Genomic DNA, 144179 nt, shown 5'->3' with positions numbered 1-144179 from the left:
TCAAAGACGTCTTTGAACTCGGTAATAAATTCCGGAATTTTGATATCATTTTTGATAGTACAAATAGTATTAATATGAGAAGTACAGGAATCTCCCCATCTAACCAACTCCGAAGTTTCCCAATTAAAGACTGGATTATGTACACGCAACCAGGGTAAACCAAGAATAACATCTGCAGCCAGTTTTTCATAACAAAAAATGACACTTTTTCAACATGTAAACCGCCGACAAAAAACTGCACCTCAGCAGTACGGGCTAAGATTTTCCCTTCAGACAAAGGGGTTAGATCTGCTCCAGATACCTGAAATGGGTATTGCAAGGGAATTAATTCAATTCCTAGAGCTTGCGCCACCACTTCATGGATGAAGTTCATGGCGGCACCTGAATCCACCATTGCCTGACATGAAAAAGTTTTATTACCATTAACAAGAATAGCAGGGAGTAAACATTTCTCAATATTATTAGGAGGTACCTGTGTGCCTGAGTGACCCTCCCGGAAATCACTCAGGCATTGGCGTTTCCCGGCGGTGGTTTAGGTCTGGTTGGACAGTTTCACAGGATATGTCCAGGCTTGCCGCAATACAGACACAGAGCGTTTTCTAGGCGATACTTTCTCCTGGAGGCGGTTGTGGACCCCAATATCATCGGTTCTTCTTCAGGAATATAACAAGAGGTAGGAACAGCAGAAGGAGGGATAGGTTCCGAAAGGACAGACCAGGATTTAGCTGAGGACCCTGGTTTGCTTAATTTCTCTCTACGCCTTTCCCTAAGCCTCCTATCAATAGAAATAGCCAAGGACATAAAGTCTCCTAAATTTTCAGGGACTGGATGACTTACTAGAGCATCTTTTACAGAATCAGATAAGCCTTGTCTGAAAAGGGTTAACAAAGGTCTGTCTGTCCACCCTGACTGAGAGCTCCACTGACGAAACTCCGTACAATAGTCCTCGGCAGTTCTAACTCCCTGCTGAATAGACAACAGATGGGACTCGGCCAAGGCAACTCTATTAGGGTCATCATAAATCTGACCTAATGTTTGAAAAAACTTATTTAATGAATTCCACTCAGGAGCTCCCGCAGGTAGAGCCAAGGCCCAGTCTTGTGGTGACCCTCGTAGAAGGGACACCACCAGCGCCACCTGCTCTGCTTCAGAAGAAAGGAAATTAAAACGAAAAAATAAATGGCAAGATTCCCGAAATGTTCGGAATCTGTCTGGTTTACCGTCAAAACGGTCAGGCAAGAGCATTTTAGGATCCTGACGGGTATTCAATATGGGAAAAACTGGTGTTTGAATAGAAGAACCTGCAGCGGCTGATGCTGGATCAGGCAAAGCATCCAGACACTGCGAGACTTGGTTAATTAACCCAGCCATGCCCTGCACCTGCCTTGACAGTTCGTCCAGTCGGTCAGTTACGGAGTGTTCGGCATCCACACTAAACCGCCGGGCGGCCTGCCTAGGGTAAGGGCCAGCCATTATGTAAGGATTGGAGTCAGGGTCAGGCAGTGCAAAGTAACACAGCTGGGAAAGCAACACTGTGCAACTAATGACAAAAGGGGTCGTAGGCCCTGCGGCTATGACTATGCTGTAGTATCTGAGATGAGGCAGACCAATGCACTTCCTAATTGAAGTGCGCCTACCACGACTCCTAACGCTTCTATCCCGGCGGCTAGAATTAGGGAAGAGGAGGCCCTGAAAGTCCTAGGGACTGGAGTCACGGGGTCACACCTAAACAGAAAGCACAGTGTAAATACAATGCAAAACAAAAGACTAAACAGCATGGAACCAGGGAAGACCACAAGTCCCAGCAAGACACAGAAGAGAAGGCGAGGTCAGACGAGCAAGAGGTCGAGCCAGGAGATATAATAAAGGTACCGAATCAAAAGACAAGGGAGAGTCAAAAATACAAGCCGGGTCTAAAAACCAAGAGACAAATGGAATACAAACAGACAGGGAATCAGACTGAGCAGGGGGACCAGGAAACCCAAAGTGAATGGCTGGCAAGGATCCATGCCTGGGTGGGGTTTAAATAGCAGCAGAGAACACACCTGATGGCTAATGACATGGAGACTGAAAGCAAGGAAAAGATTAACCCTTAATGACCTAAGCACACCCAATAGAACTCCTAACACGTCTCCCAGGGAGACGCCGTGCAGCAAGGAGACCACGGCGACTCCGTATCCTGACACTGAAGCCCTATGAACTCTTTTCATAGAGGCCAGAATCTCATCTCTGTCTACGCCCGAGTCTATATCCCGCTCCAAGGCGGCTAAGCGGTTGCGCAAAAAGTCACCAACCATAGAGGAGGCTATGGCCACCGAGGCTTGCGCGGAGGAAGCTGAGTAGACCTTCTTCAGAACGGAGTCTGCCCTACGATCCAGAGGGTCCTGACGATTTGAACCATCTTCCAAGGGCACCAGGGTTCTGCGGGACAGCTTTGCTATGGCCAAATCCACCTTAGGGGGAGGCCCCCCAGGAATCCCACTGGGCAGTGTCAACAGGAAATAAGCTCTTGAAAATCCTGGAAAGCGAATGTCCTTTTTCTGGCTGTTTCCAATGCTGCGCCATAAGGTCGGTCAGCGTGGCGTCCGCATGGAAGGCAATATGTCCCCCAGAGGTAGACGTGGAGGCTTCCCTGTCAACATCTCGGCCCACTGTAGACCGGATGGACTTCAGCAGCCTGCCCGTTTGTTCATAATGGAACGCAGGTCTGCTGGAAATGACTGAGTCGTCCTTGGAGGAATCATCCTCTGCCACCCGCAGGTGTTCCAAGGGGGGGAGAGACGAGGAACGGTGCTCAGAGCATGGTCTCTTGGTGAGCTGAGACAAGGTGGAATGGATCCCTTTGAGGGAATCATCCTGCAAAACAAAAAGGAGAGTACAAGCAAGGGAAAAACTATTTACCCAAGCGATGCCCAAACTCACCATCTCCTTGACCCAGCCATCATATCTCTGGGAGAGGGCTCCACAGGTGGAGGACCTCTGTACCCGCGACAACGGCCCACTCGTAGCCTGAAAATAATAGGCAAGTTATAGGACCAGTAGTACCCCCGCAGGGAACAACCTTTCAAGCCGCTACCTACCATCAGGGAGCGGTGTGTCGCAATCAAAGCAGGAAAGATGTTTCCTCTTGGAAGAGGTTTTCCTCCTACCATCCCCAGGAGGGGTAGTAGAGGATGATATATATATTGCAAAGAACAAAGTAGTCAGCGGCACTACTGCAACAGCGCTCATATTCACAATCTTGTGTCAGTATTGGCAAATCTTCCAGCTGTAACAGCCAAAAAACCATGGAATAAATAAAATCCCAGGGTGGTGCTCACTGTGAAAAAACCTAGACAGGCAGTGACATATGTGAAATGTAGAAAACAGGGCACTCACCCGCCACGGGATACATAAAACATTCGTTTTTATTTCATCCTCTTTAAAAAAAAGGGTCAAACCTTGACCATCGGGGTACAGAAGACGGAATGATGCAAAGAAACAAACAGCAACGATCGTTTCGTGCTTAGTGCACTTCGTCAGGCTAGTAGAGGATGACATATCCTACAGAGAGAGATAATAGACCATGCAACACTGTCACCATGACATCATACCAGCTTTAAAAAAGGGTAGGGGCCACACGGTGGCTCAGTGGTTAGCACTGCAGCCTTGCAGCGCTGGAGTCCTGGTGTTCAAATCCCACCAAGGGCGAAAAAACCATCTGCAAGGAGTTTGTATGTTCTCCCTGTGTTTGCATGGATTTCCATCCCATATTCCAAAGACATACTGATAGGGAAAAATGTACATTGTGACCTCTATGTGGGGCTCACAATCTACATTTAAAAAAATAAATAAATAAATAAAAAAGGGTAGATCTTACCAGGTCCTGTAGACCGGACAGCGAGGTGACGGATACCAATAAAGTTTGCAAACTGGCAAAGAGTTCAAGATCAATGAACACCACAATCGCATGCCTTCAGCAGATACTGCAGGAAGGTCTCTGACACCAGGCCAGCCAGCCAGCCTTTTAATTCTGGCCGGCTGGAAGTGGGCGGAGCCACAATCAAAGCAGGTGAGGCAACCTGCCCAGACAACTACCCCTGTAATCAGGGGTCTGCAAAGGTATACATTTCCCCCCCCCCCCCCCAAGAGGCCCTTAACCCGGGCACTTACCCCCACATCTCCCCATCTTTTCCGGCCTTTAATAAGGCCTGATTCTCCCCTGAGTGAGCAGCCGCTGGCGCCAGGCCGTTGCCATGGCGCCATGATACTTCCAGCGAAACTGGAAGTGCGCGCTTACAGCGGCCGGCGGGGAACAGGATACACAAACAGTGTGGTTCCACCTGCCGGCAGTCCGCGCGGCCACCAGAGGCGGCATGCGGAGTCCCCGGACTCTCACCAAAATGTCAGGTAAGTCACAAGGAGCAGGGGAAGCGGAGGAGAGGGGGGGAGGGGGGATAGAGGGGGGTAGCCACGCATGGCTAACAAGCACCTTCTCCCCGCAGGGAACAGAAGGTGACAAGAAGAAAACAACCGCTCAGGAGGTGAGTAATCCTGCTGAGCTTCTCTAAGAGGACACAAGTCCTCCCACCTGTCCTCTGTCCACACAGGACAGAAAAAAACACGCAGAGGGGAGGTTCTTGTGCCCTCTTATAGGGCCTGCCACACATTTGATTGGCTAATTAAATATCCGCCTGTCCTACCAGCACACAGGGGCAGAAATATACATTCCCCCCACCAAGAGTGTGCCGCTGGTACGGACGACAGGGAAACTTCATTCCAAATGGAACATTATGCAAAGCATTCAGTGGCTTGCAAAATTATTCATACCCCTTGAACTTTTTCACCTTTTGTCACCTTACAACCACAAACTTAAATGTATTTTATTGATATTTTAAGTGATGGATGAACACAAAGTAGCAGATAACTGTGAAGTGGAAGGAAAATGATACATGGTTTTCAAATTTGAAATCAAATAAAAATCAGAAAACTTTAATATTGTATAAAAAAGAGGGAATACGTGGATATCTATGGACATCATTATATAATTTGTGAAGATATCACATGCACAGTCGGTGTCTCTGAGATATCGGTTCAGCACCCGTAACCGCCACTATCAAGAATTCGTTCCAGTGAGGGTTTAGGGGGCCTTGGACAAAGGTTTGTATCAGAGGCCTGAAGAGTTTAGTTACACCACTGGATCCATGAATATATATCTAGCATCAAAAACTATGGACAACTACAAGCTGAAGCCAAGAGGTCATTAAAGCCTTATGAACCCTCCCCTGTAGTCAGACATTTTAAAGAAAGGCGTAATTTGAACTATAAAGATTTTTCAGACTGGGGCATCTGTATTTGAGTACTAATATCAAGGGAGGGGATGTAGACACAAGAGGAGAACCTGTGGATGTTCCAGTTTAATATCATTAAGCCGTTAGTTCCTTCCCAGGAGATCTCTGGCTCTGAATGGCTGCATACAACTGCTGAGACAGTTTATTATGTGCCTGGGTGAGTTTTTGGTTTATGAGCATACACGTCAGCTTGCAGGCATCTATGGCCACCATTTAGGGCAGCACATGTTTTGCTACTCATTACTTATATGACTGGTAACCATTTAACAAAGTGTTTAGCTGGGATCTATATTTAGATATCTCCAACAGAGCATTATTTTTGCAATATAGCCTGCAGCCACGTGGAGTTTATCTTCATATTCTTCCAGCTGAGCACTACATTTCACATTCAGGTTAGCTCTTCCTGAATAGGTGTGGCTCATTTTGGCGACTAGCCAGTCCACATGCTTTTCTTTTCCTGATTTTTAGTTTTATTATATTTGACCCATTTTAATTACACAATAAAAGTTAAGTTTTAATTTCTTACACACTAAAAGTTAAGTTTTATATGCAAAGAGAAAAGATATGGACCGCATATCCCAATAAAGGTTATGTTTTAATTTCAGATCCACCCTTTTCCTCTTTCCCCTTCCCTTTTTTTGGTTTATGCCATGGTGGTTATTACAATGGGATTATATTTGTTGGGAAATACAATATTCTAGTGCATACAGTGACATTGCAGTAAAGGAATTATGGACACAGTAATGTCACAATACAGAGATAATATACATAGTGAAGTCACAATACAATGATGACAGCATAATACAGGGAGAGAAAACACTGGGTACACTGTGAGATCAGAGCATATGAAGAATATCATGATAATAATACTTTTAATAATGTTATATGCAGTAATTATAAGTCACAGCAAAGTAATGGAGGCACATTAAGTTTTCCTCCATCATCCATTGTTATCAGTAATTAGATCCTAGATCTCGGTGGAAATGCTCCCCCTTAGTTGTTGGGCACCATAGTAACTACTATATCTGCTACCCTGGTAGCTACACAGATGAAAACAACAGCTTGGAGGTAAAGTGGAAGGGGTATGAAGTCTGAAACACCAATAAACATGGCCATGGGGTTTTTTTGTTTACTATTTTATTAGCACCACTAAAAGAACTTGAACCTGCAATTGCATTGCAGTCTATGGGACTTTTGCTATGTTACTATTGAGGCTTGTCATAAACCAACCTGAATTCCTATGGCAGGCCTGGGAGTCTTCAAAAGGTTGTCGTAGGAATAGGATAGCTCCTGTGATCTTGCCATGCATGAGCCGTCCTGCAATTAAAAAAAAGGTGTGAGGCCAGTGGGGACTGGCCCAAGGGCAATTTTTTTGACTTTGGGGAAGGTAGGGGGGTTTGGCATAAAATGCCCATGATCAGAGATTAATGTCAGGAAGGGGTTAAGATAAGATAATCTTTTAATAGTCCCACCATAGGGAAATTTCAGTGTGTCACAACAGCATGATAATACAGATACAGGATAATAACAGTAATGTATTACAGAAGGAGACACACATAAGCTCAGAATAGCAGATAGCAGAAAAATACTAGGAGTCATAGAAGCTAAAGAAAAAAAAAAGAAGACTTCAGGATCATTTAGCGCTCTCTCTCTTCACTTGGTCCACTCCAACAAGGTCCAACTTATCCCTCATTAGCCCTGGCTGGAGGGTGTTGAAAGCACTGAAGAAATCAAAGAACATTAGTCTCACAGGGTTCCCTGGTTTCTCCAGGTGAGAAAGAGCTCTGTGAAGAAGGTGGATGATGCCATCATCCAATCCAATACCTGGCAAATAGGCAAACTGGAGGGGGACCATGGCAGGGCTCACCAGAGGCCAGAGATGTGCCAGGACCATTCTCTCTAGGACCTTCATCAGGTGTGATGTCAATGCTACAGGTCTGTAGCCATTAAGGTCCGTCGGATGAGGTGCCTTTGGAACTAGTACCACTCAAGATGTTTTCCACAGTTGTGGTACCATTCCCAGCTTCAGGCTCATATTGTACATGTGTGTGTAATAACACCACACAGCTGGTCTCCGCACATTTTAAGAACTCTTGCACTTATTTCATCGGGTCCTCTGGCCTTGTCTGCTTTAATCCTCCTGATTTCCTTACACACTTGAGACCCATTGAGGATCAGATTGTAGCCAGATCTGAGAAGTAAAAAGAAGTACTGACGTCTATTGATATGAATAGAATACTTTGGTTGTGATCACCTTTAAAACAATAATTATGGAGTGGATGTCATTACTGACACCGACATCCTCACATCATCACCTAACTTGACAATTTTGCTTAGATGAACAGAGACAGGAAAGACCTTCCTTTTCTTGGAGGTTCTTTTACCCCTTAATGATTATCATAATCATTAACAAAAGAGACAGAGTTTTTTAAACCCATTTTTTGGAATAAGAAAAATGTAGAATGTGCATATAGCAAGTCTTAGCAAGAAGACATCAAAGAGATATCACAAATAACAGAACATCTGATTAAAGGTAATTGTATGTATCTTCCTGTCAACGGAAATAAATGATCATAAAATACAATGATTTTTGGTTTCATGGTTGCTAATATAGTGTTGAAGGGGGCAAAATAATTTATGACTTATGATTAAATTACTCATATAGCATGTCATTTAGGTTTGAGTTTAATGACATATGGAAAATAAATCAGTCACCAATAAAACATTTATCCAGTTTTTTGAAACATTATCATTTTTAAGATAGGCCAGACCAGTGGAGGTCTGACTGTGGGGACCCCTGTTAGATCCCTGAATGTACAGTTCCTGGCAGTGTTTACATGAAGAAACAGCTGATCTGTGGAGGTCCTGACAATTTGATCGAAAATTGATGGCCTATTGTAGTTAAAGGTCATCGATTTTGAAAATGTTGATAACCCCTTTAACACATAAATTCCATTTATCTTATACCCCCAAGTAATGAAATGCAGCAAAGAACCACTATGGGAAAAAAATGTGACGGAAATGCATTGCGTTATTTACCACAGCGTTTTTCACTACGTCTTTACAGATTTTTCCTCTGCGGACTTTCTGTTCTTATTATACCCATATGGAAATCACCAATGTCTTCACAGATATAATTTACATTCTGTGCTTTTTTTACACTGTAGATTTTTTTTCTACAATGTGTGAATGGGATTAGCCACAATGTCAAAAACTGTAAAATACTGCATTTTCGCAACATGGAGTTTCAGCCTTAAGGTTTATGAATTAACATTATTCCCCTGTAGCTTCTTAGAAATGGAGAAGGTAACATACTGTAATATAAACCAATGTACTCTCAGAAAAATGATCATAAAATACAGTAATTTTTGGTGTCATGATTAACACTAAAGTGTTGGAGGTTGTGGAATAATTTATGACTTGAGACTAATTTACTCAAAAATATGTAATTTAGATTTGAGATTTATCATGGACAATAAATCAGTTCATTCATTAAAAAACACATTCCAAAGTAATTATATTTATTCCGTAATATAAAAAACACATTCTAGAGTATGTTCACACAAAGTAAAAAAAAATATTTCAGGTTTTTGAAGAAGGTTTTGGAAGAGTTATTTTTCAAAGCTTGATGTTTTTTTGACTAGCACACATGGTCCTGCTTCCTAAAACCACTAACCTATTTTTGAAGTGCCTCAAACTCTGCCCCCAAAATTTAAAAATTACCTTTAGGCTAAGGCCCCACGGGACGTCCCACAGCAAAAAAGCATGGTGGAAAAAACGCAGTGGCAATGCATTGCAGTTCTTCCCACAGTGCTTTAGACAGGAAGTTTGCAGAGGTGTCCATGCCACGGTTTTTACCACAAATTGGGCATGGGACTCTCATCCACTTTGCCGTGACTGTTAAACGCTGTGCCAAGGCGGTTACATCCCGTGAGGCCCTAGCCTTAAGGTTTGTGAACTAACATATTACTATGTGTGTTTAATTTTATAATACCAAGAATCACTATGCTATTCAGCACTGTGTTACAAACTTGCAAAATTTCCGTGGCAAGTATAAATTCACCAGCTGTCTGCAGTAGATATGAGAGCATGCTGTGAATTATAGCATCTGTAGCAAGCCCTAAATCCATGCAGAATTTTTCTATAATGCGTGTGTACAGTTTTGAAAACTCCATTTATTAGCAACCGACATCCCAATCTACGGACTACTGAAAACAAAGTTCCAATGAAATAATTCCAAAGTAGCGATCTGCTTTTAACAATATAAGGTCTCCGTCAGCAGTTGTCATATTTGATGCTAAGTATAGCACAGCATGCAGCACTATTTTTTTCATCAAATTTATGGACAATGATATGAATTTGGAAGACCCCATTATAAGGCAAAGAAGTCTGTGGAAGAAGGTGGTGTGATGTTCATTAAGTGATGGGTCCTGCTTGCCCACATTGCTTATAAAATGACCAAGAGCTCAACAGATGCCTCCTGCCAGGCCTGTGAGATTTGCCCACTCATCCAGGACTCCAAAAGGTCACCCTTTTCTCTGGGATCCTCAAACACAGTATTGGTCCAGAAGCAAGCAGTGAGCTGGATTCATTACTCACTGCTTTGCTCCATGTTTCAGGCCCCCTACCGATCAGGTATTTATGGCCTATCCTGAGGATAGACCATAAAATAATTAAGCCCAGACAACCCCTTTAATACTCCTCCAAATGCCAAACATACTTTAATGTCTTCCACAGGATATTAGCCCCATCACTGGTTCCTGTATGGGGGGACAAGCGAAGAGGTCACTGTATGGGCCCCTCATTACAGCAGTATGAGGTCGTTACTTTCCTGTCTGATCCCCATTCACACTCTTTTTTGCTCCAGACGCAATGTGTCTTCAATGTTTGTGTGCATGAGGACTGAGTCCCTGTTTCCCAAACGGAGACCAATGGGCATGTTCAGCAAGTACACAATTTTGGAAGTATCCCAGCGTAGACTCTAAGAAGATGGAAAAACAAGATGTGAACAGAGCCTAAGAAATGACAACGAGAGCTATTACTAGGAACACTTGTAGTTGTGTAATAGTAAATAGGTGCACTGGTTTTGTCAAGGTAAGGTTATAAAGTTTGAAAACAGTCAAATAAAAATGTCCCAAAAGGTTGACAGATGTCACTTGTGCCCTCAATTAAACTGAAGAACAACAATGTGTTTTACAATACTGTTGCACCATACAACCATATAAAATGAGAAATCTGTTCCTAAGAGCAAAATTAAATAGGAGGTCCTCCATATTCTCATAGAACATACCTGTACTGCGACCAGTCATACTTGTAATGAAATGAACATACCCTTGTATAGGAGTGCCTTATATACCAGTAAATCTTATGGCTCCCCTGCTCACAACCTGCTGGCTTACGGTACTGTACATGACTAGCAGGCTGATTTCTCCTTTCACCAGTGGTTACTATTACATTGACTATTGTCACATTTGGAAAACCCAGAAGAAACAACAGCTATTGGAAATAGCTGTAGTGAAGAGAATAAGGCGAAGATGGTAGATTTCAATTATCAGGATCAGAATTTTCATGTTCAGGTTGTTTGATGTAGTTTTTTAGGCCAAAACCAGGTGCAGATCATATACAGTGAGAACCTAGAAAGTACAATATTTTACTGGTTAATGTCAATCCATTCCTGGTCTTAACTTTAAAAACTGCATCAACAAAACTTGCATGTATAAATCCAGCTTTATAATATGCAATAATTCAGTCTGATTTCTCGATTTATATCATTGCTTTGCATCAAGGAGTGGAACAAGTACCACCATGACACATTAGGGGCACACTATTTTTTTTTATATTTTAGCAAATTGGCTGTTACCTATTGAATATTCATTTTGTGCCCGGAAGGGGATGGAACTGACATTTGCGGATTGAAATAGTATTTTGGATCCTAGACAGCATTTCCTGATGGGAATGGGTTAATCATGTCCTGGTATTGATTTTACTCATGATTTGTTTGTTTTCAGATTAATATGACTATGAGGCAACAGATTAAAGACGTCATAAATTATAGTGAGCTTAATTTTTCCCCTTGATATGGATACAAGTGTCTTTATAAATGGGCAATAATAACAGTGTCAATAAAAAGAAATACACCACTTATCTAAGACAAAATATTGCCTGGTTATTAGATCGGAGGTAGAAAACAATCTTCCAGCTTATTAGTGATAATGTGTTAGTGAAATCAAAGACACACTGTATTAATCTGTAGTTGTATGCTAGTAATGGCCGTTTGCATGCTACATATTCTTACAACCATATGTACTTGAAACAATTCCTTTTATATATATTAAGCCTCTGAATATGAACAAAAATGTTTTTCTTTACTGCCAGATAGAGATTCTGAAAGTGCCAAGGATACAAAACATAAAGCATGGAAAGTGGCAATGCTGATCACAAGAAAGGGGAGCCAAACCATCCATTTGAATAGAGTGGTGTTCAGGTATGTGCACGACCATCCCATTCATTGTCAATGGGAGTGATGGAGATTGGTAAGCACAGCACTTGGCTCGACCCATAGACAGTGAATGACGTGGTGCTGTCCATTCTTGGCCATTGCTCCAGTCAAACAGGGAAATTGAGACCCCTTTGAGTAGGAATATTAGTAGTAGTACATGATGCTTCCCATCTATATCATCCCACAGGAAATTATGTGTAACATTGCATTTCCAACCACTATGGATATACATCCAAACAATATCAGCTGAGGGCTGCTCATATAGCTTTTCCTGTTTGGGTTACCCTTTCTCATAAAAATGGAAGGACTATTCTATAAACACTTTCACCTTTTGTGTTACCCCCTCTACCTCAAGAATTCTGAGAATGGATGAATAATGTATTACTCTGTATTTTCTGTCATTTTGTCTGTATATGAACCCTATGATTTGTAAAATACTGCAGAATATCTTGGCACTATATAAACAATATTATATACTAGCCTCTGCCCGAGACTTCATCTGCGTGTTGTTGGCATCGATGATCCGCCAATATTCAACAAAACAAATTGCTGCTGTCAATGGTTTGCCTCCTTGCGTTTCGGCATTTCTCAAGCTGTCCTGCTGCTGAACTTGTTCCTCGCACCGTGCCTGTGATTGTTCCGACATTTCAGGAGCTGTCTGGGACCCCATATAATGAGCGAGTTGTTGGCGTCAATGATTTGCTTGCTCCGGCATTTCGGCAGCTGTCAAGATGGCATGCCGCTGAATTCGTTCCTCACACCGTTCCTGTGATTTTTCTGGCATCTCAGCAGCTTGCTGGGATGCCATTAATAAGTGTATTGTTGGCGTCGATGATCTGTCTACTCTGGCGTTTTGGCAGCTCTCAAGCTAGACTGTTGCTGAACTTGTTCCTCGCACCATGCCTGTAATTGTTCCGGCATCTCAGGAGCACGCTGGGATGCCATATAATAAGTGTGTTGTTGGCATTGATGATCCGCCTGCTCCGGTGTTTCGATAAAATAGCCTAAAAGTAGCCTATATATTAATCGAGGTTACAAACTATCTATGTGCCAAATTTCATCCAAATCTGTTCAGCCATTTTTTGTGATTGAGTAACAAACATCCAAATCTACAAACTTTCACATTTATAATGTTAGTAGGATAATAGTAGTATTAGTAGCAGTATTAGAGCTGCTGTAATGTCCTTCATACATCACATATAGAAATAATGTAGCATAAATTTAAATTTTTCATTTACAAATCTGATTTATGGGCGATATGAATCTGATTATTAAATCAACAGGCTATTGAACATAACAGCTACACATTACAATATAATTTTATAAGTTCCAGATACTTATGTCAAGATGACTGTGTTCTTAAGATGCCTTAGGTTAAGGCCCCATGTAGTGAAACGAAGCAAAAAAAAATGTTACAGAAAAAAAACACAGTGGAAACACATCGCGTTTTTTCCACATAATTTTCCTCTGGGGACTTTCAGACCCTTTTATGCTGAGTTCACACAGAGTTTTTTGGTCCGAATATTGACGCAGCATCCGCCTCAGAATCTGGCTCAAAAAAACGCCTCCTGGGCTAGCCGCGACTTTGGCATTCCGCTCCAGATTAGGCCCAGAAAGGGCAGCTCACTTCTTTTTTTGGCGAGTGGGAAAAAAACGCTAGCGGAAAAAAGAAGTGAACAGCTCCCATTGAAGTCAAGAGGAGGCGTTTTTTGGAGCTGGATTCTGAGGCGGATTCCGCATCAAAATCCAGACCAAAAAACTGTGTGTGAATTCAGCATTATACCTATACTAGCTGGTACCCGCGACTTAACGTTTTTATTGATTTTACATATTCAATACATATTATGTAGTACTAGCTGGTACCTGCGACATGCTGGTATCTGCGGTGATTATGGAAGTGGGTAAGCAGGCGCGGGTAAGGTTTTCGTACTGTGTATAAGGTATGGGATATGAAATGTAACTTTGTATCTTGTTTTTGCTGTAATTCTAAGAATACATGAGACGTTTGTGTTGAAGTTAATTTTTATTTCAGCTGCTATACGGTGTTGTGAGAAACTGTACATAGTGTCTTTGGGACAGAGGTATTTCAAGTGAATATACTTGGATATACGACATTGTATGATTTGTTATTTTCCACCAGTACATGTAAGTTTTGGGCACAGGATACTCTTGAGCAAGCAACATAAAGTCTGTCCCTGTGCATGACAGTTTAGTAACTCCATGCGCCTCTTATTAATAGCAATTAACTCCATCATGTCCCTCACATTAACCCTTGTGTAAGAGTTACTGATATGTGAGTACTTGGAGGTGATAATTAATAGAGATGAGCGAACACTAAAATGTTCGAGGTTCGAAATTCGATTCGAACAGCCGCTCACTGTTCGAGTGTTCGAATGGGTTTCGAACCCCATTATAGTCTATGGGGAACATAAACTCGTTAAGGGGGAAACCCAAATTCGTGTCTGGAGGGTCACCAAGTCCACTATGACACCCCAGGAAATGATACCAACACCCTGGAATGACACTGGGACAGCAGGGGAAGCATGTCTGGGGGCATAAAAGTCACTTTATTTCATGGAAATCCCTGTCAGTTTGCGATTTTCGCAAGCTAACTTTTCCCCATAGAAATGCATTGGCCAGTGCTGATTGGCCAGAGTACGGAACTCGACCAATCAGCGCTGGCTCTGCTGGAGGAGGCGGAGTCTAAGATCGCTCCACACCAGTCTCCATTCAGGTCCGACCTTAGACTCCGCCTCCTCCAGCAGAGCCAGCGCTGATTGGCCGAATTCCGTACTCTGGCCAATCAGCGCTGGCCAATGCATTCTATTAGCCCGATGAAGTAGAGCTGAATGTGTGTGCTAAGCACACACATTCAGCACTGCTTCATCACGCCAATACAATGCATTAGCCAGTGCTGATTGGCCAGAGTACGGAATTCGGCCAATCAGCGCTGGCCAATGCATTCTATTAGCCCGATGAAGTAGAGCTGAATGTGTGTGCTAAGCACACACATTCAGCACTGCTTCATCACGCCAATACAATGCATTAGCCAGTGCTGATTGGCCAGAGTACGGAATTCGGCCAATCAGCGCTGGCTCTGCTGGAGGAGGCGGAGTCTAAGATCGCTCCACACCAGTCTCCATTCAGGTCCGACCTTAGACTCCGCCTCCTCCAGCAGAGCCAGCGCTGATTGGCCGAATTCCGTACTCTGGCCAATCAGCACTGGCTAATGCATTGTATTGGCGTGATGAAGCAGTGCTGAATGTGTGTGCTTAGCACACACATTCAGCTCTACTTCATCGGGCTAATAGAATGCATTGGCCAATCAGCGCTGGCCAATGCATTCTATTAGCGTGAACTGAGTTTGCACAGGGGTTCTAGTGCACCCTCGGCTCTGCTACATCAGATTGCTACATCTGATGTAGCAGTGCCGAGTGTGCATCAGATGTGTAGTTGAGCAAAACTGACTCAGCACTGCTAAGTCTCTGCATTCGCATAGGAATGCATTGGCCAGCCTTCGGCCAATCAGCGCTGGCTCTGCCGGAGGAGGCGGAGTCTAAGGTCGGACCTGAATGGAAACTGGTGTGGAGCGATCTTAGACTCCGCCTCCTCCAGCAGAGCCAGCGCTGATTGGTCGAGTTCCGTACTCTGGCCAATCAGCACTGGCTAATGCATTGTATTGGCGTGATGAAGCAGTGCTGAATGTGTGTGCTTAGCACACACATTCAGCTCTACTTCATCGGGCTAATAGAATGCATTGGCCAGCGATGATTGGCCGAATTCCGTACTCTGGCCAATCAGCACTGGCTAATGCATTGTATTGGCGTGATGAAGCAGTGCTGAATGAGTGTGCTTAGCACACACATTCAGCTCTACTTCATCAGGCTAATAGAATACATTGGCCAATCAGCGCTGGCCAATGCATTCTATTAGCTTGATGAAGCAGAGTGTGCACAAGGGTTCAAGCGCACCCTCGGCTCTGATGTAGCAGAGCTGAGGGTGCACAAGGGTTCAAGTGCACCCTCGGCTCTCCTACATCAGAGCCGAGGGTGCGCTTGAACCCTTGTGCAGCCTCGGCTCTGCTACATCAGAGCCGAGGGTGCGCTTGAACCCTTGTGCACACTCTGCTTCATCAAGCTAATAGAATGCATTGGCCAGCGCTGATTGGCCAGAGTACGGAATTCGGCCAATCAGCGCTGGCCAATGCATCCCTATGGGAAAAAGTTTATCTCACAAAAATCACAATTACACACCCGATAGAGCCCCAAAAAGTTATTTTTAATAACATTCCCCCCTAAATAAAGGTTATCCCTAGCTATCCCTGCCTGTACAGCTATCCCTGTCTCTTAGTCACAAAGTTCACATTCTCATATGACCCGGATTTGAAATCCACTATTCGTCTAAAATGGAGGTCACCTGATTTCGGCAGCCAATGACTTTTTCCAATTTTTTTCAATGCCCCCGGTGTCGTAGTTCCTGTCCCACCTCCCCTGCGCTGTTATTGGTGCAAAAAAGGCGCCAGGGAAGGTGGGAGGGGAATCAAATTTTGGCGCACTTTACCACGCGGTGTTCGATTCGATTCGAACATGGCGAACACCCTGATATCCGATCGAACATGTGTTCGATAGAACACTGTTCGCTCATCTCTAATAATTAAGTATCTTCATTATTGAGGTCTTTTATTATTACCGCCATATGTCTCACATATTAGTAACCTTTATATACTTATATATCACACAGGGGTTAATATGAGGGACATTATGGGGTTTATTCCTATTAATATGAGGCACACTGGGGTTAATATGAAGGACATGATGGGGTTTATTGCTATTAATGTGAGGCACATGGAGTTACTAACACTAAACTAATAACCCCAAATGCCTGACATTAATGAGAACAGTAATCCTATGTACCTGTGTGTTTTTCAGTTTCACTTTGCTAGCAGCTTCCTCTCCTCCTCAGGGAATTTTTGCAGGATGCAGACCACTATAGCAGGCACAGACCTGAGCGATTAAGCTCCACCCCCTGGGTTTCCTGCACCCCTCTCAAAGGGGAGTGTCCTTATGCCTCAGCTCTAGCAGAGCACTGAAGGGACCTCAGACTTCATTTAACTCTTGCAGGTCCTGTGCTGCTGGTGTGCCAGTGAAATATGGCAGGAGTGCCACTCTTGGCATGTGTGGCAGGGGTTGCTGACCTCTGCTGTAGAGGGTAATATGAATTTTGTGGCTTGCTATGGTCCAAAGTGTGTGAGATTGCAGAGATAGTGATGTGAGTTTGTGTTTTGTGGGGGTCCTGGGAAAAAAGTATGTGCACTATTGTGACGAAAAGTAGCCTATTGCGCAATCAAGAGTAGTAACTATGTTTGTGGAAAATTTCAGCCAAATCGGTGGAGCGGGTTTTGCGTGATTGAGGAACAAACATCCAAACACACAAACTCACAAACATCCAAACTCACATTAATAGGATGGAAAATGCCAGCATTTCCTAATTGACACGTTTTTGAAAATGCAGCTTTTCCACTGCAGATTTTTTTTTTTCTGCAATGTATGGATGGGAATAACCAGAATCCCATCCACTTTGAGTGGACTGCAAAACACAGCAGCCAATATGCTAGGTTTTCACAACTTGGGGCCTTGGTCTAAAAGTTAAAAAAAAAAAAAAGACTATTCTGCCATTTCTATGGCACTCTCTGCTCAATGTTAGAAGATCAGCTTAGTTACCACTACACATGTGCCCCACTCAGTGCTGAAGCCACCTGAATGAGATATGGCATTTTCGCAACATGATCAGCCTTATAGACACTTGTGCACTCCTTTCCTTTTCCATTGATTCTACTGTCAATGGTCAAGGCCATTTAAGATCTAAAAGATCTTGTAAAAGTTAATACATGTTAATTATTACAAAGAGGCGATAAGACGTCCTACTGATGCATCCTTGGTGAATAAATATCAAAGATTTCATTTCACTTTAAGCACTTAAAGGACTAAGACACCAGACAACCTCAGAGGCACCTCCAGACAAAGTCATTGAATATAAAGTAATCTGAATCCATGGGTAAGTTTTAGAGGAAGAAGTAGACAGTCATTCTATGTGGAAAGATTTATTACAATATGGCTACTTATTAGCAGCTAGGTTTACAGCATATAGAAGAAGATGGCTTTCTTTAGACTGATATGTAGAGTAAATTCGGAGTATTTGTTTTATCATTTGTTTTACAGCAACATATGCAACTCTAAACTTTTAACAGTATTTCTATATATACATCTTACTATATACATGTAATAACCTCAAGAATCATATTACAGTAAACTATGAGATTATTACAGATCTTATTCCTATAAGCAATATCATGAGCCTGAGTAACTTTTCTGACTTGGCTTTTTTTTTTTTTTTTTTTTTAATAAATTTATCAAAATGTTTCTCTCTGATTCTTAAATTGTCACAATTTTCTTTCATAAAAATGTCATTAGAGGCAATTCACTTAAAATCATATTTATGCCATTAAAAAGGTTGCAAAATAGGTGAAAAAAACACTCTGGCACAAAAGCAATGTATGTATGCGGGACTATCATGTTTGTATTGTCCTTTATATGTTATATATTATATATAATATATAATCTCGAGATTTTCTTGCTTGTCGGACCAGCAAATCTGAAATATAAATAAGTTATATACACACTTTTGAGAACTGTTTCTTCTTCCACTTCTTATATGATTTGTGTTTATGATATACATCATATACATTATATATGATCCTAACAGTCAGAAAACTATAATGGCAGAGAGTCCTAGTGTCTACTTGTATATATATGAAGCAACAGTACTGGTTTTTGACTGGAGTGCAGCATTGTCACACCATAGGTTATACCAAATGAAGACATACTTAGGCCTTTTTCACAGGACAGTGATATTTTTCACAGACCTAATGTCCATAAAAAATGGCGGCATCAGCCTGTTCAAGGGACTTCCTATGGCTGTGAGTAATTGCTGTTCAGTGGATGTTTTTTAGCCTGCCATAACGCGGCCATTATAAAACCCATGACTGAATGGGTGTATTAATATGGTTCCATTTTGCCGGACAAAGACAGTGCATGTTAGATTTTTTGACACCAGTTAAAAATGGTTGTCATGTCACAGTAGGTCAAACACCATAACCAAATAATTCACAGAAAAGTGGTGTATAAATTAAATCAATAAAACGTAACTTTTAATAAATATGTGTAAAATCGTGTCAATCAGACGTCACTAAAAACATAACTCATTTGAAGGGTATATTGACACCACTACAGAGCTACATGGAGTATCACCTAGTTGCTGTAGATTATATTAAGAGGCTGTAAATCCCATTGTCTACAACCCTAAAAGCAATGGGATTCTCCTATATTATCATGCCGCTAGGAGAAACAGCAATTACTCCCACACCTTATAGTCTCAAGGCTGGGTTCAGGCATGTGGGATCTCATGTATTATATCCACATGCTAAACAAGCAATTACTGCAGTAAAAAGTATTTTTCCCTCAATACAAGTAGGGACAATAGTGACCTATACAAAATAAGATTCACTGTCACTATTGCTCAGGCTTTACACGTTTCCCTGGTCCACCAATGGACAAAAAAGAGGAAACAACTATGCTGGTGTGAACTTAGTGTCAAGCATAAGTGTGCAGAATTTCAGGCTAAAGCACATATGTAATTGTAATAGTCTTCAGATGTATTACATGGAATACAACAAGCAGCTTTTATCTGAAAAGGGCTGATATTGTTAGACAAAAGCAAATCAGGCTGTGGGCTGCACAAGCAAAGTTTGCCCTGTTTCTCTGGAACTCCTTCACTAATGTAAGTCAATGCACTGTCAGCCTCACTGCGACTCCATTCACTTACACTAAAGAAAGGGTTAAGGGAAACATGGCATGATCTGGCCATGCAACAGGATTTAGGCCAAAATTGCTGAACAGCCCTAGCCTTACATATGAAGTATTTCCTACTTCCTTAATATAATAAATATAGAAAAATGGCTAATCCAAGTATTAACAAACTTTCTCTTTTCATTATTATTTAGGTAAATTCCCTGTATTTGTCTGTTATCTATAATTCACAAATTACTTGCAAGATCAAATCAATAATCCCTTACAACAATGTATGAGAGCATTGGAAACCAGTATGTAGTGTCCAGACCTGTATACTCTGAAGATGCCTTCCAGACTGAGAATGAAAAATTGGATAGATACCATAAAACATTTCTGGATCATCTACGTGTATTTTTTGGGTAAGTGCTACATACTTTTCTTCTTTCTATATGCTTGGCCTGTCACGCCATCAGAATGAGAGAACCGGATCCCCATTCTCAGGATTGGTGGGGGTCTCAGTAGTCAGACCACCACTGATCGTTAAGTTATCCGCTAACGTATCGATAAGAGATAACTGAAAAACTTGGCACAACTTCTTTATGTTTTATGACCAATGTATAAACAAATGATATACAAAGCTAAAGCTATACATGAAAATAATCTCAAAAACATTACGAAGTTAATGCTCAAATAACTATCACCTTGAGCTGGCAATAGACAGTAAGTGCGCTCTCGACATGTTTTTCTTTAAGTGTGTATGTTTTTCTACTTCCTATGTGTTGTATAAGCTAATTGCTCTCATGTAACCATGAATTTGTGCTAGACATTTACAGTCAGTCAATATACCTGGTTGTTAAAGCTTAAATACACTCAATACTAGTAGCAATATAAATCCATGTGAACATCATTATCTGCCCAAAGTCAGACAAGTAAGCAATTTAGTATAATTTTTATAGCCCTCTATAAACAGTCATTATAGGGCACCTCAAGGCCACAATTTCTTCTCTTATAGTATCTATACAAAAAAAGGTTTTCCCTACATGTATAATTGTAGCCATTTAGAAATACATTATGGTTCTATAGTAGTATGAAGCCTTCATGACATCAAAAATAATGTTTCACATGAGACTCAGCCAACTTAGACAAATTAAGTCATCATTCAGATTGTTATCGTATTATGTGACAAATTATTACAGTAATGATTGTTGACATCTAGATCATGGAAGCTTGACCACCAGATGCACCTAACTGGACAGTAATAACTATAAGGGCTCGTTCACATCTGCGCCCGGTCTCCGTTCTACAGGTTTCCGTTTCTTGCACAAAACAGAGGCAGGAGATGGAAACCTGCAGGACTTTTTCATACCCATTCATTTCAATGGGTGAGAAAGCTGTCTGGCCGTGAGCGGCGGTGAGCGTTATATGCTCTCCGCCGCGAAACCGTTTTTTTAAATCCGGACACAGAGTCGGACATGCACGTGTCCGGATTAAAAAAAAACGGTTTCGCGGCAGAGAGCATAAAACGCTCACCGCCGCTCACGGCCGGAACCGGTCTGTGGTTTCCGTCTTCTTGCATGCAGAAGACGGAAACCACAGAACGGAGACCCGAACGCAGGTGTGAACCTAGCGTAAGATATATCTTCATTCATTGTGCTACTATAAATTAAAACTTACGATTATCATTCATTTCTAGGTGCTCAAAAGAGAAGGCTAAAAGAATAGCATTTACATTTTTCCCCATTGCATCATGGCTGCCCATGTACCAAATCAAGGAATGGATTCTCAGCGACATTGTGTCTGGAATCAGCACCGGTCTGATAGCAGTCCTACAAGGTACATTACCCCCATCATACAATATTATCGGGACAATGCTGGTGTCATTATTTCCTCACATCTAAAACCAGTGCAAGATATCCACAAGAAAAGAGTGATATTTGTAGTAACTTCGACCTTTTCATCATTTCAGGTCTTGCATTTGCTCTGCTGGTGAATGTTACCCCAGATTATGGACTGTATGCAGCATTTTTTCCGGTCATAATCTACTTCTTTTTGGGGACATCTAAACACATATCAGTAGGTGAGTCATTAAAGGGAGAAATGAAGAAATAGCTAAAAAACATGATATGAAGATAGAATATAAGAAATGTTTTCAGGTTAGGATACTTGTAAAGGCTATACCCACTTTCACATCTGATTTCCAATGCAGACAAATAGCCTAAATTAGAAATGTCCCACCCTATGTGCTTGCAGCTCCTATGAAGATGTGTGTCTCCAGTGGCGTAACTACCACCATAGCAGCGGTAGCAGCTGCCACAGGGCCCGGGACATTAGGGGCCCGGTGACAGCTGCTACCATTATGCTCGGAGGTCTTTTCGGACCCCCGAGTATAATGATCGGGGCCCCCTGTTGGTGGAATACTTTCCACCAACAGGGGGCCCCGAAGCTGCAGCAACGGCTGAGACACAGGAGCTGCAGGTCTGGCTCCTGTCAGCGCTGCAGGACGTTCCCCCCCTCTCTCCCCCCTCCCTTTCTCTGCTGTCCTCTGCCCACCAATGAGAGGAGGAGGCGGGGCTTATCCCTGCCGTCCTGCACTGGAGGAAGAAGCTGCTCCAGGAAAATGAAACTAAAGCTACACAGGTACGTACTGGGGTTACTTATTACTATCAGGCATTTGGGGGGATTACTTGTGTTTTAGTAACTCCATGTGCCTCATAGTAATAGCAGTTAACCCCATCATCTCCCTCAAATTAACCCCTGTGTGCCTCACCATAAGAGTTACTGATATGTGAGACATATGGGGGTAATAGTAATGAAGATATTTTATTATTACCTCCATGTCTCTCACATATCAGTAACTCTTATGGTGAGGCAGACAGGGGTTAATGTGAGGGAGATGATGGGGTTAACTGCTATTAATATGAGGCACATGGAGTTACTAAATTGTAATGCACAGGACCAGATTTTTTATCCACAATTTGTCCTGGTATAGCGGTCAGCGGTGACGTGACAGTATTTAGTCCTGTAGGGGCCACTAAGGGACATAATACTGTGTGCAGTGGCCACTATTGGGTATAATACTGTGTGCAGGGGCCACTAAGGGACATAATACTGTGTGCAGGGGCCACTATTGGGTATAATACTGTGTGCAGGGGCCACTATGGGACATAATACTGTGTGCAGGGGCCATTATTGGGTATAATACTGTGTGCAGTGGCCACTATTGGGTATAATACTGTGTGCAGGGGCCACTATGGGACATAATACTGTGTGCAGGGGCCATTATTGGGTATAATACTGTGTGCAGGGGCCACTAAGGGACATAATACTGTGTGCAGGGGCCACTATGGGACATAATACTGTGTGCAGTGGCCACTATTGGGTATAATACTGTGTGCAGGGGCCACTATGGGACATAATACTGTGTGCAGGGACCACTATGGGACATAATACTGTGTGCAGGGGCCTCTAAGGGACATAATACTGTGTGCAGGGACCACTATGGGACATAATACTGTGTGCAGGGGCCATTATTGGTCATAATAGAGCGCGCAGGAATGCGTAGGAGGGGCTCGGTCAAGATCTTCGGTGTCAGGGGGGCCCCATGTCAAAAGTTCGCCACGGGGCCCCGCCATTTCAGTTACGCTACTGTGTGTCTCCACAGTAACAGACTGCAAACTCTGTTCCTCCAAGCATTCTCCATTCCACAATACGTACCAAGTAATGAAAGGGACAATATGTACCAAAGTTTGCAGGGTTTGTTTGCAGCGTATTGCCATGGGGACACATAAACAGACACAATTTTTAAGATTTTTTTTTTTTTATTCCTATCCTAAAATGCTGAATACCAAGAAATGCAGCAGTTCCTGCACATCACATAACAACTCCCTTGATTTCTACAGCGTACATTCATAGCACGACTTGTGCTGAGCAAACTTTCAGCAGTAGTGTAGGTATAAGAATACAGAATCTCATACAAATACAAATAGAGGGATTACAATTTACAAATCAAATGGTGGGGAGTTGTTGGGGGACCCTCAACTGTATCATTGAGAATATTTATCCAGTACAGTAAATGCACATACCCCCTTTAGGACCTGTCAGCTCCCCTGATATGATTGTTTAGGTGAATATTTAATAGAATCTTTTCACACTCCGCCTTACTACATTTACGACTGACTTCTGTCCAGAGGTATCTGCAAAGTTTCTTTATTTTAACGTTACAGGATATCATAACTGACTGTGCTGTTGTAAAACTGTACCATTTGCATTTCTAAATATGGATACCTACAGGTGACAGTAGGTCACTGTATTGAGTCTGTCACAGCCATTCATTTAATGTATGTACAAAGAGCTTTGCCGATGTACACGGTAAATGAACATGCAAACACTCTATACCTATAATGGTAGGCCTATAGTTAGCAATTTTCGAGGTAGACATATAGAGTAAATTAAAGTCAAATACCACTTTTTTGGATTCTTAATGCAGGATTACTGAACCTCAGTTTAAGGAAAGGAGATAAGTGTCTGAATTCTTGGGTTCCATCCACTGGACCCCCAGTGATTATGTGAATGGGGATCTCTGACTCCCCTATGTGAGTTAAGTGGAAGTACACATGCATGACCTTTTATTGAACCTATTAATAAGTTCTGTTACCTAAGTAAATTATTACAGACCTTCTAGTAAACCTATTGAATTGCAGGTCCCTTTCCTGTGCTGAGTTTGATGGTAGGCACCGCTGTGCTTCGATTGTACCCTGATAATGATAATGATCCACAACTGAATGAAAAAAGAGTTATGGTAGCGGCTTCAGTGACAGTCCTAGCTGGGATCTTTCAGGTCAGTGCTGCAGAGATGTGTCAGTACTCCACGCTAGATGTCTACAATGCCACTAATGGTCAATGTGTTTTATTTTCTTCTTTCCAGCTGGCTCTAGGATTGCTACAGATTGGATTTATAGTCAAATATCTGTCGGATTCCTTGATCAGTGGTTTTACGACCGCTGCTGCTATTCATGTTCTTGTCTCACAGTTAAAATTTATATTTGGCTTAAAAGTTGAACCATTTAGTGGACCTTTGTCCTTGTTTTATGTAAGTACATTTATGCATTTATTATGCTGTTTATGTTGTTTCCAAAACCTGCTTTTTCTAAATACAGTAATTTACTTTATATTTCTCTTACTTGTAGGATTTTAGAATCACTTATGTTTAGAAAATCCAAAGGTTAACAAAAAATAAATTATTGGCATAGTGTTGTATAAAACAGCCCATAGACATTTTTGCATTAGAAGAGTATTTTTTTATTTTGCTTATACTGAATATATTATCAAAATGGTTCTAGGGTGCTTATTGTATTGTATATGTAGAGTTACATCTTTCCCACTACGGACAAGTATAGTTGACGTTTTCTACACAAAATATAATAATGAAAATATATATAATATACAGATTTGAAATACATACCGTACTTTGAATACACTGATTTTAATAATTGGTTTGGATTTTCTTTACAGACTTTGAAAGGTGTATTTACAATTATTACAAAGACTAACATTGCTGATCTTGTGACATCAATAATTATAATGGTTGTAGTATTTGCTGTAAAGGAAGTAAATGATCGCTTTAAATCCAAGATACCTGTACCAATCCCTATTGAAGTTATAATGGTAAGTAACCAGTTCATTAAAACAATATTCCAATACAATGATATGAAAATACTGAAAAGTGACATATAAAGGGTATGTTTAGGCCCCATTTTATGTGCAGTTTATATAATGAATGACTCTGAATACATTTCATTACAGCTTGCACCATACTTTTGTGACGCAGACATGGAATGTGCTGAACATGACATATAATGTGCCACATCTCATATATACATATATATATATATATATATATATATATATGAGTTTCTGTCTATCTGCCTGTCTGTTCTTTATGTGTGACCAAACGACTGGACCAATCTTCACCAAATTTGGTACACAGATACATCAGGTGTCTGGGCAGGTTTTAGACTGGGTCTCAACTTTCTCGGGTGTAGCGTTGCTGAAATACAGCATTCCCAATACAATGACCTGCATTAATTAGCCAATACAAAGCTGCATGTCTTTCACACATGTTCCAACTTCCATACACACGGTCACCTCACATGCACACAGCATTACTCCAGGTTTCCATAACTGATATCCAACACTGATATCCAAACTGAGATACACACATCAGAGGATTAGATACATAGCTCAGCATACACCATAACACATCAGGGGATTAGATGCACAGCTCAGCATATACCATCACACATCAGGGGATTAGATGCACAGTTCATTGGAGGATTAGATGCACAGCTGAGCATACACCATCACACATCAGGGGATTAGATGCACAGCTCAGCATACACCATCACACATCAGGGGATTAGATGCACAGTTCATCACACATCAGAGGATTAGATACACAGCTCAGCATACACCATCACATATCAGTAAATTTGATACACAGCTCAGCACAGAAAATCACACATCAGAGGATTAGATACACAGCTCAGCACATATCAGACAATTAGATACAAAGCTCAGCACAGAATCAAACAGAGGATTAGATACACAGCTCAGCACACAGTATTACACATCAGAGGAATAGCTACACAGCTCAGCACACAGTATCACACATCAGGGGATTAGATACACAGTTCAGCTCACACCATCACACATCAGAGCTTTACACCAGGTTTCTGTAACAACCCAGCCATTTTTCTTCACTGCTGTAAGTCAGCTTTAAAGGGAAAGGACACTGATGACACTGTTACACAAGTTCAGATTCACACATCTTTGCTCCAGGTATCCATAACAACTAATCACAGGCTTTTCACTGATATCCAAACTGAGATACACATGATCACATGACGCTTATGGACACACACAAATTAATACAAAATAGACCAGTGCAAAACTGGGCAATTCTTATGCGGCCACAACACAAACAAAAAATGAAATATACCCATGTGGGGTCCTCCTGCTAGTTACATATAAAATAACCAAAAGCCCAGGAGCTAAATGAGTATTTTCCTTGGCCCAAGAGATTTGCCCACTTTACTGAGGCTCCAGGAGGTTACCCCTTTTTTTTTGAGAGAATCCCAAATATTTTGGGAGAGTTGGAAAGAATGAACAATGCACCCTTAGTGTCCCACACAGTATAATCTTTCCCCACAGTATAATGCCTTCTTGTTTCCCACACAATATGTTTCTTCAGTTCCCACACACACCAGATAATTCCCCCCTCATATCTCTCACACACTATATAATGGCACCTTCAGTGCTCCCACATACAGTACAGTCCCCTTAGTGTCCCTGCACAGTATGACCCCACTCAGTATCTCCAAACACAATATAATTGTCCATCCCAGTGTTCACACACTCAGTAATGTTTCTTCAGTTCCCACACACACCAGATAATCCCCCCTTTGTATCTCTCACACACTATATTATGATCATCTCAGTGCCACCACACACTGTGTAATGGTACCAATAGTGCTCCCATATACAGTGTTATGGCCCTCTTAGTCCCCACACACATTAAAAAGACCCTCAGACAAAAAATTGCAAAACTTAGCTCCTGTCAAAGCATACCTATTAATTAAAAAAAGTGACTACCTCATGAAGCTGAATGAGAGAATGCCAAGAGTATGCACAACTGTGATCAAAGCAAAGGAGACATTGCTTAGAACTTGGAGAATCTAAAATATAACTCTAAAAAAAACCTGTGTTTTGCTTATTACTTAATTCCACATGTGTTCCTTCTTAGTTTTCATGTCTTAAATATGAATCTACAATGTAGAAAAAAAAAATATGTGCGACTGCTATGGGGTCTTGTGCCTCCTCAGATACCAGGGCCTGTAAATCCTACCCTTACGGGTTCAGTATGTGTTAGATATGACGGTTTAATGTTTTTAACTGTACAGGAGTGTCTTGTGAAATAAAGCTTCCTCATTGGATTACAAGTCATTTTTAAGCTCGTCAAAGATAGACTATAACAGGAGTTAACATAGATCTTCCACCAGTTATCTGGTATAAAAAGGCCCGATATCACACTGCAGAAGCTTAACCAATTGCAGAAGTTCAACTCTGCTACATCTGTATGAGTGTGTAAAAATAGAATATGCAGCAATAATATGAATTAACAAATAAAATTAGTATTATGGAACAAGCTGAAAGAACATGTGCCTGCCAATATGTGTGTGTATTTACTACTTATATACTCATAAAGGAGTTTTTTTTATTATTTTTTTTTTTTTCAGACAGTGATTGCAACAGGTGTATCATATGCCTTCGATTTCCAGACAAAATATGGCGTGGATATTGTTGGAAAATTGCAAAAGGGGTATGTTCATCTCAGTTTTTTGTGTTTTCAATAGCCAGACCCACTGTTGTGAACCGTCTTCTGTCATTATTGCATTTCTTATATCTGTCTGAGGTTTCTTGTTCCCTTTTATCAGTAATATTTTGTAACAACCTGTAATTGTAGTTCTAACAGTAAACCTAGGAGTTGACTAATGCAATGTTCATTGGAGTTACACTCTCCCTGACTATTGATTCTGGCCCTACACATTTCCTCTGTATATGATTCATCAGGGGACCAAATCCCCGCTCCTGACCTTATTAGAGGTCCAACCCACATAGTAAGTGTGTCCATGCCACTGACCAATCCCCGCTCCTGACCTTATCAGAAGTCCAACCCACATAGTAAGTGTGTCCATGCCACTGACCAATCCCCGCTCCTGACCTTATCAGAGGTCCAGGCCATATAGTAAGTGTATCCATACCACTGACCAATCCCCGCTCCTGACCTTATCAGAGGTCCAGCCCACATAGTAAGTGTGTCCATACCACTGACCAATCCCCACTCCTGACATTATCAGAAATCCACCCCACTTTATGCACAAGCTGCCGCGTACAGGATATGATTGGTTAATGAAGCAGTGATCATTTGGATCCAATCACTAAAAATAACCGACTCTTTCGACTCCTTATAAATTATTACTGTTTACTATATGTATGATGATAAGATCCACTGGCTGTTGTCAGCCTCAGGACATCATGCTATTAGGTTATAAGGAGACCGAGTGACCCATTTGGAGGCCGGGTTAGCTGTGGTACGGGGGCTTAAACCTAGTCTTTAATTTTCTGTCCACTATAGTCTCCTGTCTCTGCCTTGGTTATTCAAAGTCATCATTAATCTATGGTACTGAAATGGATTCTTTCCAGTCACCAGAACACCTATTATTCATGCTTACATTTTTTCTCTGTCGTTATTGGTAAATTTTCCCCTATGTTTCTAAGATTTATCAAACTATGTACTCGATAATTGTGATATGAAGAAACAAAACTAGAGGGTAGAGAGCAATTTGCACCTTTAAACCACTTACTCCACTTTGGATGTGGGCATGGTAAGCCTGTCTAGATGTCTTAATATAGCCTGTCTAGACGTCTTTACTCTAGATGTAATAACTGCGGCTTTTTAGAATTCTCACTCCAGTGAGTAGAAAGTGCAATAGAAAGTGGAGTAGCATCTATGTACAGAAGTGGTAGACTTATAGATGTGCCGAATTTATCAAACACAAGGTGACATATAATAACTTTGGTGCAAAATAGGCAAAAGCAGCCTCCAGAAAAACTGACTTTAAAAACTCTTCTTATGATGAAATCCACCCAAAGTGTTTATTATTGTCTTAAAAGTATGTGGAGCAATACTAAGATATATAGCCAATCACATAGTGTATTTCCATATAAACTAGAAGTTCAGCCATTAAAATTTTAACAATTTTTGTCATACTTCTCTTTCTAAACAGATTTCAGCCTCCACAGGCACCAAGTATATCAGTATTCAAAGATTGTATAGCCGACGGCTTTTCCATTGGAATTGTTGGATTTGCTGTAGGCTTTTCAGTGGCCAAAGTCTATTCCATAAAGCATGACTATGTGATAAATGGGAATCAGGTATGTTACATCATTCTTTTAAACATTTTGTAAACTGCATAAAATTAAAATATCTATAAAATAAATTTTTTAAAAAATTAAAATATCTGTCATACATGTAGTAGAGTTTTAAGAAAGGCACATGAAGTTCTTGAGGTTCGGTACTACAAAACCATGGGGGCTATGCGTGTGCCTATGCTTATACTTTATTCAACATGCCATGATTTGTTCATATGGAGTACAGTAATGTCCCATAAAAGTCCACCGTAACCGTACTATGGCTTCTTACAACTTAGAGGTTGTTAACAAGCAATGGAAAGAATGGTTGTTTGACAAATCAGAATGGGGTAGAATTGGAAAAATTTTTTTTTATTTATTTATCTATCATCTATCTATTTTGCTTGCTTGTATAGCACCAACATATTTCACCTCACTTCACTTTTTTTTTCTATGACCATCTTTAGTAATGTGCCTTGTTTAATATGTTTTCAGGAGCTGGTAGCCTTTGGATTAAGCAACATCTTTGGTGGCTGTTTCAGAGGTTTTGCTGCAAGTACTTCATTGTCAAGATCTGCTGTTCAAGAAAGCACTGGGGGGAAAACACAGGTGAATATGCCATGAATCAAGTGAATTTATTGATTACATCTACAGCCCATAGAAGTCTATGGAGGGAGGAGCAGATTGAACTGAAAACCAGAGAGAAGCCTCAGGCTAGGATCACATCTATGCAGGAGTCTCTGTCCTGCACTGAGGTCTTTTCGTTTTGAAATGGCGGACCCTATTATAGTCACTGGGGTCTGCCGGTGTCCGAGTCCAACTGAAGAAACAGCGGTCTGGCTCTCCATTGTTCAGGTCCCCTGGTGAACTCGACCAACGGAGAGCACAGCATTAGTGTGAACCTAGCGGCAAACTTTCATCATGGATATCAGTAAGGATTTTCTTTACATACTGTCTTTTGCTTTCCAAAAGTCTTTAAACTCAGTAATATCAGACCATGTCTCTTCAATACGAAAAAAAAAAAAAAAAATTAATTATCTGATTTCTAACACTGATGGCCTATCCTTGGGATAGGTCATCAATATTAGATCTGTGGGGATCCAACACCAAGTACCCAGACCACTGCAATACCTACACTCGCTGCTACAGTTTGTATGACAAATGAGAAGTGCAACTCATTGTAGGTAAACAATACCAAGAGCCATGGAGTCTGGATACCGGTGATCTGCGGGGGCCTGGGTGTCAGACCCCAAGATCTAACATTGATGGCCAGTCCTAAAGATAGTTCATCAATGTTAGAAACCGGATAACAACTTTAAAGGCATTATTCCAACTAAGTATTTTAAAACATGTGAATAAGACAATACATAAAACTGATAGACATTTGGCTGTTGAGACCCTCACAACCAGTTTTTGTACCAGCAAACTGAGAGGGCCACAAGTGTACGAAGAGAAGCCATTGACAGAGCCAGTTGAGAGCCTTCAATGAATGTTCTCCTTACCAGATTCCAGGGTGAAAGCCAATTCATGGAATTGGTAGGTTGTCTGAAAACCATTGATTAGAATTTGGAGACTTCTGATAAAATAATTCTGTTAGATATGTTTACTGAAGGATATCCAAGTGTTCACTATTATTTCCATTTCAGACATAAATTGATAAATTGTGTAGCTATAGGGTAAAATATAGAAAATGAAGAAGTAACTAAGAAAACACCTATATGGTGTATTTCATATAAAGACTGGAATATCAACCAGTTTCAGTATCCAGTAAAGCCAGAAAATAAAAATTAGATTTTATTACAATTGGATACAATAGGCTAATATATGACATATGATAGGCTGATATATGACATATCTATAAAGATGAATTTTTCAAAATTGGTCACTTTAAAAATTCAATTCTAACATTGCAGGACTTTATCTTCTGTTACAAAAGTAAATAAACGTGAAAGAAGGTAGCTACATTAAATTACATAAGTGTCAATGAGAACGGACACAGAATCAGTCTGTGACCGTTCTCTGTGATAGCTAAAGTTCATTGCTGTCATCCTATGACGTTAGACAGCAACGGACTTTAGCATCAGTAATGTGAATTCCCCCTTACGCCTGCATTCGGGTTTACATTCGGGGGTCCTCAAACAGAGACCTAATCCGCTTAATATAGTGGGTAACCTGCAGAAACCTGCAGATCTCATAGACTATAATAGAATCCACTGGGTCATTTTTAAAGTGAAATCCTCAGGTGCATTCCAGGTGCAGGTGTGAACCTAGCCTTAGGCTTTCTTTTCCATTGAATGGTATAAGCAATCAAGTGGGGAAAAGGTAAATATAGTGGCATAATGTATTGTTAGTATATATGTATATATATGTATATGTGTCTATCCACAGGTGGCAGGACTTTTATCAGCTATAATTGTCATGATTGTCACTTTGGCTATTGGATTCCTTCTGGAACCACTACAAAAGGTAATTACTATATATTATTCCTTAATATAAAATAATCTCCAGCAATAAATGTACATGGAATCAACCACAGAATTTGCTTCTTGTTCTCTTGCAGTCTGTACTTGCAGCCTTAGTCGTCATCAATCTTAAGGGTATGCTGATGCAGTTCAATGAAATTCCTCAATTGTTCCGGAAAGATAAATATGATTGTGTAAGTAGTATATCTAAGCTGTATAAAAAATGTTGGTTATTGGCCCTCACAACATAATAGTGCAATGTCCAAGGACCAGAGCCAATAACTGATGAAAGGTGATAGACTGCATTACTTCAGAAGTCTTTAAACAGATGCCAAAAAGACACATGAGTTTTAAACCAAGACAAGGCACAAGTTGTTTGCATAGTACGATAGATTGTCTGGGTTCAAAGTGTTACAAGAAGTAGAGCAATAAAGTAGGAGTCCATAGAGGTTTCAACTCTATAAATTACCAGCTCCAAGTCATTTAGATAACATATCTAGTAAACTTAAAACAACATAACTATAGAAAGACTTGTACTTCTTTATAAAAATATATGTACAGGTAGTCAGTAGGGTTGTTAAATGGATATAGTAATAAACCTTGAATGTGTAGGAAAAAGAATATCATTATTTTATATAGCACCAATATATTCCACAAGGCTTTACAATTGGGAAAGTAACAAAAAAGTAGAATGACAAAAAAATCAGAACAAATCAACAAAACAATGAGACAAAAGGCTAGGGGTCCACGTCCATAGGGGTCCAGTGCTTCCAATCAATGTAGTCATAGACCCATAACACTCTCCATACCTTTGGTCTATTTGCTGTTAAGCAGTACACTAGTGAGAATTATGAAAGCCATCACTGAAATGTCTCAGCATTATTGTACCTGGGTAAACTTACTGTCTATATCCAAATGACCTGCATGGCTTCTCATTGTTCATTTTATACTTTGCAGTTGGTTTGGGTGGTGACCTTTCTCGCTGCTGTCTTACTTGGTCTTGACCTTGGACTGGCAGCAGGAGTAGGATTTGAGCTCCTGACAGTGGTCTTCCGTGCACAATTGTAAGTACTGTACTGTAGTCAGATATAATTATAGACTTCATGCCTAAGACCGAAAAAAAATAGACAAGACATAGGATAATTCCAAGTGTTGTTATATATGGCAGATAAGATACCACATAAATGATGCAAGGAACATGGTGTATGTTGTCTGTGCATGCATTCTTGGCATATGTCTTCATGAGTATCAGAATATGACATTGTGTGAGAGGAGAGGCTTGGTGGAATTGGTCTAAAAAAGTTTGGATTGTACATTATATATCTTTATAGCTATACATTGTTCTTCTTTGAAATACATGAAGACTCATTTAACTTATTTGTGCTATTTTCAGCCCAAAATGCTCCCAGGTGGCAAATATTGGAGGAACTGACATTTACAAGAATAGAAAAGACTATAGAAATGTAAGCCACAAACATATGTAAAATGACATAACTGTTTTATTAATTTCAAGATACTGAATGAACAAAATTAACAAATATAATAGTTTTGTTGGTTTTTAATGGAATTTTTAATGAAAATTCTGCTAGTGGAAAAGAAAGCTAGCAGAAACCATTGAAATCAATAGGAGGCTTTTTTTTCAGCGTGGAAAATTCCACACCAAATTCCTCACCATTTTCCTCCATGTGAATGGACCCTAAGACCCTTTAAGTCTTGTAGGCACCAGTACAAACAGCCCATTAGTACTGTTGGTAGGTTTGCCCATCAATCTTGTGTTTTTAACTAAAATCTTGTGGTTGTCTTCTACAGATCTATGAGCATAATGGAATCAAGATTTTCAGATGTCCTGCCCCAATATTTTTTGCCAATATTGATTTTTTTAAAGATAAACTTGTGGCTGCTGTAAGTTTCAAAATATAAAAATATATTTATGGTTTAATGTCTTTACAAAGCACCACTGTAACATTGCAATTTATCTATATATTGATCTATCTCTTACAGGCTGGTTTTAACCCCCTAAGAGTGTTACGTAAACGCAACAAAGCACTAAGAAAAATAAAAAGGCTAATAAGTAAAGGAGAATTGCAGATCCTTCCGGTCAGTACTGAGACTCAAACAGTAGTTATATAAATGGCGATAAGAAGGCATGCTCTGTCATTCTGTGTTGTGACATGTTTGGTACACTGTGGTCAGGGCACTGTATAGGCTAGGGAAGGCTTACATCATCTGGAATGGTAAAGGGTATTACACAAATTATTACAATAAAAGTTATAATCCTGTTACAATATTACTAGTAGCTTTAATATTCCCTTTCACTGCAATAAAGGGGTTCACCCCAAAGCAGAAAAAAGAGCCTCAAATCTTCACATAATGCCAAACTGTGACGCATGATACGTAACCACATATTATTTTCACAGTACAGGAAGCAATGACAGAGTATGTTGTACGCCACTTCAGCCATCACTAAGAAATGCACAGCATGACACATTGTATAAAGTGCCATCACTTGATAACTTGATCTTATGTGTATTTTGCTTTGTATTGTAGAGAGGTTATATTTCAACGTTAGAAAACCAGTATGAGTCTGAAGAAGAACTAGATAATAACAGGATTGAAGAACTGGACCAACCAATAAACACGTCTGACCTGCCTTTTGTTATTGACTGGAATTCAGATCTTCCAAACAATATAAGTGTTCCCAAAATCGATGTCCACAGTTTAATCATTGACTTTGGCGCAGTGTCTTTTCTTGATATGTCTGGAATGAAAGGTTTAAAATCGGTACGTACAGTTTTGGAAATAATACAATAATTTCCATGACTGTCTGGAAAGTTTGATGCTTAACTGTATGCAAGCTGCTTATATCAAACTCTTCAGATCAAATAACTGTTATGCATTTCTCAGTTTTGGTGCTAACTTATGTCGATTCAATGACATTACAATAGTGTTCTACTATTACAGAATTTCTCTGCACTTATCCCATTGTACACGGTAGTATGTATATTAGTTTCTGAATATAGAGGCAAACACTGCTCCCTATAACTGCTGTTTCAAGATTGAATGAGAGAATGGGCCTGGATTGATCCTTTTGGTTGTAATAGAAGGATCACATGATCATCCAAAAAGAAAGATTCACTGGAGTTGTCTGCATGTTTTTAATGGCCCCTTTACATGGGCAATAATTGTAAATTACCCGAAAAATACACCTACACACTCAATTAATACTAAAATATTAAATTTTATTAAATACTTATTAAAAGCATAAACAAAATAACAATACAATAATCACAATGAGATATTGGGGGATACAATACTCCATTAGTTCTGGAGACCAGTTATAGTGTGAGGTGGTAGGGTAACACAATGTTCAGGCATAAGGAAAGATCAGTACATGGGGTTAATATAATTAAATACTTCAGAGCCACACCTAATGGAGACATACATTCTCCCAGGGAGTAAGCATTACATATCCAGAGTAAGAAACACCCATCATACTAAAAATGAATAAAGAATGCCATAGACTGCTACCCACACCTACCTAATCACACAAAGCGCCCTGGTGTGGGTAGCAGTGTGGGTGTGGGTAGCAGTCTATGGCATTCTTTATTCATTTTTAGTATGATGGGTGTTTCTTACTCTGGATATGTAATGCTTACTCCCTGGGAGAATGTATGTCTCCATTAGGTGTGGCTCTGAAGTATTTAATTATATTAACCCCATGTACTGATCTTTCCTTATGCCTGAACATTGTGTTACCCTACCACCTCACACTATAACTGGTCTCCAGTACTAATGGAGTATTGTATCCCCCAATATCTCATTGTGATTATTGTATTGTTATTTTGTTTATGCTTTTAATAAGTATTTAATAAAATTTAATATTTTAGTATTAATTGAGTGTGTAGGTGTATTTTTCGGGTAATTTTCAGTTTTTCTATACACATGTCAGTATAATTACCTCTGTTGGTGTGATGGGCAATAATTGTGTCAGTTATCTGGAACAGTTTGTAGGAACACTTGTTTTTCCTTATGTAAACATGCCTGTGATCATCTGACAAATGAGCAAACACTTATTATTGGCAGCACATCATCTTAAGTAAACAAAGATGTGCTGGCAACAAACTAAAACTGTATGGGGATTGAACAACAAATTATAGATTTAACTATCATTCCTCGTCTATAGTTTGCAGCAGTCTATGTGAAGAAAAAAACTGATGCAAATGAGATACTTGTTCTTCCTTTCACTGGTCTTTGGTTTTTAGGGATTATGGGCCCCATTAATAATATAACTAGGGAATAATCTAGATATCCTTTTAATAAGATACGAATTGAGGCTTCAACCAGGGGTGTAACAATTAATCATGAATTGGCCCTTTCTTTAGCAGCAAGGAATGGTATAAAACTTAGTATTATTTTGGTCTCAACCTATAGAATGTATCCTTATTTCTTAATTCCCTTAGCTTTAGTTTATTGGCAATCCCTTGCACTCTCCAAGGATTATATACTGTATTGTACCTCTGAGCAAAGATAGACATTGGACTTTGGGCCTCTTAGCAGTTGCTACCCTGATATTTACACCTATTTATCTAAGATTTGCAATACAGTGGGAATTTGAAGGAACGGTGTATAATTTCTAAAATGCTTTATTACAATTTTATGTAAAAAATAAGAAACCTGTTTGTTTTTTACCTTTAGGTTTTGAAAGACTTTATTAAGGTTGATGTGGAAGTATATATTGCTGGAATAGACAGTAAGTAACTTTTTAGTACTAGGGAAAATAAGGGGGTATATTAGGTGTAGAAAGTAGTGGGATTCAGATTTCCAAAAATTCCAAGGTGGAGGGGGTGGGTAGAATGCAAAGTATGGTGCGAAAATTTCTCCGGCCACATGACCTTTTGGAGCCCCCATAGTCTCCTCTTTCATCCACATTAATATTTATTTTATATTATGTCCCCTTATATTAATATTCCCCCCTTAATGTCCCATTCGTTTTTATTTTTTTAAAGGTCACATCAGTGCTCATCTCAGTGTATTGCCCTCCCCTCAGTTTTACTGGCCCCCTAGGGGCCCCACCCAACTCCAGTGAAGGCGCCTTAACCATCGGTTCAGTACTCACTTCTCTCCTCACCGGCCCACTCTTCTCTTCTCCAGGTTCTATGTTGTGATGTATTGAAGAAAAGGATTGGGCAGAGTCTGGAAGCAGAGCAATGAGTGATGAGCAAAAACTTGCTTCCAAGCAGCTTGTAGGCTACAGGCTTAAGGCAATTTGTGGCCTACAAGTCGTGGATTGCATGTCAGGAAGCCTACTGTATGCTTTCCTGCTCTACCCAGAGACTGGGTTAGGGCACCTCTTCTCCCCGTTCTATAGGTAGCATATTTAACAACCTGTTTGGCTGCATCCTACCTATAGATTGAGAGTTAGAGAAGACTTGGCACATACAAATAAACATAATTGATAAATCTTCATTTCAGTATTTTTGTTGCTTTCTCAATTTTAGGCAATCTTTTTGAAAAGCTTGTAAAATGTGGATTTTTTGATGATGATATTACAACCTCTATAATTTTCCTAACCATCCATGATGCGGTCTTACATGTACTGGAAAAGAAGAATCTCGAAAGCTTTCAAAAATTAAAAGAGGAAAAGGTAATTATCGTACTCATTCAGATGCATGAAACCTGTTAGAAACCTATGTGATATTCCATACAACACAGCAGAAATATATGCAATAAACAAACAACAGTCGAACTAGAATATACTGAGAGCCAGACTTGCACTGGCCTACTAGGGTATACTAGGGTACCTGTAGCGGTCTGGTCCTGCAGCTCTGTTGTTGTCTTCTGGTGGAAGTACCCGCAACATGTGACCGCTGAAGTTTTTGTTTGTTTTTTTCACCTCCCCGGCCTAATTGGAATATTATAATTTAACCTGGACAAACTCTTTAAGGCCTAAAACAGGACAGTCACTAAGGGCTTAGAGGTGATGTCCAAGATAAGATATTGATGGTCTATCCTTAAGGCTAAGGCCCCACATGGCGTCCCACAGCAAAAAAAAAAATAAAGTGCTGCGGGTAAAACCGCGGCAGTAACGCATCGCAGTTCTCCCACAGCACTTTTGACAGAAAGTTTGCAGTGTTTTCCTCTGCAAACTTTCTGCTTCATTTATACCTATAGGAAACCTGGCAATGTTTCCGTGGGCATAATTAACACGCTGCAAATTCCAAAACCACATTTTGGAAATCGCCGCGTCTGCGCAGCGTGTTTTTTTTGTGACTGTGAAACGCTGCGGTTTATGCCTGCACCTGCACCCACACCAATTAGCTGTACAGAGCACATTATACAGAGCTAGAAGCAGACAGTTCCATACTTTTTGTAATGGCTCCTCCCTTAAAGGGGTTGTCCCACGTCGCATACTCACCAGTCTTCGTTTCTGTGAAATCTTCTGTCTTCCGGCTTTGTTGCATCATTGGTGAGCGGGGTCACATATGCAAAGCCAAGCGGCGAGATGCCGCCGGCCCTGCGTGCTCATAGACCAGTCTAGCCTTCACAATGCAAATACAGACCCGACATCCGCCTCTCTCTATTACAGCAGATGTCGGGTCTGTATTCGCATTGTGAAGGCTAGACTGGTCCCACCGTCTATGTGCGTGCACGCAGGGCCAGTGGCATCTCGCCGCTTGGCTTTGCATATGCGAATACAACCCGGCATCCGCTGTAATAGAGAGGCGGATGCCGGGGAGTGTTAGACGCCGGCACAGGTGAAGCCAGCAACATCGCTATGATTCTGCCCTGCATGAAGCGAGCAGTGGCAGAAGCGATGCTGTTATTCCGCTCCTCCGCTCCCCCCCCCCCCCCTTCCTGCAGCTGCTGGCTTCATGCAGGGCAGAAGCATAGTGATGTTGCTGGCTTCACCTGTGTCGGCGTCTAGCCCTGTATTGGTGGCCCCTTCCCCCCAAAGGGTAAACTACCCCCCCCCCCCCTTCCAGGCTCACTCCCGTGCACTTAGCCCCTCCTCCCTCCCCCCTGAGAGCAGGCTGATACATCACTTGACTTATGACCAGATAAGTCAAGGGATGTGTCTCAAAAATATGAATAAAGTGATATAGTGGCCAAACAAAGCAGTTTTGCTGAAGCAATGTATTTAGGAAAAGTCTTACATTCACATTAACAAGCAGTATAGATAGGATCCTTGTGATGGGACAACCCCTTTAAGAATTGGGGCTGAGCTGCAATAGTTGGCCACAGTCATTTCACAGTGTACAAGTAGTCGGCTTCTGAATCCATGAGCTTATCTCAGAATAGCTGATATGTTGAAGCTCCTTGTTATTCCAGATTAAACTTCTGAAATACTGTAGTTTTTTGCTTGGAAGCTGTAAGAGAAAAGACATCTTCCAAGTTTCATTATGAAAGAAGACAACTTCTATAGCATAATAAAATAAAGATGGATGAACCCGATTTGTTTCAGGTCAAACAAGTTCCCCTGGATCTCCACCTATTAGACATAGAAAATAATATAAGCAGTCTTCTCCATTTTTTTTACAGACCATAATATCTCATCATATATAAAATATGATTTTATGATCATCATGATCATAGCCCTTCATACATAAAATATGATTTTTCTTGTATTAGGAGGAAATAAAAGAGACAAAGTTTGATGCAACAGAAAATTCCAAAAGGCCAGAAACCACAAATACTGAAAATACTGTAAGTACATTTTCTTTAAGGTTTTGTTCATATATTGAGTTGCATCCTGAAGACTCTCCATATAGTATATAAGGTATAAGGTATACATCCCTCAAGAGTGGATAAGGATAAATAAAAATTTATTCACATGAAGCATATTTCACAAAAAGAAATTGTGAATATGAATGGGTTGGTATTATGTAAGAGGTACATGGATTTTTCATGTCTTATTCAGGCGGGTGGCAAAAATATGTGCAAGAAATTTGCCATATGGTAATATACCAAAAAGGAGCTTTACCATCATAAAAGTGATGCCATTTTATCTTTTTTTCTAATCTAGTTTTTTAACTAATAAAACCGTCTGTATTCCAGATTTATCAAATGTGACTGTTTAAAAAGTTTCACAAATTGTTGTCATTGCACTCCAATGAAGGGGGAGGTGTAGAATATTGAGTAACACCTTGGGACAGAAGTTTTAGAATTACAAGTGTTCCAGATACATCAAATATTATGTGACATTTGATACATTTGTGGTAATGCAGATCCCAGCAAAACTATTTAACTTACAGATTAAAAAAAAGGAAGGTACCAAGTATTTTAAGGCTGAGTTCACATCTGTGCTCTGTGAGCACTCAGGGATTTGGTTCCTCATTCTGTAAAAATGCAGAAAAAAAAAGTCCTTCCACAAGGACTTTTCTCTCCACATATTTCGGACAGGAACCTAGCGAACCCCATTATAGTCTATATATACTCACACATCCCTGTACACAGATGTTTTTGCAGTACTGAATAGCAGTAAGCTATGCTTTCTAATATTGTCAATAAATAATATCCAAATATTCAGCTGCCAAGCATACTCCAAAGGATCGATCTAGGTAAGACACCGTCACAGTGTCTGCCTTGCCTAGACAAAAAGAAAAGTCCTTCAAGTCCATCTTTTTAATCTGCCACTTTAAAACAATGTACAACTGAGGGACTCCATCAGGCTCTATATGCAAAAGTTATTTTAGCTGTCACTTGTCCATTGTTCTGGTCCTCTAGATACTATTATTAGCTTATTTTTTTTTAGCTAATTATTACTAAAAATTAGCTAAAAAACCAAATACATCTGACCTGGACCATAAAGACAAAATGGAAATAGTCTAACAAATACCAATCAATGTGATGTTTTACAATAAATTAAAGAGCGTCTACCACTACCAAAATCACTTGTAAACCACTTATGTGCTGTTGTAGGGTTGGCTACATACTACACACACCTTGCTTGCATCAAAGCGTAATTGTCCTGGAAGAAATTCACCTTATATTTCATAAGCATATAAGGTGTTAGGTGCACTGGGGTACCTGCTGAGGCACCCGTTTTCTCTTCTGATCTTCACTCATCAATCCATTTGTTTAAGGAATGGCCCTGGGCAGTGATCGCAGTAACCACAAAATAAAAGGTGCTCCAGCCGGTGCAGAATTTCACTGCCATATGATTGCACTTTGTCACTTTAAAGCCATGTACAATGAGTGATGGCCCCTGCAACAGTATTTGTGTCTTGCTGGCACTAGACTCCTTTCATAGTTCTTCGTCTATATATATTATAAATGTAATGTTCATATTGTCCTTCTTTCCAGGCACATGTCGCGGTGAAGCTGTGATCATATGAGGTCATACAACAAGCACATTGCTGAAAAGCTGTGTGAAGTATACAGAAATCTATACAGATAGAGGTCACTGATACAACGTTGCTTATTGACAAGAATATTTATTTTTAAAAAAAGACTATTCCTGTTATATACAATTTTTCTGTCATTCTACAATTTCTGTTTCTTCAACCAGGACTGAACCTTAGGACTGTTCTCCTAAACTTCCTTCTTTATGCAAAGAATGTCTGAACTAAAATATTCTGACACAAGAAACAGTAAAAGAAGGAGCAGTTTAGGAACTTAATAGAGTCAGTTTAAATGTCATTCAAGACCTGTGGATATCAGGATGACAGACCCTGCTGGCAATATTATGGCTGTATTCTACTACCTCCCCTGTTTCTCCAAAAATAAGCCCTACCACGATTTTGCTGGGTCTTTGGGCTAGGCTTGAAAAATAAGCCTTACTCCAAAAATAAGCCCAAGTTACAGTAAGCGCCTACGTGAGGTCACGGAGACAGAGAATAGGCATACAGCAGCTCCCAACCATCCTGTGTAAGAGCCCTGCTACTTCCTGCCGTCTCATTTTCGGAGAAATACGGCATATAATGCCAATATACTATTATTAAATTATTGAGTTACTGCAGATGACTGATATTCAGGCTATAGCCATGTTTTTTTTAAAAAGGAGTATATAAAATCTGAAACTGTACATAAACTAAAGTTATATGAAGAAAATCATGTATAACCTCCACGAACTCCAACTCTCGGGCACAGATGAGATTTGTTCTCTAGCCCTCACTGTTCTTAAGCAATCATGCGGTCTACTGTCAGGCGGCAGTGCCTCTCGAACTGCTCTAGTCCAGGACACCCGATAGTCGGAAGCATGAAATGATTGTTCAGGGAAAATTCCAACTGTAATGGAACCAGTGCAGCACAACCTATTGAAGGATACAAAGAACTGGAATTGGTGGTGGAGGTGGTGAAAAGTACTCTATATATGAGTTGTCTCCCTACAGGCATCCCCCTTTACTAATGGTCCATACCTTAGATAGGTGTTAACAGAAAATGCATAGCTGCAGAGCTATTTGTAACTGAAATGTCAATGGGGCCCCCACGGTTAGATGGTGTAGTCATCAGGTTATGACCTGCTAAAGAGGACATGCATACACAGAAACAGTACAGGGTGATCTCTCTCTGTCTCCGCTTCTGCCTGCAATAATCTAACAAGATGGCCTGAGCTGGCTTACTGCAGCGTTAGATTATAGTAGGCTCACATCTGCCTCTGAGGCTCCAACAAGAAATTTGTTATATTTGACAGTAAGAATAACGCAGCATGCAACGCTCTACTTCATGTCAAACTGACAGACACCTTTACAAATAAACAAGGTCCATTTAGCACTCGGTTTATGTGAACAGAGCCTAACACAACTGGTCAGGTGCAGTATATACATAGACATTCCTCAGCTCACAATGCTCCTCCCAGTTGACTTCAACTATTTGTCAGAAGATAAAGAAAAAAAACAACTTTTGTTCTTGATGTCTGTACAGAAAGCTTAAATACTCAGATCTAATTTAAGGTTGAAATCACAAATCTAGTTTTTTGAGGCAAATACAGGAGTGGATCCAAAAGAGAAGAAAAGTATCATTTTTTCCTTTATATTATCAGATGCATTCCTTCCATGGTTGAATACTCCATGAAAACCTGCCACAAAATGGCATTTGTGTTTCCAGCCATAAACTTTTTAAATGAACTGCTTTCTTGAGACAAACTCTTTAATCCATCTATAAAATGGTGATGATAATGTAAGCAATTAACATACAATTATGTAAATACATTAATAAACCATTTGGAAAGGGCTGATGATGGATAATGCAAAATAAACTATAACACAATGGTGAATCATACTGTATTACTGTACATTGTCACTGCTGCAGCAATGATGTCTTCACAGCAAAGACATTATCATTTACCCCATGTGACATGGTTATTAAAGTCATTGTGGGGAGTCAGCAAAAGAGAAAATCAGAGACCTTCCCAGTGGCATAACTAAAGTCTTGTGAACCCCGGTGTAATCTTTTGACTGGGGCCCCCTACCTCATCCTACAGCAAATTCTTGATAGTGATGGTTACAGGTGCTAAGGAGCTTAATCAAGTGTGGTTAGGGTAATCTGTGGGTCTCCTTGGTTTATGGGCCAGATGGAATCTACTATCTCAATACTAATGCCAGTGCCTATGGGCCCCCTAAGGCTCCTTGACCCTGGGACAATTGCACCCTCTGTACTCCCTCAAGTTACGCCCCAGGACCTTCATCTGCAACAGCATGGGGAAAGTTTGGTGAGGAACACTCCTACTCCTACTAAACTATTCCCTGGACTTCTTCCAAGTTCTACAAATGACCAAATTGGTATTTCTTGCTGGGTAAATTGCCACTGCTTAGACAAGGGATACAGAGAAACAAAATTATAATTAGTTCCCCACACACAGTACAAAGCACCTCAGTGTCTCCTACAGTATAATGCCATGTTAGTCATCATCACACAGTATATTGCCATATTAGTGCCTCCACAACCAGTATAAAGCTCCTTACTATTGACCTCTTAACTCCATTTGATCACCAGCGAAGGTTAAATTAATATGAAATATTTTTTCCTAAATATTCTTGTCTAATAGACACGTATTCACGTCTTATTGTCTGCAAAGTATGGCAAATACTGGGCATGTTCAGATTGGACCAACACTTAATGTCGAGCCCCAGTCAGTAGACCTTTGAGAAAAGGTGATCACCCCTGACTAAGACTATCCTAAGGCATGAACAAGTCTGGTATTTTTTTTTTTTAAGCAGACATTTCAAGGTCTTGAGTGGTAATCCCTTGTGTTGCCTGCCAGGCATATCTCATGTATTGCTGGCTGGCACTTTTTCCTGAACTACATGAGTGTGCATATGGGTGGCAAGCCCAGCTTCTGACTTGCAGCAATGGGAGTCACTGGAACAAGCTACTAATGTCATTAAAAGAAAACTATAGTGTTACATTTTGGTTTGATGCAAGAAATAACATCATTAACCTGACAAAAAGGTTCATGAGTACAAGCTCATCCATAAAAACCAGAATCACTTTTAGTCTAGTTCTAGGTTATGAACTTTCAGCTTGTTATGGAGTATAGAATGGAAACCATCCAGTTCAATCTGACAGATGGTCATATTTTAGTAAATTACCTAAACTTACTGTCACGGAACAGGTGTGTTTGGACTAATAAACTTACTGTCACCCCTAGTCTTAGGCTTTTTGGTACCTTGTAAGTCCTCAGACCATAGCAGTATAATAAAAACAATTTAGATGTAGGTAGTTTTTTCCATAGCAGATGGACTACCATTGATGAAGGCTAGAAAAAAACCTTTAGCAATACCTTTAAGAAGTTAAATTATAGATTTCTTTTTTAAAGCATGACATTGCATTTTCAAATAAACCGTGACCAATGTGCTACCGGGGTCAAGTACAAACTAGTGACATCCATTGTAGATAAGGATTAAACAATTCTTTAACTGACAAAGTTCAAGAAAATTGATCATCTTGGTAGAACAATAGATTATTCTTTTACTAATGAATTCCAGAGCAGAGTAATTCTTTTCTGATATTTTCTGACCTTTCCCTGTCCACCAATATCTTTCAAGATATAGATTATGGTTTAGCAAATAATTAACTATACTACAGGCAATGACACAAGTAACCACTTAAAGGAAATGTATTACCTATATTTTTTTTAGTAATTAAAACCAGATAGTGAAACATTTATTTTTTTTAATCTGTGTTTACAGTCTGTTCTATTTTCTGCCCAAAACTGTTATTAACAGCATTTAGAGACATGCTTTACAGCAGCCCCATGGCCCATAAACACAGCAGGCAGCATGTTTATAAGGATGTATGGGAGGTTTTTTTAGACATGATCTCTGCACAGGTCACAGAGTATTGTACAATAACAGATGATAAGCTATAGCTATAGAGCTCACAGTTACAAGTCAGAGAATCCAATGATTTATATTTTTTTCTCATTGTTGTATGGAAAATTTCTGCCTTCTTCCACTCCTTTGGTAGCATTGTTTGGAACCAATGGAGTAGCTAGGAGAAGGAGCAGTGGAGGAATTAACTACCCTTTCCCCCCTATCACTAGATAGCTCAATCCCACATTATTTTCTTTATAAGTCTGAGATCTTGTTACACAGTTACTCGTTTCTAAAATCTTTTCTTACTATAAAAAGCTTTATTAAACATTTTAGACCATTCTAGTTAACATCCAGCTGAAAGGAATATCACAGAATTTGGGCTTTGCAGAATAATCATTTGACTCAGTGTCAAACTAACATGTCTAAGACCCCACCCTACTACTAATGACGTAAAAGCTATTAAAAAAAAAAAAAAAAGGTCAAGCAAATCTTTCATCATTTATGTCACGGTGTAAAGCCCCCCCCCTTTCCTGGACTCCCCACACAATGTATCCTTTCCCCGAGAGTCTTTTCAGTCCTCCTAATATAAATTATGCCCCATATAATAAATAGGTTATCCACCTAACACTGATGGCCTATCCTTAGAATAAGCCATCAATATTACATCTGCAGAGATCTGACAGATATGACCTCTGCATATCAGCTGTACAGAGGCAGCATGACCAGCTATAGGTGATAACATGTTGGGAGCCATGCTAATAACCCACCATGCAATGTGCGATACTGTAGTACCTAAAGCTATCACTACACATTGTATGGCTAATTGGCAGCGTGGCTCCTGAAATTGTTAACATTACCAGTAGCTGCAATATCCCCAAAAAGCTGATCTACAGAGGTCCTTGCTGTCTGAGTGCTGATGTAACATTGATGGCCTACCCTAATTAAATATTACAAAGGTGGATACACTCTAAGGTATTGTCCAGGAATTGGATCAACCCATGTTGCAGACGGGGGCGTATAAATATAAATTAAAAAAACAAACAAAAAATATATGTATACCTCATCTGTCCCCAGTGCTCCGTTGTCTGCCACCAGTGTCCATTCAATTTCATGCAAACACCTTCTTGCTGGGAATCCTGTGCTTTATGTGACCACTGGTAAGTAACTGATGATGTTAGCAACTCCTGATGCGAATGAGAGCACTTAGCAGTCACATGGGGCGCAGGATTTCCAGCAATGAGGCGCCTGCATGAGACTGGATGGACACTGTCAGGGACAATTGAGCATTGGGAACAAGAGTCTTATTTTTTTTTTTTTGTGACTGCCACAGATGTTAACACTTTAGATGTCACGGTCGCATTTAAGCACAGCATCTAAAATGCACGGGAACCATGGGCGGAACTTCATCGGAGGGTGTCAATCAGTTGCCTTGACAGCCAGAGGCCTATTGAAGACTCTCAGGCCTGTCATTACATCCGTTCTATTACACGCAATAGGCAGCGTGTAATAGAAGCGAATGGGTTTTCCTATACACTGCAATACAAAACTTTTTTTTTTTCTTTTTACACTCTAGGGACCTTGAACTCTAGTGGGCCTGATTGCTCATACTATTCACTTCAATACTAATGTATTGCAGTGAATTTCAGTTTATGGCAGTGTGTAATAACACTATGCCTTCAATAGGCTCCCGGCTGTCATGGCAACTGATCGCCACCCTTTGATGATGTTCTGGAGGACAGTGATGGGTAAAAGATGGCTGCATTTGTGCACTTTAGAGGCCACAGTCACATTTAACAAATTTAAATATGACAGATGAGTAACAATGTACATCTCAGTGTCCTGATATCAAGGGTTACATCAATAAGACTGTAGCAATAACAGTACCATCTCCTATCATGCATTACTCAGAACTACATAGTCAGGAATATATAAGTCTGTCTAAGGTGTCTGAACACATTATTGGGAGATTCACACACCAGATTAGGGCTCGTTCACATCTGCGCCCGGGTCTCTGTTATGCAGGTTTCCGTTTCCTGCACAAAACAAGAGGCAGGAGACAGAAACCTGCAGGCATGTTTCAAGCCCATTCATTTGAATGGGTTTGAAAGATGTCCGGCCGTGAGCGCTAGTGAGCATTTTATGCTCTCCGCCGCGAAACCGTTTTTTTAAAATCAGACATGCAATACTCTGTGTCTGGTTTTAAAAAAACGGTTTCGCCGCGGAGAGCATAAAACGCTCACCGCCGCACCAGCTCTGACAGCTTTCCGTCTTCTGCATGCAGAAGACAGAAAGCTGAGAATGGAGACCCGAACGCTAGTGTGAACCTAGCGTCAGTTGCAGAATTTCCAAGATTATTTTGAATGTGGCTTACGTAGAAAACATGTCACTCAGATATATTTTCAGTCGCAGGATTTTCTGCACACATATGAACACACTAAGTCGGCTTCAATCTCATGATGATATAGTTTGGAAACACTTTAGACATTTTGTACCATTACTCCATAATTCCCAATTTGTATGGACTAAAGCACTTTAAACTGTGATGCAACCTGAGTTATTCTTTGCAGACAATCTTCAGACTACTCCCACTTCCAAAGTGTGAATTGGGCCAGATAATAGAGATGAGCGAGTACTATGCGAAACGGCCGTTTCGAATAGCACGCACCCATAGGAATGAATGGAAGCGGCCGACAAACCAACTTTGCCGGCGGCCGGCCACTTAAAAGGGTTGTCCCATCACAAGGATCCTATCTATACTGCTTGTTAATGTGAATGTAAGACTTTTCCCTAAATACATTGCTTCAGCAAAACTGCTTTGTTTGTCCACTATCATACTTAATTCATTTTTTTGGGACACATCCCTTGACTTATCTGGTCATAAGTCAAGTGATGTATCTGCTGCTCTGAGGGTGGAGGGGCTATGTGCACGGGAGCGAGCCTGGAGGGAGGGGAAGGGGGGGTAGTTTACACTTTGGGGGGAAGGGGCCGCCAATACAAACCCGGCATCCGCTGTAATAGAGGGGCGGATGCCGGAGAGGGTTAGACGCCAGCACAGATGCCAGCAACATCGCTATGCTTCTGCCCTGCATGAAGCCAGCAGCGGCAGAAGCGATGCTGCTATTCCGAGTCTACACTCCCCGGCATCCACCTCTCTATTACAGCGGATGCCGGGTTTGTATTCACATATGCAAAGCCAAGCGGCGAGATGCCGCTGGCCCTGCGTGCGAGATCATAGACCAGTCTAGTCTTCACAATGCAAATACAGACCCGGCATACGCTGTAATAGAGAGGCGGATGTTGGGTCTGTATTCTCATTGTGAAGGCTAAACTGGTCTATGAGCACGCACGCAGGGCCAGCGGCATCTCGCCGCTTGGCTTTGCATATGTGACCCCGCCCACCAATAACGCAACAAAGCCGGAAGACAGAAGATTTTACAACAACGAAGACTGGTGAGTATGCGACGTGGAACAACCCCTTTAACCCCCTGTGTGCCGGCTGCATCCATTCATTCCTATGGGTGCATGCTATTCGAAACAGGAGTTTCGAATAGTACTCGCTCATCTCTATCACTATGCAGTTCCATCATAGGCTTTATAAGGAATGTATTGCCTTTTTTTTTTTTTTTTTTAAACAAGATAGTGATATCACTTGTCTGTAATCTGTTATGATTGTAGAATTCTATTTTTTGAATGGGATTGTGAGGGCTACCATCTAGCCAGAGCGTTTCCTTAGGTCTATTAATATTTAGTTATATGCTTGACAGAATAGTCATAGCCAAAGCCAGCAATAGTCTACACCCCACTCATCAAGATCTTTGAAACAGATTTTTTTTAGACATGCTCTGTGCAGTGAGAGGGGAGTAGATAAGCTGTGACATCTACAATATTGTTAGTAGAGTGTGGCATCTAAACATATTAACTTCTATTGTAACCTTGTTGAGGTCAATTAGGCGACTGCTGCAAAGAAAAAAAACAAACAGCATTGGCAAATGTCAATTATTAGATTAACGGTAGGTTCACACTACTGTTCGACCACTCCGTCCCAGATTCTGTTTGGAATCGGCAGAGAGAAACTATCTACAAGAAGGACTTTTCCCTGTTGATTTCAGGATAAATTCAGTGGAAAGTGGCCGAACCCCATTACAGTCTATGGAATCCATGTGTTTCCGCCTTTCGGGTCCCCAAGCAGAGTCAAACGACGGAAATCAAAACTCTGGTGTGAACCTATCGTTAGTGGCCAGAGTAAAAATTGAATACAGGTTTTTTTTTTATATATAGATAGTGACATAGAAAAATAGTCATGGTTTAAGAATTTTTGAACAACAAAACTTAGTTTTGTTTTAAAAAAGTAGGTGACATTTTCCTTAAAAAAAAAAAAAAAAAAAAAAAAATGCTATAAAATAAAGTGAGAAGTACTTACCTGTTGAACCTCTGGTCTCACTGATCCTCACCCCCTATGTATCGGAATACATGATAGCAGCAGTGCCAATACATTGTCCGTAGCAGTTACATATTAATCAGTTGACTCAACAGCGAATATTTTAGATCAGTGACAGGCTGCAGAAATCACACATTCAGGGTATACAAAGACCTGAATGGTGGTACTAGAGTGGATGGCGATTCAACAAGTGATGCTTCATTTGATCTTGTAAACTACCAGCAGCCTGTACCTTAAATGTTTCTAATCCCAGACAAACCTTTCAAATATTCTTCACACAGTAAAAGGCCTTCTCCAGGACTATGATACTAAGCTCCATTTCGTCTTCTCAGTAAGTGACATATCAGTTTGATTATATGGCTGTGAAGCAGCTCACTGCCATTCCAATGAGCCAAGCTATAGCATGACCACATAACCAATGGCATTAATATCACGGTTTGAGAAGAGGTAATGGGAGGCTCAGTATCCTGGATAATAACTCAATATGCGTTATGCTCATCTATAAAAATACATTTATTTTATGTAATATTTACTAGTAGTTATAATTAGAGCATTACTAGTGTGTAACATACAAAAACATGTCTGTCTATTTTCATAAACTAGGAATCCTAGTGTAGACTTGTGTTGATGTCAATGGAATATGCACAGAATAAACCTAAAACACAACATAAAACTGATGTTCATTATCTATCGGTTCTAGCAAAGTATATTTATTTACCACTGGTAAGAATACCAGACTACAGCACAGCAGTTTTTACTGCATCATATATCACACCATTTAAAGGGTAAAGGATACAACTGTACAATTAAATATACATTCATTTTAAACAGATTCATTAACCATCACAACTGATACCTAAAGATGTGTTGTAAAAAGAAAACCGGAAAATTCAGAAGCAAAGTGTTAAGAGACTTTAAAATGTTAGTGCTATGGAGAAAAAAAAAAACCACTATATTTTATTTAGACAAATTACATAATTAAGAAAGTTTCTGGTTAAAGGATATTGATTTAAGAGTAAAATAATATGTACATACCAGAACCTAAAATAGTCTATAAACAGCAATACAAGTTCAATGTGATCAAGCATAAAAATAAAATCTAGAAGTTCAAAAGAAAAGTCATTGGTAATATGGCCTGTACCTAGCCTGATCAGGATGATGCGGCCCAGGAATAGGGGCTTGATTCGGAGGGCCCTGCATTCGTGGAGGTGGAGGAGGTCCCCGAGGTGCGGGCCATATGCCTGGGCTTATTCCCCCTGGCTGTGTGAAAGGTGGGCTAAGAGTTCCTTGCTCTTCATTAAATTGTGGTAAAGAGTTAGGATTATAATGATGTGGAGGTGGGGCATTTACAGGTGGGCCACCATGTTGTGGTGGTGGAGGTCCTGGAGGAGGATGATTCATATAGGGTGGCAACTGAGCAATTATATGTCCTGGTGGAGGTGTGATTGGTGGTGGAGCAGTTGTCAAGGGTGGTGGGGGTCCTTGGCTGTATACCATGTGGGGTGTACCAGCTCCTTGAGGTGGGTGTTGCATTGGATGACTTATTGGAGGTGGTGGTGGAGGAGGTGGTGCATAATGTTGCTGGGGAGGCATAATATGATGAGGATGAGTTACTACTGGTTGACCAGGATACTCAGGGTGATGAAGAGATGGACCCGGTGCTTGAGGAGCTTCTCTAGCCCCAGAACCAGAATCATCTTGTATAGGTACGGTTATTAAATTGCTGTGTTTTCTAGTATTAATTCTGAACGCATCTTGAGGAACATTGCGAGGTGGAGGTGGAGCCATGGACATTTCAGCAGGAGAAGCACGCATATCTTCATGTTGCTGATTAAAATGCTCATGAGGAACATGTTGAATAGGTGGCGGGGGCATCAGTATGTGTTGCTTTGGTGGCATGTGACTCAAAAGGTGTTTATCTGGGGGCATAATAAAACGATCAGCCAAATCAGTGGGTGGTGGTGCCATAGGAGGATGGATTGGTTCAGGTGGAGGCCGAGTGGCTGGCTTCGCCGCTCTCATATGTCGATGATTAATATGCGCTTGCAGGTCTCTCTGAGACAGATACGTTCTCTTGCATCCTTGCACAATACTGCACATATAGAGTGTTCCACGTGCACATTGCTCAATCCTTTGAACTGGATCATTACAGCTGAAAGAAAGAATATCTTATTTCAGATATTGAATAGATGTATTACAATTATAGTACTCAACAGAGCACTCCCACAATTTTTTATTCTCTAACCTGATAAAGTTACATGATGTAATTTGTATCTTAAAAAAAAGCAAGCTTCTTACTGTTGTCTGTATTTGGGAGTTATTTGGTCATGTGACCAGCAGTCAGACTCAAACAGACTTCCTGCCCGCACAGGATACTGTGTCAAGTTTGTCTATTAATTCCTTTCTCTATTCAATGTTTGTCTCAAAGGAATCAACAGATAAACTGACTTCTTATCCACACATAGGACGCTGCAGCAGTTTAAGGGTATGTTCATACAGCAGAACTGAGTTACTTTTGAGGCAGATTCTATCCAGCATCTGCTTTCTATTGTTTTCAATGGGAAGGAGATATTGAAGCAGGAGTCTGAAAAAAATAGGCATCCTCTTAGATCTTAGCATAGATGAAAAACTCTCCTGATTATTCCGATTGCTAGTCACATGATACCAAGCTGAGGACCAAGAGGGACCAGGAAACTCATAAAACAGCCACCAGTAAAAAGACTATGTACATTTTAACAACCTAGGGAATAGTCAACTTAAACATTTCTAAATCTAGAAAAGCACACCATTGCTCTGGAGTGCCCAACCAAATAGGTAGGTTGGAGCCGTAGGTTTAACCATAACTTAAAAAACAACCTTAGGGTGCATGCACACTACGTAACGCCGGGCGTGTATGAGAGCCGTACACGCCGGCGTTACAGCAGGGCTGCCGAACACTTCCCATTCACTTCAATGGGAGCGCTCGTAAACGCCGCTGTTACGAGCGCTCCCATTGAAGTGAATGGGAAGTGTTCGGCAGTCTGCCGTAATGCCGGCGTGTACGGCTCTCATACACGCCCGGCGTTACTCAGTGTGCATGCACCCTTAAACTGCAAAATTATGAACATGCTAAGGGCTGGATTCACACTGGTGTTGGAGACTCCACAGCAGAATGCTGCAAGATTTTATAGTAAAAATGATGAAAACCCAGCAGACCCCATTATAATTTATGGGGTCCACCAGGTAACTGCTTTTTAAGCAGGCAGGGTCTCCCTCTATTAAGAAAAACCTTTCGTAAAGAGGAAATGCAGACCAACCAAGCAAACCGTATATTGGTGCACTCATTTTTACCCTTTTCCCTTATAATATTGATGACTTTTCCTCAGCATAGGTCACCAGTATCAAATTTGTGGTGGCCTACACATGGTACCCCCTCAGCTCAGTGGCACTATAAAATGAACAGAGTCATAAGCAGACTGTTTTCTATGGTTTAGACTCCAGGCCAAGTTACTGTGGCTCAGCTTCAATGCCGCTGATGAGTGGGGGCATCAATATCATACGCTCAAGACTTTACTTCTTATTAGCTGGTTTATAGTAAACAAGATCATACAAGTCATATTTCATTTGATTAGAGTCCTTATTTTACACCTCCATCATACTGTACAGAGCTGGCAATATTTAATCCCATAAAAACAGAAAAATTTGAATCCCTAAAAGGAAATTATTGCATTACAGCAGGAAAAGGAATTATGTACAAGAAAAAGTTTACTCAAATTGATATATTAGAAAGGAAAATAACGTAAATGTTAAATAATAAAATGTACGTGTTGCAGTGGTGGGTGAACTTCCTCTGGAAGTAACTGCCAAAACTATTTTCTGTATACTTACTCAGCTCGCTTGATGTTCAGAGGACAGAAGAACGGGGACTTATGAGTCATTTGGAAAAAAAATTGCCAATATGTCTATATACTATGATCAGGGGATAATCATACACATCAGGGAGAGTGTGTGCCTACATAGGCAGTACAGAGACTTACAAGTCATTCCTGCTCTGCTAGGGATCCTGGGTAAAAATAGACAAATCTATTCTCCAGGATGTAATTAGGAGAACAGTGCACTCTGTATGCCGCCCTCTAGAGGGCAGCATCCTTAACATCATCATTAGAAATACTAATTACATCTTCTCTGAGCATCCTTTTCTTGTACAAGTCTTAGGGTGCATTCACACTACGGAACGCCAGCGTGTATCACAGCCGTACACGCCGGCGCTACAGCAGGGCTGCCGGACACTTCCCATTCATTTCTATGGGAGCCGGCATGCGAGCGTTCCCCATAGAAATGAATGGACTGCTTTTTTCCATTCATTTCTATGGGGAGCGCTCGAATGCCGGCTCCCATAGAAATGAATGGGAAGTGTCCGGCAGCCCTGCTGTAGCGCCCGCGTGTACGGCTGTGATACACGCTGGCGTTACGTAGTGTGAATGCACCCTTAGAAAAACCACTGTTAGTGTAAATACCAAATCCATTTAAAGAACATTTTGCCACCAACACTGTGCAGAGACCTTTAAAGAAAGAAATGAGATGACTATTCATGTAGAACCTACCTCACTCGTTTATAGGTGTCAGTACTCTCTTCAACAAGTGTTCTTTAGGGAAGGGGAAAAAAAGACATTATACCACAAAATAAAAGAAAATAAAGGGATAAAACGAGATTCACATTTTTAAAAGAACAAAATAATGACTAGTCTATTATTGGGGATGTCAGATACACTTTTTGGCAAGTTACATTATCAGAGATAAATAATGGAACTGTACTTAGAATCTAATATTACAAGTAAATCAGTATAAGTAATGATATTAATTATGGTTTTGCCTCAATATGGTTTCTAATTATTATCCACATCAATAATAGAGGGAAATGTACTGAATATACTATACAAAAACAAAAGACAGGCTTTCATATTGAGGCAGACAAAAATGAAGGTAAACTTACCCTGGACAAAGCTTATCAGCCTTTTTCTCATGTAGCAGTGCACAGTCATAACAGAAAACATGCTTGCAAGGAATCTGAAAAATATATAAAAAGAACAAAGGCAGGAGATTTATTTTCTGTGCAGCTTTAGCCAATAGCTGCAGACCAGAAAGTGATGTGTAAAAGGGTCCTCAACCACAGAAAGGGTATAGTTGTAATAGTTGAAATTTTTGATTACTGAAAGCCCCAAAGATTACTAGAGCTGAAGTCCCAAGCACGCTGTAGTGGTAGTGCTACCACTATATCTAAAGTCTATGGGCCCAACAGAGATGACTGAGCACTCTCTCTGTCAGTCCCACCAACTCTAAGGGCAGCAAGGAGGCTCCAAGACTGCAGTTCAGCGATCTCTGGACCATCATTCTAGCAATTTGTGCGAGTTCATGCTGTGGGGCTTTCAGTGAACACATGTTTATTACTTATTCTGTGGGAAAATGCTGAAGGTTGATATAGTAGGGCACACATTTTCACACCAGGAATGCAGCATATCAAATGAATGACCATCCATGTAATGCATGGACATACTGGGTGACCATATCCAGATAAGATAAGTGCACTGTCCTAGTGTTCCCACTTACCATACGTCCATATATTTTGATTGGCAGGCCACATTTGTCACAGAAATGAACAGGTGTATCATCCTTTTCTCCTATGAGATTAAGCTGTGGGGAAAACAAAAACATGTGGAAATGATGTGTAATTCAGAGTATACACCCATGGCATTTTTATCTTTAACCCCTTCCCGACATCCGCCGTCATAGTACGGCGCTGCCGGGAAGGGCTTCCCGCAAACCGCAGTACTATTACTGCGGCTGCATGGTGCGCACACAGAAACTGTGTGCGCACCATGCGCTGCGGGTGTCAGCCGGCACCTCCGGGGTTTCATTTCAAAATGGTGCCGATCGGCACCCCCCGCACCAGTTTCGGGGGGTGCCGGTGTTCGTAGGGGGCAGCCCGGAGTCTGATCAGTGACCCCGGGTCTGCCCCATCACTTACCCCCTCCTCGTACCTGGTTGATCCTGCCTTAAAGGAAGCTGTCAGCCTGTGCATCCACACAGGCTGACAGCTTCCTATACTCTGTAATACACGTGTAATGCAGCGTATATGTAGTGAAGCGGTGATCAGCCGATCACTGCTTCAATCCCCCATGGGGACAGAAAAAAAAAAAAAGTTGGAAAAAATTAAAAATAAAGTTTAAATAAGTTTAAAATAAAATAGAAATACATAAAGACCCAAAAAACCCTTTTTCCCCATATAAAATGTTTTATTATGTAAAATAAAGAAAAAGAGATAAAAACATTACATATTTGGTATCACCGCGTCCGTAATAACCTGAACAATAAAATTAAAGCATTATTTAACCCGAATGGCGAACGCCGTAAAAAAAAAACGTAGAAAACCGCACAAAATAATGATTATTCGCCACCTTTCCCTTACAAAATGTTCAATAAAAAGTAATCAAATGGTCAGATGAAAACCAAAATGGTACCAATAAAAAGAAGAGGTGTTCCCGCAAAAAATAAGCCCTCAACCAGCTCTGTCTAGCGAAAAATAAAAACGTTATGCCTTTCAGAAGATGGCGATGCAAAAATAATTGATTTTTTTTCCCTAAATTGAATTTTATTCTGCAGAAATAGCAACGCATTAAAAAATCATATAAATGAGTTATCGCCGTAACCGTACCGACCCGCAGAATAAAGGTAACATGTTACTTATGCTGTACTCTGCACGGGAAAAAAAATAAATGCTAGAAAGCAATGCCAGAATTGATGTTTCCTTTTACATCCCACCCAGAAAGAGTTAATAAAATGTAGTCAATAAGTTACAGGCCCCAAAATGGTGGCATTGAAAAGTACATCTAATACCGCAAACACCAAGGCCTCATATGGCCACATTGCCAGAAGATAAAAATAAAAATCTAGCTTGTACAATGTGAAGACAAAAACCCCAAAAGTCGCCAAATCATTAGGACATAAGTGGCTGCGACTAGAAGGAAATGTATAATCTGTGCGAGCGTTTTCAGGGGACACCCCATATTTAGAGCTTATGAGAGATAATACACCAGCGCTAATCCCCCAGAATGCCCCTCTTCCCCGTCCGTGTCATAGGAGCTAGTGGGAAAATAGAATGGAATTTGGTGTACCCAATTTACTCCGCACAGCTTACACATTCACTTCGGGGTTACTAATGCTCACTACATCACTTGATAAATTCTTTGAGGGGTGCGGTTTTCAAAATGGGGTCACTTTCTAGAGGTTTCCACTGTTTAACACCTCAAGGGCTTTGTAAATGCGACATGGTGCCTGAAACTGATCACAGCCAGATCTGCCCTCTAAAAGCTCTTTGGCGCGCCTTCCCTTCTGCGTCTCACTGTGCGTCCATATATTAGTTTACACCCACAAGTGGGGTACTATGGTAGTCGGGAGAACTTGCATAACAAATTGTGGGATGCGTTTTCTTCTTTAACCCCTTGTGAATGTGCAAATTCTAGGGCTAAACGAAAATATTAGTAAAATAAAATCAAATTTGAAAATTTCACCTCCATTTTGTATTAATTCCTGTTAAGCACTTATAGGGTTAAATTACTAGGTATATGTTGCTTTGGCTTATTTAAGGGGTGCAGTTTTGAAAATGGGGTGATATATGGGGTTTTTTAATACAAGGGTCTTTCAAAACCCCTTCATAACTGAATTAGTCCCTTAAAAAATGGGTTTTAGAAATTTCTTGAAAATTTTGAATATTGTTGTTTCACTTGTAAACCTTATAAATGTCCGTAAAAATTAAAAGGGCGCCTAAATTTTGATGCCGACATAAAGCAGAGATCTGGGACATGAGATTTATGATGTGAATTTTGGCGGTCTATCTGTATGTAATGTACATCATTTCAAACTTTATAAAATGCATATTTTTCAAAATTTCCACCAAATTTCCTATTTTTTCATAATTAAACACAAAACATATCAACCAAAATTTACCACTAACATGAAGTACAATGTGTTAAGAAAAAACAATCTTAAAATCACTTTGGTAAGTTAAAGCGTTCCAAAGTTATTGCCACGTAAAGTGACATGTCAGTTTTGAAAAATCGAGCTTGGTCAGGAAGTCAAAAAGTGCCATCGGCGGGAAGGGGTTAAAATCTGTCCATTGGTCAAAATATATAGCTCTTGGAAGAACCTTTAATTTTCGATCAGAAAAATAAGAGGATCCCGCCCACCTGGTGAATAAGAGCTACCGTAATTTATATATAACCTTCCAGTGTCCATATCTTTTGATTGGATGGATGGAAGGATTTAATACACACACCAAACTGATTAATAGCACGGCAAGAATACATTAAGGCTAGCATTTGAGTTTAGAAATTTCTAACCTCCGCTCCAATCAGAACAGGGGGCATAAGTCCCCTATTTTCTTTATCAGAAGGGGTCTGAGTGGTCAGACCCCCACTGATCAGCAAGTTACCCACCAACCAATGGATGGGGTAAAACACCTTTAATAACTTTTACTATGTAAACAATATCAATTTATTGGATACTGCTTATTGATCAATATGTACAAAGTGAAGACACTACCAATGTTAGTATACATTACACTAAAACTGTACCTTAAAGTCCCAAAAAACATGAGCGGGAAATCTTCTTTGATTGCCAAACATATCACCTCCCTTGTTGTCATATCGTTCATCTTCATTATAATCAAAGCCTTCTTGAAGGAATTAAAAAAACAAAACAAAAAAAACAAAACAGTTATAGGTTAGGGATAAGTGATTTTACCTAAAAATAAAATCTTGATTTAATAAAGGTTATAGCCGATTCTTGTTTTTAATCTAATTTTTCTTGCATTTACTTAAAGAAAGTAAAAAGAAAAAAAAAAAAAAGGTCAGAAATATGACACAGTGAGAAAAGGTCAGACATACTTGACGAAGGGTTACTGACCTAACTCCCCAACTAGTGACTACAGAGAAGAAATTGTATATCATAGCTTGTAGCTGGCCAAAAATGACTGCCGGGAAATATATATTAGCTGCAGGAGAGGGGTTGGCATTAATTTCATGATTCTGATGAAAATCAGCATTATACTTTAAAAAGATTAATCAAACTTATTTAATTGCCCAGCCATACTAGAGGTACCAATGCCAACAATATAGAAAATAAATGTCACGAAAACGTGCACAGTAAGTTACAACTTGGAGGAATACAATCCACATTGAGGCTAAGACCCCATGCATTGAATCGCTGCAAAAAAAAAAAAAAAAAAGCTGCAGAAAAGCAGTGTTTTTCACAGACAGTCCATAGTTTTTTCCTTTGCGGACCTTGTCTCTATTATACTTAAACAGAACCACAAGCATTTCTGTTGGTATAACCAACATGCTGCAATTTACAAAAAAATCAACTGCTTTTGAAATTGCAGCATTTCCGCTGCAAATTTTTTTTTTTTTTTCCAATGTGTGGATGGGATTAGCCACAATCCCATGCACTTTGCAGGTTCTGTAATACGTGACGTTTTTTCCGCGGCCTGAGATTAAACGTAACATTAATGTAGAAAGCAGGGCGTGTAATGTGGAACAGGATGATGGCTAACTAGAACTACTTGGCAAGAAGCTATACCTTCTTCACCTTGCTGAGGCTTTGATGGGATCCTGTTCATATTCCTCATTGGTCGAGCTGACAATTTGCTTTTGTTTGGCTGTTTGGATATCAGTTTAATTGGAATCCGTCTTCTGACGTCCAGTCCACTCAGAGATCCCATGCTGTTTGTACCTTGTAAATCATTGTCTTAAAAAAAAAAAAAATGGAAAAAAAGACATAAGTTAGTAATGATTGCACTTATATGAACCTTATAGACTAGTTTCACACAGGCTGGGAAAAACGGCCCTTGTGTTGGCTACATTTACCAGCCCACACACAGCTCATCTAAACTGTACTCAACATGATCTTTGAGATGAGCCATGTTAAGGCATGTAAATTTGGACTGTTTGTCCTCTGTCAAACACAGCCATGTGAAACCAGTAGACATCTGACCTACAATGAACTTGTCAGCAGGGCTGTGGAGTCGGCAGACCACTAATTCTTAACTCCTTCATAAATTACCAACAGCCATGGTAGGCCGATTCAATAAAAAGCCAGTGATTGAATTCCTATGAAAATTAATATGTAACAATCTATGTATCTAATTCCACATTATATATGTTATATATGGAGAAACAATTTAAATGGGTTGTCCCACGAAGTAAAGTCTGTAGAACCTTCCACCAGCTCCACGTGGTTGAATGAAGAAGGACTGGTGGTGGTCAGCGTTCCCATTGCAGTGTATGGGAGCGCTGAACAGCACACTCAGCCTGTCTGAGCTCAGGTTTAAAGTGGTAGCGGGAGAAAGGTCATGCAGACTTTGAATTGTAGGACAACCTCTTTAATTTTAAAGCTGGAGTCAGTAACTTTTTCTTTCCTGATTCCATTGATCTATTTGTGAAGGAAAGGTGGCCATACAAAGATGAATGGCAGCCAGAGCAATGATTTTAGCAGGAGCGAATATGTATGGCAGATTTTAAAGAAAGGCTAGGAATATTCCAACATGGCCAGTCCTTTGCACTGAAAGGAAATAAGCCACCTGTAAGTGTATGGCAGAAGCCTACTCCCCTATCCATATTGAAAATGCTTGTGCGCTCAGGGGAACAGAGTGTATATGTATATGGCACTGGTCCGAAGGAATAGCTGTTACCTGGACAAGCATTTGGACAACAGTTTTTGAAATGTATGACCAGTCTATGGATTCATAGGTAGGCAGGGCGTGTAACATTTTGCACTGCAAGCTAGTGCTATGTAAGCAACAGGAAACTGAAATGCTAAATATTAGTTACTAATGGTTTTACAATTGCCTTTTTGCAATATCAAACTTAATCCTCTTTTTATTATATAGCATCATCATATTCCGTTGCGCTTACACTTATTGTCAACATTATCCCATATAGAGATCACTCCTATAAACCTATTTTAGTAGAAAGCAGGTTCTACAGTTCTCACTAGCAATGCTCTAAGTATTGGCAAAGAGATCAATGGCGTATTCACTGTGTATGGACTGTATGTACAGATATAAGGCGCCAAAGGAAGAATAGCTGAACCTCTGGTTTTATATTACTTACAAAACGCCTTTTAGTGTCATATATAGGGTTGTGGATCAATAATCAATTCAGGTGCTCAACAGCGTAGCTTTAGGTGAATGCTTTATTCTCACACTTCAGTGTTATCTAATTGTTCATCAAAGAAGTGCAATCCAATGAAATGTTAAAGTTTTTGGTCCACAAAAGGACCTTCCTCAGACTGGATTGCCAATGAATTTCGAGCTAGATGAAGAAAATGTGCTGGTATACCACTATAGGAAGTGTCGATTACATAACACTGACGTGTGAGGATAATGTATTCACCTAAAGCTACATAATCAAGTTCCTGAATTGATTATTGATCTGAATTTGAAATCCTTTCAGTGCACCATTACCATATCAATCTTCTGGAGTGTCATGATTAATCTAACATATACAGGATTGTGCAGATGGAAAAAAAAAAAAAAAAAAAAGGATTACGCCAAGAACAATATTTAAACTCTATTGACATGATAGTTGAGAAATTGCTGACTGTGGTGGTGGGGGGGGGGGAATAACCGCTGAGACTACACCTATTTTGAGAATGGCGTGAATTCTACTCCGTTATGAATGCTACCAAGGACTGCAGTTCTACGCTGGGGGGAATGGGGAAAGAAGGGGTGCACTAAATACAAAATAGGATAAACTCCATTTTGATACAATAGATGTTAGAAATAAGTGGCTCAAAGAAGGTACTCCCTAGACCGGCATAGATCCAATAGGGGGCACTATAGGCAATACCCCTTGTGTCCACTTCAAACAAGGCAGGTTAGGGATGCATCTAGGAGAGCCATATTTAGTTACTAATTGGAACACTCTGCAACTAAACATGGCAGGTTGGATGGTGTGTTAGCCGTGCTTGCCAGACCAGTGGCACCTACTGGATCCATGCCACAGCAAGGAGAACTATCACTTAGGCTAGGTTCACATCTGCGTTCAGGTTTCCATTTGGGGGGGGGAGGGTTTGCTTGGGGACCCCCAAACAGAAATCTAATCTGTTTTTTAAAAAAGGTGGTTATTTGTGGAAAGCTGCAGACCCCATAAACTATAATGGTCCATGTGGTTTCTGCACAAACAGGGTAAAAAATGCAGAGGGGAATGGAATCCCCAAACAGTGCAAGCGCTGGTGTGAACCCAGCCTAAATCACTTGTTTCTAGAATCCACCGCTGTGACAATGGCACAGACAGCAGAATCCCAGGTATAATACAGAATCTCATATTAATCAGATACACATAGTACTCTATGCCCAGTGATGATTTCATATTACATATTACTGAATAGCAGACCACACACTGTCTCCAACAGCAGTGAGTAAAGAGTGCCAGGCTAGCAGAGCGCCCATATAGGATATGCCCCTGCAGGAGTGTTACACAGCACTAGTGGGAAGCCAGCAAGTACTGCACACACAGCTACAGCACTGAGGCATGGGCGCCCCTGCATGTAATGACACTGCTGGCAGAGCCCGGGATACCAGGGTAAGCCTGGCTGTATTAGGGATCACTAGCAGGCAATAGCTGGCTGCCCACCAGTCTGCGGTGACAGGAGGTGGGTCTCACGATGCCCAATGCTAACCGGAAGCAGCGGCGTAACAAGGCCCCAGCTCCGCACCAGGCTCCCTGCACGCAGCACTCCTCATAACCAGCTAGCTCCGGTGACCGCCATTACAAGGAGTGCTGGCCCGGCAACACGCAGTGCGGAGAACACTGTGATCGCCAGTAGTGCGCTCATCTCCCCGCTCTACTCACCACTATGGTCCATGATGCGGCGCGGGGCACACCGGGAGCGGAAGCTACAGAGCGCTCCAAGGAAGAGGAAAGAACGAAGCCGCCGTCCCCCTGCGATGCGCATGTGCAGAAACTACTGCTTGCAACGCGCATGCCCGAGAACTCTAGCTGAGTAGTAGCGCGGGAAGTGTGTTTTTGTACTGGCCAGTAGGCTGAGGAGATCGGGATATGGATGGCTGATAATACTATGGGGCAGTTACTGTGGAAATTGTGCTAGGGTTTTATGCCTTTTGCGCCACAAATGTTTCCACCACATTTATTAAAAAGAATATGTCACTAGAACCCAGCACACCTACCTACAGTCATGGCCAAAAGTTTTGAGAATGACACAAATCTTATATTTTCACATGATCTGCTGCCCTCTGGTTTTTATGTGTGTTTGTCAGATGTTTTTATCACATACAGAAATAGAATTGCAACACTGGTCAACAAATTTTCAAAAGTTGTTTGTTTCTGAAATGAAATGAGTCCTTCCCTAATGATTTTTATGTGCTGAATTCAAATATCACAAGGAAAACTGTCAATTGGCTCTAGTTTCTATGATATCGAAGAGTTCTCATTTTACTGTTTTGTGAATTGTATAGAATATGATACATATTTATTACTTCTGCAATAATAGAGGTGCAAGTTTACAGTTTTTAAAATTTTGGAAATATATTCTTAGGAAACTTAGTTCTATCTAAAATCAACTATAATTTATAGTCATATCTAAGAATTTTTTACAAATGAAGTATGTTTATTGAACTTTGGAACGTAGATCCTTATTGAATTGCTATTCGGCTCCTTTACTCACGTCTCTTGTATTCAGACATGGGATTGTCTCTGATAATTGTCCAGCAGTAGTCTGCAAGCATTGATGGGTTCCATTTACCCTGATATCTCTTTTCCATAGTCGCAATTTCCTGATGAAATTGTTTACCATGTTCATCGCTCACCGCTCCACAGTTTGGTGCAAAGAAGTCTAGATGAGAGTGTAAGAAATGAATCTTTAAAGACATGTTACATCCCAGGTTTTTATATGCCTTCAGGAGATTTTCAACCAACTCTTCATAATTATCTGCTTTGGTGTTTCCCAAGAAATTAGTCACGACTAACTTGAATGCTTCCCATGCAGTCTTTTCTTTGCCACGCAGCAAATGGTAAAACTCGTCATCTTGAAGAAGCATATGAATCTGAGGACCAATAAAGACTCCTGCTTTTATGTTTGCTTCACTCAACCTTGAAAACTTACAGAGGAGATATTTGAATGCCTCTTCATTTCTATCCATTGCCTTTACAAAATTCTTCATAAGACCAAGCTTGATATGTAAAGGAGGTAACAGAATCTTTCCTGCTTGAACAAGTGCTGGATGCATAACATTTTTAGCCCCTGGCTGCAGTGACTTTCTGAGTGGCCAGTCTCTTTTCTTGTAGTGTTCTGATCTTGCACGACTGTCCCACTCACATAGGAAGCAGCAGTACTTGGTGTATCCTTCCTGTAGACCAAGCACTAGCGCTACCAACTTCAAGTCACCACAGATGTTGATCATAGTTTATGCATCTCAAGAGCTCTTTCATGTTGTTATAGGTTTCCTTCATATGAACAGCATAACCAATTGGAACTGATGGTAGTGCATTGCCATTGTGAAGTAAGACAGCTTTAAGACTTAGCTTTGATGAATCGATAAATAGCCTCCACTCATCGGGGTTATAGCTGATTTTGAGAGCATCCATTAAACCACAAACGTTATTGCATACAACAAGATCACTCTCCATGAAGAAGAATTGGACAAGAGACTGTTGATGGTTCCTAAAGAAAGAAATTCGAACATCATCTGCCAACAGATTCCACTGTTGAAGTCTGGAACCTAAGAGCTCAGCCTTACTCTTGGGCAGGTCTAGGTCTCTAACAAGATCGTTAAGTTCACTTTGCGATATAAGGTGCGGTTCAGTGGAGAGTGATGCAGGAAAGTCTGGATCTGACGAGGTAGATGGTTCGTGACAAACTCCTTCTTCTTCCTCATCAGTGGAATCGAGCGAGAATGTTTCTGGAGCATTTGGAACTGGCAATTCTTCAGAATGAGCTACTGGGCGTATCGCAGATGGAATATTCGGATACTGTAAAGTCCACTTCTTTCTTTTTGAAATTCCTTTCCCAATTGGAGGCACCTTGCAGAAGTAGCAATTGTCACTATGGTCAGATGGCTCTCTCCAGACCATTGGCACTACAAACGGCATAGACTGTCTCTTCCGGTTCAATCACTGTCTGAGATTTGAAGAACATGTATTACAGCATATGTGTGGAGCCCAACTCTTGTCCTGGTCGCCTATTTTGAAGCCAAAATACAGGTGGTAGGCTTTCTTAACCAAATATAAATCCTATTAATATTATAAATGTGAAAGTTTGTGAGTTTGGATGTTCGGATGTTTGTTCCTCAATCACGGAAAAACCGCTCGACTGATTTGGCTGAAATTTTCCACAAACATAGTTAATACACCCGATTGCGCAATAGGCTACTTTTCGTCACAATAGCGCACATACGTTTGTGCCAGGACCCCCACAAAACCCAAACTCACACCACCAACTCTGCAATCTCACACACTTTGGACCATAGCAAGCCACAAAATTCATATTGCCCTCTACAGCCTCGCCCCTAACCCCACACAATCTCATATACATATACTTTACCACTTTGCCCCTCACCTTAACGATACTCCAGGAGGCGCTCTTTAACGCCCCGGAGCAGCCATGTTTGCCGACCCCCACTGCTCTGACAATCCGCGACACCGCCCACCCATGTCAATACCCCTAAGGAGGTCTAATAAATGCAAAAAAAAAAGTTTAAAAAAAGTAAAAAAAATATAAAAAAAAATTAAAAAGGATTAAAAATTCAAATCACCCCCCTTTCCCTAGAACACATATAAAAGTAGCCAAACACTGTGAAACACATACACGTTAGGTATCCCCACGTCCGAAATCGCCCGCTCTACAAAGATATACAAATATTTTTCATGTTCGGTAAACGCCATAGCGGGAAAAATGGTCAAAAGTGCCAAACCGCCATTTTTTCACTGTTTTGATTCTGATAAAAAATTGAATAAAAAGTGATCAAAGCAAAAGCATTTCCCGAAAATGGTAGAACTACAAAGTACACCCGGCCCCGCAAAAAAAGACACCCTATGCATCCCCGTACACGCACGTATAAAAAAGTTACGGCTGTCAGAATATGGCGCCTTTTAAAAAAAAAATTTTTTAACACAGTTTGGGATTTTTTTTAGGGGTCAAAATGTAAATAAAACCATATAAATTTGGTCTCCCCAGCATCGTAACGAAACACAGAATACAGGGGACATGTCATTTTGGTTGCACAGTGAACGCCGCAAAACCAAAGCCCGTAAGAAAGTCGCAGAAATGCATTTTTTCGTCAAATCCACCCCATTCAGAATTTTTTCCCTGCTTCCCAGTACATTATATAGAATAAACAATGGTGGCATCATGAAGAAAAATTTGTCCCAGGAAAAATTAAGACCTCATATGGCTCTGGGAGCGGAGAAATAAAAAAGTTATGGGGTTTAGAAGGAGGGGAGTCAAAAACGAAAATCAAAAAATGCCATCGGCGGGAAAGGGTTAACTTCAAATACCTCTGTCCCAAAGTCACTATGTACAGTTTATACCAACACTGTATATATAGCAGCTCAAATACAAAGTAACTTCAACACAAAAGTCTCACGTATTCTCTGAATTACAAAAACAAGATACAAAGTTACATTTCATATCCCATACCTTATATACACTACGAAAACCTTACCCATGCCTGTATATACCCACTGCTACAATCACCGCAGACGAAGTCGCGGGTAACAGCTAGTAGAAATATAAAATGCACGTCTATATCATGAAAAGTAAAGCCAATTTTAAAATTTTAGCATCAATTTCAATCTCAGCACCCCAAAATTAGTTAAGAACAACTGGTTTGATGCCCGAAACATTTTGGCTGTTGACCAGTGCAATCATATTCTGAGTAAGAAAAGCTTATATTGACAGTTAGAATGAGTTAATGCAGCAAGTCAATATTTGCAGTGTTGACCCTTCTTCTTCAGGACCTCTGCAATTCTCCCTGGCATGCTCTCAATCAACTTCTGGACCAAATCCTGACTGATAGCAGTCCATTCTTGCACAATGCTTGCATTTTATCAGAATTTGTAGGTTTTTGTTTGTCCACCTGTCTCTTGATGAATGACCACACGTTCTCAATGGGATTAAGATCTGGGGAGTTTCCAGGCCATGGACCCAAAATCTCTATGTTTTGTTCCCTGAGCCATTTAGTTATCACCTTTGCTTTATGGCAAGGTGCTCCATCATGCTGGAAAAGGCATTGTTGATCACCAAACTGCTCTTGGATGGTTGGGACTATCGCTCCGCTCGGCCCACCCCACCCTCTTCCGCTCGGCCCCGTCCTCTCCTCCGGGGGGGGGGGGGGGGGTGGCTTTCTGACGTCCGCTTCAGGCGGCAGAAACAAATGGTTCACCCCTGATGGAAAGCATTAAGTTTTTGTGCACAATTCAGTTGCTTGGCCTTGTTTCCAAAGATGTGCCTGGGTCCAACTGGTTTCTGCAGTTCTGAACTGATAGCACTGCTGGACATCTTCTGATTCTACAGAAGAACATGCAGTCAATGTCATTAGGAGCTATCTTCAGCATAAAGAAGAACAAGAAGTCCTATCAGGGATGATATGGCACCCACAAAGCCCTGATCTTTACATCATGAGGTCTGGGATTACATGTGGAAACTGAAGCTTTTGGGTAAGCCTACATCCGCAAAAGGTCTGTGCTAGTTCTCCAAGATGTTTAGAGCAACCTCTTTGCCAGGTTCCTTTAAAAACTGTGTGCTAGTGTACCAAGAAGAATTGATACTATTTTTGAGGCAAAATGGAAAGGCGACTTGTTAACTGACTAACTAATAAACTATTAAAAGGTGTTTTCCTTTACAATTTTAATTTTCATGGGATAGTTCATCAGTATGTGATCTGTAAGGGTCCGATACCCAGACCCTGCACAGATCAGCTGTTCTAGAATCCTCTAGGTGCTGGAAGCTGCCAGTGGATGAGGAGCACCTACAGCATTGCTCCTAATTAAGTAATAGGAGGGGCACAGCAGCTTCATCAACTGCTTATGGCGGGTTCACATCTGCGCCCGGTCTCCGGAATAGGCAGTTATCTGATACGCATGTTGGGGCGGATCAGGGGACTTTGGCGTGGACTCTGATGCTCATTATTAGTAGGTCACTTCATTTTGAATATTATTGTTACGCTTATGGTGCTTAATTAGTGCATTCACAATTGGCTACCTATGGGCTATTACTATTTATTACAAGGTTGTGTATTTTATTAACTTGGATCCTTTTCCCATGTGAGATAGGCTCTATTGGGTGTGTATACAGCTCATGTTTGGTAGTCTCTTGCACTACAATTTGTGCTATTTAATATTGGCTTGGATGAATAATAATCTTTCTGGACGCTCTCTATTATGTGCATATTGTATGTCTGAGGGTGCACACACTGCGTGTTTCTGCACTCTTTTAATACACACTTTTGTCATGTGTAAACTAGCCAAATTTTGATTATCTGTACTGTGTGCTTGTGTCTATATGCACGTGCTAGTACCTTTTATGCAATAACTTTGTGTATGTATTATTCATCTTATCCATGCAACTGTCCTCGACCAATTTTTCTGTTTACCTGTATTTGTTCTCTTTGTGCTATGACATTAATAAATTTTGTATTTTTATAAGACTTTTTGTTTATGGTACTTCCTTTTCTCTCTTTTTTGGTTTATTTAAGGATCGTCTATCAATAGTAGCTCAATGACTGTGAAACACAATTAGACACTAAATTCAGCAGATTCCTGAATTTAAAACAGATATTGCCACCCCCCAAATGTTTCTCTGGATCTCTAGTGTCTTCAGGGGTGCTGGGGCTACCAATGAACATACTAACAACTGCAGGCGTTTATATAACCTCCTCCATTGTATAACAGACAAATACAGAGCCAGAAAACAGGTCACTGGTCAATACACAAGAAAACTGTTAGAATGCAGGGCAAAGCAGCAGATGCTCTGATAAGAGCAAGCTAAACTTTGAATCTATATTGCTTATGTAACGCGCGGTAAAGCGGATCAGCATGGTGGCTCAGGGGTTCGGACTGTTCGAATCCAGCCAATGACGATTCCCTGGAGTTTGTATGTTCTGCAATGTTTGCATGGGTTTCTTCCCATATTATAAAGACATACTGAAAGTAAATGTAGATTGTGAGACCTACTTGAGACAATGAGCAACTGCAATATCTGTAAAGCACTGTGGAATATGTTGTCACTGTATAGATTAGTAAATAAATAATAATAAATAAATCTAGAACTGACAGATTAGCTGGGTAAGGTTCCAAGTTGTACATGCTGACTCTTTATGTTGTAGACCAACAGGATAAGGACCAGACCCAAACAGGAATCGGAGCAGAAAACAGCGCTCACCCAAACCATTACGAAATAGCTTCTGTATTGTGATGAGACGTGATATCAGCACAACGTGTTTCGGACCCATCCGGTCCTTTATCAAGTGCACAATTGCTAGCCTGGATGGCACAATACATATTGTGGCCCCTGCAACCTCTATTATGCCCCATAGCGGCCTCCCCTGCAACCTCTAATATGCCCCACAGTCTATTGTGCCACCGTGGGGCATAACATAGGCTGCAGGGGCCGCTGTGGGACATATATATATATATATATATATATATATATATATACACAATCCAGTCACATTAATGTGAACACCTGTCAAAATCCAGAATAACCACCTTTCGCAGAACGGACCACTGTGAGATGTGCATTAAAAAAGGGGATGTTGGGATGATGTTCACTGGGATGTTGAGCCATGCCGACTCCAGTACATGGCCAGCTGCGCTAGGTTACGCGGTTGAGCATCCATGGCGCGAATAACCCGATTGAGGTGGTCCCACAGATTCTCGATTGGGTTCAAGTCCAGGGAATTTGCTGACCAAGGGAGTACGGTAAACTCATCCTGGTGCTCCTCGAACCAGATACGTGCACTGCAAGCTTTATGACACATCGCATTGTCCTGCTGGTAGATGCCATCACCCGGGGGAAAAACAATTCGCATGTAGGGGTGAACATGGTCCGCAAGGATAGATGCATACTTGTGTTGATCCATCGTGCCTTCCACAATGATGAGACCATTCAGATGGCTGATGATGCGTGCCTTCTTCGATTGGTTATTTAACATTGACGTCAAAAGTAGGTGGTGGTCACATTAATATAACTGGACTGTGTGTGTGTATATATATATATATATATATATATATATATATATATATATACAGTTAGGGCCAGAAATATTTGGACAGTGACACAAATTTTGTTATTTTAGCTGTTTACTAAAACATGTTCAGAAATACAATTATATATATATAATATGGGCTGAAAGTGCACACTCCCAGCTGCAATATGAGAGTTTCCACATCAAAATTGGAGAAAGGGTTTAGGAATCATAGCTCTGTAATGCATAGCCTCCTCTTTTTCAAGGGACCAAAAGTAATTGGACAATGGACTCTAAGGGCTGCAATTAACTCTGAAGGCGTCTCCCTCGTAAACCTGTAATCAGTGAAGTAGTTAAAAGGTCTGGGGTTGATTCCAGGTGTGTGGTTTTGCATTTGGAAGCTGTTGCTGTGACCAGACAACATGTGGTCAAAGGAACTCTCAATTGAGGTGAAGCAGAACATCCTGAGGCTGAAAAAAAAAAAGAAAAAATCCATCAGAGAGATAGCAGACATGCTTGGAGTAGCAAAATCAACAGTCGGGTACATTCTAAGAAAAAAGGAATTGACTGGTGAGCTTGGGAACTCAAAAAGGCCTGGGCATCCACGGATGACAACAGTGGTGGATGATCGCCGCATACTTTCTTTGGTCAAGAAGAACCCGTTCACAACATCAACTGAAGTCCAGAACACTCTCAGTGAAGTAGGTGTATCTGTCTCTAAGTCAACAGTAAAGAGAAGACTCCATGAAAGTAAATACAAAGGGTTCACATCTAGATGCAAACCATTCATCAATTCCAAAAATAGACAGGCCAGACTTAAATTTGCTGAAAAACACCTCAAGAAGCCAGCTCAGTTCTGGAAAAGTATTCTATGGACAGATGAGACAAAGATCAACCTGTACCAGAATGATGGGAAGAAAAAAGTTTGGAGAAGAAAGGGAACGGCACATGATCCAAGGCACACCACATCCTCTGTAAAACATGGTGGAGGCAACGTGATGGCATGGGCATGCATGGCTTTCAATGGCACTGGGTCACTTGTGTTTATTGATGACATAACAGCAGACAAGAGTAGCCGGATGAATTCTGAAGTGTACCGGGATATACTTTCAGGCCAGATTCAGCCAAATGCTGCCAAGTTGATCGGACGGCGCTTCATAGTACAGATGGACAATGACCCCAAGCATACAGCCAAAGCTACCCAGGAGTTCATGAGTGCAAAAAAGTGGAACATTCTGCAATGGCCAAGTCAATCACCAGATCTTAACCCAATTGAGCATGCATTTCACTTGCTCAACTCCAGACTTAAGGCGGAAAGACCCACAAACAAGCAAGACCTGAAGGCTGCGGCTGTAAAGGCCTGGCAAAGCATTAAGAAGGAGGAAACCCAGCGTTTGGTGATGTCCATGGGTTCCAGACTTAAGGCAGTGATTGCCTCCAAAGGATTCGCAACAAAATATTGAAAATAAAAATATTTTGTTTGGGTTATGTTTATTTGTCCAATTACTTTTGAGCTCCTAAAATGTGGAGTGTTTGTAAAGAAATGTGTACAATTCCTACATTTTCTATCAGATATTTTTGTTCAACCCTTCAAATTAAACGTTACAATCTGCACTTGAATTCTGTTGTAGAGGTTTCATTTCAAAACCAATGTGGTGGCATGCAGAGCCCAACTCGCGAAAATTGTGTCACTGTCCAAATATTTCTGGCTCTAACTGTATATATCTCCCTATATTATAAAAATGAATTTCTGTCTGTCTGTCTGTGCTCTAATGCAAACCAAACGACTGGACCGATCTTCACCAAATTTGGTACAGAGATACTTCAGATATCCGGGAAGGTTTAAGACGAGACTCCAACTCGCTCGGACATACCGTTGCTGAGATACAGCATTCCAAACACAGTGCCCCCCCCCCCTTAGCCAATACAAACCTGCAAGACTTTCACTCATATTCCAACTGCAATACACACGGTCACTCCACATGCACAATACAACACTGATATCCAAACTGAGATACATGCATCAGAGGATTAGATACACAGATCAGCACACAGTATCACACGCCAGAGGATTAGATACACACATCTGCACACAGTTCCACACACTGAAGGATTTGATACGTGCAACTGCACACGGTTCCACATGCCAAAGGATTAGATACAGGCGTCTACACACAGTTCCACACTCCAGAGGATTAGATACGCGCATCTGCACACATTTGTACACACCATAGGATTAGATACACGCGTCTGCACAGAGTACCACATGCCGTAGGATTAGATACACACGTCTACACATAGTTCCACACTCCAGAGGATTAGATACGCGCATCTGCACACATTTGTACACACCATAGGATTAGATACGCGCGTCTGCACACAGTACCACACGGGGGAGGATTAGATACGCGCCTCTTCACACAATACCACACAGAGGAGGATTAGATACACGTGTCTTCACACAGTTGAACACGCCATAGGATTAGATACAAGCGTCTGCACACAGTAACACATGCCGTAGGATTAGATACGCGCGTCTACACACAGTACCACATGTCGTAGCATTAGATACGCGTGTCTGCACACAGTACCACTTGCCATAGGATTAGATACGTGCATCTACACACAGTTCCACACTCCAGAGGATTAGATACGTGCATCTGCACACATTTGTACACGCCATAGGATTAGATACACACGTCTGCACAGAGTACCACATGCCGTAGGATTAGATACATGTGTCTACATACAGTTCCACACTCCAGAGGATTAGATACGCGCGTCTGCACACAGTTGTACACACCATAGGATTAGATACACGTGTCTGCAAACAGTACCACATGCAGTAGGATTAGATACGCGCGTCTACACATAGTTCCACACGCCGAAGGATTAGATACGCGCCTCTTCACACAATATCACACAAGGGAGGATTAGATACGTGTGTGTGCACACAGTACCACAAGCCAGAGAATTAGATACGCGTCTCCGCACACAGTATCACACGGGGAGGATTAGATACGCGCATCTGCACACAGTACCACACGGGGGAGGATTAGATACGTGCGTCTGCACACAGTACCACACGGGGGAGGATTAGATACGCGCGTCTACACACAGTACCACATGCCATAGGATTAGATACGCGCGTCTGCACACAGTACCACATTCCGGGGGATTGGATACGCGCGTCTACACACAGTTCCACACGCCATAGGATTAGATACGCGCCTCTTCACACAATACCACACAGAGGAGGATTAGATACACGTGTCTTCACACAGTTGTACACACCATAGGATTAGATACATGCGTCTGCACACAGTAACACATGCCGTAGGATTAGATATGCGCGTCTACACACAGTACCAGATGTTGTAGCATTAGATACGCGTGTCTGCACACAGTACCACTTGCCGTAGGATTAGATACGCGCATCTACACACACTTCCACACTCCAGAGGATTAGATACGCGCATCTGCACACATTTGTACACGCCATAGGATTAGATACACACGTCTGCACAGAGTACCACATGCCGTAGGATTAGATACACGCGTTTACATACAGTTCCACACTCCAGAGGATTAGATACGCGCGTCTGCACACAGTTGTACACGCCATAGGATTAGATACACGCGTCTGCACACAGTACCACATGCAGTAGGATTAGATATGCGCGTCTGCACATAGTTCCACAAGCGGAAGGATTAGATACTCGCCTCTTCACACAATACCACACAGAGGAGGATTAGATACGTGTGTGTGAACACAGTACCACAGTTTGGAGGATTAGATGCATGCCTCTGCACACAGTACCACAAGCCAGAGAATTAGATACGCGTCTCAGCACACAGTATCACACGGGGAGGATTAGATACGCACGTCTACACACAGTACCACATGCCATAGGATTAGATACACGCGTCTACACATAGTTCCACACACCAAAGGATTAGATATGCGCCTCTTCACACAATACCACACAAGGGAGGATTAGATACGTGTGTGTGCACACAGTACCACACTTTGGAAGATTAGATACATGCCTCTGGACACAGTACCACAAGCCAGAGAATTAGATATGCGTTTCCGCACACAGTATCACACGGGGAAGGATTAGATACGCGTGTCTGCACACAGTACCACATGGGGAGGATTAGATACGCGCGTCTACACACAGTACCACATGCCATAGGATTAGATACGCGCGTCTGCACACAGTACCACATGCCGGGGGATTAGATACACGTGTCTTCACACAGTTGTACACGCCATAGGATTATATACACACGTCTGCACAGAGTACCACATGCCGTAGGATTAGATACACGCATCTACATACAGTTCCACACTCCAGAGGATTAGATACGCACGTCTGCACACAGTTATACACGCCATAAGATTAGATACACACATCTGCACACAGTACCACATGCTGTAGGATTAGATACGCGCGTCTACACACAGTTCCACACGCCAAAGGATTAGATACGCGCCTCTTCACACAATACCACACAGGGGAGGATTAGATACATGCGTCTGAATACAGTACCACACTTTGGAGGATTAGATACATGCATCTGCACACAGAACCACATGCCAGATAATTAGATACGCATCTCAGCACACAGTACCACACGGGGGAGGATTAGATACGCGCATCTGCACACAGTACCTCACGCCAGGGATTAGATACACCTGCTGCACACAGTACCACACGCCAGAGGATTAGATTCACGCGTCTGCACATAGTACCACATGCTGTAAGATTAGATATGCACGTCTGCACACAGTTTCATTTACCGGAGGATTAGATACGAGCCTCTTCACACAATGCCACACGGGGGAGGATTAGATACACACATCTGTACACAGTACCACACCAACAAGGATTAGATACTTGCGTCTAAACACAGTACTGCATGGGGAAGGATTAGATACAGCTTTACTCCAGGTATCCATAACAACTGATCACAGGTTTTTCACTGATATCCAAAATGAGATACACATAACCACATGACGCTTCTGGACATACACACAAACCACATACAAAATACATCAGTGCAAAATTGGACAATTCTTATGGGGCCACTACACAAACATAACATGTAATATACCCGTGCGAAGCCGGGTCATCCCTCTAGTATATATATATATATATATATATATATATATATATATATATATTTCAGTGTTGGCCAAAAGTATTGGCACCCCTGCAATTCTGTCAGATAATACTCATTTTCTTCCAGAAAATGATTGCAAGCACAAACTCTTTGGTATTAATATCTTCATTTATTTTGCTTGCAATGAAAAAACACAAAAGAGAATGAAAAAAAAAGTCAAATCATTGATCATTTTACACAAAACTCAAAAAATGGGCCGGACAAAAGTATTGGCACCTCAGCCTAATACTTGGTAGCACAACCTTTAGACAAAATAACTGTGAACAACCGCTTCTGGTAACCATCATTGAGTTTTTACAATGCTCTGCTGGAATTTTAGACCATTCTTCTTTGGGAAACTGCTCCAGGTCCCTGAGGTTTGAAGGGGGCCTTCTCCAAACTGCCATCAAGAGATCTCTCCCCCACAGGTGTTCTATGGGATTCAGGTCTGGACTCATTGCTGGCCACTTTAGAAGTCTCCAGTGCTTTCTCTTAAACCATTTTCTAGTGCTTTTTGAAGTGTGTTTTGGGTCATTGTCCAAAGACCCATGACCTCTGAGGGAGACGCAGCTTTCTCACACTGGGCCCTACATTATGCTGCAAAATTTGTTGGTAGTCTTCAGACTTCATAATGCCATGCACACGGTCAAGCAGTCCAGTGCCAGAGGCAGCAAAGCAACCCCAAAACATCAGGGAACCTCCGCCATGTTTGACTGTAGGGACCGTGTTCTTTTCTTTGAAGGCCTCTTTTTTTTTTCCCTGTAAACTCTATGTTGATGCCTTTTCCCAAAAAGCTCTACTTTTGGCTCATCTGACCAGAGTCAAAACGTTTTTGGCTTTCTCAGGTATGTTTTGGCAAACTCCAGCCTGGCTTTTTTATGTCTCTGGGTAAGAAGTGGGATCTTCCAGGGTATCCTACCATACAGTCCCTTTTCATTCAGACGCCGATGGATAGTACGGGTTGACACTGTTGTACCCTCGGACTGCAAGGCAGCTTGAACTTGTTTGGATGTTAGTCGAGGTTCTTTATCCACCATCCGCACAATCATTTACAATTACTTTTGGCCAACACTGTATATAATATATATATAGGCGTTGGGTGCCATGGGCTTTAAAATTCTTGATGACACTGCGCACAGTAGACACAGAAACATTCAGGTCTTTGGAGATGGACTTGTAGCCTTGAGATTGCTCATGCTTCCTCACAATTTTGCTTCTCAAGTCCTCACAGTTCTTTGGTCTTCTTTCTTTTCTTCATGTTCAATGTGGTACACACAAGGACACAGAACAGAGGTTGAGTCAACTTTAATCCATTTCAACTGGCTGCAAGTGTGATTTAGTTATTGCCACCACCTGTTAGGTGCCTCAGGTAAGTAACAGGTGTTGTTAATTACACAAATTAGAGAAGCATCACATGATTTTTCAAACGGTGCCAATACTTTTGTCCACCCCCTTTTTTATGTTTGCTGTGGAATTATATCCAATTTGGCTTTTTGACAATTCTTTTTGTGGTTTTCCATTGAAGACAAATTAAATGAAGATAATAATACCAAAGAATTTGTGATTGCAATAATTTTCTGGAAGAAAATGAGTATTATCTGACAGAATTGCAGGGGTGCCAATACTTTTGGCCAACACTGTATATAATATATATATATAGGGGTTGGGTGCATGGAGAAGTGAGGAGTCTGTGTTGTTTACAGATTCAAGTCACAGCTGGAAGAAGTGGTCATGGCAGTCCAAAGGGAAGAAATAGGAAATGTGGGAAGATGTTTCATGTAAATATTACTGCGCAAAATATTGCTGCATTGTATTTACTGTAATGTTACCACTAGCACCCCCCTCCCCGCTGCCTGAGGCGGACGATCAAAAGATGAACACCCCTTCCCCCCGGTATTCAGTCCGGAAGGGGGGGGAGGCGTCTTTTGATCATCCGCCTCAGGCAGCAGAGAGGGTAGGTTCACCACTGCATATAAGCTATATTGTTTTATATGTCATTTTTGCTACAATGTAGAATGACGTCACTTATATATTACAATCTATAATAAGATATAACAAGATGATGAGGATGGCCTTAGATAAAAAGAAAATAGTCTTTCTTTTAATTAAATTCTGAAAACTTTCACATAATAATATATATTTGTACAGACAGTAGCATAGCTATATACTGCATCAAGTAGGTTTAAGGATCAAGAGAAAATCACACTATTGCAATACCATTTAGCTCCTTATTAGTATGTAAAAAGAAAAACATTAGTAGTTTTTAAGAAAAGTTTGGAGCAGTGGATAACGTTTACCTTTTTCCTGTAGAAGATAACCATTGTCTTGATCTTTTGCATATGGGTAATATGAAATACCCAGAGCTTATAGTAAAGGGGTCTTCCTAACTTATGAATTACCATATCGCTATGCTATTGGATATGTTTTCACTGTCTGCCAGGTCCCCCACGGAGACACAGCCTGCTGGATCTCCCATCCAATAACTGAGATGCTTTTCAATCAGAATTTTATGTATTTCTGCATAAATTGGTTATAAAACTACATTAGGTTTTCACACAAAAAAGAGAACCAAAATTAAGGGAACCAAGTCAAACAATTGAATCAAAAATATTTGCAAACCTTTAGGATTAGCATATAATTTATGGGTGACATTAGAGTCGGGGGGTTTTCAATTGATAGGATGGAAATCAAGTGTGAGTAGTTGACCTGTTCAGTTAAAGAACAGGAATCTATCCAAGTCTGATCTTTACAACACACATTGGTGGTAATGTATCATGAACTAAGGCTATTTCTGTGGAGCTCAGTAGAGTTGTTGATACTCCTGAGGCTGGAAACTGTTATAACACCATCTCTAAAGAGTTTTTCACCAATCCACAATACAACATTGTGTATAAATGGAGATGATCCAAGACCATTATTACCATCTCCTAGAGTGGTCAACCCCTAAAGCACAGCAGTAAAGCATATAATAGTCTTAAGGTCACAAAGGAACCAAAAGTAAAGACCTTTCTCATTTTAGATAATGTTGCTGAGTTTACCCTAAAGAGGACACTGAACAGCACTCTAAAGACACCACTCAAAAAAAATAAAAATTGCTGTCCATCTGCAGTTTGCCGGAATACTATTGGAACACAGTTTTGTGGATGACACTAAAAAATTGCTTTTTGGTTTAAATAAGAAGCATTTTGTTTGGAGAAAGAACAATCCTATCATAAAACCTCATACCATTTGTGAAACACGGCGGTGGTATTATCATGGTTGTGGTTATTGCTGCACAAGGGGGCCATGCCAGATACTGAAAGCAAAGATTCACATACTTTTGCCACTTACAGATATTTGATATTGATTCATTCTCTCAGTACATAAATGGCGAGGTGTAATATTTGTGACTCTTTTGTTTTATTTGGTTCTATTTAGCTACTTTTAGGACTTATCTGATGTAGTATTAGGTCAAATTTATACAGAAATCTAAAAAATTCTGAAAGGATTACAAACTTTCTGGTATCACTGTATATAGATGTATACAGTACAATGAATATGCAAACATGTGCAAATATTTTTTAGTTTTAGACACAGCTGATGATCCTGGATCCTCAGGATCTCAGTAGATTGATCGTCATGGTGTGTGATATTCTGCAGAAGTCAGGCTGCTCCTTTTCTTTTGCCCCATTTAGCTATAACATGGCCAACACACCTTCCCAAATAACATTAAATAATATCTTATTTCGTGTATTAGATGATCATCTCCCTGCCAACATCACCAGATTTAAAGTGAAATAACTTCTTATGGAATATAGAGTACTGTAGTATTGTGCTACTAAGCGTAGCACAGTGGTCTCCAATCTGTGGCTTGCAGTTGTAAGATGACAACTCTCATCATTCACTAGCAGCCGCAGGAGTTGTCTCAGACCAGCTGGAGAGCCACAGGTTGGAGACCATTTGCACACAGGCTGCCATAGCGGTAACCTCTGTACTGTTGTACATTACTATGTCATTGATGCTAAAGTGCTGAAACTGTGCTCAGAAGAAATCACCAAAAAATTCTGGAGTTTTCTTCTTACTGACCATTTATGAATGATATGAAAATAAATTCTCTAAACTAAAGCCTTCATTTGTTTGAGGAATAAAACACTATTCAGTTCTGTTTTCAGATCACAAACCACATGCTCTCTTATGAGCAGTTAGCTTGGAAATGTTTGTACATATGGGCTCATCATACACTGACAAGTACTGAACACATGAAGAAATACATTGTTGAGGAATATGAGGGAAAGTAGATGCTGCACATCCCAATGTAAAGGTTCCCGTAGCATTGATCACGAGGCAAGTCTTCTGAGAGCCTGAAGAGTAAGACAAGTCAAGGAGTCAGTTATAAAACTGATTTAAAGCAAACAGTACATATAAATGTATAAGTATATGACATAGGCCCAGATTTAATACTGTGGTTAAAACTAAACAGTCTTGTAAACATGGCACATTTCTGGTGCAGTGTGACACATCATGGCACATCTAATTTGAGTTAAGTTTTTTACCTTGCTAGACATGAAGGTGTGGATTCTCAGTAAAAGAGGGCCTCATGGCTCCATGATGCGCCAAAATGTATTGAGAGTGTATCATAAAAATTCAAAGTAAATAAGCTAACTAAAAGGTGGTCTTAACAGAAAGTCTATAGATACATCAGATTTATCATCCAGCATCAGCCACTGTGATAAATCTGGCGTATTTTCAGACTGCCTATTTTTACGCTGCCTAACTATTAGTAAATCTGGGCCACAGTTCTTCCATTTTATTTAGTTAAGTACATCATTGGTCTTGTCTAAACTCTCTTGGATATTCTACAATGTTCCTTTCATTAATAGACTTGTGACCTATGTATGATGTATAATATCTGCATATATGTGTATGTTGTTAGATGTTTTCTCACCTCTTCTTGGGCATCCAGTTCTTCATTTGTTGGTTCAATGTTTGTGAATTCCAGAGGTTCTTTTGATTCTTGCATTAGTGAGATCTTAAGAGAAAACCAGAACTTATGTATTAGAAAATTTATTTTTGTAACAAACATTTTCTTTAGTTATTTCTTTTGGAATATTGTAAATTAACTCCTGAAAGACACAGGGTAGTTTTTACATTAATGCTCAGCAACTTTTTTTCCTTACCCGCTTTCCAAAATTCATAACTTTCTTTTATTCTGTTGACATAGCTAAGTGATGGCTTATTCTTTGCATGCCAAGTTATACTTTCATTTGCCATCATTTCGGGGTATATATAATGTTTTAATTAACTTTTATTAGTATTTTTGAGGTCCATGTGAAATGACACACATTTCTAACATAATTTTTTGCATTTTGTTTTTACATTATTCACTATACATTAAAAATGACATGGCGATTTTGTCTGGCAGGTCATTAAGATTACGGCGATACCATTGTTATATACAAAGCTGCTTATAATAACTCAGATAACCCCAAGGGAGGGGTTACTATGGACAGCTCGTTTTACAGCTCGTTTTACAGAAAAAAAAGTACCGTATTTTTCGGACTATAAGACGCACTTTTTTTCCTCCCAATATGGGAGGAAAATGTGTGTGCGTCTTATAATCCGAATGCAGCGTGTGCAGCGTCTGTGTCCCTCCTTCACTGCCTCTCAGATCTGACTCTTGCAATGAAGCCACACAGACAGGGAAGGAGGGGCGGGCCAAACGGGAGGAGGAGGCGTGGTTTTCTCGGCAAGCTCGAAACCACGCCTCCTTCACCAGTCTGGCCCGCCCCTACTTCCCTGCCTGTGTGGCTTCATTGCAAAAGCAAGATCTGAGAGGCAGTGAAGGAGGGACGAGCCAGATGGGTGAAAGAGGCGTGTTTTCAAGTTTGCTTAGAAAAGCACACCTCCCTCACCCGTCTGGCCCGCCCCTTTTTCTCTTCTTGCATAGCTTCACTGCAGGGTGTCTCTTTCCATCCATGGATGAGAGATAGATAGATTAGATAGATAGATAGATAGATAGATAGATAGATAGATAGATAGATAGATAGATAGATTAGCTAGATAGATAGATATGTTCAAATCACCCCCATATCCCTAGAATACATATAAAACAAAAACATTACTGTGAAACACATACACATTTGGTATCCCTGTGTCCGAAAGCCCCTGGTTCTATTTACATTGGTGAAATATTATATTATTAGGTTATTAAATATTTCACCAATTTTTTTTCCTTAAAATTTTTTTTTTCCCTATTTTCCTCCTCTAAAACCTTAGTGCGTCTTATGGTCCGGTGCGTCTTATAGTCCGAAAAATACGGTATATATACTCGTTTTGATTGAAAAGTTTTATGTACCCACAAAATACCAAGTATTGTAAAGCTACATTGAAAGCTCCTCTGCCTGCAACGTTACAGGGCTGTACAGAGAGCCCGGCGCAAGTGTTATCCTTGCCAAAAAGAGTATATCATTAATCTGGCTTGATCACCTTTCCTGTGATCTATAATATCTATAATAATAATTTCCTTTACCTTCTCCATTAGTGGATCATGTCCTTCATTGTACTTCTTCTTGTCCTCTGCATATAACACCGCATCATGAACAGTCAAGAAGAAAATGTCTGGCTTGATTTGGTCGTCGAAAAACAGACAAGTTTCAAATTTTTTATACACGTTATCTATTAACGGTAAGAAGAAGAAGAAAAACATATACTCATTTTACATCAGCTTTATGAAGTAAATGGGAATGTAACAAATAGTCAAAATATGAAACAGCAAAAAATGTATTTACCATCACATGCTGCAATGTAGACATCTACATCAATTCTCTTGAATTCCTTGTATATCTGAAAAATAAAAACAATGCTTACAAGCTGCGGTTATATACAGAAATGAGCAAAAGCAATGTTATTTGTAGGATGTTGTGTTAAAGTCCCTAATGTTGTAAAATCAGGTAAGTCTATTCACTATAAATTGTGTTTCCCAGAACAAAAGTACTCACTAGTTTTAATGACCTTACAGCCACCACATCTAGGAAAGTTATTTGTCCAAAATCAAAAATAAGGCTGTGAATGGAGACTTTGGGAACAGTGACTTTAACCGGAAGCTCTGAATTCCAGTCTACTTGAATCTCCACTTCCTTCACAGCTGTGTTCTCTTCTCTTTCTGGGTCTTCAATATCCTCCTCTGGCTCAAATGCTTCATTATCTGTCCCCACATCGCTGATGATACCATTCTAATAAGGAAGATAAAGATTATTTGCCTTGGGGGAGCGCATACAGTATTTTATACAATACGGGCAAAAAATAAACAATTATAATGTATAAAGTACTTGGCTTGCTATTTTTTGCCAATGTGTGCATGGGATTAGTTAGAATCTCATTTACTTTGTAGGTACTTGAAAACGCCACAGTTTTTGCTGCAGTGTTTCCACTGTGGCCAAATCCCGGCATTTGAGCTATGGGGGGGCTCCGGCCTAACTGGCAGTTCTGAATTGGGGTGAAGAACCATTACCTTAGTTGCTTTCAGCTGTCCTTTCTTGATCAGTTTATTTATTTTCCTCAATGCTTTGGTCCGCTTATTAAAAACTTTGACAGCATCAAAACCAACCTATGAAGAGACAGACAATATTTTTACTGACTCCATAGCAGTCTATTAGCAATATTATTGGACTCATACTATGAGATAAATACAAATGTAAAGGAACTCACAATCTTGCTGATGCCACTTTTCAGTCCATCAATATTACCATAGAAAATACCACTAGAAAAGCGAAATATTTTGATTCCTTCAGGTTCCACAACCTACAGAAAAAAATAAATAAAAAATGCCTTTGAAATTGTGCTAAACTAAACTCTCAGATGCCTTTATATATTACACTGATGTATGAATGCACAATTAAAGCTGTTCTAGCCATTGTATGACTTGCATCCTCCATTTACCACCATTTTTGCCCTGGGTAGGCTCCATCTGTGTCCGTTTTCCCTAAGCCCAGCTCCAGAATGTGCATAAAGTATCACCTGATGTGGGAAAACCGCAGCGGCAACGCATCATGGTTTTTCCCACAACGCTTTAGACAGCAAGTTCTCGGAGTTTTCCTTTGCAGACTTTCTGTTACAATTATACCTATGGAGAAACTGCTGTTGTTTCCGTTGGTATAGTTGATATGCGTCGATTTCTAAAACTGCAGCAATTTTGGAAATCGCGGTGTGTCCGAGCCATGGTTTTTACCGTAAAGTGGGCATAGGATTTGCTGTGGAATCCCATTCCCTTTGCCCTCACTGTAAAACGCTGCAATTTTTCCTGCAGCAGAAAATTGCAGCATTTTCATCCTGTAGGACCTCTGCCTAAGACTATAGCCCAACTTTGCGGAAATACAGCTTTTTTGGTACACATTTTGTTGCAGTTTTTTGAGTGAAAGCCAGGAGTGGATTGAGCAAAAGGTAGAAGTATAGCAACAAATTGCTAGCAACAAATCATCATTGAAGTCCCTAAAAGGCAGATGATTGGGCACCCCATAAGGTGTTTTAGAATATATAAGATATTTAGCTATACTCAAAACAATCTTTGCAGGGATATACATTTTCAACAATATTTGTACTGTTCACAGCTTTACTTACAGTCTTGTATTTTTTAACTTCCTTGTAGATGTCTGTTCCAGGGATGTTTCCAATTGCACCAGATGATGGACTAGAACAAAAACATAATAATAAGATAAATCCATGCGTCACATAATAAACACTACAACACTCCGTAACAAAACAAAGTAAGGTAATATAACAAAATCTGCGTCATAAGCAGAAGGATTTGAGTAACAGCAGTGTCCAGTGTATATCACCACCATTAAGGAAGACATTAAAGTAAATGTAGTGTATAAAGTGGTTTCAAGTAAGAGGTTAAGTGAGTTTACACAAAGCTTTATCTCCACTTTCCATTGCTTTCTGCTAAACTCACATAATAAGGGGAGTTTTATTCAACTACCCAAACACTAACGAAAAAGTCAACACTCAATAAAATATAGTGTCTGTATTCTCAAATGGATAGAATCGAGGTAAAACCAGCATGAACAAACACCAAGCGCTAAACCTCTGCAGTGTTTCCGATCCCATGTGTCATGATTAAAGCTAGGTTCACATGACTTGTAAATCTTTATCTGTATGTTCGCCAGATTTGTCAGCTTGACTTTCATGCTGGAAGTGAGACTCCAAGTGACATACTGCCCCATACTGTAATCGCTCTGGGATAGTATGTTGCTGCGAGCAAAGGACTCCTAGCATCATAGATAGCAATACTGCTAGGAGTGCTGCTCCCAGCATGAAGATCAGGATGGTAAATGCAATGAACATATGTGTGAATCTAAGTTTATGATGCCATGTAGATGTAAATGTATCAGAGGTCTGAGGCCTGGTTCCCATCTGTGTTCAGTATTCCGTTCGGGGAGTCCGTTTGTGGAGTCCGCTTTGGGACCCTCCGAACAGAATACAGAATGCATTACAAAGCGGTTAGCTAAGAAACCGCATGGACCCCATAGAGTATAATGGAGCCCATGTGTTTGCTGAGCGGTGTCCACACGAATCATGGGGAGAGAAAAGTGCTGCTTGCAGTTTGTAATGCACACGGGAGGGGGGGACTGCTTTTTATCCTTTTCTATCTGGGTAGATTTATTAATAAATAAACTGTATTTCTAGCCCATAGCAGCCAATCACAGTCCAGCTTTCATCTTTTCAGCTTCATTGTGATTGGTTGTTTTGGGTACCAAGACAGTTTTGGTTTTAGGCAGTTTTAATATGTCTAGTCTATTTAGCATACTGTTATGTGTATAATAATAATATTAATAATAAAACTAAGCACTTACAATTGCACTCGTAGGACTAGAGTTAGCAATCCAAATATTAAACCAGCCAGCAATCCGAGATCAAGCCCCAATAGGATGGATGCCACACATGTAAATACCCAGATTACCTAAACAAAAAAGCACATTGTTTTATAAGGTTTCCTTAATAACTGCCTGTTTATCAAGTTATACAGAAAAATACACAGGGTTGCTTTGTACAAGAGTAGGATTTGTGCCATGGCACAGTTGGAATGTTTCTGTTGTTTTGTGCCTCAATTTTGGCATCATTTGCAGTATACTGCCCTGTGGTTAAGAGAGTGTTTTCCAGCTGTAGCAAATGATGGAGTATCTCTAGTATATACCATCAATTGATGATTATGACCTTATTCACATGTCCACGTATTACGTAGAGGCACCTGCATTTTTCGGGGATGCCAAAAGTTCGTACCCTGTACTTCTCCGGTCTCAGTGGGTTACATCACAGGAAAGTACACCACCCATAAATGAGCAGAATAGCATGGACTACACACATCCATAGATTCTCTCTCAATCTTTCCCTCCTCTGTCTATTACAATTAGTGCCAGGGAGTGATACTGCAGAGATGTGACTGTAAAATCTACTATATGCTTGAAATTTCAAGAAGATAATTCCTTATTGAACCTTATTTTTACAGGTCAGGCCGTACGCATGCATTGAAATCTACACTAGCTATGAGCAATGATTTCCCATACATGCGTATTTCAAAAATTGTTTTAAATACTTACAGAATCCCACTTGTTTTGCCTCCATAAACGAGGCACGTCAAAAACTTGCCAGAACATCCCTTTAAGATTCGCTATGACAATGGCTGCCAGCACCGACTGTAATGAGAAGGATAACTTTAGCATAACGTTTTCAAAGTTCTAATAGTCATAAACCTTCATTTTTAATTTAATGACCAGCCAAGTTGTGCATAAGACATAGGATTGCTTTCTCATCCATTTTTGTGAGAAAGGATGAACATAAGACAGCCAGCCTGACATTTTTAAGGTGTTTACCATGCAGGATAAATTATATTTTTTTTTCCTTTAAGATTTACTACTGCAAAAGTTCTACCTTTTAACATTGCTTTTAGGGCCTATTCGGATTCCTTACATCACAGACCCCATGGCCAGCAGCAGCACCTTTTCTACCTGTGGCCTTCAGGTTTCTGTGATGTTTGACCCACACACTTCTACTATCTGTGGCGTATGGGCCTTTCATCATGTATATACCTCTGCTACCTGTCCTGTTGTCCAGTTTTAGATTCCTGCTTTAGGCCGGAGCTGGAGCTGGCCCTTTACTGTATATTCTGGATGAGAGGCATTACTGTAAATGTATAGGTCTTACTGCTGTCTTCTGGGGAACCTCTATCTAGACTCAAAGAAATCCTTGTTGGTAATCACAGCTCTACAAGACCTTATTTTGTGAGTTGTGAATTGTTATTGGATGATAAGATGGCTGCTTCTTACATTTCAGTGAACATGAGGTCACTGACTTCTGAAGTGGAAGTTACACTTAACTCAACAGTGGGGGTGCCCGATGTTTGACCCCTGCCAATATCATATTGGTGAACTACTATAGGAATAAGTCACCAGTATTTAAGTCCTGTAAAACCCCTTTAGGCTAAGGCCCCATGGGATGACCCACAGCTATAAAGCACTGCGGGAAAAACCACGGCGGTGACACATCGCAGTTCTTCCCGCAGCACTTTAAACAGAAAGTTTGTGTAGTTTTCCTCAGCGGACCTTCTGTTACAATTATATCTATGGGGAAAATGCCGACGTTTCTGTAGATTGCGGCATTTATGACCGGTAGAGCCTTGACCTTAGGCCAAGGCCCCAGGTAGTGGACTACAGTGAATTAGCACTGCGGGAAAAACTGTGGAGGAAACACATTGTAGTTTTTCCCACGGCACTTTTCACAGAAAGTCTGCAGCAGTTTCCTCTGCGCACGTTCTGCTTCAATTATACCTATAGGGAAACTGTAGGTATAATTGACATGCTGCAGTTTTTAAAAACGTGATGGTTTCAGCTGCAAATATTTTTCTGCAATGTGCGTCCGTGGCCTTAATGCATTAATTTTTTATGTCCCTCAATTATTTAATTGTTAAATTTCTTTACATAACAAGTTCTAAGTGTTATATTATGTCGTAAATATAAAATTACCAAACTGTCAGCAAAATGCTACAAAGTTAAAAAAACAAACAAAAACAAAACAAAGCCCATTAAAGAACATGTTGAGTAGTTCCTTACCTTCTGCAGGGGTTCAAGGAGTCTACCAAGTGCTACTATTGCAATTAACACCATAAAGGCTGAAATGATTCCAGCTATCTGTAACAGAAGATGTTATAGCATTATATATATGTGTAGTATTTAAATGGTGATAGTCCTGATGAAGACAAACAATATCCCCTAATACAAAGCCCCAAATAACCTGAGTCCTTCCACCCGTGCTTTCCTGGACAGCTGTACGTGACAAGGCAGTGGTCGCACAAAAGCAAGAAAATGCTCCGCTAAAGAGGTTGCTGATTCCAAAGGCAATAAACTCCTGCAAACAAAAAAAAAATATTTTACAGCACAGTTACGCTATAAAATTATACAACTGAGTCAATATTTTTACATTGACACGTTTAGGAGGCATGTTGGCTCGGTGGTTAGCACTCTTATTACCGCTGGAGTCCTAAGTTGTATGTTATTAAGGTTATATATTTACAACCATCAGCCTCGCCCTATAATATCTACATATTATTGCAATATAATTAATCCAATGTGTATAGAAGACACATACCTGATTCCCATTGATAGCATAGTTGTGTTTGGTGGCATACACTTTCCCCACAGAAACGGCCACAGCGTAAGCCACAATACCTATGGAAAACGCTGAGCCAATCATTTCTGAGAAGAGATTCACATCTGGCGTCATAGGAGGTATAAAACTGAAAAATAATAAAAAAAAAAACTTAATGCCAAAGATTCAATCCTTAGTAAAAACAAATAAGTGAGTGACTCATTTGTATACAATATTAATATTTCATATGAATCAATATGCATTTTTTTTGTCTATTAAAGTATCTTCAAAGTTAATAATATGAAATAAATGAACAAAAGCCAGGGGTTAGTTATCGCATATTAAGATGCACATAGGGGTTTTTCTTTACAATAGTGCATTCTAATGTTTTTAGAGATGTTGGATCTGCATCTTATCTTCACAAATTGGGAAAAGAGTTTTCCCCCCCTTTTAAGCTAGATTGCAAATGGCATCTGCTCCCTATTTTATAGTGCATTGTACATAACCTTTCACATACTGTCCATTGATCTTAATACAACTTAGTATATATAACTAAGTAAAAACGTACCCATCTGTGAATCATATGTACACAAGGTATGCTTTATCACAGAAACCAGTATTCTCCACTTTAGGGTTGTTTGGTAACATTTAAAGGACTGCCTATAGCTTGTGGTATAAATATTATATGTATTCAATATTCTGTTATGCTGCAACAGGTATTCTCTCAGAATTTAGTATTTTTGACTCTGGTATTGGTTTGGTTTCGTAGAGATAAACATATGCTGCTCAGTGTAAATGCACCCTAAGAGTTGGTTCACATCTGCTTTTGTATTTCGTGCAGGGAGAGTCCGCATGGAGACCTCCTAGACGGAAAACAAACGTAATTGCAAGTGCTGTGCTGTAAAAGCACATGGACCTCATAGACTAAAATGGGGTCCGTGTGCTTGCCCGCGCACTGACCGCATGGTTGTGGAAGAAAAGGGTTAATATAGGATGCTATAAGTATTTGGTAAACTCAGATATTATCTGATATATATTTCTACATAATGTAGCTCTATAGTATATGCAGATACATTCTAAAGTTGAATACAAATAGATACTTACCCATTTGGAATTGTTTTTACAATTCCTGCATTATACTTTTGTGCTAGGTTGGCTCCATATGAAATCCCTGTAGCCACGATTGTCTATAGGTACAAAGAATTGAAATATTAAGCAAATGAACCATAAAAACCATGTTATCATTCATATGTATAATAATTAGTATTGTACATACCACCAGGACTTCTATCGGTATAGGTACTTTAAGGATGTGCTTGTATCGATCATTTATCTCTTTTACTCCTACACATACAACCAGAGTCAGCAGTCCGGCAATGAGATCAGCAATATTGGTTTGTCTAATGTTTTTAAAGATATCAATAATTGTCTGTATCAAAAAGAAAAATACATATCAATAAAGTAATATACCATGTGATATTAAGTTACATATATTTATGGAAGCATATAAAATGGTAGTAGACTTACATATATTATAGAGAGCACGCCATTGTAGTTTTTGGTAGGAACATTGAGTAATGTTTTGATTTGGGAGACCAACACTTGGAAAGCGGCTGCTGTGGTGAAACCACCAACTAAAGGATCTGCCAGGTACCTGACAATGAAGCCGATCTGAAATACCCCGAGCAAAAGCTTCGGACAAAAAATACAAAGATAGATCAATAGCAAAATAGGAGCAATACTAAGGAGATCAATGGCATCATCATACAACTATCAAAAATACATGCTGAAGAGATGGCATATTGTAGTTGTGTGCTGGGTAAAAACTGGAATATTTTAGGGAGTAGGAGAAGGAAACCTCTATGAAGGTTAGACAAACTGGCTCATTCATTTTGTACTCAGTCTCTAAAATGGACTACAATGGATTACATGGACTATAAAAATAAGGCACCAAAAAGGTGCTATAAACATTACACAAAAAATATATCAGCACCTAATTCTATTCAGTTCAACATGAAGTCCAGATCACATATATTGTAAAAGAAATATTTCATACCTGAATGATTCCAATCAAGAAACTCAGAGTTCCTGAGACCATAACTCTAGCTGCATCCCTGGCTACCGTGTCTATCACTGTCTTGTTCAGTCCGGTGCCATTACTGACTATGTTAAATTGCTCATCGGGAGCCATACTCAAGACAACAGATCCCACCATCAAACTGACCACAGGAAACGGTCCTGGTGAAACATGTAGATATGGCTTAGAATAGCTGCACAATATATATACAGTATATATGTAAGGTATTTCTGTGCTAGTCCATAGCTCTGTCCTTAAAGGGACCGTTCTGTATTTATATGAAATGTATAAATGTAAAACATACCTACTGAGATGTGCTTAGATGTTCCCAGGAAGAAATAAGTCAATATGGGGAAAAATGATGAGTAGAGGCCATATCCAACAGGGACTGCAGCTAGCAGGGCAAAAGCCAGACCTGTCCACAATAGATATTGAGCATACCATGGTTATACACCACAAATAATGAAACAGTCACTATACTGGAAAATCTATAACAGCTATATGATAATTCTATATCTCACTCATATCATTCTATTTACAGTAGTTATTATACATATATTTAGGAAACATCAACATTGTAAGCTTCATTAACAACACAGTAATCCATTGTAATATTAAATTAATATATTGTTTTTCTTAAATTAAAATCTTATAGTCAATTGTTATTTAAAATCAGGAAAAAATCTAGTTATCTGAATTTATGTTTGTTTTAGGCTGAGAGCTACAAGAAGTAATACCTAGTAATCCCTCATAAGTAATACAATACGTCTCTGAATACAATACAAATCAGTAATAGGATCCCTCTCATCATATGCTATATAAAAATACTGGTGTTGTCCTATATGTGGAGAGCCTTTTTGGACCAGTCAGGCTCCTAGTGATTGTTACCTCTGTACCCCCTATAGATACACCCCCGATCTGTAACCTTATTATTTGCCATTCTTGAATTACATGTCTAACACCAAGCATATTACATCTCAGGTCTTGAGTAAAGTTAAATAGCGAGGTCCTAATGTAATCTCAGTATACATATATTTGATCCTAATCTCTGTTTGTTAAGCAAGCAATGTAATGTCAGCTTAGCACATTACAAGTGTCTAATACTTGCCTTGCAGAATGGCAACAAGCCCCGTGCTGACTCCAGAAATAAGGTCGTTCACAAACCATTCTTTCCATTTGTACTTGGGAAGCCAGTCCAGAATAGGGATAAATGACTTCACTATCAGGAGGACTCTTCTGGATGTACAACTGTCGGAAACAGAAAACTGAGCTAAAGTAGTGACAGAATATCTGTTGTTCTATGGTACATACTTAATAGCAGCCTTAAATGTGTCCATACTCCACAGGTTCCAAGGTAAAATATCTCACAGTGTCCCTCCAACTTTTAATATAATTTGATAAGGTTAAAAGCGTAGTTCTTGATAATATAAGCATAAACATATAGATATATCATATTTTACACATCCATATAGTTACATAATACATTGCTGGCTACCAGCACCTATTACCAGCATATGTTTACTGATGACAGATGTATATACGGTAGCACTGAATTCAATAGTAAGTCTTTTAGGTTGAAGCCTCACATTGTGAAAATGCAGCATTTCCAGAACCTACAAAGTGAATGGGATTCTGGCTAATCCTATCCAGAGAATGAAGAAAAAATCCAAAGCAGAAAAGCTGCAATTTCTAAAACACCCTCGCTATTGAAAATTACTACATGTCAATTATACCTGCAGAAACACTAGCACCTTCCGTATATTTGTAATAGGGGAAGAAGTCTATAGAGGAAAACTCTGTGAAAATGCGTTGAAAAACATTGTGGAAAAAAACTTGTGTTTGTTTGCTGCATTTCGCTGCCTCGGGAATTACCCTTAGGGTGCATTCACACTGAGTAAACGCTAGCTTATTTTGTAGAGTAAAATTACACTTGTAAATTTTGCTATCCCATTGACTTCAATGATATTTTTTTACAAGTGTAAAAATACGCCTGTAAAAAATACGCCTGTAAAAAATACGCCTGTAAAAATACGCCTGTAAAATGTCATTGAAGTCAATGGGATAGCAAAATTTACAAGTGTAATTTTACTCTACAAAATAAGCTAGCGTTTACTCAGTGTGAATGCACCCTTAAGAGGTTTTCTCAGTATTAACACTTATCCCTATCAGGGATAATACATTTTTGGCCCATACATTTTACAATATCTTTGGAAGTCCCATAGAACATTGGCCAAGCTTGTACACCATTGCTCGATTCACATGGGGCACTTATGGACCCCCATTCTCCGGATCAGTGGTGGTCATCAAATTATGACAATCAATATCAGAATCTTAAATATCCTTTGGATACCTGCAGTCTAGGAGGCACGTACCTAGGCTGACAGGATAGTAGCTACTTACCTCTGTGATAAGTATGAATATCTGAGATTATTACTATCAGTAATACAAGAAACCAAACTGAATTTTAAAAAATTGCCAGTGTCTGTCTATCAGCATTAATGTCCCCTTACCCAATGGAACCACATTAAAGTACTTAGCCAGATCCTAATAACAACCTGCAGTTCTTCTGTAGCCTCTCCTGGACGGTCTTCTTAACAATTTCCTTCTTCTCATTTTCCTCCTGAAAAGCTGGGTCTGAGTAAATAGATCGTGCCACAAGATAGCCAGGACTGTGCATGTCTGTCCTTCCTGAAGCCATCTGAAGAACACAGCCAGAAGTTTGTGAAATACTTATCCAACTTTAATTCATGTCCTGCAATTATTCACTATCTATCTATCTATCTATCTATCTATCTATCTATCTATCTATCTATCTATATCTGTATTTAGAATGTGAATTGCATGAGATTTACTGTGAAAAATGTCAAACATTGATGCTATAATATTTCTGTATACCTGTGAAAGCTGCAGACCTCAGCAACCTTGGCAGGTATCCTGTGCCATTCGCATTATATAGTCCTTACAGCCCAAGGGAAGTTCTATTTATGGGAAAACAGCAGAGACTCCCATCGCCAGTTTGAGGTAGAATAAACTCACCATCCAGCAAACACGTATTAACCCTTATGTCTTAAGTCCTAAGAATTCCAGGAGAACCTGGTCACCTTATGTATACACTTGTAAAACATGATACATGAAAGAGTCTTAGTTCAAACTTAGTGGAGATTTGATAACAAGTTTAGACTATAACTTTATTTTCTACCACTCGCTTATAGGAACAGTCTCTGCTACTGAGTAACATGTCCAGCTATTACCAAATGATAACATGAAGCAGGTTCTTCGTTTGCTTCCATACCACACTTTTATGATGAATCCTATTAATATTATAAATGTGAAAGTTTGTGGGTTTGTGTGTTTGGAGATGTTTGTTCCTCAATCACGCAAAACCCGCTCGACCGATTTGGCTGAAAGTTTCCACAAACATAGTTAATACACCCGATTGCGCAATAGGCTACTTTTCGTCACAATAGTACACATACGTTTGTGCCAGGACCCCCACAAAACCCAAACTCACACCACCATCTCTGCAATCTCACACACTTTGGACCATAGCAAGTCCCAAAATTCATATTGCCCTCTACAGCTTAGCCCCTAACCCCACACAATCACATATACATATACTTTACCACTTTGCCCCTCACCTTAACGATACTCCAGGAGGCTCTCTTTAACGCTCCGGAGCAGCCATGTTTGCCGACCCCCATCGCTCTGACAATCCGCGACACCGCCCACCCATGTCAATACCCCTAGGCGGTCTAATAAATGCAAAAACAAAAACAAAAAAAAGTGAAAAAAAATAAAATGAAAAATAAAAAGTATTACAAATTCAAATCACCCCACTTTCCCTAGAACACATATAAAAGTAGTTAAATACTGTGAAACACATACATGTTAGGTATCCGTGTGTCCGAAATCGCCCGCTCTACAAAGCTATACAAATATTTTGCCTGGATGCTTAACGCCGTAGCGGCAAACATACTGAAAAGTCCAAAACCACTGTTTTTTCACTATTTTCATTATCATACAAATATCAATCAAAAGTGATCAAACCAATAAAATTTCCCGAAAATGCTACAACTAAAAACTACACCCGGCCCCGCAAAAAAAGACACCCGCCGACACAGACAAATAAAAAAGTGACTGCTGTCAGAATATGGCAACTTTTACAAACAAAAAAAAGGTCAACACACTACTGGCAGAAAATAACAAATCATACAATGTCTTATATCGAGGTCTATTAACTTCAAATACCTCTGTCCCAAAGACACTATGTACAGTTTATACCAACACCGTATAGCAGCTGAAATACAAATTACATTCAACACAAAAGTCTCACGTATTCTCAGAATTACAGAAACCACAAGATACAAAGTTACATTTCATATCCCACACCTTATACACACTACTAAAACCTTACCCGCGCCTGTATTTACCCACTTCTACAATCACTGCAGACGAAGTCGCTGGTACCAGCTAGTGTATAAATATATCTATAGATACTTGGTTAAACTGCTGCAGCCCAATATCTTATCATAGAAAACAGAAAAAAAAAACCTATAAAGAGCCATTGAAAAATGCTTTTCCATTGACTTTTCATTATATTTTTTGTTGTCTTCTGTGCTAAGATATCTTTCTGCAGCTGTTTAACCAAAAGCAGAAGTTCCAGTTAATTCTGCTATATCTGTATAAATGACATTCTGCCAGTACAAGTAAGGGGCATTCAGACTATCGCCGCTGTCCATCTTGGGGTTTCCGTCCTAAACCTCGGGGAAACTGGACAGAGGATGGCTTGCCAGCGGTCAGTTTTAAAACCCATTCAATTGAATGGGTTTTTAATGGTAATTGTTGGTGTCCGTATGCAGCTTCTCTGCCTGGAAACCGTTTTTTTTTTTTTGTTTTTTTTCTGCATGGACACAAAGTCAGACATGCAGGACACAAATGTAAAAAGTTAAAACAAAAAAGAACAAAAGACGAGGTCACAGTGCTTCAGTTCAATGAATGTCAAGAGTAGATAACAATCAGTATCAGATACAATAAAAGTAACTAGAGGCAGATATTTAACATATACAAAGGCTATAATCCACAATTTATATTATGTAGAGAGACAAAAAAGTGGAACTAGCTAGGGCTTATTTTTGGAGAGGATATATAGAAAAACCGGGAACTGACAGAGCGCTAATGGCAGCAAAATCTGTAATAAACTTGAAAGTAAAAATAACGGTGTGCAAGGTTAAGATGAATTGGTTCTGTTTTATTGCTCCAAGGACATGAACAACAGCTTAAAACGGCTACGCGTTTCGACACCGGGCGGGTGTCTTCTTCAGGCCAAGCAGGAGGTGTCCAGCAATTCTATATATCCTTTCGATTTTGCATCACCACCCACTGTGTGGGACGGTGTCCGGGTAAGAGCTGCAATTGGCCTGGTGGGCTCATGACTGGAGTCTACTATTACCACCAGACGGGCATCAGGTCACCATTTTTGAACTTCTCTCATTATTTTTGGAGAAACACGGTATATATCTTATATGTATGTGTTTGTACCATGCACTTGTTATGATCATGCACATACTTAGCTTAGCTTGATGAAGGCTATATATGTTCCTTTTTAAAAATGAGACAATAAAGGTGAAATTTCCATTGTATACGTCATCAATTGAAGATCTGTCAGCTTTCCATGATCACCACTTCTGCTTCACAGGCCTTGTGGCCATACCTCCCAACTTTCAAAGGAGAGAAAGAGGGACAAAATCTGTGGTGACAAAATTTAGCTCCACCCATTTCTGTTGACTCCTCCCATTCTCATTTTTCCATGTGCTTCCACACAGTATAATGCTCCTACCATCACCCTAATATTACAGTATATGGCCCCACATTATAATGTTCCACTCTAATTGCCCCTCCTTGTCCCTTGTCCTCCTTGTTTAAACTGGTGGAAAGGGACATTAAACTATGGGGCAGCTTGAGGGTGACACTAAACCATGGGGCAGCTTGAGGGTGACATTAACTTTGGGGCGCTAGAGGGTGACATTAAACTATGGGGCAGCTAGAGAGTGACATTAAACAGTAGGAGTAGTTGGAGGGGGACATTAAACTGAGAGCAACTAGAGACAGACATGTCCCCCTCCCTCTACCCCCATGGTTTAATGTCCTCCTCTAGATGCCCCCAATTTAATGTCTACTCCTCAATCTGTCCCCCTTCATCTGCCTCCAGTTTAATGCCTTCCTTCACCTGCCTGCATTTTAATTGCCCCCTACATCTGCCCCCAGTTCCCCCCTCTTGCTCACACATGCTGCCTCTTCTCTCCTTACCTCTTTCCTCTTTCTGTGTAACACTGCACTGTCCAGTAGTATCCAGAATAGCTCCACCCACACAAGAGTCTGATCACATGGTCATGACGTTAAAGGTCCTTTAGCCCACTAGGATTTAGCATCTGCCATTTAGCCTATACCCTACCCTAACAAAGTTTGTTAACAGCAAAACAATTCAGGGGCATAGCGGGACAAACCGTAAGCTATCCGGGGCAGTGGGACAGCAGTGTAAAATCGGGATTGCCCCGCCAGATCTGGGATGTTTGGGAGCTATGCTTGTGGCATCACATTTGTTTGTCACATGACCTGATTGCAGCTTAGTCCTACTCATACCGAGCACAGCCATTGCACAGATGTGTAACACTGTGCTTGGTAAGTACTGAAGAGGCTGCTGCACTCATGCAAATGCTGCAGCCTGTTCAAACAGATATTCAGCGGGAGCCCAAGTGTTGACCCTCTACAGCCAAGTGGATCAAAATCCTAAATAATAACCTTTAATAAATCCTTATGTTAAAAAAAAGGCACCTTCAAAATATGTACGGAAAGACAGTCCACATACATATTTTGAAGGTTCACTTTTTAACATTAGAATTTTGTAAGGGTTATGTTTTAAGATTTTGATACACTTGGTGGTATTTGTTTATTTAGGTGGCACCTGTGGCCCATGTTTCTTATGACACTAATTTTTAATAGTATTTCCAGAGATCTCATCAGTTCAAAACACAGTCATTATTGGGAACAGCTGTCATGACATCTACCAACTGCTACACTTCAGAAAGGAGTATGTATTACTCTGAAACCGATTGTGTTTCTGGTAACAAATAAAGAGTACTTTATCAAGAACCTCTTGGGATAGCATGGATTTATTGCTTCTTTAGTGAAGTGGGTCCTGATCCTATCAGATTACTGGTACGGGCTGGTGAAACCGCAATGAGACAGTATGCTAAACAGTTTGTACCACAGCAGTAGGAGATAGACATAAATAAGCAAAAGAGGACACGGAATCAATACCATCAACATGTCCTAAATCTGAAAACGAACCAAAACAGAATGGAAACAAGAAACAAGGGTGGGATCTGTGTCCCCCAATGAATAGAATGAGGAAATGATTATACGGTGAGTACAAAAATCCATTTTTCTTGCTTATTTAATTGGTGGACACTGCATCATGGGATGTCCTAAAGCAGTTCCAGAGGGTGAGAAATACACGGCTATGCAAGCAACCTAGCACACAGCCACTTACAGAACCTTATGACCCAAGCTGGTATAGGGAGGCCACAGAATAGGTCTGGTAGAACTTGGTGAAAATGTGGACAGAGGCCCGGGTGGCAGCCTTACAGACGTGGGCAATGAATGACGGATGTGAACAGCCCGGGAGGCCCCCACAGCTCTCATGGAATGAGCCATCACACAGGGAGGCCTCCCTAATAGCAGACCAAAACCATCTGGAGATAGAAGCCTTGGAAGCAGTTAGGTCCTTGCGAGCGCCTTCAGGGAGAATGAACAAAGCATCCAAATGACAGAAGGGGTCAGTGCGAGACAAATAGACCACATTCAGGCAGTGAAGAGAGCGTTCATGCGGGTGCTTGGGGCAGAAAGACATTATGTCCTCATTGATGTGAAAGAAAGAAACCACCTTAGGTAGAAAAGATGGTGGCGTACAAAGGACAACCTTTTCCTTGTAGAGCACGAGATAGGAAAGTCTTCCAAGACAGGGCAACCAGTTTGGAGACCCAGTGGATGGAAGTAATGGCTACTAGGGCCAACATGCAGAACCAAAGAGTGCACAGAGAATTCCTCAGAAGCCAGACACAGCGGATCATATGGCCAGGATCTTAGACTCTGGGAGGAGAATGTTGCCCTGTTGCTGAAGCATGGAGATGGACTGAAAAAAAGCGGCTGCTCGAGTGAGGGAAGAAGGAATAATGGACAGAAAAATAATCTTCCATGAGGAAGGAAGAATAACTCAATGTAGTATCTGGTCAACACCATCTCTTGGACCCAGGTATCATCAACACTGGCAAACCAGATCTCCAAGAAGGCGAGCAGCCATCTCCCCCATCGGAGGAGCCCTGAGTGGAGAAATAACCTTACTCAGAAGAAGGATTGGAAGAGGAAAGTCTGTTGCTGGGCTGCCAGGCAGGTCTGGACTTGAAAGAGGGTTTCTTGGAGCAGGAGACCCGGGAAGACTGCCTTCTGGAGCAAGAAGTAAAGCCACGAAAGGAGTAAAAATGCTGAGAATGGCTGGAGAAGGGTGACTGGCTCTTAGGATGCATCTGAATGGAGGAGAGAGCTTTTTTCCCCATTTAGAGTTAGGAGCTTTTTAGGCCTTTGCCAAAAAGCTGGACCTGTACGTCTAAAGAGAAGGGAAGCATGACTGCCTTTTTTTTTTTTTTTTTTTTTTTTAAATGTAGATTGTGAGCCCCACATAGAACTCACAATATACATATTTCCCTATCAGTAAGTCTTTGGAGTATGGAATGGAAATCCATGCAAACACGGGGAGAACATACAAACTCCTTGCAGATGTTTTTTTTTGCCCTTGGCATGATTTGAACACCAGGACTCCAGCACTGCAAGGCAGTGCTAACCACTGAGCCACCGTGTGCCCCAACAACTGCTTTCTTAGAGGGGGATTCGGAGAGCCATGCATGGATCCAAATAGTACAGCAGATTGCGTTTGCGGCTGCCCGAGCAAAACTGCAAGCTGCTTCGTACAGGTACTTGGAAGCGTTCAGGATTTGGGAGATGAACTGCTGGTTGTCCTGGAAAGAGGCTCCACTGGAGAGGACCCCATGGAGCTGTTCAGCCCAGGAAATGCATACCTTGCTGACCCAACACGCAGTGAGGAAAGGCTACAGGGAGAAGCCAGCCACTACAATGGCCACCTTGGTGAGAGAGTCCACCCTATGTGAGAAATATACTTACCAAATACTGGCATATCTTGTCTCCCATGGCTGCGGGTACCTGGCTCGATGGTGAGATAAAAGGTTGTTTTTGCTGTGGGGGATGCATTACTTGTCCCTTCAGACAGACTGGCAACAAGTTTAGAAATAATGTGACTGGTACCTCTTATCAAGTTCACAGCTTTAGTAACTACAAATTTAAAGGGGTGATTTAAAAGACAACCTGTAAATGTGGCATAGAGTATGTGGGTAAGACCCACCAGGAGCTGAGAAAGAATAGGCGAACATTTAGGAGATATTAATCATCAGCAGAATGTCCCCTGGTGAAACATATACATCAAGCGCATGGAGGTGACCCTAAATGTATCTATTGTACTAGCATTGAGTTGGTACATAATAATGTCCGATGGGGAAACTGGGACAAAATAATTCTGCAGCATGCAACAGTGTGGATCTTTAGACTTGATACGATGCATCCTAAAGGTTTAATTGAACTATTTTTCATTAGTTTTGTAGCAAAATTCGTTTTGGAAAGTAATATGCCCTTTTTAATGACACGCATTGGCTTTGTAGCAATTAGCACATTAAACAATAATTGGGATTGTATATCCTTGAATGACTCCCATCAATAGGACCCCTTCATTTACCGCACAGGATTAAACATGGATGTACTAAAAGAAATCCACGTTCCCTGGGCCAGTGGATGTCTTAGTTGGGCTAGGGAGATGTTTATTGCCAATCAATTCCTACAGCGTGTGCTATTCTTTTTATACATCTACATCACCTATTAGATGCAAGTACTTAAATATCAGGTATCCATTGGTTATTATCCAGTTAGAGACCTATTTTATTCAAATATGGTCCTGTTTCTAAACCGCAATATAAATTATCCTTTTTTTTTTTCTGGTTTTCCCTTTTCTTAGTCATGCATTTTATTGCATGAAATAAGTATTTGATTTCCTACCAACCAGCAGGAGTTCTGGCTGTCAGAGACCTGTTAGTTTTTCTTTAAAGGGGCTCTATCATTGGAAAAAGGTATTTCTAACTAATCACATACTTGCATAGCCTTTAGAAAGGCTATTCCACACCTACCTTTTGTATGTAAATTGCCTCAGTAGTTTTGAATTAGACAGCTTTTATTCATATGCTAATTAGCTTCTCCGTGCACCCCGGAAGTCTCTTCGTGCACTGTTTTCTGTGTATACAGCACAGACTGCTGCTGACTCCTCCTCCCTGCTCTCACACATAGTAGAGAGAGGAGAGCTGGCTGACAACTTCCTGTGCACGGAGAAGCTAATTAGCATACGAATAAAAACAGACTTATTCAAGCACTACTGTACAAAAGGTAGGTGTGGAATAGCCTTTCTAAAGGCTATGCAAGTGTGTGATTAGTTAAAAATGACTTTTGCTAATGATAGCACCCCTTTAAGAAGCCCTTCTACTCTGCACCCATTACATGTATTAATTGCACTTGTTACCTGTATAAAAGACACCTCTCCACCATGTAACTGAAAGACCTGCGTGTGACGTCAGACGTGTCTTAGTGTGCCGGCCAGAAGATGAAGGGATGTGCCGTCTAAAGGTACTGAGAGGGGAGGGGAATGTGAGATGCAGGGTGGAGAGTGTGTGTGTGTGTCTGTCTGTCTATGTGTGTTTCTGTGTGTGTATGTGTCTGTCTGTGTAAGTGTGTGTCTCTCAATAACCTAGGGCCACAGATGGAAGGGGAACATGAAACTGGGGGCAGAGATGAGGGGGGGGGCATGAAAATGGGGGCAGAGATGAGGGGGGACATAAAATGGAGCAGATGAAGGGAGATATGAAACTGGGGGAGAAATGGTGGGGGGGGATGAAATTGGGGGTAGTGAAGGGGGGAACTTAAACTGGGGACAACTGGAGGGGGCATTAAACAGTGGAGGTAGCTGGAGCGGGACCTGTCTGCCTCTAGTTGCCCCCAGTTTAATGTCAACAACCAGCTACCCCTACGGTTTAAATGTCTGCTTATAGCTGCCCGAGTTTAATGTCCCCCTCTAATTGCCCCCAGTTTAATGTCCCACTTCAGCTGCCATTAATTTACTGCCCCCTTCCAACTATCCCCACTGTTTAAATGTCACCCTCCAGCTGCCCCAGTTTCATGTCCCCTCTAGTTCCCCCAGTTTAAACTGGGGCACCAGGAGAGGGACTTAATACTGTGAGACCGTTGGAAGGGGACATTATAATGTGGGGATATATAATGTACGGGTGACTGTAGGAGGATTATACTGTGTGGGGGCACATGAAAAATTAATGAGAATGGGCAGAGTCAATATAAAAGTGGGCAGAGCTAAATTTGCTACGGCGCGCATAGCTTGTGGAAAACCTGATGCGGCCCAGCCTCACCCAGACTCTACCTCCGGTGGCCCCCGGGTAAATTGAGTTTGAGACCCCTGCTTTAGAGCATTGCTAGTGAGAATGTTTCAGCCTGTTCTCTTTTAAAATGAAGTTGGATAGGTTACTTAAATATTTATTAAATATATTACAAAAAAAAAAAAAAAAAATGTTAACTCCCTTATCACAATAGCCCCCCCCCCCCCAAAAAAAAAAAAAAAAAAAAAATACATCTGAAGAGTACTGTCAGTTTGTAAGGAAGGTCACACTTATGTCACACGGTAGCAAAATAAGCTTTATTAGAATGTTAATATGAAAATACATTCTTTTTTGAGGCAAAATTCCAAGTATGTAATATAACAGTGTGAATTATGTGTTTTGCAAATCTCTCCAAAAATAGCAACTTATATAAATCTAAAAAATACAATTATGTAAACTCTGACATTGTGTGTCCCTTTAAAAGGGAACCAGATAGGGTTTTTCCATCATAAACTGGCCCATCATGTGCAGGAAGAAGTAATCCCCTTTTCATTGGTTCCCTCTGTAATCTTTTAATTGCAGCAAAGTGAAGACATAAATGTTGCAAACCATAAAACAACATATGTAAATTAACCTAAGTAGTCACAGTCGGTGGGGAATAGCCTTGTCATGTGGTCACTCCCTGACGTCACGGACGAGAGGTGTAAATAGGAAGAGTGTAGTGAGACTAGGCTGAAGCTTTTCCCCTCCACTGTGGCTAATCTGCATATGACTTTTTATACTTTCATGTATAACTTGCCTTTGCTGCAACATAAATATTAGAGGGCAGCAAAAGAAAGGGAAATAAGTCATCCCCCATATGACTGGGCCAGTTTATGGTGGAAAAACCACCCAACAGGTTTCCTTTAAAGAGATCCTTTCAGGCCCTCTAACATTGACCGTATCATATAAACAGATGGACCAGGCTTACCCCTCATTCCCGGTGGTACACTTCTATATTCTTGTATTGTCAGGGGTCCGTTTCTCACCTCAATATCCAGCAATTATGCCGAGCCCTAAAGCCAGCCATTCTGACAATACATGTACATCGACAATGAAACTAACAGCCCCGATATCTCTGCAACTGAGGCACATACCAGAAAAAAAAAAAACAGTGCAGAAATCCACTTTTTAGCACAATATAACACGGGCAATGTTAGAGGGCATAAAAGGTCCTCTTTAAACAAATGTCAATCACAAACAGTAGAAATATCAGATACAGCAAAATTAAATAGGACTTATGGCACCAACTATCGTAAGAAGCTCATTCTCCCTCTCTCTCCAATCTAAATGTGTTTAGCATTTAAAAAACGAACAAAAAAAAGTTCAATTTAACATGCAGCATTCACACGCAAAAAACCTAGAAAATATAATTGGCAACCCAAACAATGATATATTCAATATATTTCTGACATAAAAACTGTGTAGGTAAATAAACCACAACATGAATAATATAATAGGGATTCAGAAAGTTGTAATCTCCTAATCACCTTATATATACCTCGGGTATGGACATAATAAGGTTATTATACATTACAAACAGTTCCTTAAAATGCCCATAAGCCGGACAACAGAGGAACATTTGAATAAAATCTGGGTTGCCAAATTGTATTAGAGAGATAATAGAAAAGGGGCTCCACTTGCTTGACACACTGGAAGAGTCCACCGGACAATAAAATGCCATTTTTACTGTACTTTTGATTAAAGGTTCAGAAATGTGACTTCTGAGAAGATAGTCAAGTAAAAATTCTTTTGAACACATAACATTTTGAAGTTCTAGGTATTTGCAGAACTGACATGAATATAGTTTGACAGTTTGCACTGGATATAACCTTCTCTAAATGGGAAAAACAAAAACACAAGAAAAGAAAAAAATCAATGTGCCGATTTTCTAGAAAACACTGTCATTGCAGCAAATTCAAGAACTGCAGAATTTCTTCACATTCTCATGGTCATTTGTTTAGGTTATCGCTGAATCATTGCTCTTTCTTGCTGTCTTGCTCCTGTATGGTATTCTAAAAAGAAGACAAGGAATTATTAACATGACATATCTACAGTTCACATATATTAACCTATGAGGGAAAAAAAAAAATCTATTATTTGAAGGATTTCTAAGACGTGCAATCTTGGAGTATGTCAATGATAATAAACTTATAAAAACTGATCATAAAGCTATGCTGATACTGTTATAAGGTGATAAGTCCATAGATGACATATATGGACTTTGATACTGTACCACATTAAAGGGATCCCATCACTCACACACAATTTTTTGTAGGTACCACGTCGGAATAGCCTTAAGAAAGGCTATTCTCCTACCTTTCGTCGTCTTCTCCGCGCCGCTGTTTGCCTACAATCCCAGTTCTTGTCGGTATGTAAATTAGCTCTCTTGCAGCACTGGGGGCGGGCCCCAGCGCTCAAACAGCACTGGGGGCATCCCCAATGCTGCGAGAGAACTCTCTCCAGTGCCACCTCCTCTTCTTCAGCAGCGTCATCTTTAGACTCTTCTTCCGGCGGTGGCTTGTAACTTCTAAGGCCTCGGGCCTTGGGCAGAGCAGACTGCGCATGCCCACAGGCCACGAGAAATTGGCCGCTTACAATAATGTGCAAGCGGCCATTTTCTCGTGGCCTGTGGGCATGTGGAATCTGCTCGGCCCGAGGCCTTAGAAGTTACAAGTCACCGCCGGAAGAAAAGGCCGAAGAGGACACTGCTGACGAAGATGGAGGTGGTACTGGACAGAGTTCTCTCACAGCATTGGGGACGCCCCCAGTGCTGTTTGAGCGCTGGGGCCCACCCCCAGTGCTGCGAGAGAGCTAATTTACATACCGACAAGAACCGGGATTGAAGGCGAATGGCGGTGAGAAGAAGATGACAAAAGGTAGGAGACGAATAGCCTTTCTTAAGGGTATTCCGACGTGGCACCTACAAAAAAAAAATAAAAAAAAATTGTGTCTGACTGATAGGATCCCTTTAAATGTTGGTACATAGAATGAGAATACTGATCCTAAGGGAAATATTTGCAACTGGGTTAATAACTGGCTCACAGATAGGAAACAGAGGTTGGTTAATAATGGTACATAGTTTGTTCTTTTTTTTTTTTTTTTTTTGGGGGGGGGGGGGGGGGGGTTGCAGGGCCAGGTGTACGTTTTAGTTAAACCATTTTGGGTAAGGTCTACTATCTTGATCACTTTATATTCAAGTTTTTATTAGACACAAAACTATAACAAATATTTTTCCTGCTGTTTTTTCAGATTTGTAGGCATTTTCAGACACAGGACTACCTAAAAAGGCTATTCAGGTACTGCCTCAACTACTGCAACTGACCCTGGGTTTCTTTTAAAAACAAAAAGGTTGTATATGTAAATCAGCCCTACAGAGCACCCTGGGCGTTCCCCAGGGCCTCCGAGTGCCCCCGCGTTATACCTCTGAAAACGCTCCTCCACTGCTTGCTCTCCATATGCCCTCCTCTTCCAGAACGGAGAAGTACTGCGCATGCCCGAGATTTCAACAGCCAGAGTGAGAATGGAGAAGACAGGGCGCTACAGGATGTCTGGAGGAGGGCATATGGAACACAAGCAGTGGAAAGGTGTTTTTAGAGGTATGATGCAGGGGTGCTTGGAGGCCCTGGGGAATGCCCAGGGTGCTCTGTGGGGCTGACTTACATATACAACTTTTTCGTTTTTTTAAAGAAACCATGGTGTCAGTTGCAGTAGTAGAGGCAGTACCTGAATAGCATTTCAAAGGCTATTCATGCATATGTTTAGCTAAAAATGCATTTTACGAATGACAGAATATCTTTAAGTACTTTTATATTTTTTATATGTGTTCTTGGGAATGGGGGTGGGGTGATTTGAAGTCTTAAAATGTAAATTTTTTTTGCATTTATTAGACCTAGAGGTCTTGAAACCCAGGTGTCTGATCACTAATGCAATGCATTGCAAAATAACAACACTTCTATTTCAGGCTGCATAGAGTAGCCTGCAATAGAAGATAATGACCACAGCACCCAAGTGGTTTTACAGAGGGAAAAAAAAAAAAAGGAGGAGGAAGAGTAGACAATTTCCCCCCCTTTTTTCCCTGATCTTACCATATCCATAACAATGCCTAAATTAAATTTTGTACATTATTTATTGTACATGAAATACCACAAACCAAACTGCCAGAATTGATGTTTTTTGATCATTTACCCCCTCAAAAACAAAAAGTGATAAAAAACTGATCAAAAAGACTTATGCGGCCACAAAATACAAGGTCTTGTAAAGCTACATAAAAATAACATTTAAAAAGCTATAAAAGCAGGAACGAAAAGAGATAAAATGATACTAGTTTAAGGCTAAAAAGTGTTAGTTTGCTCAAATGTTAAAATGCACATAAGGTACTACAGTTATGTGTCATTAATATTTACTGTAGCCATAAATTAAAAATCTTTAAGAAAATATGATATTTTCAGGAAGGTTTTTGCCATTTTAATGTGACGGTTAGGAGTTATGTAGATGGATGTAAAGTTATGCACCTGGGCTATGGCAAAGTGTTACATTGTGTAATAATAAAACACTGGGTAAGATTACTGCTGAAGACGACTAGGGGATGTTTCTGTATAGTAGGAGGAGTGGTGAGACTGTGTAACTCACTGCCATATGACGTACTGAGGTCTGTTAAATTATACAAGTTCAAGAGGGGCCTGAATGCCTTCTTAAGAGTAAGAAAAATCAGGTTATAGGAGTTAGAAATGTTTGGTATAAAATGATGACCCAGGGACTTCGTTGGGATGGATTTTTTTTCCGTATAATTGAGCAATTGGAAACTTGGTAAGTTTTTAGGTTGGGCTTTATGAACATGTGCCTTTATCTAACCTTATATAGTATGTTACTATGACATCAGGATATGCTCCCAGTATGCTTCACCATACAGCAAAGGTAAAGCATTGTACAGTATACTGAATACTTTTTTTTCATATACTTTATACTAATTTAGAAAGCTATGTTCACATCTGTACCAGAGCCTGCGATAGAGAGTGTTTGGTCACACTGAAAATCGGCTGAGGAAAAAGTCCTGTACGGAGGGCTTTATCCAGTTTCAGTTTAAAAACAATGGACACAATTATAGTCAATGATGTCTGCTGGGCTACATTATACTCGGGGGTCCCACTGAGTATAATGATTGGAGACTCAGGGGAGGTGAGGTTAACATAAAAAAAAAAAAAACACTGTTACTTACCTCTCCTGGCTCCGGAAGCCCTCAGGCCTAGTTTTGTGACGGCTCAAGTGATGTCTCTTCCATCTTGGAAGATGGCCAACATCAGTGGAGAATATGCCAGAGCCCAGGAGAGGTAACAGTGTGTATGTAACAGTGTTTTATGTTTGTATCCTCCCCTGGGACTCCTATTATTATACTCTGGGGTCTGACCCCAGAGTACAATAATTGTTCATGGGTGTCCACAATGGGGCCTAACACTGTGTGCAAGGGCCACTATGGGGCATAATAGTGCGTGCAAAAATGCGGGGGAGGTGGTCAATTGGGGTCTTTGGGGGAAGGGTTGCCATTTTAGTTACGCCACTGCCTGGCGGACTCGAACAATGGAGATGAAAACACAAGAGTAAATCTAGTATAAATAAAGTACAGAGCATAAATGGTTTCCAGATTGTTAGATATTGGCATGCTCCTTGTCTCACATAGTTTTAACACGGTTAGCAATTACTTCTGTCTGTGACTTGTTACAGCCATTAGAGACTTATTAATGCATAATAAGTCAGGTCTAGGTGTAAATTGCTTTAATGGCCACAGGCAAACTGGACTTAACACTGCCTCAATGCTTCACAACATGTGCCTAAAAAGCCAAATGATGAAACACCTATGAAAACTATTTTTTCACATAAAACACTAAACCAAATGTTGTGCTGAATGATAAATGGAAATAAGTGGCAACACTATGAGGAGATTCTATTGAAATGGCAGTGTAAATGACTGTACATGTCACTTGATGCATGGAGAGCTCATTGTCTTATACACTTGCAATGCCCAAACCTACAAATTACTACAAAACTTAAATAGAAATGCATTAGTGATACCATATATCAAAGTACTTCAACCTGAATGATATGACAATTTGGGAAAGAGTGTAATATAGTATGCTGCCCTTGTACTATGATAGTAAGTGTAGCACAGCGTGCATATTCTGCATCTTTATAGGTTCAGTAACATACAGAGAAAATAGCAATGTATTGTCCTCCGGTTAGTGCTGCATTTTCAAGCTTGAAAAAGATCCAGCTGTAGCCAGGATTTCCAGTGGTCAGTGCTGTCATACACGCTTTACTTTGTAGAATATATTATTTGGGCAGCAGTCTGTATACACTATATACAGAGAGCCATCTCGATGCTACACAGCTGATGGGTGCTGGTGACAGCATATATTATATATACAGAATGTGTCACAATAGGTTACAGAGCCATCACATCACCATGTATGTACTATACACACTGACAACAGTGTGTTTTCTGTATACAAATGCCTCAAAGTCTGAACTCTTTTTAGGTCTAATACCTATCTTGTTGGATTTTACTATATAAAGTAGCCACAAAAATATTCTACTGTATTTGTACAGTAGATCAGAAACTGTAGTTACAGTGGATGTAAAAGTTTCATTTATTTCTGAAATTTCCCCAATGTGGGACTATTAAAGGATTATCTTATCTTATATAGAACTTATATACTTCCTTATAGTGGTTTTTCCAGTTGGAGAAAACCTTTTAGCAAAGAGGAATAATGGGTTAAAAAGAAAATTAAGTATGATTTATAGATTGATTCCCTACTGTCGGAAAGCATTGGTATATCAGTGGGGGGAATCACTTGATAATTAAAAGTGTATTTTTTACCCATTCTGCTCCTGAAATGGGCTTCAGTTTATTCTGAAGCTCTGAGAAACACAATTAAAAAATACGCGCAAGAGTCAAATAAGCTTCACGTCACACAATGACACCATCTGTGAGTGTAAGAGCACAAAAGTACTGATATTTTGTGTTTGCAGAATACTAGTACTGTCATTCGAATGATACAGACCTGTAGAAACTCGTGTTCCCTTATTAGACGATCATACTCTCTTGTTAAGCCCTCACTCTGCTTCTTCAGGGCAAGGACTTCTGCTTGGGATTTGGCGAGCGCTGAAAAATAAATATTGGCTGTATGAGGATTCAGTTATGTAATGAATATAATATAGTTCACAATTAATACGCATGTTGCTAAGCAGGATCTGACAGAATTGAGATTGACAAACTACACTCTGGTCCGTGTTGCTACAGTAGTGCAATCTGCTGTACTACTAGGGTTGGACAATTATTTGAATTGGATCAATTAATTTACCATTTAAAAGGGTTGTCCAGGAATTATGGATCTCTGCCAGGAGCTCAGGGAAGTTGGAGAAAAAAAACAAAAACAAAAAAACCCCAAAAAACAAAACCACACACACAGAACTCTGGTGTCCAATCCGTGGTCTTATTGGTCATGGGGGAAGGACACAGTTGGCCACAGTCAGGCTTTTTCCTTCTGCCACAAGCTTTGAGCAACAATTTCTTGTTTAATGTAGTCAACAGTTGGGTGGTAGGACAAGGAAACCTGCATAAAATATATCTGGGGATTTCTCCATATGGGCAGTTTGCTGAAGAAAATAAAGATTAAAATCTAGAATTGCCCATAAACTCTAAATTTTATTTTTTGTCAAAATTGCCTAGCCGTAGTTATTATTGTGGTCTCTACTGTTTAGGTACACCCTGTGTAAAGTAAGGGAGAGTTTAAAACAAATAAAAAAAAAAATATATATATATATATATATATATATATATATATATATATATATATATATATGTGTGTGTATGTATGTTTTGTTTATATACATACATACATATACATACACATAAAAATTGCCATGGATTTATAAAAAACCTGCAGTGGAACAGCTGCAAAACGTACACAGATGTGGATAGCGCTACAGGTTTTACCAAGATGGTAAGTGCAATAAATGTGGATTTGAATCTAGTGTACTATAACGAGAGTCTGCTCTATGATCAGACCTTCATCTGCAATGTCTGCATATAACCTAGGTCTTATTTTATCAGCTACTGTCTCCTTTTACATGTAAACACATTAAAGCAGTCATCTTGTAGAATGACATTATAGAACTTGTAAATGATTGAAAAATAAAGAAACATGTTGGCTCTTGGTAGATGTCAGATGAGCCCAAAGTAACTATCTGTGGAGATTTACAAGACATAGCATGCTGCCATTGTTGTGACTATAAACACGAATATCTCTCATCAAGAGGACATACTATCTAGATATCAACAAAACAACACTACTCCACATTGTTCCTGTGTTTTGGGTATCAAGACACTACAACATTCTCAAGCCAGACATTTTTCAAGGAAATATAGGTCTACTTCCTGAAGTTGTCACATTAATAACTGAATAAAGAACATATCCAGCTTTACAGCCACATTTTTATTGTTTCAATGACAGGAAAAATAAAAAACAAAAACACAACTTTGCAATATTCTTTAATTAAAAATGTCCTCTCCTATGTAGACAACGTGTCTTCAGTCACATTTCCTTCTGCCCATTCTCGATCGTGTGGTAGGTTAACAAATAAAGAACAGAAGGGAATATAACTACAGGTTCAGACTACACAGATTTTGCTTCTTGTCTGTTACAACGTAGATGCATAGATCTGCATAGAAGCTGTAAGCACAGAATGGTAGGGTAAGTGCTACCAACTGCAAACTTGTTTCATTTCTCATTTAAGAAAAAACAAAAATTCTATATAATGTTTCATAGGCTGAATTATGGCAAGGGCGATTAAATGAAATCTAACCAAAACCAACCAACCAGAATAACAAACATGATTTTGTTTACGTCCATTATTACAAGATTTGCAATTTTGTTCAGATCCAATACATACAAACCAAAACTATTATACTCTGGAGTCTCTTCAGACCCCGGAGATTAAAATGTGGAGGTGATCAAAGAAAAACCACTCACCACAAATCTTACTTCTCCTGCACTCTGGCGTGACTACCTGCTGTCTTCGGAGCTTCCAGGTGACGTTTACGTGGTGTTGCACCACTAGTGCTTTTGTGATACAACACCACATGACCCAGAGGTCAATCAGCTTTCCCTGACGTCGGTCAGAAGCAACGAAGACAGCAAAGAGTTGCACTAGAGAGGCAAGTACCACTTTTTATTAATCTTTGATCGCCCCCCTTGGGCCTCCATTTAGTATACTCTGGGCTCCGAGAGGACCCACAGTAGAATAGCATTTTCGGTTTGGCCATGTTTGATCTGAACGAACCTGCTGGGTGAACCTTGTGAGACGAGTCTTACACAACAACACTTTATGATACTGTTGAAGGGGCGTGGTTTAAAAGGGGTGCCATTAATCTTAATCGAGGTAAAATGCCTGATCAATCACAGGTAGAAGGATGCTATCCTGATTCATCTACTAGTTAGTACTGCACATGGAACACTTACCACTACATTATGATATACAGTGACTGCCACGTACACGAGACAACACTAGTAAATTCCAGAGTTATTGTAATGCATCAATGCGTGGATGTAGCATTTTGCATTGAGGACTAAGAAAGTAGACATCCTTCCTTCAGAAGCATTATTTGGCATTTTAAGAATGACCTGTCACTACAAAACATGCTCGTTTTAGTTATTACCTATATTCTGCATGAAATTCTGGATATCTTTTTTTTTTCCTAAACTCTGCCATCTGTAATTTCTTCTACAAATATAGTGCTCCGATACCGTGAGCACTGACTGGACAAGGTCATAGTGTGTAGGCCTACACCTCCAAATGGTAACATCCAGTTGTCATTTCATCCATAAACTTCTAGAAGGAATAACAGAGGAACAACATACTGCATAGTTCTAAGACTCAATGCTGCAGAACTTCATGAAGAATACAACTATAAAGAGGCATGTCATCAGAAGTGACAGGTCCTTTTTGATGATGTGAGGACATGGATGTTTCTAAATGACATACTACTGAACCACTGATTCAAATACACCAAATCTTTGAAAAGTTCTTTATTTTCTAGGGATAGCCAGGAGTTCTTGGTATCTCCCACATAATTGTATCATCCTTTGTTGTGTATATTCTTGGCCTCTGTGAGTGTAATAGCAGATCATTCACCATAGCCCTTGAAGAGTAATTGGTTTTATTGGGTAGAACAGGATGTGGGTATCTGTATTCACCATTACTTAAGCATTTAAACTAACGAATGGGACAGATCAGGTTTTAGGAATCACCACTGTCATATAAATAGAATAATTCTATTATATGCAAGACGAGCTAGAAGTCTTGTGAGAGTTACTACCATACACATACTGAATACGATCTCCTGTTTTGCATCGCTGCAGCTAAATGACAGCCAGTTAATAGCCCAGAACAAATAAAGAGATGTGACCTTGCTAATATGACAGTTCCCATACATAATACCCCTCTAACAGTTTCACTTTTAACAGCATGTATCTCAATATAACTGAATGTTGGCCATGTTTCCCCATACAAAATCATCACTTGCTTTATAACAAAATGTTCACCTCTGCAGTTATTACTTTGTAGATACCATTGAAGAAACCCAGAAGAGTCCTCACTGTAAACCTAGAATTTAAGGGTGCAATAACTTTTCATCAAATCAATAATACAGGCAAATACCACACCTTGTAATTTATCAGAGAGAAACGCCTCCTCTTTTGGCACTTATCTGGCTCTTTTCTTGCCTTTCCCTGCTAAATTGATATTTACTCTGAACTCTTTGCTTAGTCTTGCTAAAGGAAGACCATTTTCAGCTCAGAGATATCAGATTAAATCTATGGATATAAAGTTGGAGTGAGCAGGAGATAAAGAAAAGTAGAGAGACACAAGCAGAGACAGTGGGAAAAGCAACTAAACAGCAATTTGCTATCTCAAGTAGATTATTCACCTCAGTACTTCTCTATAATGTGTTATATGCTACTACTGATGCTGCAGAGTAAGAGGCAGGCTACGATGAGCAGAGTTCTGTGTGCGGTTTATCGGAGACCTCACAGCAGCTAGTTTCCAGCCGCCAGCTTTGGGACAGCCCCTTTTGCCCTCTACAGGTCTAATTTTCAGCTAACAATGCAATAAACATATATGTCTGTCATCTAATGGTCACATTGTGAGAGTGACTGATGTAGCGTTCATAAAATGTTGACAGGTTCTTCTTACAGTACACCTAACACTTTAACAATGTTGTACTGTATAGGAGGAGGCAAGCTATATACTCAGGGGTTTTTCAATCAATCATGACAGTGAACAACCCTATTCACTTTGTGATCAGTGTTTGACAGCGGCATATTAGTGGTACTTTTGTAAAAGAATTTGTACACTCAGCAGTAAAGGTTTGACCTGTTTTCTCCATTATACAGTAATCTATAAAACCCATAGAGGTCAAGACTAGAGATGAGCGAACAGTGTTCTATCGAACACATGTTCGATCGGATATCAGGGTGTTCGCCATGTTCGAATCGAACACCGTGTGGTAAAGTGCGCCAAAATTTGATTCCCCTCCCACCTTCCCTAGCGCCTTTTTTGCACCAATAACAGCGCAGGGGAGGTGGGACAGGAACTACGACACCGGGGGCATTGAAAAAAATTGGAAAAAGTCATTGGCTGCCGAAATCAGGTGACCTCCATTTTAGACGAATAGTGGATTTCAAATCCGGGTCATATGAGAATGTGAACTTTGTGACTATGAGACAGGGATAGCTGTACAGGCAGGGATAGCTAGGGATAACCTTTATTTAGGGGGGAATGTTATTAAAAATAACTTTTTGGGGCTCTATCGGGTGTGTAATTGTGATTTTTGTGAGATAAACTTTTTCCCATAGGGATGCATTGGCCAGCGCTGATTGGCCGAATTCCGTACTTTGGCCAATCAGCGCTGGCTCTTCTGGAGGAGGCGGAGTCTAAGATCGCTCCACACCAGTCTCCATTCTGGTCCGACCTTAGACTCCGCCTCCTCCAGCAGAGCCAGCGCTGATTGGCCGAATTCCGTACTCTGGCCAATGCATTCTATTGGCGTGATGAAGCAGTGCTGAATGTGTGTGTTTAGCTCAACTACACCGGTAGAGTAGTTGAGCTAAGCACACAGATTCAGCTCTGCTTCAATCAGCGCTGGCCAATGCATTCTATTAGCTTGATGAAGCAGAGTGTGCACAAGGGTTCAAGCGCACCCTCGGCTCTGATGTAGCAGAGCCGAGGGTGCACGGGTTCAAGCGCACCCTCAGCTCTGATGTAGCAGAGCCGAGGCTGCACAAGGGTTCAAGCGCACCCTCGGCTCTGATGTAGCAGAGCCGAGGGTGCATTTGAACCCTTGTGCACCCTCGGCTCTGCTACATCAGAGCCGAGGGTGCGCTTGAACCCTTGTGCACCCTCGGCTCTGCTACATCAGAGCCGAGGGTGCGCTTGAACCCTTGTGCACCCTCGGCTCTGCTACATCAGAGCCGAGGGTGCGCTTGAACCCTTGTGCACCCTCGGCTCTGCTACATCAGAGCCGAGGGTGCGCTTGAACCCTTGTGCAGCCTCGGCTCTGCTACATCAGAGCCGAGGGTGCGCTTGAACCCTTGTGCAGCCTCGGCTCTGCTACATCAGAGCCGAGGGTGCGCTTGAACCCTTGTGCACCCTCGGCTCTGCTACATCAGAGCCGAGGGTGCGCTTGAACCCTTGGGCAGCCTCGGCTCTGCTACATCAAGCTAATAGAATGCATTGGCCAGCGCTGATTGAAGCAGAGCTGAATCTGTGTGCTTAGCTCAACTACTCCACCGGTGTAGTTGAGCCAAACACACACATTCAGCACTGCTTCATCACGCCAATAGAATGCATTGGCCAGCACTGATTGGCCAGAGTACGGAATTCGGCCAATCAGCGCTGGCTCTGCTGGAGGAGGCGGAGTCTAAGGTCGGACCAGAATGGAGACTGGTGTGGAGCGATCTTAGACTCCGCCTCCTCCAGCAGAGCCAGCGCTGATTGGTCGAGTTCCGTACTCTGGCCAATCAGCGCTGGCCAATGCATTCTATTAGCCCGATGAAGTAGAGCTGAATGTGTGTGCTTAGCACACACATTCAGCTTTACTTCATCGGGCTAATAGAATGCATTGGCCAATCAGCGCTGGCCAATGCATTCTATTAGCGTGAACTGAGTTTGCACAGGGGTTCTAGTGCACCCTCGGCTCTGCTACATCAGATTGCTACATCTGATGTAGCAGTGCCGAGTGTGCATCAGATGTGTAGTTGAGCAGAACTGGCTCAGCACTGCTAAGTCTCTGCATTCGCATAGGAATGCATTGGCCAGCCTTCGGCCAATCAGCGCTGGCTCTGCCGGAGGAGGCGGAGTCTAAGGTCGGACCTGAATGGAGACTGGTGTGGAGCGATCTTAGACTCCGCCTCCTCCAGCAGAGCCAGCGCTGATTGGTCGAGTTCCGTACTCTGGCCAATCAGCACTGGCCAATGCATTTCTATGGGGAAAAGTTAGCTTGCGAAAATCGCAAACTGACAGGGATTTCCATGAAATAAAGTGACTTTTATGCCCCCAGACATGCTTCCCCTGCTGTCCCAGTGTCATTCCAGGGTGTTGGTATCATTTGCTGGGGTGTCATAGTGGACTTGGTGACCCTCCAGACACGGATTTGGGTTTCCCCCTTAACGAGTATATGTTCCCCATAGACTATAATGGGATTCGAAACCCATTCGAACACTCGAACAGTGAGCGGCTGTTCGAATCGAATTTCGAACCTCGAACATTTTAGTGTTCGCTCATCTCTAGTCAAGACAGCATAGGACATCCCTAAGACTACAATAGAAAACAAGTAAGGTATCCGTCTTAAATATTGAACCACGTTGTGTCATGATATTTCAAATTATTTCACAAGAAGCAAGGCTTCTACTTACTGGACACTACTACTATATGTCCTAGTCTAGAGAAGGCATTGTTTGTGCTGGACTCTACACCTAACCCAAAGTACAGGCGAGTCTGCCATGCTGGCCTCATGAAAGTCACACACCTTCACCTCATACATGTACATTGCTAGAATGTACAACAAGTAAACCATAGCTATGTCCTAGCCCAACAGTGAGAAAGCTATAGCTTCCATATAAAAGGAAAACACATATAGCTAGAAGAAAAAACAAACAAACCATGAACGGCACAACTGCACATGTATAGGGAAAAGGGAACAAGCCACTGCCAGACACCTTTAAGCCCCTTGCAAATGACCAGACAGGAATAGGAATTGTCCTGAGTTTTGTGGCCCGGACTGTCAGCCCACTCACGGGACCACATAATGTGTGAGTGTGTCAGAAATGAGTGGGTCAGTGTGCGATCTGGGAAAAACCCACACTGACACACTGACCTGGCCCACAGTTGTCTGCAAGGGGCCTTAGTGGCTGCTTATCTCCCATGTGAAAAAAAAATAATTCACCAAAATGAAATCAGATATGCCCATCTTTTCCCCAACATCTGCTTTATGGGGCGTCACACTTGTGCCCCTGCCCGCATCCCTGGAAAAACTGCATAGGGAATGTCTTGCAGTTGAAAGGATTTTTAAAGCAAACCACTGGTGTCCACGGTGAAACCAGGTTTATGCAGCTTTTCCAGGGATTAGGACAGAAACCCAATGAGTGGACTCCAGCACTAGTGTGAACACCGCGATAGGGGGACGTTATGCAGATAGTTGGTAGATCCAGCTAAAACTGGAGGGTCCATTGAGATTTGTATAATGTGCATGGTTAACTTAACTCTGACTACTAGAGATGAGCGAACAGTGTTCTATCGAACACATGTTCGATCGGATATCAGGGTGTTCGCCATGTTCGAATCGAATCGAACACCACGTGGTAAAGTGCGCCAAAATTCGATTCCCCTCCCACCTTCCCTGGCGCCTTTTTTGCACCAATAACAGCGCAGGGGAGGTGGGACAGGAACTACGACACTGGGGGCATTGAAAAAAATTGGAAAAAGTCATTGGCTGCCGAAATCAGGTGACCTCCATTTTAGACGAATAGTGGATTTCAAATCCGGGTCATATGAGAATGTGAACTTTGTGACTATGAGACAGGGATAGCTGTACAGGCAGGGATAGCTAGGGATAACCTTTATTTAGGGGGGAATGTTATTAAAAATAACTTTTTGGGGCTCTATCGGGTGTGTAATTGTGATTTTTGTGAGATAAACTTTTTCCCATAGGGATGCATTGGCCAGCGCTGATTGGCCGAATTCCGTACTCTGGCCAATCAGTGCTGGCCAATGCATTCTATTAGCTTGATGAAGCAGAGTGTGCACAAGGGTTCAAGCGCACCCTCGGCTCTGATGTAGCAGAGCCGAGGCTGCACAAGGGTTCAAGCGCACCCTCGGCTCTGATGTAGGAGAGCCGAGGGTGCACTTGAACCCTTGTGCACCCTCAGCTCTGCTACATCAGAGCCGAGGGTGCGCTTGAACCCTTGTGCACACTCTGCTTCATCAAGCTAATAGAATGCATTGGCCAGCGCTGATTGGCCAATGTATTCTATTAGCCTGATGAAGTAGAGCTGAATGTGTGTGCTAAGCACACACATTCAGCTCTACTTCATCGGGCTAATAGAATGCATTGGCCAGCGCTGATTGGCCAGAGTACGGAACTCGACCAATCAGCGCTGGCTCTGCTGGAGGAGGCGGAGTCTAAGATCGCTCCACACCAGTCTCCATTCAGGTCCGACCTTAGACTCCGCCTCCTCCGGCAGAGCCAGCGCTGATTGGCCGAATTCCGTACTCTGGCCAATCAGCACTGGCTAATGCATTGTATTGGCTTGATGAAGCAGTGCTGAATGTGTGTGCTTAGCACACACATTCAGCTCTACTTCATCGGGCTAATAGAATGCATTGGCCAGCGCTGATTGGCCGAATTCCGTACTCTGGCCAATCAGCACTGGCTAATGCATTGTATTGGCTTGATGAAGCAGTGCTGAATGTGTGTGCTTAGCACACACATTCAGCTCTACTTCATCGGGCTAATAGAATGCATTGGCCAATCAGCGCTGGCCAATGCATTCTATTAGCGTGAACTGAGTTTGCACAGGGGTTCTAGTGCACCCTCGGCTCTGCTACATCAGATTGCTACATCTGATGTAGCAGTGCCGAGTGTGCATCAGATGTGTAGTTGAGCAAAACTGACTCAGCACTGCTAAGTCTGCATTCGCATAGGAATGCATTGGCCAGCCTTCGGCCAATCAGCGCTGGCTCTGCCGGAGGAGGCGGAGTCTAAGGTCGGACCTGAATGGAGACTGGTGTGGAGCGATCTTAGACTCCGCCTCCTCCAGCAGAGCCAGCGCTGATTGGCCGAATTCCGTACTCTGGCCAATCAGCACTGGCTAATGCATTGTATTGGCTTGATGAAGCAGTGCTGAATGTGTGTGCTTAGCACACACATTCAGCTCTACTTCATCGGGCTAATAGAATGCATTGGCCAATCAGCGCTGGCCAATGCATTCTATTAGCGTGAACTGAGTTTGCACAGGGGTTCTAGTGCACCCTCGGCTCTGCTACATCAGATTGCTACATCTGATGTAGCAGTGCCGAGTGTGCATCAGATGTGTAGTTGAGCAAAACTGACTCAGCACTGCTAAGTCTGCATTCGCATAGGAATGCATTGGCCAGCCTTCGGCCAATCAGCGCTGGCTCTGCCGGAGGAGGCGGAGTCTAAGGTCGGACCTGAATGGAGACTGGTGTGGAGCTATCTTAGACTCCGCCTCCTCCAGCAGAGCCAGCGCTGATTGGTCGAGTTCCGTACTCTGGCCAATCAGCACTGGCCAATGCATTTCTATGGGGAAAAGTTAGCTTGCGAAAATCGCAAACTGACAGGGATTTCCATGAAATAAAGTGACTTTTATGCCCCCAGACATGCTTCCCCTGCTGTCCCAGTGTCATTCCAGGGTGTTGGTATCATTTCCTGGGGTGTCATAGTGGACTTGGTGACCCTCCAGACACGAATTTGGGTTTCCCCCTTAACGAGTTTATGTTCCCCATAGACTATAATGGGGTTCGAAACCCATTCGAACACTCGAACAGTGAGCGGCTGTTCGAATCGAATTTCGAACCTCGAACATTTTAGTGTTCGCTCATCTCTACTGACTACATGACCTTCAGATGACACAAGAATACAAACCAGCATAAATCAACAGCATCCGACAATATGAATCTATTATTACATTTAATCAGGGTAAAGGAACAGTCTATGTTTATAAGGCATCAGTATACTGTCAACAAGAAGGTGCAATTAGGAGTCAAAATGCATTTAGGGTCACAAGCAAGCTGTGAACAGTGTTATTAACATTGCTATACAGATTCTAGTGATTCACTTCTGCCCATAGAAATGCTATAATACACAATTTTAGCACACATATTCAACAGTTTAAGCACAGATTACTGCAAATCAGTGGGGGCTCTAGTAGTGGAACCCCCAGGAATTGGTTATCAATAGGAGATGCTTAAAATAAAATATCCATCTAGCTTATTGATCATAAAACGGATATCCATCACCTTATCTTGACAGCCTATCCTACACAATCAAGATTTGATCTATGAGGGTCTGATACCCGGGACACACATATTAACTGATCTGGGACAGCACGGCCCCTGGTAATGTTTACATACTGGGAGCCATGTTGCTTATTGGTTGAACGAAGCGTAGCAGCAGCTTTAAGTACTGCAGCACTGTCCCACAGTCTTGGAGCAGCTGATCTGCAAGGTTCTCATTGGTAAAATAGGACATCAATATTAGAAAGTGGATAATCCGTTTAACAAAAATAGAATTCCACAAATCCAAATCCATTTACGTCAAGAAGAAATTCCTTCAGGTTGTATATTAACCAATCAAATCGTAAAGGCCCAGTTACATGGGCAGATTTTCTACCAGTAACTTGTGCCAATTGACAATATAGAAAGTTAGTCAGCGCTTGTTTAGCTCCCTTTATATGTAGCAATCACAGGTACCATGGGGAATGTTACAACTATGCGTTAGACCTGTCTTTCTCAAAGTGGGCGATAACGCCCCCTTGTGGGTGCTGGAGGCCTATAGGGGGGCAGTAAAGGGCACAGAAGATTGGGGGGCGTTGAAGCGGTATAGGGGGGCGATGGCTAATTTAATGGGGTGGTATCATAACAATGATTCTATCTATACTGCTTGTTAATGTGGATGTAAGACTTTTCCTAAATACATTGCTTCAGCAAAACTGCTTTATTTGTCCTCTATCTTACTTTATTCACTTCATTATGGACACTAGCACGTGGCCCCCTGCTCATTGCTGAGGGAGCCACATGACGTAGCTCCCTGAGTGTACAGAGCCAGCCTGTGTCTGCACCACACATACACATCACATACACATCACCTAGCTCCCTGCTGTGAGATAGAGGGGGTGGAATAAGTGCTGCTTTCTTATATAAAGCAGTCTAAATCCTACTGGGCTAAAGGACCTGGTCTCTCTGTTCACTAGGATAAAGCTTTATTATATAGAGCAGGCTGCTAGTGGGCAGAGGAGCCAGGTCCTTTAGGAAACTCCGTACAAGGTAAATCCAAGTCTACAGGACCTTTTGATGACATCACAGGCCCTTCAGTCATCCCATAGGATCACACTATGTGGTGGGCGGAGCTACACGCTAATTTGGGGGTGGGGCTAATTGACGCGAGCAAACAGGAAGAAAGAAGAGTTTTAGGCAGCTTAGAAGGCAGATCAAGCTTCATGAGGCTACCCCTTTAAAATTGTTTTTTTTGCTTTTAACACAAACTTTACCGCTCCTTTACGCTTAACGCGCGTTTCCTCGTGTAACGCCATCTAGGGGACTAGACAGTAACTATTTCCTGTCCAAAAGTTGTCAAACTGTACCATAGATGGCGGTAAGCTCCAATATTAACATAATGACTGTGATTGTGATTCTTAAGATGTAGTAAAGTAAAAAAAATTTGGGGGGGCGCTAGAAAATAATTAATTCTCGAAGTGGGCGGTAGACAAAATAAGTTTGAGAACCTCTGGGTTAGACACACAGATCACACATTTACAAAGAAAAGGCAGCTTCCAACAACAGACCATTGGGTTGTTTGCCGGCTGGTTATGGCAGGTTTACAGGTCGCTGTGATCAGGAACAAGCATGAGAAAATGTAACACGTACTTGCGGTGGAGGGCTTTATATCTCAGAATATAACTGATAAACAGAGGAGCTACTGAATCATCTCATGTAAATACCATTACTGCCAAGTAGATGTTTACAGTATGCTGGAAATTCCCCTGTGCCATTACTGAAATTCTAAGTACAGAACAGTGTGAACAATGTCACGAATTAAATACTTTACTGTAGCCAAAACACATTTTCACAGAAAATTAGGTTCTTTTCTCAATGCTTTGGACAACATATTTAGCAACTATTAGGAACACAATTCAGGAGAGGTAACTATTAATATTGTTTAGTGTATTTCACTGCAACTCCAAAACATATGAAACTGGATCCTGGGTACTTGAAATTGGCAAATATAGAAGGAGAAGCAATTCCCTGCAAAGACCCAATGAACAAGCGCAAATACAGGTCCGAAATTCTGGACCATATACTGCACAGATTTCCCAGACTGAATGTAGTAAAGGCTAGAGAGATCAGTGGTACCGCACACTATACAATTATGCGTGGTGCTAACAAAAAGAGTCCTTCGACCCATAGACATACACTCACCGGCCACTTTATTAGGTACACCATGCTAGTAACGGGTTGGACCCCCTTTTGCCTTCAGAACTGCCTCAATTCTTCGTGGCATAGATTCAACAAGGTGCTGGAAGCATTCCTCAGAGATTTTGGTCCATATTGACATGATGGCATCACACAGTTGCCGCAGATTTGTCGGCTGCACATCCATGATGCGAATCTCCCGTTCCACCACATCCCAAAGATGCTCTATTGGATTGAGATCTGGTGACTGTGGAGGCCATTGGAGTACAGTGAACTCATTGTCATGTTCAAGAAACCAGTCTGAGATGATTCCAGCTTTATGACATGGCGCATTATCCTGCTGAAAGTAGCCATCAGATGTTGGGTACATTGTGGTCATAAAGGGATGGACATGGTCAGCAACAATACTCAGGTAGGCTTTGGCGTTGCAACGATGCTCAATTGGTACCAAGGGGCCCAAAGAGTGCCAAGAAAATATTCCCCACACCATGACACCACCACCACCAGCCTGAACCGTTGATACAAGGCAGGATGGATCCATGCTTTCATGTTGTTGACGCCAAATTCTGACCCTACCATCCGAATGTCGCAGCAGAAATCGAGACTCATCAGACCAGGCAACGTTTTTCCAATCTTCAATTGTCCAATTTCGATGAGCTTGTGCAAATTGTAGCCTCAGTTTCCTGTTCTTAGCTGAAAGGAGTGGCACCCGGTGTGGTCTTCTGCTGCTGTAGCCCATCTGCCTCAAAGTTCGACGTACTGTGCGTTCAGAGATGCTCTTCTGGCTACCTTGGTTGTAACGGGTGGCTATTTGAGTCACTGTTGCCTTTCTATCAGCTCGAACCAGTCTGGCCATTCTCCTCTGACCTCTGGCATCAACAACGCATTTCCGCCCACAGAACTGCCGCTCACTGGATGTTTTTTCTTTTTCGGACCATTCTCTGTAAACCCTAGAGATGGTTGTGCGTGAAAATCCCAGTAGATCAGCAGTTTCTGAAATACTCAGACCAGCCCTTCTGGCACCAACAACCATGCCACGTTCAAAGGCACTCAAATCACCTTTCTTCCCCATACTGATGCTCGGTTTGAACTGCAGGAGATTGTCTTGACCATGTCTACATGCCTAAATGCACTGAGTTGCCGCCATGTGATTGGCTGATTAGAAATTAAGTGTTAACGAGCAGTTGGACAGGTGTACCTAATAAAGTGGCCGGTGAGTGTATACTAGAAATAATTTTGTTGCACACACTTAGGGGTTAAAGTGGAAAAAAAAATTGTTTGTGATTTTATTTTAACAGGATTGTTAACGCCATTGACACAATGCAAAGTAGTATTGACAATAAACTAGATCCGTAAATAAATCTTTTGACGTTTCGGTCCTTAGACCTTCCTCAGAAACGATCTATTTGAAACTTGTATGGGTGAAGCCTCATGTGGGAAATATGAAATGGATACGGACTAGTAGGCAGAGCCTGGAGTGTTGGCATATAAAGCAGCTGTCAAGGTCATCATGCTACGAGCTGCCTCCCCACAGCTTTACTGTCTTGTACTGTATATACCAAGCAGAAAAGCTATTGGACTCCAAGTCTCCAACCCAGGTTCAGGCCAAATTTTCAGGAGGTCTGAAGAATCATTTACTTACTATGAATTGTCACAATTAAAAGAGGATTGGTTTCACCTTCTCTCCTTTCTTGGTCCTTCACTTTCTATATGGTTATACTAGAGACCCCTTGAGGGCCAGTTTGTGGTTATCCTTAATGAGTTATGGGGACTTTGTGCCCCTAGTACCAGTTGCTTTTTCCATTTTATTGTATTTGTGAAAATGACAAAGATAAAAAAAAATAAAAAAAATCCATAAATAGGTTGTCAAATAAAAAGCTAATGGTGTATTACTGGTCTTTATGATCCGTTCTGTAAAAACTACAGTTGAGAATTTTGTTTTTTTAGACAATATATCACATACAGTATATTAAACCCAAACAATACTCACCTTCTGCCATTCTCTGCAGTTCTTCTTTACCACTTCCAATTTCATTCTTCAGTTTTTCATTCTCTCTTTTGATTTTCTGTTCGTTGTCACTGACTTTGCTTGAATCCAGAACCTTCAAAATACAGAAAGATGGAGATTTTCATTAAAGCGGTTGTCCCAGATAGATAGATATAAATATCTAACACTACATAATGACCTGATGTATACCAAAGAGATACAATTATGATGTACTCCAGGTGAATATGAAGTGAGCTTTCCCAGGGCAAATGCCAAATGTTTATAAACTTAATGTGAACAGAGGTAAAAGGACCTTTTACATCAGTTAATTATCGGGAGTGAGCGCATTTGTGGGAATTTTTATCAAACAGGTCAGCATACCTTCTTCAGATGTTCATTGTCCTCCATGTATTTTTTTGCTGCTTCATTGTTTTTTTCCACTTGTGCCTTCAGAGCATCAGAAGATTCCATCTCAGATGCCAATTGAACGATCAGATTAGTTACTCTTCTCAAAACTCTAAAATAGATAAAAAGAAGAGCATCACATAGTATTGTCTCAACAGCATTTCTTACACTCAAATGGTCCTAGCAAAGGCTATACTAACAGCCAGTCCTTGAGTTCTTAAATGGGTCCTGGGCTCTTTGCCCATAATTATATGAAGTGACTGCACATTGAGGATCCAAGTTGAGTTTATAAGGTGGCATGCCCACTTTGTAAACCTTGTCTGGGGACAAAAATGGCCTGGGGAGGTGCAAAAACAGCTGAGACAACTGATCAGAGAAGGGAAAGCCATTACAGACGGAAGATGGAACTACAGATGGGGGAAGGTAGAATCTCGAAAGTGTGGGACAGTCTGAAGGCGATATCTGGACATAAACAAAAGGCTGGTCCTCAGAAGGAGACAGGAAGTGGCTTAACCAGCTTAATCTATTCTTCAATAGATTTGACTCCAAACCAACTCTCCCTTCACCAGCATGTCAGTCAACCCCCCTCCCCTCACACACCAAGACCCAACCCCCACGGACTTGCAATGAACTGCAATCTGACTATCTGATCCTCAAGGAGTCTCATGTGTGTAGGGAAATCAAGAGGATTAAAGCAGACAAGGCTGACGGACCCGATGATTTAAGCGCAAGGGTTCTTAAAATGTGCAGTGACCAGCTGTGTGGCGTTATTACGCACATGTGCAATATGAGTCTAAAACTGGGAGTGGTACCTCAACTGTGGAAAACATCTTGTATAGAGTTGAGCGAGTACTGTTCGGATCAGCCGATCCGAACAGCACGCACGCATTGAAATGAATGGAAGCACCTGGTGGTTCCGGTTTGACGGCAGCCGGCCGCTTAACCCGCCGCGTGCATTGATTTCAATGCGTGCGTGCTGTTCGGATCGGCTGATCTGAACAGTACTCGCTCAACTCTACTCTTGTGTGGTACCAGTCCCAAAGAAACCCAACCCGATGGGCTACAATGACTACCCACCTGTAGCACTGACATACCACCTGATGAAGGTCCTAGAGAGACTGGTCCTGACACACCTATGCCCCCTAGTGAGCTCCGCTCTGGACCCCCTCCAAATTCCCTATCGGCCGGGCATTGGGGTAGATGACGCCATCATCCACCTTCTTCACAGAGCTCTCTCTCACCTGGAGAAACCCGGCAACACTGTGAGAATAATGTTCTTTGATTTCTCCAGTGCTTTCAACACCATTCAGCTAGGGCTATTGAGGGAGAAGCTGAACCTTGGTGGTGTGGCCCATCACCTGTCCAACTGGATACGAGACTATTTCACAAACCGCCCTCAGTATGTGAGAGCCCGGGATTGTGTGTCTGACACTGATCTGTAGTACAGGGGCACCACAGGGTACAGTTCTTGCCCCATTTTTGCCCACAGTTTTTTTATAGCACAATTTTTTTTTTATTTTGAGGGGGGAGGAGTCTATGACCAGCCGCAATAGTAATGTATAGAATCTCCCATAAAATAGTGAAAAAAAAGAAGCTTTAAAAAAATATAATAAAAAAAATAAAGTAAATAAAAGTTCTAAATCACTCCTTTCCCTAGAATACATATAAAAGTAACAAATGACTGTGAAACACATTCACATTAGGTATCCCTGTATCTGAAAATGCCCAGTCCACTGAATATAGGGTATCTGCAGTGCTCCTGTTCTGTCAGGAAGGGGTTAATTCAGCCAGGCTGAATTCCAAGTGTGTGTGTGTGTGTGGGGGAAACTCAGTCCTCAAGCTCAGGGAAGGGGCAGACAGACAACCAAAACACCCCCTCCCCTTCTCCAGCACCCAAAAACTCCGACCATTTTAATTTTTGAAATTTTCCAGTAGCTGCTGCATTTCCCCCCTAGGCTTATACTTGAGTCAATAAGTTTTCCCAGTTTTTGTGGTAAAATTAGGGGCCTCGGCTTATATTCGGGTCATCTTATACTCAAGTATATACGGTAATATTTACACTCTCTCAAGACTTCTGTAATTCACCCTGGCAATCTGCATGGCACCTTCAGGGACATATCCTGACAGATGGCAACCCATTCTTACCCAATCTGTGCTTGGAGTTTAATCACAATTTTTGGGTTATGTTATCCCACAAATATACTAGTTATGCTAGGTTCACACTAGCGTTCACCTGTCCGTTCTGAGCTTTCCGTCTTCTGCATGCCAGAAGTCGGAAAGCTCAGACCGGGTGCGGCAGTGAGCGTTTTATGCTCTCCGCCGCGAAACCGGATTTTTTTTTATCCGGACACAGAGTACTGCATGTTCGACTGTGTCCGGATTATAAAACCCGGTTTCGCGGCGGAGAGCATAAAACGCTCACCGCCGCACAGCTTTCTCACCCATTCAAATGAATGGGTGAGAAAGTCTCCTGCAGGTTTCCGTCTCCTGCCTCTGTTTTAGGCAGGAAACAGAAACCTGAACTACGGAGAGGAGAACACTGATGTGAATGAGCCCTTATTCTTAGCAAGTAAAGACAAAATTCTGTTAATGTTCTGTTTTTACACATGAAACAAACAACAACTTTACTTACAGCCACAGAAAGAGAGAGAATCCAGAAATATATAGATTACGTTGGGCTCTGAAGAGCTTCATATGGAGATGATCATAGTTGTTCGAGTAAAGCTTTGCCGATTTATCAGTTGCTGGAGTTGCAGAATACTTTCTCACCTCTCTGACAGCATCTATAAAGTAAGAAAAATGATGCTCCATATGATAAAGTCCTCAAGCATCTAAATAACTTAAAGCATGTGCAATAAGCTAAAAGCACTAGAAGAGATTACCTTTATAAATTACACATCACATAACTACACCTCTTCAGGTAATAGTACCAGCCTAAGACATTAACACAACAGGAAAAACATTGTATATACAGTGGATTCAAAATAAAAAATAATATTTACATCCTATTAATATTATAAATGTGAAAGTTTGTGTGTTTGGATGTTTGTTCCTCAATCACGCAAAACCCGCTCGACCGATTTGGCTGAAATTTTCCACAAACATAGTCACTACACTCGATTGCGCAATAGGCTACTTTTCGTCACAACAGCGTACATACGTTTATGCCAGGACCCCCACAAAACCCAAACTCACACCACCATCTCTGCAATCTCACACACTTTGGACCATAGCAAGCCACAAAATTCATATTGCCCTCTACAGCCTCGCCCCTAACCCCACACAATCTCATATACATATACTTTACCACTTTGCCCCTCCCCTTAACGATACTCCAGGAGGCTCTCTTTAACGCTCCGGAGCAGCCATGCTTGCCGACCCCCACCGCTCTGACAATCCGCGACACCGCCCACCCATGTCAATACCCCTAGGCGGTCTAATAAATGCAAAAAAAAAGTTTAAAAAAAAAAGTAAAAAAAAATAAAAACAAATAAAAAGGATTAAAAATTCAAATCACCCCCCGTTCCCTAGAACACATATAAAAGTAGTTAAAAACTGTGAAACACATACATGTTAGGTATCCCTGCGTCCGAAATCGCCCGCTCTACATAGCTATACAAATATTTTTCCTGTTCGGTAAACGCCGTAGCGGTAAAAATGGTCAAAAGTGCCAAACCGCCGTTTTTTCACTCTTTTGATTCTGATAAAAATATTTGAATAAAAAGTGATCAAAGCAATAACATTTCCCGAAAATGGTAGAACTAAAAAGTACACCCGACCCCGCAAAAAAAAGATGCCCTATACATCCCCGTACACGGACGTATAAAAAAGTTACGGCTGTCGGAATATGACGACTTTTCAAAAAAAAAAAAAAAAAAAAATGTTTTAACACAGTTTTGGATTTTTTTTAAGGGGTCAAAATGTAAATAAAACCATATAAATTTGGTATCCCCGGAATCGTAACGAAACACAGAATACAGGGGACATGTCATTTTGGTTGCACAGTGAACGCCGTAAAACCAAAGCCCCTAAGAAAGTCGCAGAAATGCATTTTTTTGTCAAATCCACCCCATTCAGAATTTTTTCCCTGCTTCCCAGTACATTATATAGAATAATTAATGGTGGCATCATGAAGAAAAATTTGTCCCAAGAAAAATTAAGACCTCATATGACTCTGGGAGCGGAGAAATAAAAAAAGTTATGGGGTTTAGAAGGAGGGGAGTCAAAAATGAAAAACCAAAAAATGCCATCGACGGGAAGGGGTTAACTTCAAACACCTCTGTCCCAAAGTCACTATGTAACGTTTCTCACAACACCGTATAGCAGCTCAAATACAAAGTAACTTCAACACAAAAGTCTGACGTATTCTCTGAATTATAGCAAAAACAAGATACAAAGTTACATTTCATATCCCATACCTTATACACAGTATGAAAACCTTACCCACACCTGTATATACCCACTTCTACAATCACCGCAGACGAAGTCGCGGGTACCAGCTAGTGTCTTAATAAATTAAAAAATAAAATTTTGCATGGACATAGAATTTATACCTTTTGCTATGACACTTGAAAATTAGCTCTGAGGACCTCCCACTTTTCATAAATTTATCTTATGTACACATACATCCCGAGATACACTTTAGCTCTCTTTGATTTCCTTAGACTATTTAGACTACTTCTATGATCTCTCCGTACGGCTAGCCGCAATGGGATGCGACTGCGGCATCCCGCTCCTGATTAGGCCTGAATGAATGGACCTAATCGGGAGGGAGTCTCGTGCCACGGCTGAGTCACACGTGGAATTCGCAGGAAAATTTGGCATATCGCTATTTTTCTCCTGCTAGCTGAAAAAAAAAAAAAAAAAAAAAAAAAGCAGATCCTATCGAAATGAATGGGAGCCTTTTTTGCAGACAGATTTTGAGGTTGATTCTGCGTCAGAATCTGCCCGTAAAAGCCTCCATGTGAACATACCCTACCTGTCCCCTACTATTGTTGAAATAAAAAAAATTAATAAATAAATATTTGATAAAAAAAAAAAAAGTGCATGGAGCCATAGTTGTGCCATGTGAGAAGATCAGGATTCGACTAGATTGCCCGAGTCAAAGTGTTTAGTCAGCATTTCTAATTACAGAGACACACAACCATCATATATCAAATATTATGATGCCGTAGCTTGTTAAACTGGCATGTACATGCGCCAATATCTGTACTGTATGAATGAACAATTAATAGGATTGTTCGCTCCCACACAGTTTGCATTTTGTCAGCAGCACATTCCCTCTTTACATGAGATAACATTGCATGGGTTTCCTTAGGGTACTATAGTTTCTTCTCACACTACAGATATACAGATAGCCAATTTAGATTGTAAGCCCTACTTGGGACAGTAAGTAATGACCACATCTGTAAAGAAGAGTAGATTGCATTGGCGAGTGAAATAAATTCTGAAAAGGAAAGAAACAGATTTTTGTCATGTCGAATAATTCCGACCAAATTTAATCAAGTCTAATGTTAGGAGTGGCTCAATACTATTCTGCAAATGAAAAATATTGTGTTGCCATAACAAAGTGAAAACAGTTACAAAGGGCATGAAGTTGGGCTTCCTATATGCTTCTCAATGATACGGACAGGAGTGGCCGTCCTAGCACAGAGGGTTCTTTTATGTTTTGTATACAGAAATGTTGCGTGTTAAGTCATAGGAACATCAGTATCATATTACTTCTTCCTCTACACAGAAACCCATATCAGAAGCTGTCATTCTATTAAAATCAATTTTAGACATAAAGTTGATCACATGTATCAATTTTGGACAGTTTAGAAGCTATGTCTATCAGATATTAATCCCATTCACACCCCAATTGGGAAAAACATAGCCAGAGAAAGAAACATGTAAAAATCTAATTCAAATTCTTTACATGGGATATAATCATGTTGTTTGGTCCAAGACCACCCACTTGACAGTTGAAAGCTTATATAGCAGATCAGACTCTGAACTTAACTACAGTGATTGCTCAGGAATGGTGAGGGCTAGAGAAAAAAAAAATAATTAATTGGAGTAGTGCATATCAATTGATGAACACAGCACCTATAGCGCTGCACTGTGAGAGCGGGGAGGAAGACCTCCTCCCTCTCCTCATAGTACTCCTCCATAGATGGTCTATAGGCGCTGCTGTGAGGAAGGGCGTTCCTGACTGTCAGGAACACCCGCCTGACAGTGAAGAGCTACAGTACCAGCACCGATAGCTCTGCACCTGGGGCACAGATCATGAAAGCCGACATTCTGCATGTACTGAGCCTAGAAGGGTTTTCAAACAGACATAACCTTTTTGAAATTTTTAGATCATTAAAAAAAAAAACTTTTTTTTTTTTGCAAATATAAGTAATTAAAAATTTAGCCAAGTTTTAACACTTTTCTAACATCCACCGTAATAGAAACATTTTCTGGGGTTAGAAAAGTAGAGAGCCAAAAACTAAAAAAAAAAAAAAAAAAAATTTCCTGCGACAGGAAGGGGTTAAAGATTTTCTCTACCTATCTTAGTGGTGATAGGTTTTTGTCTTGATCAGTTGGCAGTGAATACAACGATGAATGCAGACCTTTCTATGGTCAGAAAATCAGCCATGATTTCTTTATTATGGCCGGAATATGTTCTCGTGCATGTAGTATCCCTGCCTGATAAACCAGCTACAATAGGGAAATCATGGCTGGGTTTCCCTGTCCCAGAAATTTTAATTATAACTACTTTTAATGACCTATAAATTTAAATATTTTTATGTCCATGGGAAAACACCTTTAACTTTACAAAATTAAGAAAATCACTTCCCACAAATTGTTGCTCCATTGGTATTACACCCCCACAACATCTGAACATGGCCATGTACGCTTGCTTCTGGTGGTGTGGGTCCACGGGGGACTCACAATTACACATATTGTGGACCTATCCACTAATTCAGTCTAGAGGTTCGTACCTTAATTCAAATAGTTCTAGACCTTAATCTCCCACATCTATCTACTTAATCTACCCACCCAGCCAGTAGGGAAAAACACTCTGAAGCCGCTGCTTCAACTTTGTATGCTGGCTACTGCACACCAATGGAAGTACACATCCCATCCTCTACTCTGGACCCGTATAGGGTAGAAGAATTTGAAAAGGTCTGTTCCCCATGGGATGCGTACTCTGTTACCAATCTACTTTGTATTGTGTTTGTTCATTATGCCTTTGCAAAGTTTATAACATTTTGATTTCTGTTCTTTCAGTTTGTCAAAGACAAGAACAGAGACCAAGGGACCCTATTGACTATAACTGAGTCGGTAGGTTGCCCCCCTTTTTCTAAAGGTAAAAGAAAACCACTTACCAAGGAAAAGGACGATTAATATAACAATGATTGATAAAAATGCTTTGTTCCAGTAGGAAGATATTTTGCTCCATAACTGAAACCTGAATATTTTCTTCCATCTGAAAAATGAATAAAATCATGTAAAGGAAACCTATGAAACCAGGTAAAAAAAATAAATAAATAAAAAATTACAAATTTAAAATGAAAAGGCATTCATCGGGCAAAAAGGTTACGACAGTATTTGGGTTAATGCAACAAATACAAGTTAGAGACAAAACACTTTTTTTTTTTTTTTTTTTTAAATAGTAGTAGTGGTAGAAGTATTACTACTACTGATAATATTCAATTGTACTGTCATACAAATTCTCTCCATATTTACAAAAGCCCATGAAATAAAGTTAACCATGTAAAAAATAAGTATTAAGAATTGAGAAACAGTTCAACATTTAAAACAATAAACAAAATAAATGAAAAAAAAAAAATGCAATTTTCTAGGTATTTAAAGGAGTTTTCCCAGTTTTCAGTTACCAACACATTGACTGCATGAATGAAACACTCCAAAACGTTTTAATATACTTTATTTCACTTCCTCCACATTTTTAGGATAACATTTTGCCGTGAGTGAATGGGAACACACTTGAAAGAAACGGATACAATTGTATCAGCCTAGGCAATGCTTTGTGAGCTACATATATGATCAACAACTGCTCAGTCTCTCTGTTGCAGTGCTTCAGTCTCCATTTAGATCAGAGAACATTGCCTGGTACCAATTGAACGTCTCGGGTGAGAGCATGACTGGATATGTGCAGGTTTCAGTATCTGCATGTAGAAAACCAAGCCTTCATTTACTCAGAGCAAACTAATATCTTGAGAAATGGTGAGATACTGAAGTATATTAAAATATTGAAATGTGTATGTACAGAGTGATCAAGCTTTACTTGTAGAAAAACTGAAAACTCCTTTTAAGGTTTTAAAAACATTTCTGCCAAGGAACTATTCACTTTATATTAATATTTATGTGTGACTATCTAGACAAATGGATTTAGGAAGCACAGCTCAGGCCAAAAAGTAAAAAATATATGGCAATTTTGTCCACTGTATCATTCTATATATTTGGTTTTGTTAATAACAACAAGTAGATGTTACATAAGCTTACAAGTTGGTAGATAAGGTTTACAAGTTTGGACTGTGTATGTATTCTGGAGTAGCAAAGCGACATCTGCAGGACAAACTGCACTAATACAAATAGCCTCTCCTGTATGACAGTATACATATCCCCTCTAGTGGTGGATGTAAGTAAACAGCATATTATCTTAAAGAGGACCTGTCATGTCCTCAGGCACATGAGCTTTATATACCGCTAGAAAGCAGACAGTGTGCTGAATTCAGTGCATTGACAGTTTTCCCCTTAAGTGTCCTGGGGAGGGGGAGGGGAGAGCTATCAGTGCATTTACCGGTACAATTTCACTTTAGAAGGGTGTTCCTGACAGTCTAGTTGGGAACGCCCCTTCTGACAGTCTGTAGCGCTATACTGTGAGAGGACTTCCTTACCGCCCAGCTGTAACACTGAGCGGTGAGGAACGCCTTCAATAGGCCCCCATTTGTCCTGGCAACCGATCGCATCCCTCCAATGACGATCTGGAGGGCAGCGATCGCTCAAAGATGGCGGTGCACATGGCGACCGCAGCATCTAAAGTGCTAACAGCTGTGATCAGTGTCAGCACTGATCGCAACTATTAGATGCGGGTCCTGGCTGTATTATACAGCTAAGATCCGCTGGTTATGGAGAGAGCTCAAATCACACCATTCACATCCTCATAGATGTACAGTATTGTAGACCACTAGAAAGCCAACAGGGTGCTGAATTCAGTGCACTGTCAGCACCAGGGCTGGAGGAATCAGTGCCATTAATTTGAGACCAATAACTCCTCTCTTACGTAGACTTGTACTGGTGGAGGGTGTTTCTCACTGCCCAGTGAAGAGCTTTAAGGCCTGCCTTTCTGATATTGTGGTGATATCCGTGCCAAAACTAACGGCACTGACAGAACAGGGGTGCATACCGGAAAAGTTGACATTGGATTTATAGTGGTATAGAATACTGCACATCTATGAGGACATGAAAGGTCATCTTTACATAAGACTTGAAACTCTATATAAGAAAAATCTAAGCTTCAACAGCTATAAAGGTTTATTATAAAATTAATCAAAGCAGAATTTTGGACATTAGGTTGACAGCAAATATCAAAATTGTCAGGAGTTGCTATGAGAACTCCAATTGCTTTAACTTCTTGTTTCATGAAAACAAGTCATATTTGTACACCGTATTACAGTCCCCTCCTTGTGATCCACAATAGAATGCCTTGGGAAGCAACATAAGATTTTTTGCAACAGTTTACCCAAATATGTGACACATTTTAGTTGCACTTATTACTCTTAAATGCAGTACCACTTTTCACAGGATAATGAGTGGTCATGAATGAGAATCCATGTTGTAACCTTTGGGTACTGCATTGCATACTGCTTAGTCCATCTAAGCTGTTCCAAAAATATCTGAAGCAGCGAGTGAGATCATATTTCTTCATATAGCTCTGGGATAGCTGAAATATGTGCTGTGTGGCGAGATGATGTTACAACAAGCTAACACACATTTTGTAAGGAAGTGAATGATACATTGTACAGTACATGCAAAGAACATTCAACTTGAACACACTGAATGTATTTAGTAAAAATAGTACCTTGATGGAGAAATAAATGGGATGCAAAAAATTAAAATAACTCCAATTTCACCATATAGAAACAGTGCCACAGCGGTCCACTGAAAAGTCATATTAAGGCTTTGACATCTAGAAGGCAAAAAACACAATTGTTAATGGCCACTTACTGTTTATTTCTGTTTCATTTTACAAAACCTCTGAAGTCATTACATGGACTTGTGTACTTACTGTAATCTTGTACACACATTCAGACATAACACCAATACCATACAAATGAAAAGGTTAAAATTTTACTATGACGCAAAGTTCTTTCTTCTGATTCTCATGTTCAGTGTTACTGAATCCAAAACTAAGAATAGCAATGCAGGTGAGAACAGGGCCTATGTCAAAATTAAATACTTGAGAAGAACCCAATATACCCCCATTGTAAATTAAAGTTCATTGCAATGATTGTTGCCCTGGTTCATAGTGTGACAGATGCGGCAAAAGCATTGTGGATTCAGTTATAAATGGAAGTGACAACACACAGATCTCACTACAGTAGTGTGTGCTGCAGCCCTGAACCTGTATAGATGAAAATTCTATAATATAAAAAAAGTTACGTCATACTCTTCTCCTGGACCCCAGACCATCTCTCCATCCGTGATAGGCGATTCCTCAGGCAAGCCCGACAGGAGTGGAGGAGTAGGGAGTAAGCGCGCACACCAACGTATGATCTTGAACAGTTTATTAAACACGACGCGTTTCGGGCATCTGCCCTTTCTCAAGTGTGATACAAACTGTGTAGTGGTGAATACCAATATGCTGCTTCGCTTCTGCAGAAGCGAAGCAGCATATTGGTATTCACCACTACACAGTTTGTATCACACTTGAGAAAGGGCAGATGCCCGAAACGCGTCGTGTTTAATAAACTGTTCAAGATCATACGTTGGTGTGCGCGCTTACTCCCTACTCCTCCACTCCTGTCGGGCTTGCCTGAGGAATCACCTATCATTGCATCACGCTGTTTCACAGTGTAAGGGAAAGAGCTGCTGCTATAACACCTTTTATATCCTCATATGGAGTTGTGACTATTTCACAACACCAATAGGTAAGAGACTAACTACACATCATCACCAAGAGTGTTTATAATTACTACACTATATTGGCGCTCGGTGTCTCTCCCATTTTATCTTTTTACATCTCTCCATCCGTGTCCAGCAAAAATGGTTTGATCCTAAATTCTGCTTTGCATTGGATATCCAATGGACCAGAACAACGAATAGGTGGGCCACTAAAATAGTGGTTACATATGGAGCCCAATGGACCTAGTCGACCATCATGGGATCTGTTGTTTTAAAACCAATTGTATGTGAAGGAACTTTTTTTTTTTGTCTGCTGATTTCAGGTGTACAGTGCAACAGCACAAATGCGAATGCAGCCCAACGCAGTCAAGTGACCATGGCAGCCAACAACTCCAGTTACGTATGCCAAAGCAAATCACCAAATCAAAACAGAGAAACTAGGTGGGCTACAGACAGCAAGTCTACGGCTCCTCACATATCAAGTATCTGCTGTCTGTTTTTTAACAGTAAAAATACAAAATATGCAGCCTCTTTTTTACATTAAAACAAACATCTGTGTGGTTGAACAGGGCCATGAGTACTGCTGTGTAGAGATGGTGAACCTCACGAAATTTGTGAATACAATAGTCACCTTGCCTCACCTATTGTGGGTATCTACTGGTCCCCTGGAATCTTCTTCCGCCCTCTTTCGGCCCCTGGTTGACATCAAGCATCTCTGGGTCATCACTGAGGCCCATTCATGTGCAGTGTGGCATTATCACAGCACTTTGACCCAATGGTATGGCATCACAATGTCATCCAGAGGTAAGAAGTAGCCAAAAGACAACACCAAGGGATCGATGGACACCCAGAAGAGGCAAGGCGGTTTGTCAATTTCACTTATTAGTGTGAGAAAACCCAAAGGTTTCAGGTTGAAAAGAAGCAAAGTGATGCAGATGGATGAACAATTTGTTTGCAACCATTATACACTAACTAGTGCCGTGGATCCATTTTTTTGGAGGTCAGAAAAGCAAGGTAGGATGTGCTGTCCTGTCCCTGTCTTGTTCTAGCAGAAGTCTTTGCCACACATTGGCTGAGGCCAATTGGCAGCCTAAGGTAAGGATAAAATGACATCATTTGCATACATTAAGTGTGCCATTCTATGTCCTTTCCTTAGGCCGCAAACCTATTGATAACCTATCCTTTGGTAAGGTCAATAATTAAAAAAAAAAAAAAAAAAAAAATTGTACTACCCGCTAATACATCTAAAAATATGTAGCACAGTTCAAGCATGACTAAACATTCGGACAACTATTTTCTGGCAGTATTTGTGTCATTCATTTGGTTCAATTATTTTTATTAAGGGATTACTTAAATTTTAATACAACAGTCATACATTAATAGGAATTAAATTACATTAATTCTCCAATAGGTAAATATTAACCCCTTAAGGACCAGGCCATTTTTTGGTTTCGCATTTTCGTTTTTCCCTCCTCACATTTCAAGAGCCATAACTTTTTCATTTTTCAGTTCACAGAGTCACATGATAGCTTATTGTTTGCGGGACAAATTGTACTTTGTAATGGCAACAATATGCTGTGCAATGTACTGGGAAGCTGGAAAAAAATTCAGAATGAGGCGCAATTGGAGAAAAAATGCATTTGCGCCATTTTTTTATGGGTTTAATTTTTACAGCATTCACTGTTTGGTACAAATGACATGTTACCTGTGTTCTACGTGTCAGTACAAACGCGGTGATACCAAATTTATATAGTATTTGAAATTTTTTGATACTTTTAAAAAAATGATAAACTTTGCAAAATAGAAAAAAAAATTTGTGTCATCATGTTATAACACCTGTAACTTTTTCATATTTCCATGTATGGAGCTGGTTGTGGTGTCTTTTTATGCGGGACAAGATGACGTTCTATTGATACCATTTGGGGAAAGATCCGATGGTTTGATCACTTTTTATTCAATTTTTTATAGGAGGCAAAGTGTTGAAAAAAACGCTTTTTGGCTGTTTTTATTTTTTTTGCCGCTACGCCGTTCGCAGTACGGGATAAATGTTTTAATATTCTAATAGTTCAGGCAGTTTGGAGCGCAGGGATACCTAATATGTTTATGTTTAATGTTCTTTAATTACTTTTATAGCTGATCTAGGGAAAGGGGGGTGATTTGAACTTTTATATTTTTTTTATTTTTTTTAATACTTTTAAAAACTTTTTTTTTTCTTCTGTTACATTTATGATCAGACCCCTTAGGTACCTTGAAACCTAGGGAGTCTGATCGCTCATACTATTCACTGCAATACTACAGTATTGCAGTGAATAGGAAAATCGCAGCACTTCTATTAGACGATGCCTCTGGCATCGTCTAATAGATCTAGTGCAGAGACAAGCCTGGAAGCCTTCAATAGGCTTCCGGCTGTCATAGCAACCGATCACCGCCCTCTTGTGACGTTCAGGAGGGCGGCGATCGGCAAAACATGGCGGCGCCCATGCCGCCGGCGCCGCCCATGCCGCCGTTTACACACTGCGATCACGTTTGACCGCAGTGTGTAAAGGGTTAACAGCAGCGATCGGCTCGGGCACCGACCGCTGCTGTTAGTGGCAGGTCCTGACTGTATTATACAGCCGGCATCTGCCGTGTATGGAGCGAGCTCAGCGTGTGAGCTCGCTCCATACATCCCCATGCGACCCATGACGTACAGTTACGTCAAGGGTCGCTAAGGGGTTAAGGGGGAGACATAAGACAAGACAAAAAACAAAACGGAAAGGGAAAAACAAAAGAAGATCACAGTAAATTAAACAACTTGGAAAATATAGATCAAGTAGCCCCAGTGTCGTTCTGGCGAGACCTCAATAAGTATGATAATAGTAATTGAGGATTAACTACAGTACCATACAGTATATTAATAGGCGGTACAATATGAGCTCTCTCTCCACACTCTCCAAATATTGTTATATTTGGCAAAGGACAAATTTCCCAATGCTATTGTTCGTTCATAGGTATGAGTAGTGTCGATAAGAGTTACGAATTCCCGAGCAGAAGGAGCTGAAAGTTGTTTCCAACTCCTAACAATTACTAAAGTCACAGAGGATCACTAACCATCCAGATTAGGAAATTCACAGACCATTCCCTCTCTGAATTTCCTAACAATTACTAGTTTAGCAATAACTAAAATCTTACATATTAATTTTCGATTTGGAGATGGAATCGAGCTCAATTCTAAATGGAGAAGAGCTGTTTGTGGAGTTTGAGGCACAGAACCATCCATTAATTTATCCAAAATATCAAAAACTTCTTTCCAGTATTCAGTTACTGTGGGGCACTCCCAAAGGATATGAAGTATAGAACCTATCTCTCCACATAACCTCCTAAATACCGGGGGAGAATTGGGGAACATCTGATGTAAATGGGCCGGAGAAAAATACCATCCCAGCGTAACCTTATATACACGGAGACACGATCCAGGCAGAGTATACTTCAATACGTATTGAAGTGGATGAAGGAGAACTTCACTGACATTGCTACAAGGAAGTAAAGAAACCCCTGAGCAATGAGCATAAGTGCCCAGTACACCCTGTGGACCTAAGTCTAGCCCCTATACAATGATCTATATTTTCTTCAATATTCGGCCTGGATCGCTTCTCCGGGTCTTCTGTGCAGCCACGTGAAGAGAGAACTGCCTGATCTCACAAGAATTCCCGAGATCAGACTGCTGAAGCAGCTCCACACTGTCCACTGCTAATTAGACAGTGTTAGGGTGCATTCACACTGAGTAAACGCTAGCTTATTCTGTAGAGTAAAATTCCACTTGTAAATTTTGCTATCCCATTGACTTCAATGACATTTTACAGGCGTATTTTTTACAGGCGTATTTTTTACAGGCGTATTTTTACACTTGTAAAAAAATATCATTGAAGTCAATGGGATAGCAAAATTTACAAGTGTAATTTTACTCTACAAAATAAGCTAGCGTTTACTCAGTGTGAATGCACCCTTAGGGTGCATTCACACTGAGTAAACGCTAGCTTATTCTGAATGTAAAACACGTTCAGAATAAGCGGCGTCTAAAGCAGCTCCATTCATTTCTATGGGAGCGGGGATACGAGCGCTCCCCATAGAAATGAATGGGCTGCTTCTTTCACTCCGTGCAGTCCCATTGAAGTGAATGGGGAGTGCCGGCGTATACGGTAAGCTCTGCTCATGCCGGAGCGTACACGCCGGCACTCCCCATTCACTTCAATGGGACTGCACGGAGTGAAAGAAGCAGCCCATTCATTTCTATGGGGAGCGCTCGTATCCCCGCTCCCATAGAAATGAATGGAGCTGCTTTAGACGTCGCTTATTCTGAACGTGTTTTACGTTCAGAATAAGCTAGCGTTTACTCAGTGTGAATGCACCCTTATGCTTGGTTCACACATCAGTATGCCATCTGTCCGTATGAATTCAGTTGGACACTTTAAAACGGACTGATGCACATGCTGATTGTATACTAACACCTTTTTATGCTGATAGCAAAAGTTCTCCTTCCCCTAGAGGACAGATAAGGGGATTAAAAGTAGAAAATTGTAAACAAAGTAGAGATAAGGAGATATAATAAATGTTTTTTGTACTCCCCACCTTCCAAAAACCATAACTTTTGAATTTTAGGTTTCTGTTCACAGAGCATTATGAGGCCTTATTTATTTATTTTTATTTTTTTTGGGGGGGGGAGGGGGGGTCGGAAGGGGGGACAGACTGTACTTCATAATGGTACCATTTAATATTCAGCACTATGAACTGGGAAGATGGAAAGTAAAAAATAAGGATGTGGTGGATTTAGATAACAGACAAGGTAAAGTTATTTTTCAAATGTTTATAGTTCAGGCACTTTCAGACACAAAAATACCGGTACCTAATTTGTAGGTCTTTGTTTTTTTTTTTATTTCTGATTTTGAGAAAGGGGGTTGGTGTGAGCTTTTTATCACTTGTACAAAATGTGCAATGCTAATGCATGGAGTATATTACAGGATGTCTACAGCAGCCTGTAATACTATAATAATGACAATCCAGGGAGTCTTCAATTAGCTCCCAGCTGTCACAGCAACATATTGCTACCCCTGAATCTCTGAGGGACTGTCATCTTCTCAAACATGGCAATAAATAGATGCCTTGGTCAAGTTTTACTGAAGAATCGAATGGATGGACTCTGATAATAGACACTGCTGCTGGGGCTCTACTATGTAATAAAGCTGTGCCCATTCATCCTAATGGTACGGACGATGAAGGCAAGGGCTTAATGTCATATTTACATAACAGAGTCCTATCTGGGTAATCTGGTCCATGTACATGTCATATTTGCTAGACTGAACCTGGCTGTGTGAATGGAACTCATTGCATCATAATGAGTTATGACAGGATGAGCTCTCCAAATGCCAAGACAGCTAGTCTACTGAATTGACAGCTTTATATCAGTTCAGTACTGTACTGATTCAGCCATTTTACAACTCACTGCATCACTATGACACATTGATTTCCATTTACACAATCTTCTTCATTCCAGATAATGTAACATGTACACGGGACACATAATACTTATCAGCTTATAAATAAAAGGTCAACCTACTAGACTCCGGCACAGCCAAACAGTCTCACACATGGCAGACCTGCAGTATTCTTTAGGACCCTGGCTGCCATGGAACCCCAAAACTGTGTTGCAGGGATGCCAATATGTCAATTAAGGCTCTGTTCATACTGGAGTCAAGTCTTTATGTTTTAATTGAAGCTATGACACAGTTATAGATAACATACAAATAAGACTCCTTGGTGGGAAAAAGAGAACTTGTTTAAGTCCGGGGCCCCATGGGACGTAAACGCCGCGATTTGCCCGCAGCAGAGACGCTGTGGGAAAAATCGCGGCGTTTTACAGTGCAAGCAATGGGGATGGGATTCATGCGAATCCCATGCCCACTTTGCGGAAAAAAAAACGCAGTGCGGACACGCTGCGATTTGCAAAGCCGTTGCGGCTCTGCAAATTGCAGCATGTCAATTACGGTATATCTACAGAAAAGCCGGCGGCTTTGCCATAGATATAATGGGAAGAGAAAGTCCGCAGAGAAAAACTCTGTGAACTTTCTCTTCAAAGCGCTGCGGAAAGAACCACAATGCGATCATGCAGTGGTTCCGCAGCGATTTAACGCTGCGATTACGGTCTGTGGGGCCTTAGCCTAAGTGTCACATTTTGGAAGGTAGTTTCTGAAAGATAAATGCTTAGGATTACAGAAACTTAGTAACAATCTATAAATAAAGCCAAACCAGAACACAACTTTCCAAAAGGAACAGGGACCAATCTGCAGACAGCTGTTTTGAGGTCATCATACAACAGATCTAAACACCAACCAAATGATTCCAATGACTTGTTAAGGCATCCATTGAGTTTTGCAATCATGAGAAAAAAAAAAAAAAAAAAGTTAATAAATAAAATAATGGAAGCGGAATGTCCACAAAAGTTTCCTATCTGTGAAAAGTACTTGGGGGGGGGGAATCGCCGCTAAGCATTTACCAGAACACTTTTTCCTACAGTACTTTTTTTTTGCTGTGGCCCACTAGATGGGCCTTAGCCTTAAGTAAAGCCTAAGTGCCACTCTAAATTAATTGCTCCTTTAGATTGTGCCGCTGATTCCATATAAACCAGAACCTCCCCCTTGTATTCATAATGCCCCCTAACGAATCCTACCTTATAATTATAGTTCCCCCTAACACAATTAAAGAGGAGCTTTCATGCGTGTTTTTTTTATTTTTTTATACTGCTAGAAAGCAGACAGTGCGCTGAATTAGGCGCACTGTCGGCTTTCCCGGTATGTGCCCTCTGGCTGAAGAAATTGAGGCACTTAATTCTGACACCAACATCTCCCCACTGTCAGAAGGGTGTTCCTCACAGCCTAGCGATGACGTTAGACTGTGAGGAACACCATTCTGACAGTGGGGAGAGATCAGTGCCGAAATTAACGGCAATGATATCTCGAGACGCAGGTCATATTCTGTGAAAGTTAACTGAATTAAGTGTCTGCTTTCTAGCGGTCTATAAAACCACATGTGCCTGAGGACATGAAAGTTCCTCTTTGAAATACCCACACCTGCTCTTAAAACAAAAAACATATACTCACCTTCCTGCAATCCTTTGGATGGAACCACCACCACCTCCGTGTTCACGCATAGGACATCTGTGTCTCAGCACAGGAGGCGTGATGCTATGACGTTATCGAGCTCGCCTGTGCAGACAAGCAGACATTTTAAACTGCGTACTTGAAGTGGCTTGCGGTTTACAAGACAGTTCTAGGATGAGTTTTAAATAGAACGTTGTCTGCAGACACCGACCTAGTTAAGAGTAAAGCATGTATTAATGGCAGCCCTGAGTTAGGCCCCACAGAGGCAATGGGCCCAGAGCAGCCACCACCTTTCCCTGCTAGCTACACCACTGGTCAGAGGCACAACTCCTGGGGTAGCAGCGATAGCCTCTGCCACAGGGCCTGGAACATTAACACGCCCCTGATTTTGTTTTTTAAATAGGCTCTATTTACTTAACAATCCCCACTCCTGCTCACGGCCACCTGTGTTTCCCCTTCTGCGAGCTGGAGCGTGGATCAGTAAGTGAGGCTGTGGGCCCACGAACCCCACAAACACTGCAATTAGATCCCAGAATTAAAATGATTGGAGGGCCAGAAAAGGTGAAGGAACATAAAAAAAACCCCCACTGTTACTTACCTCTCCTGTGCTGTTTGGTGACGTCACGTGGCCTAGGCCAGGGTAATTATGCATTGCAATGCCAGCATGGGTCAGGTGACGTCTGGTCCAACATTGAAGAGATCTGCGGGGAGTGCGTCGGAGCCAGGAAGAGGTAAGTAACATTGTTTTTATAAGTTTGTCACCTCCCCTAGGTCTCTCCAGAGTAAAATTGTTCATGGGTGGTCCACAATGGGGCATAACACAGCGTGCAGGGGCCACTGCGGGGCATAACACAGCGTGCAGGGGCCACTGCGGGGCATAACACAGCGTGCAGGGGCCACTGCGGGGCATAACACAGCGTGCAGGGGCCACTGCGGGGCATAACACAGCGTGCAGGGGCCACTGCGGGGCATAACACAGCGTGCAGGGGCCACTGCGGGGCATAACACAGCGTGCAGGGGCCACTGCGGGGCATAACACAGCGTGCAGGGGCCACTGCGGGGCATAACACAGCGTGCAGGGGCCACTGCGGGGCATAACACAGCGTGCAGGGGCCACTGCGGGGCATAACACAGTGTGTGTAAGGGCCAGTATGCAGCATAATCGTGAGCGCAGTAATGTGGTTTTTGTGAGGGAGGGGGGCATGTCAAATGTTCTTAATTATGTCACCACTACTGGTAGAATTATAGATAGTGGAATATAGTATGCCATTAAATACATATCCTTTGAGATATAAAAAGAAGATAATTAGATTAGATTATAACATCCAAGCAACATGGGGTTAAAAGAGCAGAACTATTCCCTGTAGCAGCCATGTAGGTCATCCGGGCTGCATAGTGCATAATGTGACAAGGATGCAGCAGGCTGTCTGAGAAAACATCCCCAAATATTAATCACACATTGGTAAAATAAAAGTCAAGAACTGTTAGTTGTAGTGTCAGGAATTCAAATATATTTCTATAGGTGTGTGTGTTGTGTTGTGTGTGTAACACTTACCAGTTCTCCTTAGAAAGTACAGTAGGTTGGGTAAAGCAGACAGACAGCATAGGATGCTAAGCATGTCCCTGCTGTACTAAATATAGTAAGACCAGGAAGTAGGGCAGAGACCCGAGATCTCGCGAGATCTTGCTATAGTTACACTGAAGAACGTGAGGAGAGCTGCATCATGGATGATGTAATGAAAGGGGCGGGGCAGTGGGAGTAACCGTCTGACTGCTGTGCTGCGGTTACATATTGGGGCGAAGTGCAGGACAGTGTTGTGGAGTAATCCTATATCCTATCCCATCCTTTCCTACTTCCTATCCTCCTACTGATATATATATATATATATATATATATATATATATATATATATATATATATATATATATATATATATATAAGTTTGGATGTTTGTTCCTCAATCACACAAATACGGCTGACGCTGGGTTCACACCTGCGTCTGGGGTCTCCGTTCTATGGTTTCCGTCTTCTGCATGCCAGAAGACGGAAACCATAGACCGGGTCCGGCCGTGCGCAGCAGTGAGCGTTTTGCGCTCTCCGCCGCGAAACCGGATTTTTTTATCTGGACACAGAGTACTGCATGTCCGACTCTGTGTCCGGATTATAAAACCCGGTTTCGCGGCGGAGAGCGCAAAACGCTCACCACCGCGCACGGCCGGACAGCTTTCTCACCCATTCAAATGAATGGGTGAGAAAGTCTCCTGCAGGTTTCCGTATCC

At 40.9% G+C, this 144179-nt stretch overlaps 4 protein-coding genes across 7 annotated transcripts; 1 reads left to right on the top strand and 3 right to left on the bottom strand.

The window, feature by feature from the left end:
• Window positions 1-17802: 17802 nt before the first annotated feature.
• LOC142203389 (chloride anion exchanger-like) lies at window positions 17803-43322 on the top strand. The gene is made up of 21 exons (XM_075274067.1): window positions 17803-17883; window positions 19889-20095; window positions 21370-21509; window positions 21643-21753; window positions 24377-24513; window positions 24601-24765; window positions 25188-25340; window positions 27971-28053; window positions 29522-29669; window positions 30141-30254; window positions 32034-32111; window positions 32206-32301; window positions 33065-33171; window positions 33501-33570; window positions 33917-34009; window positions 34109-34204; window positions 34655-34888; window positions 36803-36857; window positions 37606-37751; window positions 39737-39811; window positions 41411-43322. The coding sequence occupies exons 2-21, from the start codon at window positions 19965-19967 to the stop codon at window positions 41432-41434; spliced, it is 2256 nt and encodes a 751-aa protein (XP_075130168.1). The 5' UTR covers window positions 17803-17883; window positions 19889-19964; the 3' UTR covers window positions 41435-43322.
• Window positions 43323-50488: 7166 nt separating this feature from the next.
• Window positions 50489-62751, bottom strand: CBLL1 (Cbl proto-oncogene like 1). 4 transcript variants are annotated; one of them, XM_075274062.1, is made up of 7 exons: window positions 62689-62751; window positions 59414-59581; window positions 58411-58511; window positions 55388-55471; window positions 54774-54847; window positions 54385-54426; window positions 50489-51953 (listed from the first exon to the last, which is right to left on the bottom strand). In XM_075274062.1, the coding sequence occupies exons 1-7, from the start codon at window positions 62699-62701 to the stop codon at window positions 50921-50923; spliced, it is 1515 nt and encodes a 504-aa protein (XP_075130163.1). In that variant the 5' UTR covers window positions 62702-62751; the 3' UTR covers window positions 50489-50920. The 4 variants fall into 4 exon arrangements, with proteins under 4 accessions (XP_075130163.1, XP_075130164.1, XP_075130165.1 ...); XM_075274063.1 differs by having other exon boundaries at window positions 58411-58508; XM_075274064.1 differs by having other exon boundaries at window positions 59423-59581.
• Window positions 62752-79316: 16565 nt separating this feature from the next.
• SLC26A4 (solute carrier family 26 member 4) lies at window positions 79317-92599 on the bottom strand. Its single transcript, XM_075276282.1, has 20 exons — window positions 92457-92599; window positions 91010-91149; window positions 90206-90316; window positions 89881-90062; window positions 89352-89516; window positions 89101-89253; window positions 88929-89011; window positions 87825-87972; window positions 87471-87584; window positions 87290-87367; window positions 85781-85876; window positions 85037-85143; window positions 83802-83871; window positions 82893-82985; window positions 82696-82791; window positions 82184-82417; window positions 81974-82028; window positions 81715-81860; window positions 80131-80214; window positions 79317-79546 (listed from the first exon to the last, which is right to left on the bottom strand). Exons 1-20 carry the CDS (start codon window positions 92597-92599, stop codon window positions 79523-79525), a joined length of 2322 nt encoding a protein of 773 aa, XP_075132383.1. The 3' UTR covers window positions 79317-79522.
• A 9158-nt stretch (window positions 92600-101757) lies between these two features.
• BCAP29 (B cell receptor associated protein 29) lies at window positions 101758-143556 on the bottom strand. The gene is made up of 8 exons (XM_075274133.1): window positions 143455-143556; window positions 133724-133831; window positions 131007-131107; window positions 126284-126434; window positions 123628-123763; window positions 123250-123361; window positions 108554-108654; window positions 101758-103510 (listed from the first exon to the last, which is right to left on the bottom strand). Exons 2-8 carry the CDS (start codon window positions 133813-133815, stop codon window positions 103472-103474), a joined length of 732 nt encoding a protein of 243 aa, XP_075130234.1. The 5' UTR covers window positions 133816-133831; window positions 143455-143556; the 3' UTR covers window positions 101758-103471.
• Between the last annotated feature and the right edge of the window lie 623 nt (window positions 143557-144179).

This window comes from Leptodactylus fuscus, chromosome 5 (assembly GCF_031893055.1).
Source record: "Leptodactylus fuscus isolate aLepFus1 chromosome 5, aLepFus1.hap2, whole genome shotgun sequence".
Lineage (NCBI taxonomy): Eukaryota > Metazoa > Chordata > Amphibia > Anura > Leptodactylidae > Leptodactylus > Leptodactylus fuscus.
The sequence above is the reverse complement of the archived record's forward strand: the minus strand, read 5'-3'. Positions and strand labels throughout refer to the sequence as shown.

Coding starts and splice junctions, on each gene's coding strand:
- LOC142203389 (XM_075274067.1), top strand. CDS start 19,965: ATGTATGAGAGCATTGGAAACCAGTATGTAGTGTCCAGACCTGTATAC. Junction 33,172..33,500: donor GTGGTCTTCCGTGCACAATT/GTAAGTACTGTA, acceptor TGCTATTTTCAG/CCCAAAATGCTCCCAGGTGG. Junction 34,889..36,802: donor GAATGAAAGGTTTAAAATCG/GTACGTACAGTT, acceptor TTTTACCTTTAG/GTTTTGAAAGACTTTATTAA.
- CBLL1 (XM_075274062.1), bottom strand. Junction 55,472..58,410: donor ATGTTTTTTGGGACTTTAAG/GTACAGTTTTAG, acceptor TTTTCCCCACAG/CTTAATCTCATAGGAGAAAA. Junction 54,848..55,387: donor TCAAAATATATGGACGTATG/GTAAGTGGGAAC, acceptor TATATTTTTCAG/ATTCCTTGCAAGCATGTTTT.
- SLC26A4 (XM_075276282.1), bottom strand. CDS start 92,599: ATGGCTTCAGGAAGGACAGACATGCACAGTCCTGGCTATCTTGTGGCA. Junction 89,254..89,351: donor GCGTGCTCTCTATAATATAT/GTAAGTCTACTA, acceptor TTTTTGATACAG/ACAATTATTGATATCTTTAA. Junction 80,215..81,714: donor ATGATCCACTAATGGAGAAG/GTAAAGGAAATT, acceptor TTTTCTCTTAAG/ATCTCACTAATGCAAGAATC.
- BCAP29 (XM_075274133.1), bottom strand. CDS start 133,815: ATGACTTTTCAGTGGACCGCTGTGGCACTGTTTCTATATGGTGAAATT. Junction 126,435..131,006: donor ATTAATCGTCCTTTTCCTTG/GTAAGTGGTTTT, acceptor CTTACTTTATAG/ATGCTGTCAGAGAGGTGAGA. Junction 108,655..123,249: donor ACTGCAGAGAATGGCAGAAG/GTGAGTATTGTT, acceptor TTTATTTTTCAG/CGCTCGCCAAATCCCAAGCA.